Consider the following 144,179-nt stretch of genomic DNA (forward strand, 5'->3'; position numbering starts at 1 on the left):
GTGCCTTTGTTTAGCTCACAGGGAAATAATCTGACCCTGCCCACCTGTGAATGACTATAAGAAAGATGAAATTAATACACTCCCTGACCTGAGGGTTGCCATTCTAGGAGATATTTGCAAATATTAAATGGTCTTTTTACTTTGTTTCCTCACCTCCCCCCATCTCTGATCCATAAATGAACCTGGCATCCAGATCGACAAGATGGTTATTTTGAGATGTTAGTCTGCCATCTTCTCAGTCAGCTGTCTTTCTGAATAGTTGTATTCCTTGCCTCAACACCTCATCTCTCAGATTCACTGGCCTCTCATGTGGTGAGTAAGTGAGCTTGATATCATGCAGAGGACTTCAAAGGTAATTCTGACTCAAATCCTATTTCAATAAAAGATTGTTTAGCCAAAGTCAATGAGCCAGCTGACAAGCTCAAAGGATAAGCTAAACTCATTTTCCTAGTGAATATCCCTCCTGCTTTCTTGTCTTCCAGTTGCCTTCCAAGACCTAGGTGTGTCTCCTCCCATATATCCTGATTTCTCTCCTTCTGCACCTCCTCTTTATTATTCTCCTTGTCCAGGCCCCCTATTCTTTCTCTCAAACTCTCCTAATATCCTCAAATGTCAGTTGCCTCTAAGGAGCCATATCTCTCAACAGCAGAGAAATGAAAGTTAGCTGCATTTTGGAGCTTGTCCTTTCTTATCAGTGAATCCCTTATTCCACATGGAAAGAAGCCCAAGACAGATTCCTGGAGAATGGAAGACCACATGGCAAGGTTCTGGTCCTCCTTTCCCTCCCTGCCATCTCTGAATCCCTGGACACATGACTTAGGTCATACATAGACATGTGACTAGACCATACAGTACCTGAAAAATCTCCTACCCAACCCCAGTATCAGCAGAAATAATAAATCTGTGCCAAAAGGGGAAAAAAGCCATTTCTATTTGATTTTGGAATATATTTTTAAGTGTATTTTCCTGTTTATTTATATAATATTTCAGAAATAGATGCCACTTAAAGACAAATGAATCCAAACAATGAACTTCTAAGTGAGTAAGAATTTTTTTTAATCCATTTAATTGCCAGTTCAATATTCATGCTTGGTCCTCCATCCAAACCCCCACAAATCCAGCTTTCAGACTAACACAAAGTTGTTGTTGTTCAGTTGCTAAGTCATGTTCAACTCGTTGGGACCCCCTGAACTGCAGCACACCAGGCTTCCCTGTCCTTCACTCTCTCCCAGAGTTTGCTCAAACCCATGTCCATTAAGTTGGTGATGCCATCCAACCATCTCATCCTCTGTTGTCCCCTTCTCCTCTTCCCCTCCATCTTTCCCAGCACCAGGGTCTTTTCCAGTGAGCTGGCTCTTCACATCAGGTGACCAAAGTTTTAGCAAGTACCAGCAGAGATTTACCTCTGAGACTGATACAGTCTTTCATGGGGAGTAATAATTAAAATCTTTTGATTTAAAAGGCCCCCCACTAGACAAAAGACTATATTATGGTGTAAGCACAGATATAAAACATTAAATGTTGGCTACATTAGGTATTAGGCTCTGCTGAGCTGTAACTAATAAAAATTTGAAGGCAACATTGGTTTCATGTTATTAACAGAAGTCTGTAAATTGCATGGGAAGATGGGGAGCCTGAATTTGATTCCTGGATTTGGAAATAGCTTGGTAATTATGTATTTTGTCTCCTGGTGATTTAGCTTCCCAATCTATAAAACTTTTGTATTCACACCTTACTGTTTTCAAAATAGGTCAGAAACTCTTGGAGTGCTTCGGGAAAAGTGAGCCCAGTTCTCGGCTTTAAGTTTACAGCAGTGAAAATACACTTTCCCAGCAATTCTCCTTTCCTGAGATTTATCAAGAAACTGTCGCTGCCTTATAAACACTCCTGGTGGCTCTGTGGACCTGAGAAAGCCACAAGTCTATTTTCACTGAAATAACAATGCTCTTAGTGGTTTTCTCTTCTTTTATTCTTTCTAAAATAGGCTAAGCAGCCCTTGGAACGTAGATATAGAAGTGATGAAACTGAAATGATTTCTCATTTCAGCCCAGATTAGTGCAAATACCTGTCCTTTTGACGAAGAGCCCAGAGCAAAACTCATTATTTCTTCAGCTGTTACTTCTCTTTTGCAACAAATAGAGGAGTTTTTGTTTTTGTTTTGAGCTAACAATGTTCTTGATCAAGGTTCTTTTGAGGATAGTAAAAAGAATTAGACATGAATTGTGACAACAAAACCCTTATGACCTAAGAAGTGATCAAATAAAAGTAACAAAGTTTGCTAAAACCCAAGGCAGAATGTGGAAAGTGTATTCAGTTCAGTTCAGCTCAGTCGCTCAGTCATGTCCGACTCTTTGCGACCCCATGAATCGCAGCACGCCAGGCCTCCCTGTCCATCACCAACTCCTGGAGTTCACTCAGACTCATATCCATCAAGTTAGTGATGCCATCCAGCCATCTCATTCTCTGTTGTCCCCTTCTCCTGCCCCCAATCCCTCCCAGCATCAGAGTCTTTTCCAATGAGTCAACTCTTCACATGAGGTGGCCAAAGTACTGGAGTTTCAGCTTTAGCATCTTTCCTTCCAAAGAAATCCCAGGGCTTTTAGTTACTGCTGCTAAGTCGCTTCAGTTGTGTCCGACTCTGTGCAACCCCATAGACGGCAGCCCAACAGGCTCCCCCGTCCCTGGGATTCTCCAGGCAAGAACACTGGAGTGGGTTGCCATTTCCTTCTCCAATGCATGAAAGTGAAAAGTGAAAGTGAAGTCGCTCAGTTGTGTCCGACTCTTAGCTACCAGGGAAGAACAAATCTGACTCCATATTGGATATGTTTCTTTTACTTTAACTTTTGTACTCTATTGCTTTTGCTAAGTGTTAAGAATGTTGCCTATAGCCTGAAATATACAAAGTATCCCATTCTTCAAGTTTCTGATCTTTAATGGTACAACACTTTTCCATTTATACAGAGATAAGAAGTGCAGAACAGAGAATAATATTTGCCTTGTTTGAGGTTTAAAGGAACATAATGGCCTGTGGACATACTGGACAACTGCAAGAACAAAGGATTCCTACACCAAGAAGTCTGTAATAAACAGCCACACCTCTTCCCTTTTGAGTAGAAAAGAAGCCTGGATTCTAACTCTGGTAAGATGGTTCTCTGGGACACTAGTCCCATCTTCTCACCCTGCTGGCTTTCTGAGTGAGTGAATGAATGAAGTGAAAGTCACACAGTCATGTCCAACTCTTAGTGACCCCACGGACTATACAGTCCCTGGAATTCTCCAGGCCAGAATACTGGAGTGGTTAGCCTTTCCCTTCTCCAGGGGCTCTTCCCAACCCAAGGATCGAACCCAAGTCTTCCACATTGTGGGCAGATTCTTTACCACCTGAGCCACAAGGGAAGCCCAAGAATACTGGAGTGGGTAGCCTATCCTTTCTCTAGCAGATCTTTCTGACCTAGGAATCGAACCAGAGTCTCCTGCATTGCAGGTGGATTCTTTACCAACTGAGCTATCAGGGAAGCCTGGCTTTCTGAATAACCACTATAACAGGAAAGAACAAATCTGACTCCATGTTAGATCTTTTCCTATTTCCTTTAACCTTTGTGCTTTTTTGTCTGTGCTTAGTCATGCTGACTCTGCCCATTCCTGTGACCCCAAGCCCGACCTCACCTAGCCTGGGGTCTGCACCTTTTGTAAAAGAATATTGCCTATGGCCTGAAATATCCAGGATAGCCCATTCTCAAGGCTCTCACCTTTAAAGGTATAATACTTTTCCATTCATTAGAAGATAACAAGGTGCAGAACAGAGAATAGCATTTGTTCTGTGGAGGTTTACAGGAACATTGTGACCTGACCTACATGGACAGCTGCTAGAGCAAAGAATACATCACCAAAAAGTTTGCAACAACTAACCAGCTCTTCCCTCATCTTACCTTGAAAAATGCTTTGCTGAAAGCCTTCAGGGAGTTGGGAGTTTTTCTTGGGCATAAGCCACCTGTCTCTTTGCATGGGTCTGCAATAACCTTTCTCTGCTCCAAACTCTGATGTTTTGGTAATGATCGCCTTCACTGTGTGTCCAGCACATGGACTTACATCCAGAAATGTTGGCGTCGCTTGCCCCAAACCTCAGCTCTTGATGTACTGACCTGTTGTGCAGTGACCACTGTGGGCTTAGACTCAGTAACAAGAGGGAAATGATAAGCAAACACTTGTAAATATTTAGAGAGGAGAGAGACCATCAAGTGTACGTCAGGGAAGACCTATGCAGTGTTTGAAATGGGCCTGGGTGGGTGGGTAGGATTGCCAGAGGCTCACAGGACACATTCCCTCTCTGAGATTGTTGCCCTCACTATTGATCGTAGAGGGAGATCAGTGAGCAGTCCTGAAGACAGATCTTAAGTTCCTTGCCCAGGAATTGAACCTGGGTAACCTGAATGAAAACCAAGAGTCTTAGTCACTAGACCACCAGGGGCTAGAAGAAAGAAGCAAAGCGGTGCTAGTTCACCCCCCTTTTTGAAAGCCAGAGGGATCCAGGATGCAAAAATGGGTACAAAGTTTATTACTCTAGATACAGCACAACGTATGGGAGAGTACTCAGAAAAAGTTTATTTATGACAGAAGTAAGACAGAACTACACACCCCACACCCAGAGAGAAAGGGTATGGGCATCCTGAGTGAGGAGAACAGTTAGTCATAAGCTAGGCATAGACACACACCCGGAGAGGAGAGAGGCTGTCCTAAATGAGGAGGAGCACAGTAGAGAAGTGATCTATGGGATAAATCACCCGTATAGGACAGTTCTGCTTGCCAATTATCTTCTTTCTTTCTTCACACCTGACTGGTCCATGGACTCTCCCCAAGATGCATGCGTAAATTTTTCTAAGATGGATCCCACCCCAGAGGACTATGGGTGCATGCCCATACTTACTCTGGGGTGGGGCCCCTTTTTGACCCCCAAGGAGCCTTCCTGAGCACATGCAGATAGAGAAGTCTTCCTTGACCTCAAGAGTAGATGCCTTATTTCTTTGCTCTAGCAGAGCTCTGCTTTTACCACTAGCTTTGTCCTTGGAGTGTCTGGGTGAGAACAAAGCTTGAATTTTATTCCACTTGACAAATACCAAGTGTCCAGCCCAGAGGCCCACTATCTCCTACCTCACTAGGACACAGCAAAATCCCTGAAGAGGATGGATCCCAGGGAGATATTCAGATCTGGGAAGTGAGCTTGGGACTGTCCAAGTGGGAAACACCAGGTCCCTGGTACCCATAATGTGGTGTAGAAGGGAGGGAGTGAAGACTATAGGTGGAAGCCAGCCTTGACCCTGTGGACCCCTTGCCCCATGAGGAGGGTTGTACCTGATGATGAGCCAGAGCAGGGTCCACTGAAGCTAGAGTTCAAAGCAGGTGCCTCCTGTGCCCGGTCTGAGGACGACGCGAAAATGTGCAGTCTTCTTGGCTCTCCTTAAGACTTAAAGAAACTTTATTCCCAGACACAAAGTCCTTCCTTCCTAATTACTTCCTGTCAAAGGAATGAGTGCTCTCGGTTGCGTGGGTTTTCCTTTTTAACATGCAGAAAATACAAAATAAACTTGGCAATAGGCAGAACTTGCCCTTCTGTTCTTGTGATATTTCTAGCATCACTTGGGCGGAAGCTATGTGGCAGATCAGCACGTTAGTCAGATGCCTCATCCCAAGGGCAGTTCACTGTGTCTACCTTCCCAGATACTCCGAGCCCCTGATACAGTCCTAGATGCAGGAAAAGATGAAAATCCAAGAAAATCCTCAGACCCCAAGAGGACGATGTAAGCCAAGGCATTCCCATCCTGGACTGAAAATCCCAGAACTGATGTGTGGCCTTAAGCAATAGTCTCTTAATTTATTTCCTTGGTCCATCAGGGCATTTAGTGAGCACCGCATCTAAGCCTAGCACATGGCCAAGTATCACGTGTCAGACACCACATAAAATCACCCCATGAGCATTCCTATAACTATATGCTAGCATTCCTTATAGGGCTTCCCTGGTAGCTCAGGTGGTGAAGAATTTGCCTGCCATGCAAGAGACCTAGGTTCGACCACTAGATCAGGAAGATCTCCTAGAGGAGGGCATGGCAAACCCACTCCAGTTTTCTTGCCTGGAGAATTCCATGGACAGGGGCCATAGTCCATGGAGTCACAAAGAGTTGGACACGACTGAGCAACTAACACACACACACACACACACACAGAGCATTACTTATCCTGTTTTAAGATCACTTTCTACTAATTACCATAATTATCACTATAAAATTATTATATAAGGATACTATGTTATAATTTCTTTTATGGTTTAGAGATTCACAAATGCCCATTTTAGACTCTTTTGCCATCATTTCACTTTAAATGATACAGAGATGTCAAACAAATAAACTTCTTCCTACAGCTAATGTACCAAGGTCACATCGCTTATTATTCTCCTGGCAAAAAAGCAATAGTTAAACATAACCCATTATACTATAGATTGAATGCATTTCTTGATGACTCTTTTTGTTGTTTGGTTTTTGGCACAGTTTTAAACAACAGTTCAGAAAGCAAAAAGAGGCAATAGCCATATTAAATGCTTTCTAATCTATTTTGCAAAATACTTAGAAAAAAGAAGGGTGTTTTGAATGGAGACTAAACAAGATGAGTAAAATAGCAAGACCCAGTCTTTGGGCTTTGACACCAGCAACACTGATGGCTGACATAGATCTTGATTTCAAGTCTCTCTGTTAAGTTTAAACCTAAGAAGGTGATGGCCATGACACTGGATTCTAACATCAGCCCACTACTGAGAACAATGTTAGTTTATAGTGGTCTATTCTCCTGTAATGAGGAGCATCCAGGGAAAAGTCAAGCATACTTTCTAATGTACCTGGCAGTACTGTTTCTCACTTTAAATTCATTAGATTGAGGTGCTTCTTTCTATTCCAGACTCTGTATGTTTCGATACAGTGAGTCTGGCCAGCTGTATCAGAAACAAGCCTGAATGTTCCCATTTTCAGATTCTGAACCATGATGACCAAGACACTCACATGTGAACTTGAACTCTAATGCCCCTAGCAAGAGAAGACCCAATAAAGTCTTAACAGGAGACATGTATTGATATGCAATGTGGTGGTGGTTTAGTTGCTAAGCCCTGTCCAACTCTTGCAACCCCATGGACTGTAGCCTGCCAGGCTCCTCTGTCCATGGGATTTCCCAGGCAAGCATACTAGAGTGGGTTGCCATTTCCTCCTTCAAGGGATCTTCTCAACCCCAGGATGGAACCCACGTCTCTTGCATCTCCTGCATTGCAGGCGGATTCTTTACCACTGAGGCACCAGGGAAGCCTTGATACTCAGTGTAGGTGAGTTCTAGGCCACTTCCTGACTGCTCAGCCAAATAATGTGCACACACTGTGCCTCCTCTGCCCATGCTGACCCCACACGGGTGCATCCCTTTGGTAGGGCCTCCCTGGATATTCTGATGTCTGACTCTATATTGCCCCTGCTTCAAACTTCAGCCTTGCTATGGGGTGATCAGTTTATTGAACTTTGATTTTCATTTTGTTCTTTAGTGGTTTTCTTTTTAAGTGCATTTCTTTTGAGCGTAGGCTCCAGAATTTAAATTCTAATCCCACATCTAAAATAAGCATATCACATTTCTCGGTGCTAGGGATGGATGTTTTTTGAATGATTCTGGTCCCCCCCCCCCAAAAAAAAACAGGAGGAGGTTGTAAAAACTCTCTCCAAGTATCAACAACATGAATTCCAATGATGTCAGAAAAGTTGGCCACAGGAGGCTTCTCCCGTGCAAAATGTCAGGAAGACATATCACAGTATCACAAAGCAAAAAGGCAGAGATGTAGCTTGTACAGTAGTAGAAAATGAATGAACATTGGCACCATTTATTCACCACTTAATAGATAAAGTCCCAAAATCCTGCCTTGAGTTTATAGGGATCAGGCTCACCAGAATTTTGGAAGTAACAGATTGTTCTTACTATGATAGTGGTAGGCTGCCAATGTAAGACTGTGCAGAGAATCCAATCTTCTTTTTCCCCCTGAAAGTTGAAGTTGAACCAGCAGTGGTAAAAATATGAAACTAAAATCAGCACTAGTGCCTGTGAGTGTTTAAACACTCAGTGAGATCACTTTGGATTTTACTCTAAAACTCGAGAGTTCCTGTCACTCATGAAAGCACACACAGATAACCACTTGAGGTCATATTTGGATCTGAAGACATGGGAACATCCCACCCAGGTCCCCCTCTAAGATACAAGCCTTATTCCTCCAGCTTCTGGCCATCTTGATAAACAAGCATCTGACACCTGCTCTAGGACTGACATTGGGACATACGCAGCACTCAAGATGATATCCCTCCAGGACTGGCCCATGGGAGCTACCTCCATCAAGGTCATGGCCCTTCCCATGGGCAGCTGCCAAGGACTGGCCTATTCCAAGATGTAAAGAACCCCTCCTTCCCTCACCTCATCGACAGCTCTGCAGAGGATCAGCTGATGCCTTTGGTGCAACCACATCTCAGCCTAGCCTTTTCCTCTGCCTAGTCCTGCTTCCCAGACTCCCCTATCCATGGTGATGGCAAGGACACTCCCCGATAAACCTGTGCGTCCTTGAGAGCAGGCAGTTCTGCAGGTAAGGGCTCCAGGCCCAGGAGGGAACATCTGTGCTCTAGCATCTCTGCCCAGGAAGTGATCCTATTTTACTCTGCTCAGGCTGCCTAACAAAATACTGAGACTCGGCAATTGAGCAAGGTTCAAGAGGCTAGAAGTCCTCAACCAAGAGGCCAGAATGGTCAGGTTCTGGTGAGAAGCTTGCCAGGGGGTCATCTTCTTACTGTGTCCTTCCTGGCTGGGAAAGACCCCTTGGAGAAGGAAATGGCAACCCACTCTAGTATTCTTTGCTGGAGAATCCCATGGACAGAGGAGCCTGGCAGGCTGCAGTCCATGGGGGGATCGCAAAGAGTTAGACACAACTTAGCGACTAAACCACCATGCAAACACAGTAAGCCGTCTGATGGTTCTTCTAAAAGGACATGACTCCATCATGACGGCCACACCTTCATGATGTCATCTCAGCCTAACTGCCTCCCAAAGGTCTCATCTCCAAATACCACCCCACTGGGGGTTAGAACTTCAACACAGGAATTTGTGGGGGACACAAATACTCAGTTCCATAGAAGATCCTGACTTCCCACACCTTCAGACAGACTTCATGTCCTCTTAACAAGCTGTACACTGGGAAGAATTACAGGCAATGGTTAAAGCCACAGTTGTAGAGTTCTAAGACATCCTGTGTGTGTGTGTGTGTGTGCGTGCGTGCGTGTGCGTGTGTGTGTGTGTGTGTGTGTGTGTGTGTGTGTGTGTGCATATGTACACACTGTGCATGTGTATAAGGCTGAGTCCACCATGTCTGAATGTTATAATCTTGGGCAAGTTACTTAACTCTCTGAGCCCAATTTCCTTATCAGTAAAATGAGGACAGCAATAACAGCATCACTACAAAAGATCATTGTGAATGTGTGGAGTGTTAGGTACAGGGTCCCAGTGTCATACAAAAAAGGAAGAGGGATAAATTGGTTTGAGATTGAGATATACACCCTACTATATGCAAAATAGATAACCAACAAGGACCTATTATATAGCACAGGGAACTATACTCGGTATCTTGTCATAATCTGTAATGGAAGAGAATGATAAAAAGTGTGTGTGTGTATATATATATATATATGTATAACTGATTCACTTTGCTGAACACCTGAAACTAACACAGCATTGTAAATCAACTATATTTCAATAAAAATTTAAAAATCAATAGATATAATTATGACTGTTACAGTGTCCTCTGTTTGGATGTTCAAATTTTAAGGCATGGGCTTCCCTGGTGGCTCAGGGGTGAAGAATCCTCCCGCCAATGCAGAAGACATGGGTTCCATCCCTGATCCGGGAAGATCCCACATACCACAGGGCAACTAAACCCGTACACCACAACTATTGAACCTGTGCTCTAGAGGCCAGGAGCTGCAACTGCTGAAACCCACTCACCCTAGAGCCTGTGCTTTGCAGCAAGAGAAGCCGCCGCAGTGAGAAGCCCACACACTGCAACTAGAGAGTCACCCCCGCTCGCCGCAACTAGAGAAAAGCCTGTGCAGTGACAAAGACCCCGCACAGCCAAAAACATAAATAATTATTATTTTTTGTAATTTAGGGCATGCATTGAGGTTTTCCTGCCATGTCCTTCCTGCCCCACTGGGCTGCTTCTGGGGTGCAAACCAAGTGTTTCACAGTCTGCATCCCCTCTCCCTGGGGCCACGTCTGACATGGAGTGAGCGTTGAGACACTGTGGAACTGATTCATGAAAGCTGGGGAAACTTAGCGGGTGAAAGTGATGAATGGATTCTGGGATTTTGCTGAAAGCCTAACTAAATAAGCAGTTAACCGTGATAGGCCATTGCTTAGGAATGACTGAAATACATTTTTTTGCTCATTGATTTCCATAAGCTAACATTTCTTTTATTCGTAACCCATTTACATTAGAGGTCTGTCGGTGTTGTTGATATGCAAACCGTTTAGAATCTGGGCGTCCTGGGGAAAAATGTTGTTCCAACATGAGTAACATACACCGTGTTACCAACAACAGAAATCATGAAAGCTAATTTTAATAATGTGTTTTAGGTGAGAAGATCACAAAGTTTCATGAGAGCTTATTACAGCAGCCATAGCGCAAATGGGAACACCAGGATTTTGAAATACGGTTTGTCGTGAGTCCCCTTCCTACACCCACTTCCGGCCTCCACTGTCTGTTCTACCTTCTGGTCTGAAACTTTCCAAGTTTTCCTCTCACTGTCAGACGTTTCTGTGACTTGTATGTCATCACCGTCAATATCTCTTCACGCCATCTACCCTAGTCTCTGTACTTAGGCCTGGGCCATGGGTGCTCTAGGTGCCATCGGCTATGAGGGGACCTCGGGGAGCTTTATTTCACACTTTGAATAAATAGGCAGTAAAATCAACTGAAGCATTTTTAACCTCACATTTGAGTATTTGTCATTTGTAATAGCAAAGTCATGCAAATTCCCTCACCTGCTGTTAGCATTTTGCTATGCTTCCCTCTAGACAATATCAGATAAAGGTCTTCTGTTTGTAGCAGCAGCCACAATCCTCACTGTTATAAACAAAACCCCGGACCTAGGAGATGGGTGCTGGCATCACTCAGAGAATCAAAGGAAACGCCAGGCTTCAGGGAATGTCAGGCTTCAGGGAAGCGGGAATCCACACAGAAGACCCGGCAGTCAGAGAACTTGGAATCTCCAGGGACCACTGTGGATGTGACTCAATTCCAGTGACTGCTGGGCTGCAGGCTGGCTTTCAGTTTCTGGGAGACAGAGTTTGATCAGCCCGGTACAGCCAGATGCTCTTCCCTGGGTGAATCAGCTCAGGCTGGGAAGGCAGAGTGATAAAAAGTCCTGGAGGACAAGGGCAGGGGCAGGGTCACAGACCCCCAGGGGTAGTGGATCGAGAGTACCAGTGGGGCATTCTGTTTGCAGCGCCTCCCCACCACCCTGATTAGAGCTGCAAGGTAAAGCGGGGGGTGGGAAGCCCAGGGCATGTTCCCTAGTGGAAAAGGGAATCTTGGGGAATAAAGGAAGAAATACTCAGAATCCTCATTTTCTTACATGTGTATGTAATTCTAAAGATGTCCATATATATATACATATAACAAAAGTATTACACACAGTTGGAGAACCTGCCTTTTTTCACTGGGTGTTATAATGTGAACCTATTTTCATTTATAAGAAGCATGCATGTTCAGTCATACCCAACTCTTCTGCAAACCTGTGGACTGTAGCCCACCAGGCTCCTCTGTCCATGGAATTTCCTAGGCAAGAATACTGGAGTGGGTTTCCATTTCCTTCTCCAGGGGTCTTCCTAACCCAGGGATCAAACCTGTGTCTCTTAGGTCTAGCTGCATTGGCAGGTGGGTTCTTTACCACTGAGCCACTAGGGAAGCCATTTTCATTTACAGCCAAATGATTCAAAGTGTGGACTCTGGAACCAGGCTTCCTGGATTAAAATCCAGTCTCTGCCATTCAATATCTTGGGAAAGACACTTCATTGCTCTGTGCCTCAGTTTCCCCACCTATAAAAGAGAGACCATATCTCTCTCGTGGAAAAGCTATGCTGGCAAAATGAATTCATATACGTAAAGTGCTTGGAGTAATGTCTGGTATCCAGTAAGGGCTCTAAAAGGTGAGCAGCTCTTAGTGAACAGTCATGAGACATTTTTTTTCTGATAATTTTGTTAAAGCAAATGTTTGAAAGTGAAGTTTTTAGGTCAAAGACTGAATATATCTTTAAGATTTTAATAGGAAACATACGTGAGATCATGGCTCTTCTTTGCTAAAAAAAAAAAAAAATGGTTCAGTGTCTTCTGACATCACTCAGAAAAAGTAGAACTTTCTCATCCTTGTCAATGATTCCCCACACAGCCTGGCCGCTGACACCTCTGTGACATCACCTCCTCTTGTTCTTCCTCACTGCCTGAACTTCCTTGAGGAAGGTCCTCCCTTTCCTCCCCAGAACTCCTGCCCTCTTCTCTCCTTGGAATATTCCTCCCCCAGAATGCCGCGTGGCCTGCTAGTCACCTCCGCTCAAAAGCAGCTGCTCCAGAATGGCCGTGCTAGCCCACCCCACCTAAAATGGCAACCTCCACACAGCACGGCCATCTCCACACTTTGCAAACATCAGTTTCACGGGAGTATACTTGCTTTGCAATGCTGTGTTAGTTTCTGCTATACAGCAAAGTGAATCAGCTGTATGCGGATTTCCTGTGTATTCCCTGGTGGCTCGGAAGGTAAAGCATCTGCCTGCAATGCGGGAGACTTGGGTTCGATCCCTGGGTTGGGAAGATCCCCTGGAGAAGGAAATGGCAACCCATTCCAGTACTTTTGCCTGGAAAATCCCATGGACGGAGAAGCCTGGTAGGCTATAGTCCATGGGGTCGCAAAGAGTCAGACATGACTGAGCGACTTCACTTTTACTTTCTTTCTTTTAGGTCATGGCAGAGGACTGAGTAAAGATCCCTGTATTAAACAGTAGGTTCTCATTAGTTATCTATTTTATACATACTATCAATAATGTACACATGCCAATCCCAAATCTCCTAATTCATCCCACTCCCCACTTTCCCCCTTGGTAACCACACCTTTGTTCTCTTAGTCTGGGTCTATTTCTGCTTTGAAAATTTGCTGTTGTTCAGTTGCTCAGTTGTGTCCGACTCTTTGCGACCCCATAGACTGCAGCATGCAAAGCTTGCTTGTTTCACGGAGTTTGCCCAAACTCATGTCCATTGAGTCAACGATGCTTTGCAAATAAGATCATCTAAACCATTTTTCTAGATTCAATATACATACGTTAACATACAATATTTTTCTCTTTCTGACTTCACTTCGTATGACAGTCTCTAGGTCCATCCTCACTTGTCTTTCTTATGAGTTCTTGTCACTAATATCCCTGACATACAATATATTCATATCATGTTTATTTCCTGTCCCCTTTTATAAAATAAGATGGGGATTGAACATAGTTTGCGGGATTCCCCTTCAAGAAGGCTCCACCATGTAACCCCAAAAATGGGTGTGTGTTAATCTCTGCACTGTGGCGATTACCAATATTTTAAGGCTTTGCCAGTCTCATAGGCAAAGCATCTCTAACTGTTTTTGCTATAGCACTTCTGACAGAAGTCCTCTAGCTCCTGCTGATGCTTCCAGCCACAGAGAGCTCTTTCCACCCATTAAGGGACAAGTCCCACAGTTGGAAAGTCAAGCTCTGCTTATGGTGAGCCAAAATCAGCCTGACAGATGTCCCTGAGAAATCCCACTCGAAATCAACTTGTCCTTTTGCCACTCTCACAGTCAGGATTCCTGCAGGGAAGTGGCTCTTTCATATACAGTGTTGGGTCCATGGCAAATAGAAGGGGAAAAAATGGAAGCAGTGACAGACTTTATTTTTTCGGGCTCCAAAATCACTGTGGATGGTGACTGCACCCATGAAATTAAAGAATGTTTGCTCCTTGGAAGAGAAGATATGATAAATCTAAACAGTGTATTAAAAAGCAGAGACATTATTTTGCCAACAAATGTTCGTATAGTCAAAGCTATAGTTTTTCCAGTAGTCATGTATGGATGTGAGGACTGGGCCGTGAAAAAGGCTGAGCACTGTAGAATTGATGCTTTTGAATTGTGCTGTTGGAGAAGACTCTTGAGAGTTCCTTGGACTTCAAAGAGGAGAAACCAGTCTATCCTAAAGGAAATCAACACTGAATACTCGTCCGAAAGACCGATGTTGAAGTTCTAATACTTTGGCCACCTGATGTAAAGAGCCAACTCATTGGAAAAGACCCTGATGCTGGGAAAGGTTGAAGGCAGGAGGAAAAGGGGGTGACAGAGGATGAAATGATTGGATGGCATCATCAAGTCCATGGACATGAGTTTGAGAAAAGTCCGGGAGATGGTGAAGGACAGGGAAGCCTGGTGTGGTGCAGTCCATGGGGTCAGAGAGTCAGACATGACTTAGCGACTGAACAATAACTGGTTCCATGATGTTAAAGAGGGCTGGGATAACAAGCAGCAAGTGAGGTTTCATAAACCTTGGAGCCCAGAAAACAGGCTCCATGCTTACCATAGACGAGACTGTTAGAAGTTGTACCAGCACCTCTCAGGGGAAGGAGTGAGGCTGTTTCTGATGGTGTCAAAACCAAATGGCTACCAGAGTCAACTGGTACTGTTGGAGTGATGCCAAAAGGCACCAGAAAAACCAGGAGGAAACCCATTCTCCATTCCTGCCACCTTCCAATTTCCCCTCTGTTGCCAAGATTTGAGTCAACCAGCTAGGAAGTCTGGGAAACAGAGTTCGCAGAGGCCTGACCTCAGCATCACAGAGAAGAGAAGATGATAACAGTGAAAAGAGATAACAGTGAAAAACAAGCACACCCATTCTACAGTAAATGTCGGAAAGGGAGTAGAGAAGAGGGAACTCTCGGATACCAGGGATAGGAATGTAAATTGCTTCAGCCTCCGTGGAAAACAGCGTGGAGGTTTCTCAAACTAAAAACAGAACTACCCCAGGACCCAGCAATTCCACTCCTGGGTATATATCTGACACAAATAAAAAACAGTAATTTGATGGAGAAGGCGATGGCACCCCACTCCAGTACTCTTGCCTGGAAAATCCCATGGACAGAGGGGCCTGGTGAGCTGCAGTCCATGGGGTCACTAGGAGTCGGACACGACTGAGCGACTTCACTTTATTTTTTCACTTTCATGCATTGGAGAAGGAAATGGCAACCCACTCCAGTGTTCTTGCCTGGAGAATCCCAGGGACAGGGGAGCCTGGTGGGCTGCTGTCTATGGGGTCGCACAGAGTCAGACATGACTGAAGCGACTTAGCAGCAGTAGCAGCAGCAGGTCAGCAGCAGATATCTCCGCTGTCAGGCACTCTGTGCTCCATCAGAAGAGTACAACTTTATTAACTCAGACTCTACTCTTACATCTAAGATTGTTTTTGCAAGAGCTGGACTGAAGCAGCGTATTCATAACTTGACAAGATTTCTTTTTCCTTTTTGCAGGGGAAAAAGGGTCACCTGAGAAAATAAATTATTTTCAGGGACTTTGGGATCCTAATGATATATATTACATGTAACAGATGAACAGATTAATCCTTTATATATTCATTAAAATAGTCTGGAATTCCTCCGCTTGCCATCACTCCTGGCCACACTTCCCTTGCCTGTTTTTGTTACATGTATTTGAAAGTAACATCTGCATTCCTTTGAAGATGTTCTACAGGTCATATTTGTCAGTTACACGGACTAGTCTTCCTTTTTCTCAAGTTCAGTGAAATCTCACTGAACAGTAATAATAGCAATAGCTAACATCTGCACAGCACCTTACAGTTTGCAAAGAATGTTCCCATATTCTCAGTTTTTTTGCTTAGTGAACCTGTTACCAGATGTCCTGACCTTGATGATAAAAGTGTTAGGAGCTTTAGAGTCACTGAAGATGCTGTAGTCTTGAATAGTGCCCTGACAAGGGGCAGAGTTTAGATGCGCTACCTTAAAAGCTGCGTGTAATTATCAAAATGGGGGGGGCTTGAGTTCCTTAGTCACTGGAATCAGATTTACTTTTGTAAGTGATGCTTTTCTAACTGTTATCTGGATGGGTTTTGTATTCGTTATATTCTAACCTGTAATTTGTATAAATTTACCATCTGTTGTCATTAAAAAAAGTGTTCATAATGCCAAAAAAAAAACCCAGTAATTTGAAAAGATACTTGCACCCCAAGTCCATAGTAGCATTATTTACAATTGCCAGCCATGAAAACGAGCTATGTGTCCATCAATGGATGAATGGATAAAGAGGCTGTGGTGTATATGCGCACAATGGAATACTGCTGCTGCTGCTGCTAAGTCGCGTCAGTTGTGTCCGACTCTGTGCGACCCCATAGACCGCAGCCCACCCGGCTCCCCCGTCCCTGGGACTCTCCAGGCAAGAACACTGGAGTGGGTTGCCATTTCCTTCTCCGATGCATGAAAGTGAAAAGTGAAAGTGAAGTCGCTCAGTCGTGTCCAACTCTTAGCGACCCCATGGAATACTATTTGGCCATAAAAAATAATGGAATTTTGCCATCTGTAGCAACATGGATGGACTTGGAGGGCATTATGCTAAGTGAAACAAGTCAGAGAAAGACAAATACTCTATTATACCACTTATATGTGAAATCTAAAAAATACAACAAACTAGTAAATTAAAAAAAAAAGAAGAAACAGACTCACAGATCTAGAGAACAAACCAGTGGTCACCAGTGAGGGGCAGGGGCAATGTAGAGGTGAGGGAGTAGGAGGTACGAACCATTAGGTGTAAGATGGGCTCAAGGATGCACTGTACAACACGGAGAGCATAGCCAATTTTTTGCAATAACTGTAAATGGAAAGTAGTTTTTAAAAATTACATTAAAAAATCAAAAATAAGCAACCCACTATTCTTCCTGCCTTACTTAAAACTGTTCCAGAATTACTGGGAATAATTTAGCCCTGCTATTTTCATTATCATTACAGAGTGATGACAGATTATGAACTGTAAGATACAAAAGCAAGCAAAATGAAAGTGCATTTTGCCCTCAGTTCTCCAGTCATAAAGCCCAAAGATCAATTTTATACACACACGACATCCTACATAGGAGGTGTATGAGGTGCAGAAAACTCAGGTGCTGCGAGCAGGTATTTCACTATGGACTCTCCTTGTAATATCACCTGCTTCCTCTGCAACTCAGCCAGTTGAGGAGATAGCTGATTGGCTCAGATGCATTGAAATAGTTTGGCAGACTTTTAAACCGTAAAGAACAAGCCTCTCTCTCATCTGTTAGGTCTACTCTTTACCCTTCTGTATAGTTTCTCTCTTAAAAGAAAAAAACAGAATGGATACCAAGTACAGAGGGAACAGACCACATTATTGCAACAGCCTGCTGATGTGACTGTCTTTAAGAAAGTTTTAAAAAGGAAGGACACCAAAAGCTCAACTTCTAGAGGCCTGATCTTAGAGATGATCCAATATTTAAGCTATATGTATGTATGTGTGTGTGTCAGTCACTCAGTCATGTCTGACTCTTTGTGACTCCATGGACTGTAGCCCACCAGGATCCTCTGTCCATGGAATTCTCCAGGCAAGAATGCTGGAGTGGGTAGCCAGTTCCCTTCTCCAGGGGATCTTCCCAACTGAGGGATTGAACCCAGGTCTCCCGCATTGCAGGCAGATTCTTTACCATCTGAGCTACCAGGGAAGTCATCCTCAGTAATACTGACTTTGAGACCTTAGTTTTTCCATCCATCACTAGGGCAGTATTTTTCTAGAAAAGTCCTTTGAGAATGTGGGAGAAAGTCAAGTAAGTCCAAAGAGTTCATCACTGATGTGTGTTTAAAATATTCCAGCTGACAAAGTGGTGGCAATATAGCCTGTTTCAGTCACCCTGGTGCCTGTCAATTCTATCTCCATTTTTGGTACATATCAAAAGAGTCTAATGCCAAGCAATGGAGAGCATTCTTCCTGCATCACCACCATCTGTTTCCTTGGCACCCACTCCAGCCAGCTGTGTTGCCAGCTTTCAAGCTGTTTATTGGTGTATCACACAGAGAAGTTACGGACGCATGGATGGGATCTCCTGAAAATTGGGCATTTTTGTTTCTCTCTGAAATGTTTTCTCAATGTCTTATCATTCTTACAGAATGTCCAACAAGCACTTTACTGAATGACTCCAGCTGACCCCTGGCAACAAGGTAGACTTAGAATTGTGAACAAGCTCCATTCAGTTCAGTTCAGTCGCTCAGTCATGTCCGACTCTTTGCGACCCCATGGACCGCAGCACGCCAGGCCTCCCTGTCCATCACCTGTCAGGAGCCGGCATATTGCATATTGAGTGCATGTTGCATATTGAGTGCAGCACTTTCCACAGCATCATCTTTCAGGATCTGGAATAGCTCAACTGGAATTCTATCACTGCCGGGAGCCAGCGTGAAGAGCTCCACCCATGACAAAGGTCACGAGGAAGGAGGCTCCGCATACGCAAAGGCGGGATCGAGCTTCAGGAGTCCCCCTGGAAATTCTCGAGCATCTACCCCCAAAACCAGTCTGCCTACTTTCTGCTTTGTGCTTTCACCTACACCTCTGACTTTACGGGGGCTGTCCCCCACTACCTCTCTCTGAAAAAAGAGTTAGCTTACAGCTCCAGTTAATAATTCCTGGGTGTGACAGTGTTTCAACCTACAAACTCCTTTGGAAATCCTCTAGCCTGCCTGAATAGGTTTTTCCGGCCACATGTGATTGTTCAGAGCCTCCCAACTGTGAGAGGCAGGAGATGTTCTAAACTGTCTAAACACAGATTCCTTTGAGTAGTTAAAAGATTGATTAGAAATTGTATTGGTGAAGGGTTTTTCACTTATTGGGCCAATGTTTGCTGCTAAGTCTCCATACTCCTTACCTACTGTGTCCTTGGCAGTGTATTGATTGATATAATGGGTGTTTAGAAATGTAAGTAGTAGCCTCAATGTTTGTAACCTTGGACCCTTGAGTTAATTCTTTTCTTGATTGAGCCCACCTCACCTTTGCCCTATAGGAATGCAGCTTTGTCCAATGCTTTTTTGGAGGCTGGTGCCTGACTTTGGAATAATCACCTCTAGAGAAAGATAAGTTTCTTAAAATGTTAACAGGCCTCCTGGCCAGAAGATGATGTAAATCACCTGAACTTTTGCATATGATAAGTTTGAAAGCCTGGCTTCAATTAGGACCAGGAACTGCTGTCCTTGCATGACTCCACCCCTTCCCCCATTATCCTCTATGCACAACTTAAGGTATAAAAACTACTCTGGAAAATAAAGTGCGGGCCTTGTTCACCGAAACTTGGTCTCCCCATGTCGCTCTCTCTCTCAAATTCTGGCTGAGTCTCCATCTGGAGCGCGGAACCCACCATGCTTGCTAATTATGCCTGGGCTTCTAAGATCCAACGGGGGAGGCCTCAGTGTCTCCTCTCCTTTGGGAGAACGGAAGGACGCCCGCGGCCTACGTAAGTGGTGCAGACTTCTTGTCTTGAAGTTTTATTGGTCTCCCGCGTAAACCAAGCTACTCAGCCTCTTTTCTCCACTGAATTTCCTCACTGAGCTATCCTCATTCTATTACTCTTTATATCCTTAATTAACCTATAATTAATCAATTGTTTCCTTATCCTCGCCTATGCCATCTCTCCTTCGAATACCCTGGATCAGCCGGGGCTGGACCCCGGCAATCACCAACTCCTGGAGCTCGCTCAAGCTCATGTCCATTGAATCGTTGATGCCATCCAACCATTTCATCCTCTGTCATCCCCTTCTCCTCCTGCCTTCAGTCTTTCCCAGCATCAGGGTCTTTTCCAAGGAGTCAGTTCTTCACATGAGGTGGTCAAATTATTGGAGTTTCAGCATCAGCATCAGTCCTGCCAATGAATATTCGGGACTGATTTTCTTTAGGATGTACTAGTTGGATCTCCTTGCAGTCCAAGGGACTCTCAAGAGTCTTCTCCAACATCACAGTTCAAAAGCATTAATTCTTCAAAGCCCAGCTTTCTTTAGAGTCCAGCTCTCACATCCATACATGCTGCTGCTAAGTCACTTCAGTTGTGTCTGACTCTGTGCAACCCCATAGACGGCAGCCCACCAGGTTCCCCTGTCCCTGGGATTCTCCAGGCAAGAACACTGGAGTGGGTTGCCATTTCATTCTCCAATGCATGAAACTGAAAAGTGAAAGGGAAGTCACTCAGTCGTGTCCGACTCTAGCGACCCCATGGACTGCAGCCCACCAGGCTCCTTGGGATTTTCCAGGCAAGAGTACTGGAGTGGGGTGCCATTGCCTTCTCCAACATCCATACATAACTACCCGAAAAACCATAGCTTTGACTAGATGGACCTTTGTCAGCAAAGTAATGTTTCTGCTTTTTAATATGCTGTCTAGATTGGTCATAGCTTTTCTTCCAAGGAGCAAGCGCCTTTTAATTTCATGGCTGCAGTCACCATCTGCAGTCATTTTGAAGCCCCCCAAAATAAAGTCTCTCACTGAACAAGTTACACTGTAAAAAAAAAATTATACCAGTGTTAACTCTCAGGCAAGCTATAGAGGGAACTAGAAAAAAAAACAGAAAAAGCAAAAAGAAATGGTTGAGTGGGAAGAAGCCTCACCCTGTGAGCAGAATGAGAAATTCTGCATGCAAGTGTGCAGTGCTAGAGGGAATTTTCTGGTGGTCCAGTGGCTAAGACTCCATGCTCCCAATGCAAGGGGTACAAATTTGGTCCCTGATCAGGAAACTAAGATCCCACATGCCAGATGACATGGCCAAAATTTTTTAAAAATTAAAAATAAGACTGTGCAGTGGTGGAGACAAAGAGACAACTAAAATGTCCATTACAATAATCTGTGTGATAGAACGGTTCTGGGATTCTGGGCCCTGCTAATTAAGGCAGGGGAGAAGGATGGATAAATGTAGAATAAATAGTCTGTCTTTGAATAATAGTAATAAGGCTAAGATTTCTGTCATCTAAAATATCTTTTAAAAAAGCTAGAAAATGAATTTCAAATAATACATATATATTAATATATCAAAGTGAAGTGAAAGTGTTAGTCGCTCAGTCATGTGTGACTCTTCATGGCCCCAAGGATTGTAGCCCACCAGGCTTCTCTGTCCATGGAATTCTCCAGGCAAGAATACTGGAGTGGAGAGCCATTCCCTTCTCCAGGGGATCTTCCAGACCCAGGGATCAAAACTAAGTCTCCTGCATTGCCAGCAGATTCTTTCCTGGTCTGAGCCACCTGGGAAGCCCATATTAATATATATGTATACATATATACATGTATACATATATGTGATTTTATTTTTTTAAGAGAAGAGAAACCCAAGCCATTCAGGAAAAATTTCTTTCACAAAAGGCCCTTCAAGTTCACTATAACAGGTAGAATATCAGACCAGAAGCAACATAACACAGGCTGTCTAGGTTGGTCACAGCTTTTCTTCCAAGGAGCAAGCATCTTTTAATTTCATGGCTGCAGTCACCATTTGCAGTGATTTTGGAGCCCAAGAAAATAAAGTTTGTCACTGTTTCCATTGTTTCTCCATCTATTTGCCATGGAGTGATGGGATTGGATGCCATGATCTTAGATTTTCAAATGTTGAGTTTTAAGCCAGCTTTTTCACTCTCCTCTTTCACTTTCATCAAGAGTCTCTTTACTTCCTCCTCACTTTCTGAAAAGATAGAGATCAGGTAGACAAGTTTCCAGTCCTTGAGTAATTTATAAACAATAGAGATGATCAGATATAAATATATACCTATGAAATATATATATGGGGGCTTCCCTTGTAACTCAGTTGTTAAAGAATCTGCCTACAATGCAAGAGATCCAGGTTCAATTCCTGGGTCAGGAAGATCCCCTGGAGAAGGAAATGGCAACCCACTCCAGTATTCTTGCCTGGAGAATCCCATGGACAGAGGAACCTGGCAGGCTACAGTCCATGGGGTCGCAAGAGTCAGGCACGACTTAGTGACTAAACCAACATACATTATATATAAACAATACATGTGCTTACTATTAAATACATATAGAAGATGAATGCTACACAAAAAGGTTATGAACCAAGCCAGATGATTTGGAGAATCATTACATCTATGGTTCAGGGAAGGTGGTAATTACTTCCAGTTTGACAGATGAGAAACTGCTTCTTGGAAAAGGTATCATTTAAACTGCATCTTTATTTGGCAAAACTAATACAATATTGTAAAGTTTAAAAATAAAATAAAATTAAAAAATAAGACAAAATAAAAAATAAATTTAAAAAATACATAAATAAATAAACTGCATTTTTTTTTTTTTTTTTTGGCCATGCTGAGGGGGATCTTAGTTCCCCAACTAGGAATTGCACCTGTGCCCTTGGCAATGAAAGCACAAAATCCTAACCACTGGACCCTGCCAGGGAATTCCCTAATACCAGAAAAACTTTAATTTTATAATCTGATAAAAAAGTATAATAAGATTTTGCATACAACTGAAACTGCATGCTTGCTCAGTTGCTCAGTCATGGCTGACTCTTTTGAAGCCCTGTAGAATGTAGCCTGCCAGGCTCCTCTGTCCATGGAATTTTCCAAGCAAGAATACTGGAGCAGGTTGTCATTTCCTACTTCAGGGGATCTTCCCCACCCAGGGACTGAACCCATATCTCCTGCATTGGCCGGAGAATTCTTTACCACTGTGCCAGCTGGGAAACCCACAATTGAAACTAAGTTGACATTAATCCAAACAAAATTCCTGTGAATTAAGACAACTGGGGAAACTCTAAGATAGTAGCACAAAAAATAACCTAATCTGCATCTTAATGAATTAGCTGAGCTTGATTACCACACTCAGACAAAGAAATATTTCATCCCCAAAGAACTATGAGTGAAGCAGGAAAGAAGGAAGCTTGGAATCACATTTGAGACAAGGGAAATGTTCAGATGGTCTAGAACCTGGAGTGCTTAGAGGTCTGTGATACTAAGATTCCACTGGATGTCACTTCACAAAGGATTTTGGATGGTATCCTAAAGAGTTTAAACCTTTAAGCTTTTCAATAAGAGGGTGATGTGATCAGCTCTGTAGGATAAATTGAAAGAGATTAGAGGCAGGAAGGTCAGCTTTAGGGCAATGATGGTAGTCTCTGACTAAAGCATGTTCTTGCTGAAAAGGACTTAAGAGATCCTTATTAGTTCATCTGTTTATTTTACAAATTAAAAACCTGAGGACTAGACAGATACAGTGATACTCTAGGCTCACTGAATGAATAATGGTATATCCAAACTAAAACCCAATTTATGACTCTAATACCAAAAAGGGAGAGATCCAAAGGAACTTGTAAGTTTTGAGCCCTCCATCCACCTTCCTGGGCTTCCCAGGTGGACCTAATGGTAAAGAACTTGCCTGACAATGCATGAGACATTAGAGACATGGGTTCAGTCCCTGGGTCAGGAAGATCCCCTGGAGGAGGGCATGGCAATCCACTCCAGTATTCTTGCCTGGAGAGTCCCATGGACAGAGGAGCCTGGCGGTTCACAATCCATGGGACTGCAAAGAGTTGGACACGACTGAAGTGACTGAGTATGCACCTACTTTCCTGGACTTACTGCCTACCTGGGGACCCTTCCCTCCACCACCAGACCTGCACCTCTCTCCTCCAGCCTTCCCTGCTCACCAGCTCAACCACCTGTCGTTTCCCAGTCTGCAACTCAAAGGTCCCTACGGCCCCTCCCTCTTTCATACTCTTGTATATGCTGTGTAACAAACTACCACACTGAGTGCCTTAGAACAATGCCGGCTTTTTTGGCTCACAGTTCTGTTGGTCAGAAGTCCAGCACAAGGGGACATGTGTATATGTATGGCAGCTTCATGTTGGTGTATGGCAGAAACCAACACTACATTGTAAAGCAGCTACCCTCCAATTAGAAATAAATAAAGTTTTTAAATGGTAATTGTAACAGTAACTATCACCTAAAAAATACAAAGGACTGAATATATTAAACTTTGTAAATGTTGTAGCATTTCTCTATCCAACATACCTTACTACATGTATATAATAAACTGAAAATAAATGCTGCCACATGTATAACTGTCGGGAAAAAAAAAGAAAGCTAAAGTCTTTACAAGAATGTATTAAAATGGAAAATGAGTCAGTAAATCATGCTAGAAATAATTTAAAAAATAAAGAAGTCCAGCACAACATGGCTGGGTTCCCTGCTCAGGGATCATGAGGCCAAAATCAAGGTGTCAGCCTGGCTGAATGCTAGTCTGAAGGTTCTCAGGAAGACTCCACTTCCAAGCGTACCCTTATCATTGGGAGAATTCAGATCCTTGTGGTTATAGGACTAAGGTCACCACTGCCTGGGTGCCTGTCATTCAGGAGCCATTCTCAGCTCCTGGAGGTGAACTACATCCTCGACACATGGCCCCTCCACCTTCAGGCCAACAAGGATCCATCAAATCCTTCTTGGGCTTTCCATCTGTGATTTCTTCTACCTCTGACCTCTGAACCCAGATTTAAGGGACCTCTGAGATTAGGTCAGACCTTCTTGAATGATCTCCTTAAGACCCACTGTGTTGTGGAGTGGAATCTAATACCATGAGTAAAATAAACTGTATTCATAGTCCTGGGGACTAAGCGGGGTGTGTATACCATGGGATCAGGGGATCTTGGGGACCATATCAGAATTCTACCTCCATACTCTCTTCACTCTTACAAGAGTTTCATTTCTTTCAGCCAGGTTAGAGACTACAATTTAATTCCATCCAGAACAATAGTGAGAATACTACAGCTTCTTCTGATAACCTTGTTTTTCAAGGACAACTTCCCATTAAGCTAACATGATTTCCTGGTGGACTTTCAGGCAACATTGTAGAGAGATTTGCCATTTCCATCTCCAGAGGATCTTCCTGATTTTTTTGAGAGATCTGAAGTTAGGTGTGTTGATGAGTAGAGTTTATGTTCAAGCTATGAGTATCCATTGACCCCACTGTTTACACCACTCTACACTTCTGGGAATGTGGGTTCTTACACTTGAGCTAAGAGAATACAGAGGATCAGTCACCCTGAGTCAGAATTACCAAGTCAGGTTATTTTTCCTCTTTTTTTCCATCTTTAAGGGCTTAACCTGCTGCCCTGGCTTCAGCATCCTCATTTATAACCAGGCAGTTATTGGGGGAAAAAATTAAGTCAATTACAATCTAATTTTCATACAAAAAGAAAAAGAAAACAACCAACCAGTGCATTGCAACACTCAGCACACTCAATATGGCAAGAGGACCACCAAGTTGCCAGCTACTCTCTATTGAGCCTTCCTTCTTCCAGCAATCAGCCGATAACTAGTACTGGCACACTGTGCCTAATTAGACATTGCTGTGACATATGGGCATGAAATGTATGTGTTCCTTAGTCACCTCACTTTACTGTTAAATTGTCTGCAGAGACTTTTCCAAAAAATGAGTAATTAAGCTTATTTCTTTGTCTCTTCTTTTCCAATTCCCTTAGATTCTATTCAGGTGATATAATTATCCTGTATCCATGGTAATGCTCATTATCTACATCTATAGGTGAAATCTTTGGGGGCTGCTGGTAAAATAATTTTTTTCCCCTTAATCTGGCTTCAATCTGTGAGCCCATGAATGATGAGGCTGTTTAAAGTCACTGGTGCTAATATGGATTCACGCTTTAGTTAGCACTGTGAGCTAATGCTCACATTCAATTCCCTACTGCCTTTCTTTTTACTTAAGTTTGACAGAGAAATACATAACCCCCTTATCTCCATCACAGTTTTTGTTCTAATGAACTGCCCAATTATAATACCTGAACTACATAACACTTCTGAAATAGTTGTGATATTTGCAGAAAAGGTATAAGCAAGAGTTCAGAATTTAAATAATGTGTTCCACAAATGGCTCCAAAACAGATTAACTTCCAAGTATTGAAGCATTTAATAAAAGTCACCACTCTGACACCTTAAGGTACTGATCTAACTGACAAGCACCTCATGTCCTACCTTTAACAACTTTGCTGGTTGTGTTTGTTAGTTGCTCAGTCATGTCTGATTCTTTGCAACCCCATGGACTATAGCTCAACAGGCTCCTCTGTTCAAGGGATTCTCCAGGCAAGAATACTGGAGGGGGTTGCTATTCCCTTCTCCATGGCTGGTTGTAACACACTGTTAATGAGTAAACACCAAAAGGATGTGGAATCAGAAGACAAGGCTTTGAATTTCAGTCCTTCCACTTTCTACCTTAAGGCCACCAGTAAGTTATTGAACTTGTTCCCAGTCTTAAGTTTCCTTATCTGAAGACTTGGAAGAATAATAGTAATAACTTTGTAAGATTCTTCATGAAGATTAGAGAAAATATGCTTAGCACCTAGTAAGTGCCCAATAGATGGTGCTGTGATTATTACTGCTAGAGTGATCCTGGTGTGGAGCTCTCTGGGAAGGCGGACTTTTAGCCCATGCCCAAGAACTTCTGAATCAGAACCTTCAGTCTCACGAGATCCTTGGGTGATCTGGGTGCATGTTAAAACCTGGGCAGCACTGGTGCTGAAAACAGAAAACTTGTGGAATGCGGATGTTTCATTTTGGCCATGGAAATGTTTCACGGGTTCTTTTCTAATACATCATTTGAAATGACATTCTTTCCAATTTTTTGTCTGTGTTGACAAAATGACAGAATTCCTCCTCTTTTCACTCTTAGGTTAACAGAAAACTAAAATAATACATCTACAGAGACCTTAAAGACTCTATAGACTATACCTCAACTCAAGGCCAAGGAGATGAATGGGTCAGTGGCAGATCTTGCATTACATTCTCCTGATTGGTTTAACATAAATATCCTCTAGAGCACACATTTAATTCAGTAAAAGGAGGTGAAAGCTTTTATTTTGTTGGATGAACATAAGCCCAGCTACTTTAATAAGTTATTTAATAGGAATAGGGAAGAAAGAATTAGAGTACAAACATGATGTAGACAAATTAATAGAGTGTTTAAGAGGTTAGACTTTGGAGTCAGGGTCAAAACCTGCTTGAGGCATCAGGCAGGTACTGAACTCCCTTCATCTTGAACTCTCTGAGCCTTGGTTTGTTCATCTGTAACATAAAGTTACTAAAACATGTTTTATAAACTTGTGGATACTAAATGAGATCACATGCAAAGATACAGCGTAGAGCAAGATACATGATAATTGTTCAGTAAATGATAACAGTATTATTATTGACTTTTTAATCAAGCATATATATTTTATTGACTATAATTGCTTTACAATGTTGTGTTGGTTTCTGCTGTATGATAAAGTGAGTCAGCCGTATGTATACACATATCCCCTCCTTTTGAGCCTCCTTCCCACTCCTCCATCCCAGCCCTCTAGGTCACCACAGAATGCCAAGCTGAGCTCCCTATGCTATACAGCAGCTTCCCACTAGCTGTCTATTTTATGCGTGGTAGTGTATATTTTGGAGAAGGCAATGGCACCCCACTCCAGTACTCCTGCCTGGAAAATCCCATGGATGGAGGAGCCTGGTGGGCTGAAGTCCATGGGGTCGCTGAGGGTCGGACATGACTGAGCGACTTCACTTTCACTTTTCACTTTCATGCATTGGAGAAGGAAATGGCAACCCACTCCAGTGTTCTTGCCTGGAGAATTCCAGGGACGGGGGAGCCTGGTGGGCTGCCGTCTATGGGGTCGCGCAGAGTCGGACCCGACTGAAGCGACTTAGCAGCAGCAGCAGCAGCAGTGTATTTTATGCGTGGTAGTGTATATTTCAGAGAAGACAATGGCACCCCACTCCAGTACTCTTGCCTGGAGAATCCCAGGGATGGGGGAGCCTGGTGGGCTGCCGTCTGTGGGGTCCCGCAGAGTTGGACACGACTGAAGCGACTCAGCAGCAGCAGTGTATATTTACATTACTATCTGGCACAGCTAATGAGCTCACAGATAAGCAAGGAGGAAAGATGAACGTGAGTAATTCACTCAGTGCCCTAAAATAATTGATGTAATTTCTGTTTCCTTTTAATGGGAATAACTGTTTTGTGAACAACAAGTCACTAGGTACATAAGAACAGAAAAGGCAAAAAGAGGACACCAGAGGATCCCAGAGTGAGCAGTTGCAGGAAGTAGGGTGAGAATTGTGGCAAAGAGTGAAGAGGGTGGAATTATTAAAATTTAGGAGCTTGGAGGAGGAGGCCTGTGAAACCCAAAGTTGGATCTCGGAGATGACAGCATTTCTTGGCTGGTGTCTCTGATGTGGACATCATACATCTGGTTCTGGAAATATGGAGATAACTACAAACTGGATTCCATGCTGCCACTGGACAGAATTTTCTGCAGTCTCCAGCTCATAGCTCGGGAAAACAGGAAGCACAGCACAGAGCAGGCTCTCCTTTCCCCTCTAGTTTTCCTGTCTCCCTCTATTGTTCCCTATTTAGACAGCCTAACAGGGAGCAGCTGGCAAAGAAAGGATGTGGCTTGTAGAGCAGCAGCCCAGCTGGCAGCCCAAAGCCAGGAACTGAAGGATGGATTTAGGGCTGAGAGACAAGAGCTTTCTAAGCAGCACTACAGGTTGCCATAATGCGAAACCACGTGATAAGGACCATAAGAAAGATTGTATTTTGGGAAAGAAGGGAGTCCAGAGAAATTAAAGTGACTTCCAGGTGGGTACATGGTTGTCGTGAGCTATGCCTTGAAAAGGAGATAAGAGTTTGCCCCATGGAGCTTCTGCCTCCTCCGTTTCCCTCTCCCCACCTCTGTTGTAATAAACACGGAAAAACGAGGAACTGGGAGCTTGAGCATTGTTGCTACAGCCTTCCACGAACCTGGCACGTATATGATTACTGGAGGCAGAGGGAAGAAGGAACAATGATGAACTCAATCTTCACAAAGATTGTTTTCCACTTTTGTCTGTGGTTTGCCTCTGACTACTTAGGGGTTTTGGAAGTTTCTTGTGATTGCGTTTCTGACAGAATAATGGGGATCCATGTATAAGAACAGTAACCATGAAACGCATAGAATCAAAGACATTGAGTGGGGTGTGTATTTTCCACGCTTGGCTACAGCCTTCCTCCCCCAGAAGGAGGGTTCTAATTAAATAAGCTCCTGAGTTAGGTCACTCATCAGCAAACCACATGCCAAATGCTTTATTAAAAGATAAAACCTCTGCTTTCTCATAGATGGAACTCAGATAGCATTATGACATTAGCTTTATCATCATCATCAGAAAAAAAAAGAGATCCCTCAGAGAAAGTATCCTGGGAAAAACCCATCAGGATATAAAAGGGACCAAGGAAACAACTGGAATGCGGTCTCAAAGATGGAGGGAGGGCAGAAATCACATGTGCGTTTGCATAGTCCCCATTCTAGCCTCAATGCCACCGATTTTTTGTATTATGCATCATATGTATATCAAAAACAAGAACTGAGGGACAAGTATTTATTTTTTTAAGACAAGTATTTATTTTTTTCATGTATTCATTTTTTAAGAAAGAGGTGTGTAGATACCTAGTTCTTTGAATTTATAGGTGATATGCATCATCTTTCTTTTTTATGCTATAACTCTATGATGTGAAAGTTGCTCAGTGGTGTCCAACTCTCAGTGACCCCATGGACTGCAGCCTGCCAGGCTCCTCTGCCCATGGAATTCTCCAAGCCAGAATACTATACAGGGTAGCAGGTCCCTTCTCCAGGGGATTTTCCCAACCCAGGGATCGAACCCAGGTTTCCTGCATTGCAGGTAGATGCTTTACCATCTGAGCCACCAGGGAAGTTCAAGAATACTGGAGTGGGTAGCCAATCCCTTCTCCAGGGGATCTTCCCAACCCAGGAATTGAACCAGAGTATCCTGCATTGCAGGTGCATTCTTTACCAGCTGAACTACCAGGGAACTCATATAAAATTCTTTTATCATTGGAGTATAACTGCTTTACAATGGTGGGTTAGTTTCTGCTGCAAAAACAAAGTGAATAAGCTACATGTGTACATATATCCCATCCCTCTTGAGCCTACCTCCCATCCTCACCCCCGTCTCACCCCTCTAAGTCATCTCAGAGCACCAAGCTGAGCTTCCAGGGCTATACAACAGCTTCTCACTAACTATCCATTTTACACATGGCAGTGTGTATATGTCAATGTACTCTCCCAGTTTGTCCCGCCCTCCCCTTCCCCTACCTGTGTCTACAGTCTGTTCTCTCTGTTTGTGTTTCAACTGTGTGTATATGTGTTAGTTGCTCAATCATGTCCAACTCTTTCCAACCCCATGGACTGTAGTCCACCAGGCAACTCAGTCCACAGAATTCTCCAGGCAAGAATACTGGAGAAGGTTGCCATTTCCTTCCCTAGGGGATCTTCCTGACCCAGGGATTGAACCCAGGTCTCCTGCATTGCAGGCAGATTCTTTATCATCTGAGCCACAAGGGAAGCCCTGGTATCTCTATTCCTGCCTTGCAAATATGTCCACCTGCACCCTTTTAATAGATTCCATAAATACGTGTTAATATACAATATTTATTTCTCTCCTTCTGACTTTAGAAAAGTACAACCTTCCAAGACTAAACCAGGAAGAAATGAAAAATATACTCCTTTTTTAAGGAACCAAATAGATTTATTCAAAATATATACCAGACAGATAGACTGCAGGCAGTTACCTCATTTCAGTTTGCCAAGGACAGTCTGCTCAAGGTGATTGTCAATGTACCGACTAAGGTATACATGACTATGAGGCAACACCACCCCTTCTCTGTGCCATTATCCTTTATGTGAAAGATCACTGGTAAAGATGAGTTTCGTATGCAGTTTGTTGCTGTTTAGTCACTAAATCGTGTCCAACACTTTACAACCCCATGGATAGTAGCTCACCAGGCTTGTCTGTCCATGAAATTCTTCAGGCAAGAATACCGGAGTCGCTTGCTATTTCCTTCTCCAGGGGATCTTCCTGACCCAGGGATTGAACCCATGTCTCTTAGGTGACCTGTATTGGCAGGAGGGTTCTTTACCACTGAGACACTGGAGAGCCCTTTGTATGCAGACATATAGCCAAAAAATCAAACAACAAAAATAGATAAGGGACACTTCACCTTATATGTATAATTATTCAAAAACTGCATTTGAATGGAAGGTGACACTCCATATAAATCTTTTGTGCAGACTGAGACCTACACTAATGAGGTCCATTTTGCTGCCTATCAAAAAGCATTCTTCTTTGCCAACAGCTACCCACTGTGGACGAGGCACTGCGGTCTCCATAGTGACAGAGATGGTCAGCATTTCAAAGGTGCCAACATCTTCAACTGAACGAAGCCAATTGAATACGAATGTATTGGCTATAATCTCCAAGTGGAAGAGCCCGGTTCAGAATTCCTAAAACAAAGAACAACGTCTTTGTCCTGAAGCAAATCCTACTCAAAGTGATACTGACTCCCATGAAACCAGGTTAGTCCATGAAAAATTATTAAAGAGCTACTTTCTGCTTAAGATTCTTTGCTTTAATGAATCTCAGTCCCAAAGGTTTTCTTCTTTTGTTTTGAGCAAAACGTGGGCTCATCCTTTGCGGAAATATAAAAGTTGGCAGTGTTGTGATAAGTTAAATCCCTTAGTGTTTTGTGTAGGGAGAAGAAACCTGCAAAGCCTGGTGTTTACAGCATTTTCGCGGATGGTCCCAATGGATCAGTCACACAATTTTTAATCTGAGAATGAACTTTAAAAATCTTCACCTAACTTTACAGTTTCCAATGTTCTAGATATGAAATGCTTAAGGACTAACTACCCCATTGTTAGCAGTTTTTCTCCCTTTTCCTGCTCATATCTCTTGACAAGATGTAATAAAATCACTTAGATAAACTCTAACACTGATGGGTTTGCAATGAGAGTCTGCTTTGATGTTTAGTTATGTTCCCATGACTATGCCATAGGTGATGAAAATCACATGAATTTAAGGGACATAAGAAAAAAAATTGCATTATGCAAGAGTTTTGGACATGGGACTTTTCATAAAATTTGGGACTTTTCTGCACAGTTTGAGTTACATAATAATTCCACTGACTGCAGATTTTAAAGAGGACCCCTGATGGTTGTGTAGCTGTGGTTTCACGCTGCTGTCTTGCTGCAGAGCTGGGTAGCTACGCGCAGACTCTGTTCCTCCCACCTGCTCATTTAAAAATAAACTTCTCAAGAACTTGAATGCAAAAACATTAGCTTAACATTTCATTAATAATTTCAATGCAAAAAAGCAAAAGTAAGATGAAATCACCCACACAGAATATGTAATATTCTTGAGTTCCTGTTATATTTGTAAAAAATGATTCTTAATTTAGAAGGGAAAGATCTAGGTTATCAAAGGAGTATTCATCAAAAAAAAGTTAACTTTTGTTTTAAAACTTTTTGAATGTACTTGTTTTTAAAGACAATAAGACTGGAACAGATTTTCTACCAATTTGTATTCCTATGCTTGATGGGATCTAAATGCATATATTGCAATTTTGCAATTATGATAAAACTATTGTTCTTTTTACTTTATTATTACTTTAGTGAAGGACAGGGAAGCCTGGCATGTTGCAGTCCATGGGGTCACAAAGAGTCAGACACAACTTAGCAACTGAACAATTACTTTTAAAAACTATTATTTTATAGTAGAACATATGTATTATTTTATTAATGACAATATTTTTCACATGAGACACAATGGAGTATTACTCAGCCATTAAAAAGAATACATTTGAATCAGTTCTAATGAGGTGGATGAAACTGGAGCCTATTATACAGAGTGAAGTAAGCCAGAAGGAAAAACATAAATACAGTATACTAACGCATATATATGGAATTTAGAAAGATGGTAACAATAACCCAGTGTACAAGACAGCAAAAGAGACACTGATGTATAGAACAGTCTTATGGACTCTGTGGGAGAGGGAGAGGGTGGGAAGATTTGGGAGAATGGCATTGAAACATGTAAAATATCATGTAAGAAACAAGTTGCCAGTCCAGGTTCGATGCACGATACTGGATGCTTGGGGCTAGTGCACTGGGACGACCCAGAAGGATGGTATGGGGAGGGAGGAGGGAGGAGGGTTCAGGATGGGTAACACATGTATACCTGTGGCGGATTCATTTTGATATTTGGCAAAACTAATACAATTATGTAAAGTTTAAAAATAAAATAAAATTAAAAAAAAATATATTCCACAAAAAAAATAATAAAAAAGTGAATAGAATGTGAATATAAATATAAAAAGTGAAGAAATGAATTCAGAGTAATTTTTCAAAAGAAGACACAAATATTAAACAATGACAATAATCTTTTACATGAAAATGCTCTCTTGATTGTTCCTCAGACTTCTTAACTTTTATTAGGCTCAATTTCAGCACTCATGGCATAAATGAAGAATGAGGAAAACACTGTAGTAAAAGGTATCCAAAGGCACTATTCTGAATATCAAAACGAACATTTTACACCATGTGGGTATTGCTTGCAAGAATTTTCTGTGCTTCTTGTTCACATGGTTATCCATCAGCATTAAAAGAAAAGACATTAAAAACATGATTTAGAGTTTTTTCAAACTAACCTAGCCTTGTCATAAGAATAAAGGAACTCAGGACAGGCTGAAAACATTGCCAGGTGGAGTCTACAGTCATAGAGAGTCAGGTAGGATACTCAGCAGATTTCCATTTTAGAGAGGAAAGAAGTAGGTAGCTTCTTGTACCCCATGTAAACTGGAGCTAACCAAACCCCCACTCCAGTATTCTTGCCTGGAGAATCCCCATGGACAGAGGAGCCTGGCAGGCTACAGGCCATGGGGTCGCAAACAGTTGGACACGACCGAGCGACTAAGAGCAGTGTAACCAAACCCCCAGGTAGACACACATGATCTGGCAATCAGTTCTAGCTTGGGGCCCTTTGGAAAGAATCTTAGGTGCAGAAAGCCAGGGTTGGGGCATCCACAGTGCACAAGCCTGGCTACTGCCTAGCTTGGGAGTAACCATGTCATAGGTTCGTGGAGGGAACAAGATATACAGTCTTATAGATGAATTAGATACATGATGCCCTTCTTGTTTATTTCTTTAAACCGTAGTTCTCTGAAAGTGAAATTCCTGACAGCTTCCTACTACGCCTGCTGCTTATTATTAATAAACCAACCGAAGCACAGAGTGATGATAAACTAAGCCCTAGAAATCCAAAGAAAGGAAATAAACTAAAGTGTGGTAAAATATTCGGCCTCACAGGAAACCTCAATTTTAACACAATTATATCTTTTAGAATTTTCACCTGTCATGTTGTCAAATATTCTTAAAAAATAATAAGCAATGCTAGAAAGGATCAGGCACACACGTTTTCTCATACACTTCTGGTCTCAGCAAGAGCACAGACACCTTGGGATAAAGTATGACTGTGTGTTTCTAGGGATTTGATGGTGATCATCATCACTGTGCCAGCAAGTCTACCATGAAGATTGGATACTTAGGGGGAAAACTAATAAAACAGTGAAGAACTATGTGCATATATGATCCTCACAGAATCATTCATCAAGGCAAAAAAATGGAAATTCACATGTACTCCATCTCTAACAAATGTTGAGGGGCTCTGCTGCTGCTTAGAATATAGAACGTGGAGGAGAATTCTGTTTTTTGTTGTTCAGTTGCTACATCGTGTCCAACTCTTTTGGGACCCCATGGGCTGTAGCCTGTCTCCTCTGTCCATAGAATTTCCCAGGCAAGAATACTGATTGTCGTTCAGTGGCTAATTGTGTCCAACTCTTTGTGATATCAGGGACTGCAGTACACCAGGCTTCTCTGTCCAGTATCTCCCAGAGTCTGCTCACACTCATGTCCACTGAGTCGGTGATGCCATCCAACCATCTCATCCTCTGTTGTCCCCTTCTCCTCCTGCCCTCAATCTTTCCCAGCATCAGGGTCTTTTCCAATGAGTCAGCTCTTCACATCAGGTAGCCAAAGTATCAGAGCTTCAGCTTCAGCATCAGTCCTTCCAATGAATATTCAGGATTGATTTCCTTTAGGATAGACTGGTTTGATCTCCTTGCTGTCCAAGGGACTCTCAAGAGTCATCTTCAGCACCACAGTTTGAAAGCACCGGTGCTTTCTGTGCTCAGCTTTCTTTTTCTCTGCTATTTTAGATACCTCATACCTATTCCTCTGGATCTCTATTCTTTAGAGGCACAGAACCAACAGGAAATATATAAAGAAATGAGATACAGATAGAAAGATAGAGAGAGAGATGGATGGATAGGTGGAGGGATAGATTGATAGACTGATAGAAAGAAATAGATTTATTACAGAAATTGATTCACACAGTTATGAAGTTTGAGAAGTACCACTATTTGCAATATGTAAAACCAGGAAAGCCAGTAGTATAAATCAGTCCAATATCAAAGACCTCAGTACAGGAGTGCTGATGCCCAAAAGCATGAAAAGATGGATGTCTCAGCTCAGGAAGAAAGTGAATTCACACTTCCTTTGCCTTTTTGTTCTATTCAGGCCCTCAAAGGACTAGATGATGCCCATCCACTTTGGTGAAGGTGGATCTCTTTACTCAGTTTAATAAATCAAATGCTAACCTCAGTCATGAAATTAAAAGACCCTTGCTCCTTGAAAGAAAAGCTATGACAAACCTAGACAGTGCATTAAAAAGCAGAGACATTACTTTGCTGACAAAGGCCTGTCTAGTCAAAGCTGTGGTTTTTTCAATATAGATGTGAGAGTTGGACAATAAAGAGAGCTGAGCGCTGAAGAATTGGTGTTTTTGAACTGTGGTGTTGGAGAAGACTCTTGAGAGTCCTTTGGACTGCAAGGAGATCCAACCACTCCATCCTAAAGGAAATCAGTCCTGAATATTCATTGGAAGGACTGATGCTGAAGCTGAGGCTCCAATACTTTGACCACCTGGTGTGAAGAGCCGACTCATTGGAAAAGACCCTGATGCTAGGAAAGATTGAAGGCAAGAGGAGATAGGGATGGCAGGAAGAGACGGTGCCGACAGGATGAGATGGCTGGATGGCATCACTGACTCAACAGGTATGACTCTGAGTAAACTCTGGGAGATGGTACAGGACAGGGAAGCCTGGCGTGCTGCAGTTTATGGGGTTCAAAGAGTCAGACACAACTGACCAACTGAACAACAATCTCTTCCCAAAACAGCCCTCACTGACACTCAAATTGTAATCCCTTATGGATTATACAGTGGAAGTGAGAAATAGATTTAAGGGACTAGATCTGATAGAGTGCCTGATGAACTATGGACAGAGGTACGTGACATTCTACAGGAGACAGGGATCAAGACCATCCCCATGGAAAAGAAATGCAAAAAAGCAAAATGGCTGTCTGAGGAGGCCTTACAAATAGCTGTGAAAAGAAGAGAAGCAAAAAGCAAAGGAGAAAAGGAAAGATATAAGCATCTGAATGCAGAGTTCCAAAGAATAGCAAGAAGAGGTAAGAAAGCCTTCCTCAGAGATCAATGCAAAGAAATAAAGGAAAACAACAGAATGGGAAAGACTAGAGATCTCTTCAAGAAAATTAGAGATACCAAGGGAACATTTCATGCAAAAATGGGCTCGATAAAGGACAGAAATGGTATGGACCTAACAAAAGCAGGAGATATTAAGAAGAGGTGGCAGGAATACACAGAAGAACTTTACAAAAAAGATCTTTATGACCCAGATAATCACGATGGTGTGATCACTCACCTAGAGCCAGACATCGTGGAATGTGAAGTCAAGGGGCCTTGGAAAGCATCACTATGAACAAAACTAGTGGAGGTGATAGAATTCCAGTTGAGCTATTTCAAATCCTGAAAGATGATGCTGTCAAAGTGCTGTACTCAATATGCCAGCAAATTTGAAAAACCCAGCAGTGGCCACAGGCCTGGAAAAGATCAGTTTTCATTCCAATCCCAAAGAAAGGCAATGCCAAAGAATGCTCCAACTACCGCACAACTGCATTCATCTCACACGCTAGTAAAGTAATTCTCAAAATTGTCCAAGCCAGGCTTCAGCAATACATGAACCAGATGTTCAATCTGGTTTTAGAAAAGGCAGAGGAACCAGAGATCAAATTGCCAACATCCGGATCATGGAAAAAGCAAGAGAGTTCCAGAAAAACATCTATTTCTGTTTTTTTTTTTTTTTTGACTATGCCAAAGCCTTTGACTGTGTGGATTGCAATAAACTGAAAATTCTGAAAGAGTTGGGAATCCCAGACCACCTGACCTGCCTCTTGAGAAACCTATATGCAGGTCAGGAAGCAACAGTTAGAACTGGACATGGAACAACAGACTGGTTCCAAATAGGAAAAAGAGTACGTCAAGGCTATATATTGTCACCCTGCTTATTTAACTTATATGCAGAGTACATCATGAGAAATGCTGGGCTAGAAGAAGCACAAGCTGGAATCAAGATTGCCGGGAGAAATATCAATAACCTCAGATATGCAGATGACACCACCCTTATGGCAGAAACTGAAGAGGAACTCAAAAGCCTCTTGATGAAAGTGAAAGTGGAGAGTGAAAAAGTTGGCTTAAAGCTCAACATTCAGAAAACAAACATCATGGCATCTGGTCCCATCACTTCATGGGAAATAGATGGGGAAACAGTGGAAACAGTGTCAGACTTTATTTTTTTGGGCTCTAATATCACTGCAGATGGTGACTGCAGCCATGAAATTAAAAGACAATTACTCCTTGGAAGAAAAGTTATGACCACCCTAGATAGCATATTCAAAAGCAGAGACATTACTTTGCCAACGAAGGTCCATCTAGTCAAGGCTATGGTTTTTCCTGTGGTCATGTATGGATGTGAGAGCTGGACTGTGAAGAAAGCTGAGCACTGAAGAATTGATGCTTTTGAACTGTGGTGTTGGAGAAGACTCTTGAGAGTCCCTTGGACTGCAAGGAGATCCAACCAGTCCATTCTGAAAGAGATCAGCCCTGGGATTTCTTTGGAAGGAATGATGCTAAAGCTGAAACTCCAATAATTTGGCCACCTCATGCGAAGAGTTGACTCCCTAGAAAAGACTCTGATGCTGGGAGGGATTGGGGGCAGGAGGAGAAGGGGATGACAGAGGATGAGATGGCTGGATGGCATCACTGACTCGATGGACGTGAGTCTGAGTGAACTCTGGGAGTCGGTGATGGATAGGGAGGCCTGGTGTGCTGCGATTCATGGGGTAGCAAAGAGTCAGACGTGACTGAGCAACTGAACTGAACTGAACTATGTGGGCATCCCTTAGCCCAGTCAAGTTGACATAAATTAGTCATAACATCATGTCAGTAGAATCATGCAGGATTTGTCTTTCTGTGACTGGCTTATATAACTTCTCATGATATCCTCCAGGTTCATTCATGCTATAACATACTGCAGAATGTATATACACACACATTCTTTAGCCATTCATCCATTAATGGGCATTTTGATTATTCCTACATCTTGGTTATTATAAATAATGTACAGGAAATATGGGACTGCTGATGTATTTTCAAGATCCTGCTTTCAATTCTTTTGGGTAAACACTCAGAAACACAATTGTTGGATCATGTGGTAGTTGTATTTTTTTTTTTTTTTTTTTTTTGAGGAACCATCATGCTTTTCATAGCAACTGCACCATTTTGCATTCTAACAACAGAATGCAAGGGTTTCAGTTTCTCCACAATCTATCCAACACTTATCTTTTGTTTTTTTAATGGGCATCCCAACAAATATAAGTTGATATTTCATATTTCTTTGCATTTCCATCATAATTAGTTATGTTGAGAATCTTTCTATATATCTATTGGCCATTTGTATTTTCTCTTTGAAAAAATGTGTGCTCAACACGTTTGCACATTTTTTTAATCAGGTTATTTATTTTTTCTGTTGAGCTGTAGGAGGTCCTCAGATATCTTAGGTATTAACTCCTTACCAGCTATGTAGTTTGCAAGCATTTTCCCCCATTTTGTAGGCTGCCTTATTGTTTGTTGCTATGCAGAAGCTTTTTAATTTGATGTAGTCCCACTTGTTTATTTTTGCTTTTGTTGCCGGAGCTTTTGGTGTCATATCCAAGAAATCATTGCCAACATCAATGTCATGAAACTATTTCCTTCACTTCTCCATCTGCTTCTTAGTTTCCAAAATAATGCCTCTCTTTTTCCTGTTGCTATCCCTTTACTGTAAAGGGGAGAGTGGCAATACATGTGTGCATTCAATCTGCCTTGCTCTGATGAAAGCTGTTTTTTGTTGTTGTTTTTTTTTTCATTTCACACGTATCTGGATTTGCAGAGAAGTCTAACTAGTCTACATGAGTTGCATGAGGTTAGTGATAAGAATGTGTATGTGTGTGCTCAGTGGTGTCTGACTCTTTGCAACCCCATGGACTGTAGCCTGCCAGGTTCCTCTGTCCATGGAATTTTCCAGGTAAGAATACTGGAGTGGGTTACCATTTCCTTCTCCAGGGGATCTTCCCAACCCAGGGATCGAACCAGTGTCTCTTGTGTCTCCTGCATTGGCACAAGAGGATTCTTAACCACTGGCACCACCTGGGAGGCACTCAGAGATTAGAATAAAGAGCTGTCATCATTGCACACTACTAGTATATGCCAGGTACACAATTTTATTTAGGTTCCAAGCATTCTGGACTCTTGTTGATCATGATGGCTACTCCATTTCTTCTAAGGAATTCTTGCCCACAGTAGTAGATATAATGGTCATCTGAGTTAAACTTACCCATTCCAGTCCATTTTAGTTCTCTGATTCCTATAGAATGTCAACGTTCACTCTTCCATCTCCTGTTCGACCACTTCCAATTTGCCTTGATTCATGGACCTGACATTCCAGGTTCCTATGCAATATTGCTCTTTACAGCATTGGACCTTGCTTCTATCACCAGTCACATCCACAACTGGGTATTGTTTTTGCTTTGGCTCCATCCCTTCATTCTTTCTGGAGTTATTTCCCCACTGATCTCCAGTAGCATATTGAGTACCTACTGACTCAAGGAGTTCCCCTTTCAGTATCCTATCATTTTGCCATTTCATACTGTTCATGGGGTTCTCAAGGCAAGAATACTTAAGTGGTTTGCCATTCCCTTCTCCAGTGGACCACATTCTGTCAGAACTCTCCACCAAGAAACACCTGGAGTAACAGGCAAATTTGGCCTTGAGTACGGAATGAAGCAGGGCAAAGGCTAATAGAGTTTTGCCAAGAGAATACACTGGTCATAACAAACACTCTCTTCCAATAACACAAAAGAAGACTCTACACATGGACATCACCAGATGCTCAACACCTAAATCAGATTGATTCTATTCTTTGCAGCCAAAGATGGAGAAGTTCTATACAGTCAGCAAAAACAAGACCAGGAGCTGACTGTGGCTCAGATCATGACTCCTTATTGCCAAATTCAGACTTAAACTGAAGAAAGTAGGGAAAACCACTAGACCATTCAGGTATGACCTAAATCAAATCCCTTATGATTATATAGTGGAAGTGAGAAATAGATTTAAGGGACTAGATCTGATAGAGTGCCTGATGAACTATGGACAGAGGTTCGTGACATTGTACAGGAGACAGGGATCAAGACCATCCCCATGGAAAAGAAATGCAAAAAAGCAAAATAGCTGTCTGAGGAGGCCTTACAAATAGCTGTGAAAAGAAGAGAAGCAAAAAGCAAAGGAGAAAAGGAAAGATATAAGCATCTGAATGCAGAGTTCCAAAGAATAGCAAGAAGAGATAAGAAAGCATTCCTCAGTGATCAATGCAAAGAAATAGAGGAAAACAACAGAATGGGAAAGACTAGAGATCTCTTCAAGAAAATTAGAGATACCAAGGGAACATTTCATAGAAAAATGGGCTCGATAAAGGACAGAAATGGTATGGACCTAACAGAAGCAGAAGATATTAAGAAGAGGTGGCAAGAATACACAGAAGAGCTTCATGACCAAGATAATCACAATGGTGTGATTATCTCACCTAGAGCCAGATATCCTGGAATGTGAAGTCAAGTGGGCCTTAGAAAGCATCACTATGAACAAAGCTAGTGGAGGTGATGGAATTCCAGTTGAGCTATTTCAAATCCTGAAAGATGACGCTGTGAAAGTGCTGCACTCAATATGTCAGCAAATTTGGCAAACTCAGCAGTGGCCACAGGACTGGAAAAGGCCAGTTTTCATTCCAATCCCAAAGAAAGACAATGCCAAAGAATGCTCCAACTACCACACAGTTGCACTCATCTCACACGCTAGTAAAGTAATGCTCAAAATTCTCTAAGCCAGGCTTCAGCAATACATGAACCATGAACTTCCAGATGTTCAAGCTGGTTTTTGAAAAGGCAGAGGAACCAGAGATCAAATTGTCAACATCCGCTGGATCATGAAAAAAGCAAGAGAGTTCCAGAAAAACATCTATTTCTGCTTTACTGACTATGCCAAAGCCTTTGACTGTGTGGATCACAATAAACTGTGGAAAATTCTGAAAGAGATGGGAATACCAGACCACCTGATCTGCCTCTTGAGAAACCTATATGCAGGTCAGGAAGCAAGAGTTAGAACCGGACATGGAACAACAGACTGGTTCCAAATAGGAAAAGGAGTACGTCAAGGCTGTATACTGTCACCCTGCTTATTTAACTTATATGCAGAGTACATCATGAGAAACGCTGGACTGGAAGAAGCACAAGCTGGAATCGAGATTGTTGGTAGAAATATCTTTGTCTTTCTGTGACTGGCTTATATAACTTCTCATGATATCCTCCAGGTTCATTCATGCTATAACATACTGCAGAATGTATATACACACACATTCTTTAGCCATTCATCCATTAATGGGCATTTTGATTATTCCTACATCTTGGTTATTATAAATAATGTACAGGAAATATGGGACTGCTGATGTATTTTCAAGATCCTGCTTTCAATTCTTTTGGGTAAACACTCAGAAACACAATTGTTGGATCATGTGGTAGTTGTATTATTTTTTTTTTTTTTTTTTTTTTGAGGAACCATCATGCTTTTCATAGCAACTGCACCATTTTGCATTCTAACAACAGAATGCAAGGGTTTCAGTTTCTCCACAATCTATCCAACACTTATCTTTTGTTTTTTTAATGGGCATCCCAACAAATATAAGTTGATATTTCATATTTCTTTGCATTTCCATCATAATTAGTTATGTTGAGAATCTTTCTATATATCTATTGGCCATTTGTATTTTCTCTTTGAAAAAATGTGTGCTCAACACGTTTGCACATTTTTTTAATCAGGTTATTTATTTTTTCTGTTGAGCTGTAGGAGGTCCTCAGATATCTTAGGTATTAACTCCTTACCAGCTATGTAGTTTGCAAGCATTTTCCCCCATTTTGTAGGCTGCCTTATTGTTTGTTGCTATGCAGAAGCTTTTTAATTTGATGTAGTCCCACTTGTTTATTTTTGCTTTTGTTGCCGGAGCTTTTGGTGTCATATCCAAGAAATCATTGCCAACATCAATGTCATGAAACTATTTCCTTCACTTCTCCATCTGCTTCTTAGTTTCCAAAATAATGCCTCTCTTTTTCCTGTTGCTATCCCTTTACTGTAAAGGGGAGAGTGGCAATACATGTGTGCATTCAATCTGCCTTGCTCTGATGAAAGCTGTTTTTTGTTGTTGTTTTTTTTTTCATTTCACACGTATCTGGATTTGCAGAGAAGTCTAACTAGTCTACATGAGTTGCATGAGGTTAGTGATAAGAATGTGTATGTGTGTGCTCAGTGGTGTCTGACTCTTTGCAACCCCATGGACTGTAGCCTGCCAGGTTCCTCTGTCCATGGAATTTTCCAGGTAAGAATACTGGAGTGGGTTACCATTTCCTTCTCAGGGATCTTCCCAACCCAGGGATCGAACCAGTGTCTCTTGTGTCTCCTGCATTGGCACAAGAGGATTCTTAACCACTGGCACCACCTGGGAGGCACTCAGAGATTAGAATAAAGAGCTGTCATCATTGCACACTACTAGTATATGCCAGGTACACAATTTTATTTAGGTTCCAAGCATTCTGGACTCTTGTTGATCATGATGGCTACTCCATTTCTTCTAAGGAATTCTTGCCCACAGTAGTAGATATAATGGTCATCTGAGTTAAACTTACCCATTCCAGTCCATTTTAGTTCTCTGATTCCTATAGAATGTCAACGTTCACTCTTCCATCTCCTGTTCGACCACTTCCAATTTGCCTTGATTCATGGACCTGACATTCCAGGTTCCTATGCAATATTGCTCTTTACAGCATTGGACCTTGCTTCTATCACCAGTCACATCCACAACTGGGTATTGTTTTTGCTTTGGCTCCATCCCTTCATTCTTTCTGGAGTTATTTCCCCACTGATCTCCAGTAGCATATTGAGTACCTACTGACTCAAGGAGTTCCCCTTTCAGTATCCTATCATTTTGCCATTTCATACTGTTCATGGGGTTCTCAAGGCAAGAATACTTAAGTGGTTTGCCATTCCCTTCTCCAGTGGACCACATTCTGTCAGAACTCTCCACCAAGAAACACCTGGAGTAACAGGCAAATTTGGCCTTGGAGTACGGAATGAAGCAGGGCAAAGGCTAATAGAGTTTTGCCAAGAGAATACACTGGTCATAACAAACACTCTCTTCCAATAACACAAAAGAAGACTCTACACATGGACATCACCAGATGCTCAACACCTAAATCAGATTGATTCTATTCTTTGCAGCCAAAGATGGAGAAGTTCTATACAGTCAGCAAAAACAAGACCAGGAGCTGACTGTGGCTCAGATCATGACTCCTTATTGCCAAATTCAGACTTAAACTGAAGAAAGTAGGGAAAACCACTAGACCATTCAGGTATGACCTAAATCAAATCCCTTATGATTATATAGTGGAAGTGAGAAATAGATTTAAGGGACTAGATCTGATAGAGTGCCTGATGAACTATGGACAGAGGTTCGTGACATTGTACAGGAGACAGGGATCAAGACCATCCCCATGGAAAAGAAATGCAAAAAAGCAAAATAGCTGTCTGAGGAGGCCTTACAAATAGCTGTGAAAAGAAGAGAAGCAAAAAGCAAAGGAGAAAAGGAAAGATATAAGCATCTGAATGCAGAGTTCCAAAGAATAGCAAGAAGAGATAAGAAAGCATTCCTCAGTGATCAATGCAAAGAAATAGAGGAAAACAACAGAATGGGAAAGACTAGAGATCTCTTCAAGAAAATTAGAGATACCAAGGGAACATTTCATGCAAAAATGGGCTCGATAAAGGACAGAAATGGTATGGACCTAACAGAAGCAGAAGATATTAAGAAGAGGTGGCAAGAATACACAGAAGAGCTTCACGACCAAGATAATCACAATGGTGTGATTATCTCACCTAGAGCCAGATATCCTGGAATGTGAAGTCAAGTGGGCCTTAGAAAGCATCACTATGAACAAAGCTAGTGGAGGTGATGGAATTCCAGTTGAGCTATTTCAAATCCTGAAAGATGACGCTGTGAAAGTGCTGCACTCAATATGTCAGCAAATTTGGCAAACTCAGCAGTGGCCACAGGACTGGAAAAGGCCAGTTTTCATTCCAATCCCAAAGAAAGACAATGCCAAAGAATGCTCCAACTACCACACAGTTGCACTCATCTCACACGCTAGTAAAGTAATGCTCAAAATTCTCTAAGCCAGGCTTCAGCAATACATGAACCATGAACTTCCAGATGTTCAAGCTGGTTTTTGAAAAGGCAGAGGAACCAGAGATCAAATTGTCAACATCCGCTGGATCATGAAAAAAGCAAGAGAGTTCCAGAAAAACATCTATTTCTGCTTTACTGACTATGCCAAAGCCTTTGACTGTGTGGATCACAATAAACTGTGGAAAATTCTGAAAGAGATGGGAATACCAGACCACCTGATCTGCCTCTTGAGAAACCTATATGCAGGTCAGGAAGCAAGAGTTAGAACCGGACATGGAACAACAGACTGGTTCCAAATAGGAAAAGGAGTACGTCAAGGCTGTATACTGTCACCCTGCTTATTTAACTTATATGCAGAGTACATCATGAGAAACGCTGGACTGGAAGAAGCACAAGCTGGAATCGAGATTGTTGGTAGAAATATCAATAACCTCAGATATACAGATGACACCACCCTTATGGCAGAAAGTGAAGAACTAAAAAGCCTCTTGATGAAAGTGAAAGAGGAGAGTGAAAAAGTTCGCTTAAAGATCAACATTCAGAAAACGAAGATCTTGGTATCTGGTCCCATCACTTCATGGGAAATAGATGGGGAAACAGTGGAAACATGTCAGACTTTATTTTTTGGGGCTCCAAAATCACTGCAGATGGTGACTGCAGCCATGAAATTAAAAGACACTTACTCCTTGGAAGGAAAGTTATGACCAACCTAGATAGCATATTCAAAAGCAGAGACATTACTTTGCCAACAAAGGTCCATCTAGTCAAGGCTATGATTTTTCCAGTGGTCCTGTACGGATGTGAGAGTTGGACTGTGAAGAAAGCTGAGTGCTGAAGAATTGATGCTTTTGAACTGTGGTGTTGGAGAAGACTCTTGAGAGGACCTTGGACTGCAAGAAGATCCAACCAGTCCATCCTGAAGGAGATCAGCCCTGGGATTTCTTTGGAAGGAATGATGCTAAAGCTGAAACTCCAGTACTTTGGCCACCTCATGCGAAGAGTTGACTCATTGGAAAAGACTCTGATGCTGGGAGGGATTGGGGGCAAGAGGAGAAGGGGACGACAGAGGATGAGATGGCTGGATGGCATCACCGACTTGATGGACGTGAGTTTGAGTGAACTCCGGGAGATGGTGATGGACAGGGAGGCCTGGCATGCTGCGATTCATGGGGTTGCAAAGAGTCGGACACGACTGAGTGACTGAACTGAAACAATCCTGAGAGAGTGGGACAGTTACTATCCTCATTTTACTGATAAGGAAACTGGGATTAGAGGTCAAACATTCATCCAGTATTATAAATCTTTTAACTGCATAAATTTCCACAAGGAGCAGAGAGAGGACTGAAATCCAGGTACTTTGATTTCAGAGCCTAAGCTTTAACTGCAACAATGTAATGCTTTTATCTTAACTTAAAGGGATATGCATACATCACCGATAAGGCTAGCAGCAATTGGTTTCTCTGGCAACCTAGACTGCATATTTCTCACCAGAGGGGATCTAGAACAAAAAATGGAAGGCTGTAAATTATTTCTTAGGGAACAATAGTTTCCCCTTTAATTTTCTGACATTTCCACTAATGCAAAGGAAGCAGTAAATATCCCTTCTCACCAAGAGTTCTTGTACTTTCCAGAAAGGACTAGAAAAATGATTCATTTTAAGGGAAAATGACTTTTAACCTTTTCAAGATATTACACAGTTAACTAGAACTACAAAATATTAAACTAAATGAGAGTGGTAGATAGGTAACAATATCCCACTCCTCTCAGCATCCAGATCTTTCTAACATGACCTTGTGGCTCCTCCAGCTGAGAAGTGGAGTCTGTCTTGCTGCACGTTAAGCCTCGACTGGTCCTAAAGACTCTCTCCTGCTGCTAGAATGTTCCAGAAGCTATAGAGTGTTGGTTTCAGCCCCTTACATGCACCTCTCCTCTTGCTCGGTCCCTTGACGTGGCCTGGAGGGTCTGCTGGAGGGTTAGGGCCCTTGGGAGCAGACCCAGTCACCCAGTTTTCCCATCCAAGGCCCACGCCTGGGAGTAAACTTAGCCAAGAACCTACCGGACACACAGGGGACTGCTGAGGCCTAAGAGAGCCTAGTTGATCCCAGCCAACACTTGTGAACCACAGAACTGTGAGATGATAAGTGGTTGTTGTTTTGATCCATCAAGTTGTTAAGTGGCTCATAATACATCATCACTGTGCTTACAGTTAATTGATGCAAAGGCCAGAGTGGCTTCTCTACAGTTTCGAGTACTGCTGTCTGCACAGCCTGGAATTGGAGAACCTTAGTCTCTAGATCAGAAATAAAGCTTGGGACTAATCCATTGTCCTTCCTAGAGCAGCTGTGAGCCACCCCAATCAGCCAAAACCAGGGTGGCTGAACATTCCATCTGGGAAGAAAGGCATTCCCATCACTTGCACAAAGAGGACTCTCTCTCCCTCCCTCATATCTGGAATCTAATGTTGAGGGCCTTTACTATTAACAAGCAATATAAGATATTCACATTAACCATATATTTTTAGATTTGTTATTACTTACATGTGGAATCTAAAAGATGAAACAAATGAATGAATATAACAAAAGAAAAACAGATTTACAGAGAACAAACGAGTGGTTACCAATGGTGTGGAGGGATGTGATAGGGGTAGGAGATTAAGAGGTACAAATCACCATGTATAAAATAAATAAATTACAAGGATATATTGTATGACACAGGATATAGCCAATATTTTATAATAATTTTAAGTGAAATATAATCTATAAAAATATTGAATCACTATGTTGCACACTTGAAACCAATAAAATACTGTAAATCAACTATATTTCAATACAAAATAAGACTTCAATTTAAAATAAATGTAGTGTTTGTCCAGAGCACATCTAGGACATTTCAAAAACTACTTTCATGTACACATTTACTTCCTCCTTGTTAATTTAGACACAAGGAGGGAAAGCTAGGAACCAGCTGTGGCAGAGATTACTAACTTTCCTCCAATATTCATCATCCCCTCTTTTATCAGAGTCTTAATTTTGCCAGACATATGACCACCCAGGATAAAAAGCACATCTCTCCATCTCTGTTGCAGCCAGGTCTGGCCATGCAAGGATGTTCAGGGCACTGGGATGTGTGCCCTCCATGTTTCTCTCCTCCTCCCACTCACTGGATTGAGGGTACACGACTGAGCCATCAGTCATGCCCACAGTGACGACAAGGGCAACAGCTCAAACGGGTAAAGCAACAAGGTAGAAAGAACCCCAGTCCACGGACAGCCTCAAAGAGCAGAAATCTGGGGACCAGGACCTGTCCTAGCAAGGACACAAAAGGGTATAAAAACAGATAAAACATAGGAAAACATTCTAATATACATGCATATGGAGTCTAAGAAGTGATACAGACAATAAACAGAATAGAAGCAATGCTTGAAGAGGTAATTGCCTGGAATCTTTCAAAACTGACTGTAGAAACCAAGCTATCACATAACATCAAGAATCCCAACAGAACCCAAGCCAGATAAGATATAAAGAAAGCCACCTCTAGAGGAAAACTATTGAGAAAAGTATTAAAATGCCAATGAAGCACACCCCCCAAATCCCCAGAGAAACAGTAAGATACACTATTTTCATGGACAAGAAGATTCACTATTACAATAACACAGGCTTTCTAAAATAACCTGTAAATTTAAAGCAAGTGAAAACAAAACCCCAATGGTATATTTCATGCAAATTAACAAGCTATCTCTAAGAAGTACATGAAAACATAAAGGGTCATGAAATTTAAGAAAGTATGAAAGCACTCCTGAGAAAGAATGAAGGGAGATGCTTGCCCTACAACAGATTGAGGCTTTTTTTATAACAGTGTGGTGTAAGCACAGAAATAGACAAAGGACCACACTGTACAGAGAAGAGTCTAAAATTATCCAGGCATAAATTAAGGCCTATTCCATCTTCGTGCTATCATGGTGGATCATGGGAAAAGGAGGAAAATTTTAAATGCTAATGGGCAATAGTGGAAAAAAGAAAAGGAAATTTGTATACTCAATTGTACATGGAAACAAATTTTGGGTGGATTGCATTCTGTGAAAAGCGGGGTTTAAAGTACATAGGGAAAAACCTAAGAGAATTTTATATACATTGGGTTTAGTAAAGGATTTCTTAAGCAAAATATAAAAAGCACAAACTGTGAAGAAACAATCTAATTCAGCTGAATAATCATTTTAAAACTTTCAGGTATTAAAATTCAGGATTTAAAAGGCTCAAGAACAAGATGAAAAAACTGGGAGAAGTATTTGCCTCCCATTAACCAGGAAAAGGGTAGTTATTCATAATGCCTAGTGTTAAGACAATGATAGAATGGACAAAAGGAATAAATAGGCATTTTATAGATCCATGCTACTGCTGCTGCTGCTAAGTCACATCAGTTGTGTCTGACTCTGTGCGACCCCATAAACGGCAGCCCACCAGGCTCCCCCGTCCCTGGGATTCTCCAGGCAAGAACACTGGAGTGGGTTGCCATTTCCTTCTCCAATGCATGAAAGTGAAAAGTGAAAGCGAAGTCACTCAGTCGTGTCCGACTCTTTGCGACCCCATGGATTATAGCCTACCAGGCTCCTCCACTCATGGGATTTCCCAGGCAAGAGTACTAGAGTGGAGTGCCATTGCCTTCTCCATTTATAGATCCATAAATAAATGCCCCCAAAATAACAAAGTGCTTATTCTTATGTATAATTACAAAAAAGTCAATATGAAATACCATTTTAAATGCACATGAGTAAAACTGGAGAAAGTTTCAGAGTATCATTGTTACATGAATATATAACAAAGGGGACACAAACATGATTGTTGATAGTAGACCCACTTGGAAGATAATTTAGTAATGATCAGTAAAGATGATGATGTATATTCCACAGTTTACAGCAATTCAACATTTGGATCTATACATTCTAGAATAGGTCTTATACAAGTGTACCAGAAAAAAAGTGCATACAAGATTTATGGAAGCTTTGTGTAAAACAGAAGGAAATCAGGAGAATAAAACAAATGTCCCTTATCAGCAGAATCACACATACACACACAAAAGTATGGTGTCATCATACCATGAAGTACTATATATCAGTGAATAGGAATGAAAGGGGCTACATGTATCAACATTGATGAATATCACTAGCAGAATATAAAGAAGGAAAAATCAATGCAAAATGATGCATACAGTGTATATATGTATATATATATATAAAGTTTTTTTAATCTCTACATTGTTTATAATGAGTTAAATATAGAGAAAATTATAAATACAATCAAAGGAATGATAAAAATTCAAGACAGTGATTACCTCTGAAGGGAGGCAGGGATATTCAAATAGCAAAGGGACACACAGCAGCCTTCAAAGGCATAAGTAATGTTCTACTACTTCTATGTGTGCCTTTGCACTGAGAAATGTGAATTATATTTGTCTTCATATTTTCTATTTTTATCATACACGTTCTAGTGTATGGGCTTCCCCAGTGGCTCAATTGTAAAGAATCTGCCTGCAATGCAGAAGACACAGGTTTAATCCCTGGGTTGGAAACATCCCCTGGAGAAGGGAACCAGCTACCCACTCCGGTGTTTTTACCTGGAGAATCCCATGGACAGAGGAGCCTGGCGGGCTACAATCCATGGGGTTGCCAAGAGTTGGACATGACTGAGTGACTAACACTTTCTAGTGTATACACAAAGATTTCATAATACATTTAGAAAAAAAAAAAGCAATGTTAACACATCATTGTATAAAACAGGAAAAACTCAAAAATGCTTAAGTGGATATATGCAATTATTACTGTATGCAAGTAATTCTTCCAGGGCCAAACTAGTACATAAGTCAAAGATGGATGATTGATGTAAATACTACATGTCATCTATAAAACATCACTTCCTTCCTGCCTCATTTCTAATAGAACCCTGATTTTTTTTTCCTGTCTGTGTTTAATGTCCAGATGCAGAAGGTATTTTGAATAAACTCCAGTAATAGTTATTTGAACAGGAGGATACAAGCAACACAAACTCGTCCAATTAATTTTATCCAATCAAACCGAAGGGAAGGAATTATATTCTATTGTTGGGGAGAAGTTCCCTTCCCTCTCCTAATACACACAAACAAGGAATCACATAGCCATAAATAGTCAGCTAGTAACCAAAGAGGAACCACACGTAGGTTGGAGAAAGCTTGTTGTCGTTTAGTCGCTCAGTTGTGTCCAACTCTTTTGGACTGTAGCCCACCAGGCTCCTCTGTTCATGGTATTTCCAAGGCAAGAATACTGGAGTGGGTTTCCATTTCTTACTTCAGGGGATCTTCCCAACCCAAGGATCAAACCCATGTCTCCGGCATTGACAGTCAGGCTCTTTACCACTGAACCACCAGGGAAGTGCCAATAACAGTTTAAAAGCCTCAGTGAAGAGGAAGGACCTATACCCTTGAAGACTACATTGGAGTAGCCCTAACTCTAGATTTCCATGTAGATGAGTTAACATTATAGTTTAAAAGCAACTTGAGTCAACGTCTTTGTATTTACAACTGTAATCAGTCTGACTGATAAAAGAACTTCATGGAGAAGGTGAGGATTAAGTAAGGAATTGAAAATAAGTAAGTTGGATAGGCAGGGAGTAATTGCTTGGGCATTTGTTGGGCAGAAAATATTTTTTTCATTGAACTAACTTTTGTTGCATCAATTCTGGATGCCAGCTTCCCTTAGTTCCACTTTAGTTACCCGGCTCCAGTGTGGAACCCCATCTAGTCACTCAAATGTTAATATGGTTCATATGAACATCCTTCTGCCCCCTCTGAGGGTAGAACTCACTTTGTAGGAGCAGAAAGAAGCAATAGTCAAGATGCTGTCTTCCTTTTCCCTTCCCACTTATCCTTATCAGTTTTCTCAGATGCCCATCCTTGAAAATTATTCCAAAACCTCAGATATCTGAATATGCAAATAGAAAAGATGTCGGCTTTCATTTCATATTTTAAGAAGTAGCCCTAGGATTCATTCTTTGAGAGGCAGTCTTGTATAGCAGTCACAGAGGCAAAGTTTTGGAATCCAAGCTTAGTAGACATATGATATGAATCACGCTTAATCTCTTCAAGTCTCCATTTATCCATCTGTACGATGGGTATGTTGTAACAAGATTTAAGATTTCAGTGACTTAGCATATATAAAGTACCTACAAATAAAAAGCTCCAATACTTTGGCCACCTGATGTGAAGAGCCGACTCATTGGAAAAGACCCTGATGCTGGGAAAGATTGAAGGCAAAAGGAGAAGGGGACAGCAGAGGATAAGATGGTTAGATAGCATCACCAACTCAAGACATGAATTTGAGCAAACCCCAGGAGATAGTAAAGGATAGGGAAGCCTGGCATGTTACAGTCCATAGTGTTGCAAAGAGTCGGACATGACCTAGCGGCTGAAAAACAACTATATATATAGTTGCTTCTATTGCTTCTGTTTAGCTAGAGAATTTTAATACATTTACTGATTCACAACAAGAAAAAAGTCTTGAAAGTTAAATGTCAACTTGACTGAATAACTTTGAACCAGATTCTAATTCTTTTGTGATTATACAGAAAATTGTATGGATAATACAACAATTCTCATAAATTGACACCACAGGATACTGATTATTATATATACTCATCATTTTGAAAAATCACTACCAAAGAAAAGCCATCCACTACATTTCCAACACTACATTTGTATCTCTCTCATATATCTTTCGTTGCTCGTGATTGCAGCGGTGATAATGTACCATGGGTTTTCTGTGGCTAAGAATCTTCCATTAACATATAATTATACTAGCGGTAGGACAGTGTTAGCACCTTTCAGATGAGTAATGGTCCTCAAATGATTATAATTTTGCCTACTGCTTTTAATAAAACCACAGCTAATCTATAAAACCATAACATTGAACCTCTATCAAGAAATAATAAATTCTAATTTTATGGAGTATACATATAAATGAGATTCAAATTTCAGGGTGTTTGTTGGATGAATATTCTAAATAATCATCCCCAAACTACACAAAAAAGAACCATTTACAAAGTCATCATAAGAATTTAAAACTGCTCATGGGTTGATGGTGAGATACATAGTTTCTTCCCCAAAATGTGCTGAATACTGTCAGAGGCAATGATGAAATAATTAACCTTTTACATTTGTAAATGCTAGGGCAATAATTTAAAAGGTGTTGAAAATTATAAACCATTTCTGAATAATGAAACTTCCAAAGATATCAACTTCCATATGTGACCTCAACAACATTTACATCATTCTAACAGGTTTCATCTATTTTAAAATACCAAGACAGTCTGACTTCAATTAACTTTATATCCTAGTCATGCTAATGGTCTATATGGTAGTTAGTGGCGGGTATAATAATTCTTTTATTGCTGCTGCTGCTGCTGCAGCTAAGTCGCTTCAGTCGTGTCTGACTCTGTGTGACCCCATAGACAGCAGCCCACCAGGCTTCCCCATCCCTGGGATTCTCCAGGCAAGAACACTGGAGTGGGTTGCCATTTCCTTCTCCAACGCATGAAAGTAAAAAGTGAAAGTAAAGTCGCTCAGTCGTGTCCGACTCTTAGCGACCCCATGGACTGCAGCCTACCAGGCTCCTCTGTCCACGGATTTTCCAGGCAAGAGTACTGGAGTGGGGTGCCATTGCCTTCTCCGCTTTTACTGCTAGTTTTAAATTAAAAGTTTGGGCTCTTTGAATAATTCAAAGGAGAATAGCTATTGCTAGCTGCCATACCAGTGACAAAATTCCAATATAATGTCTGCGGGTGTTTTTGAGTTTCTAAGCCTAGTTAGTGATCATCTCTCTCTGTATTCCCCTCCTCTCCTCCACTGCTCATGTCTTTTTAATCAGCCGTTTTAATTAATTACTGATTTTTTAACAGCTCTATTGAGGTATCTTTGACAAAGCTCTCATATCTTGGCTGAATGATTCAAATACATCCTGTCCAAATTACTTGTCTCCAGATTTCCCTTGCCAACCAACATTCTACTCTCTAGCAGAGTTCTTTGTTTTTCCCCAGTCTCAGAATGGGAACATTTGCTTCTGAATCAACTTTCCTCAGTCTCCTTTGCCTATGGGATGAATCCCTAACTCAGTGTGACATACCAGGCTCTTCATAATCTTTCTCCTGCTAACTTTGTAAACATTCTGCTGTTGCACCCAAGAAGCTTCACGATCCACAACTATGAAATGTATCCTTCCCGCAACATGGTGCGCTTCCTCATCCCTCTGCGCCTTCTCATTTGCCAGTCCCTCCCTCCTCCCACCGAACCATCCCTTATCTTCTCAGCTGACAAAACCAAGCTTCCCTTGATACATTTCTCCTCAGCATTTTGTGCCAAGCATGCTCTTACCTATGGCACTTACCAAGTCATACTATAACTAAAGTGTACACACCTCTCTGCCATGAGACTATGCCCTCCTGATGAACAGGAACCAGACATTCTTCGTTGTGTCTCACCCATCCACAAGGACTACAGGAGTGCCCCCACTTAGTAGGTGCTTAACACCTACTGTGCGTAAAGAAATAAAACATAACTTTCTCTGGACTGAGTCACAGGTTGCCTCGGGCAAAGGACTTTTAAAAAGAGAATACACAGCAACATGGATGTACCTAGAGATTGTCATACTGAGTGAGGTAAGTCAGAGAGACACACACACACACACATATATGTATCACTCATGTGTGGGATTTTTAAAAAAATGGTACAAATGAATCTATTTATAAAATAGAAATAGAGTCACAGATGCAGAAATCTTATGGTTACCAAGGAAGAAATGGGGGGGTGGGGGAGAGTTAATTGGAAGATTGGGATTGACATATATATGCTATTATATATAAAATGGGCTTCCCTGATAGCTGAGTTATCAGGGAACGTAAAGAATCCACTTGCAATGCAGGAGACCCTGGTTTGATTCCTAGGTTGGGAAGATTTTCTGGGGAAGGGATTGGCTACCTACTCCAGTATTCTTGTGCTTCCCTGGATAGACTACCTACTCCAATATTCTTGCACTTCCCTGGTGGCTTAGATAGTAAAGAATCTTCCTGCAGTACAAAAGACCTGGGTTTGATCCCTGGGTTGGAAAGATCCCCTAGAGAAGGGAAAGGCTACCCACTCCAGTATTCTGGCCTGGAGAATTCCACGGACAGAGGAGCCTGGCAGGCTATAGTCCATGGGGTCACAAAGAGTCAGACACGACTTCATTTCATATACAAAATATATAACTAATAAGGACCTATTGTATAGCACAGGGAACTCTATTCAATACTCTATAATGACCTATATGGAAATAGAATCTAAGAAAAGAATGGATATATGTATAACTGACTCACTTTGTTGTATATCTGAAGCTTACATAACATTGTAAAGCAACAACACTCCAATAAAAATCAATAAAAAAATTTAAAACGATGATAGAATGTAGATTCTAAAATTCGTCAAATGTTTTCACATTTCAAAGCTAAATCCACTTTAAGACCCGAGTCATTCTTTCAGTTCATCTCACCAAGTCATCCTCTCACCACATCAGAGATGAGCTGGCCTCTCCTTGTGGTTCAGATCAGATCAGTCACTCAGTCGCGTCTGACTCTTTGCGACCCCGTGAATCACAGCACGCCAGGCCTCCCTGTCCATCACCAACTCCCGGAGTTCACTCAGACTCATGTCCATCAAGTCAGTGATGCCATCCAGCCATCTCATCCTCTGTCGTCCCCTTCTCCTCCTGCCCCCAATCCCTCCCAGCATCAGAGTCTTTTCCAATGAGTCAACTCTTCACCTGAGGTGGCCAAAGTACTGGAGTTTCAGCTTTAGCATCATTCCTTCCAAAGAAATCCCAGGGCTGTTCTCCTTCAGAATGGACTGGTTGGATCTCCTTGCAGTCCAAGGGACTCTCAAGAGTCTTCTCCAACACCACAGTTCAAAACCATCAATTCTTCGGTGCTCAGCCTTCTTCACAGTCCAACTCTCACATCCATACATGACCACAGGAAAAACCATAGCCTTGACTAGACGAACCTTTGTTGGCAAAGTAATGTCTCTGCTTTTGAATATGCTATCTAGGTTGGTCATAACTTTCCTTCCAAGGAGTAAGTGTCTTTTAATTTCATGGCTGCAGTCACCATCTGCAGTGATTTTGGAGCCCAGAAAAATAAAGTCTGACACTGTTTCCACTGTTTCCCCATCTATTTCCCATGAAGTGGTGGGACCGGATACCATGATCTTCGTTTTCTGAATGTTGAGCTTTAAGCCAACTTTTTCACTCTCCACTTTCACTTTCATCAAGAGGCTTTTGAGTTCCTCTTCACTTTCTGCCATAAGGGTGGTGTCATCTGCATATCTGAGGTTATTGATATTTCTCCCGGCAATCTTGATTCCAGTTTGTGTTTCTTCCAGTCCAGTGTTTCTCATGATGTACTCTGCATATAAGTTAAATAAGCAGGGTGACAATATACAGCCTTGACGTACTCCTTTTCCTATTTGGAACCAGTCTCTTGTTCCATGTTCAGTTCTAACTGTTGCTTCCTGACCTGCATACAAATTTCTCAAGACGCAGAACAGGTGGTCTGGTATTCCCATCTCTTTCAGAATTTTCCACAGGTTATTGTGATCCACACAGTCAAAGGCTTTGGCATAGTCAATAAAGCAGAGATAGATGTTTTTCTGGAACTCTCTTGCTTTTTCTACGATCCAGCGGATGTTGGCAATTTGATCTCTGGTTCCTCTGCCTTTTCTAAAACCAGCTTGAACATCAGGAAGTTCACGGTTCACATATTGCTGAAGCCTGGCTTGGAGAATTTTGAGAATTACTTTCCTAGCGTGTGAGATGAGTGCAATTGTGCGGTAGTTGGAACATTCTTTGGCATTGCCTTTCTTTGGGATTGGAATGAAAACTGACCTTTTCCAGTCCTGTGGCCACTTCTGAGTTTTCCAAATTTGCTGGCATATTGAGTGCAGCACTTTCACAGCATCATCTTTCAGGATTTGGAATAGCTCAACTGGAATTCCCTCACCTCCACTAGCTTTGTTCGTAGTGATGCTTTCCAAGGTGCACTTGACTTCACATTCCAGGATGTCTGGCTCTAGGTCAGTGATCACACCATCGTGATCATCTGGGTCATGAAGATCTTTTTTGTACAGTTCCTCTGTATATTCTTGCCATCTCTTCTTAATATCTTCTGCTTCTGTTAGGTCCATACCATTTCTGTCCTTGTGGTTGGCCTGACCTAATTCACGGCCACTCCACTAATCTCATTGTGATCCACTGTGTGCCTTTTACAAGATGGTCCCTCCTTTGTCTTTAGCATCAGAAGCTTCCCATCTTAGAGGGCTACCTCCAGACCTGTCATTTGAAAGGCACATCTCTCTTAACTCATGATTTATAACAGTGGCTGAACATGTGATGTAACTTATCATTTTCCAATTACTGCATGTAAACTTGCTTTTTTCCTAAACAAACTCAGATGATTCTTCAGGAATGGTTTATACTCAGTACTCGTTTTAGCAGCCTTGGTCCTCTAATTCCCATCACACCTAAATTATGCCAGACATGGAGGCATCAATAGACTGGGTATTAAGTTCATGTAGTACTTAAAAGGAAAAAAAAGAAAAAAAAAAAGGCTTCCCTCGTGGCTCAGTGGTAAAGAATCTGCCTGCCAATGCAGCAGACATGAGCTTGATCCTTGATCTGGGAAGATCCCACATGCCATGGAGCGACAGAGCCCATGCACCACAACTGCAGAATCTGCACTCTGCACTCTAGAGCCCTCGAATTGCACCTGCTGCGCCTGCATGCTGCAGTGACTGAAGCCTGACGCCCTAGAGCCCATGGTCTTCAACAAGAGAAGCCACCACCGTGAGAAGCCCTTGCACCACAGCTAGAGAATAGCCCTTGCTCACCACAACTAGAGAAAAGCCCATGCAGCAACAAAGACTGAGAACAGCCAAAAATAAAAAATTATATTTAAAAAACTGTTGCTAAGTTATGTAACAAAAAATTTTAACAAAACAGCATTTTCAGAAACATTGTACAATGGCACAGTGATTTTTTTTTTCTTTTGCCCTGTATCATTGTCATAGTTCTACTTGAACAGATCCATAAAGTTAAAATAGAGGAAAATATTTAGTTTCCATAAATATCTGAATTCTGATTCTATGCTTCCTGAACTAGCTCATATTCTACTTGATGAAGCCGGCTTGTAGGAAGCAAATACAATTTACAGAATGGAATTTTCTGTTGCATTACCTGATAAGCTATGATCGCAATAGAAAAGTCTCATAGAGACCTAAAATACAATTTGAAACAAATATAAAGGCTTCTACAAGGATTGAGAACCTTGGACATTTTTCTATGAATGTAAAATACTCTTGCCTGATACCATACACAATACATTTTTATGAAATCATCATTTATTTCTCTTCCATTGTAATTAGATACCATCCCTAAGAAGCCAACTCAAAAAAATAAGTTCACATTGTCTTATATAATTATTATGTGTTTTTATTTTAATGAAGGCATTCCTTAACTCATTGGAGAGAAACCACATAACAATGTGCCAACTTGCTTTCACTAATATAAATATTTTCTATTAATAAGAGAGCTTTCTTGTTGTCTAATGTAATAATTGTGGATCCTTAACTTGATGGACACGATAAACTTGAGATCTAAGACAAAAAAGAAAAATCTAGCTGATTGTCTCAGCTATGCCTCATACTTATCTGTATGACCTTGAGCAGATCATATGATCAAGAAATAAAGAGACCTCCAGTACACTATTTACAGAATTACTGTAAGAACACAATGTTAGAATATAAGGAGGCAAGATGTACACGTTTTTATAAAATGTGAAACTAATGAATGCAAATGAATGTAAATTATTATTACTGAGGAATCTCAACATCCTAACTTAATTTATGTAATATTTAGCAGTATTATAGAAATGACTTTTGATGAATGTTTCTTGCAGATGAGTGTTTCCAATTTGATTAATGTGCTGAGGATTGGTGTACATTTGAAAAGCTTGTGAGGTCAAAAGTGATGAGTCAATTAGAGATAATTTGGTCTCCTCCTACCAGACTTGTCCACTGCTTACAAAATCAAGTCTAAATACTACTTCCCAGGGGAGCAGTTCTTCATTTAATCATCATCAGTGAATATTTATAGAGCCTACCTATGGCAGCGGTACCACAGCTGGCAACCTTAGATTGGTTCATTAATCAACATTTGGTGCAGGCAGGCAGTTGTTTCTGATGTCTTTATTGGAAAGAAATCTGGTTTGTGAATGTGGGTTAAGTTCATGTTTTTGCAATCACCAAATGCTTGTTTTCACAGGCATCATTCAAGGTTCCCAAGAGCAGAGGTGTCCCTGTTGACTGCAGACACAACGGGAGATGATAGACTGGCGAAGGGGGTTAATTGTACACAAAATTTTGCACAGATGTGTGTCTGGATTCACTTCCAGGCTAAGGGCTGCTGCCTGCCATCAAGGTCTCTAGGGAAAATGTAACTCCTGTGATAACAGATTTCTATGATGATACATCCTTACTCTAGAGAAGGGTGCTTGCTGAGACCCCACTGTGTGTAATGTGGAGACTGCTCCCCAGAGTAGATGTTCTGAACATCAAGTCAACGTGAGAAGCTCTTTTTAAGACTTCTACCCCTTTTCTTGGAAGAAATTCCATTTTTAGCACTTTTAATTTCTTCATGTATCATTTTCCTAATTAAAGTTTTCTGACATTTTTGAAAGTCTAAACTGTGTTATGTTTCCCAATCTGTAAAATAGTTAGCTCGGTGATTCACTCTACCATGTAACCATTTCCACAGATTTATTCTTGTTTATTAAAAAATAATTTAGAATTCCATTTCCTATTAGATCATCAACTATCTACTCAGGGTCTTCATCTAATCTTTTAATCAAATCTTCAGGATGTTTTTCTAAAAATCTCAAGGTGACAATACATTTAATAGTATGGCAAAAAATAATCTACAATTTTTACCAATCATACCACTATCCTAGATAGTTACTATCACAGCTTTAAAAAATGACACTCAACTCTCTTTTGTTGTGCTGTCTTTATCTCAAAGTCATGGCAAATAAACCCATAACTCTTTAAAACAGATGGTCATTACTCCAGAAAGTGTTATGGTAAAGTATTTTTTTCAACTTATTTATCCACATTGAGTCATTTATCTTCTCTCTTTCTGTTGGGATAAAACTCATGATTATTGGCTAATTGTCTTGGACTATGAGACCAAAGCTGCTTTTTAAAAATGCCACATTAATGATAATTTGTAGATTATAGACTCTGCCTATTTCAGTATGGTGACTTTCTTAGCAGTCATTAGTAAGATCTGTCATTTACGTATGTGAAAATCTGAGTACATAGCCTATTTGGTTTTTGAGATGTTAGAGAATATTTTAATGAATACTAAGAAGAAAGCAGTTATGAGAAGCTAGAAGATTAAGAGCTGGGACATTTGATCTAGTCTACATTATTTAACTTTAGCAATTATTTCAACTCATGATCATGTGACTGGTGATTTGAAATATTCTGAAGAATTCTGAATGCAGAATTTCTTTAGTTGAGACAGGGGTTGAGTTCAGAACCTAAAACTGTCATGGGCTACATGGGATTTTGATATCATGATCCACAAAATTCTATTCTAGGTTTTGAAGATCATAATGAAGATTCAACAACAGCATTTCCCAATAGAGCTAATATTATACATGATAAAGTGATTAACATATTTCGGGAGCAATTTAATGTTTAACAAGACTCCTAATTTAGAATTTAGGTAAGTTATGTGGGATATGCAGGTGAAGGGCAGAGATTTTAAATCAGTGCATATTTTCAGTATCTTCTTTGATGATCCAGATAAAGAATACTTATAGATTTATTTGCTTATTAGCATGAAACAATTTGGTGGTCACTTACATTTGGTTCATCTTTGTATAATAGTAAAGCTGGAATCCTTCACATTTCCATTATTTATTATGAATGACTAGTATAATGTGAACATCTATTTAACCATGTATATTAGATGCAAGAGAGGTTATGCATGGAAGTAAAGCAACATATTGACTTCCCTGGTGGCTCAGATGGTAAAGCGTCTGCCTACAATGCAGGAGACCCGGGTTCAATCCCTGGGTCGGGAAGATATCCTGGAGAAGGAAATGGCAACCCACTCCAGTATTCTTGCCTGGAAAATCCCATGGAAGGAAGAGCCTGGTAGGCTACAGTCCATGGGGTCGCAAAGAGTTGGACACAACTGAGCGACTTCACTTTCACTTTCAAAGCAACATTTTGGGGGCTACAATATTGAGAAATATCTTAGATAATTCTGGATCCTTTTCCAAATCACAAAGTAGGTGACACATTTATTTGCACAATGTTAAAGAAAGCTGAGCGCAGAAGAATTGATGCTTTTGAACCGTGGTGTTGGAGAAGACTCTTGAAAGTCCCTTGGACTGCAAGGAAATCCAACCAGTCCATTCTAAGGGAGATCAGTCCTGGGTGTTCATTGGAAGGACTGATGTTGAAGCTGAAACTCCAATACTTTGGCCACCTGATACGAAGAGCTGACTCATTTGAAAAGACCCTGATGCTGGGAAGGATTGAGGGCAGGAGGAGAAGGGGGACGACAGAGGATGAGATGGTTGGATGGCATCACCGACTCGATGGACATGGGTTTGGGTGGACTCCGGGAGTTGGTGATGGACAGGGAGGCCTGGTGTGCTGCAGTTCATGGGGTCGCAAAGAGTCGGACACGACTGAGAGACTGAACTGAACTGAACTAAAAAAAAAAAAAAAAATCCAGTGTGTGTGTGTGTACTTGAGTCCTCTAAAGAAAATGCTTTTTAATTGGAGGCATTTGCCAATCTATGTTACAGCTTCTTGCCCCTTCTCAAGGAATGTTTATTGCTATGGTGATAGGGGAGACAGGATAAGATGGTGAGAAATATTTCAATGAATTCATGGTGTTTAACCTCTTTGTTGTTGCAGTTGTTTAGTCTCTAAGTCATGTCCGACCCTTTGCAACCCCATGGACTATAATGTGCCAGGCTCCTCTGTCCATAGAATTCTCCAGGCAATAATACTGGAGTGGGTTGCCATGCCCTTCTTCAGGGAATCTTCCCTACCCAGGGACTGAACCTGCATCTCCTGCATTGGCAGGTGGATTCTTTATAGTTGAGCCACCAGGGAAGCCCATTTAATCTCTCATCCAGATTCTTATCCTGGCTCTACTGGCTCTTCAAAACTGACTACTCTCTCAGTGGCATTGGTTATTTCCTCACACTGCCATGATTCAAATTTGGTTGCTTGAAAAAATGATACCTTAAGGAAAAGAAAGTCATTGAGACAACTGATTTGGAATAGGGAAGATTAGTGTCATTTGAAGTATGTGAAGTTCAAAGTGTAAAGTGGATATTTACCTAGAGGAAGATGTCCAATGGGAATTGTGAATGGAGGACAGAAGTTTATGGGTTAACAATATATTCATAAATCACACTTGGCATTTATGAGAGTGAACATGATCAGCCCAAGCGAAGAATTATTAATCTGCGGTCAATGAATCTCCTAAGGGTATTCATGAATTCCTGAATTTATATCAAATATGCTATAAGAATATATTTCTTTAAAAAGAGCCTATAACTTTAAATAGATTCTCAAAAAAGGCGATGATCCAAAAATTGTTTTTAAAAGTTGGACCAAGGAAAGGACAAATGAGCATATAAAGAAAGGACTTTAATGTGGATAGTGAGGGGATATTTGATTAAAAGGTATTAAACCCGCATTTCTTGAAAACCAATGATATGCCAGGCAATGTCTCTGGGAATTTCATATAGAAAGTCTCACTTAATCTTCTCAACAGTCCTGTGAGGCTGAGATCACTAATATGGTTTTACATATGAGATAAATGAAGCTCAGAGATTAAAAGGATTTTTCAAAATCCAACAGTAACTAGGCAACAGGGCAATTCCTGTTCAGAGGGCATGATTCCAAGTGTGGTGCTCAGTATCATAGCTACAGTAAGAACTAGAGATGAGTGGTGGAGGGGTAGGAAATGTACAAATACCAAGAGACACAGTCTTAAGTAGGAAACAGTAACAAAGACAATTTTATGCAGCCTAAAGTAGATTTGACAGGATGGATGTCCATGGAATATTACAGTAACAAAATTTAGCTGCAAGTATCTTTAACAATTAAGTTGGGGAAACCTCAAACATATTAAGTTAAAAAATAATTTCCTTGGCTATTAAAAATCATCCATTTAGAGATTATTCAAAAACTTTTACTAATAATTTCATTCATTCTTTCACCTTCCTTGTTGCCAGGTACTGCACTATAAAGCAGTTTAAACAACTTCAATAAAGTTTTTCATTATGATTGTGTCATTTTTGAGTATTGAGCACTTTTCAGAAAATTGTTACAGAACATATGCAATGAATAATATTGAAATGTATGAAATATGTTACTATATCTTCAATTCACTGAGTTGATATGATCCAGAGAACGAGTTTGGAAATTATCTCGTAGTTAAACAGTAACAGTAACATTTGATAAAAGCATCTTTATTGTGTTAAATGCCAGTTAATGGATAGTAAAAGAGAAAGTTGTATGGACGAAAATGTATTTTCTATGAGACACAAAAACTATATATTACTGTTTTCTTTAATGTTTTTTAAAATTAAAATTATTCTTTCAGAAAGATCAGGCTACCACCACTTAAATCTCTTGACCGGTATTAATATCAATAAAAATCAAGAAAACCAACGTCATGTGCATTACAACATAATGCAATAGAAAGTACCCAACACACTCTATGAGATATTTTAGCCTAAAAAAATTAAACCTGTATCTCATAGAGTCATTAGTTTAACTACTAATAGTTAGGAACGCAACAGTGGATTTGGACAGGATTATGAAAAGATTAGGATGTTTCCAAGAGCATGGCGTGAAGTTGGAGGGGTAGCTGGCTGGAGCTGAGAAGGTCAAGGATGGGTTGTTGACCACAATACTGAAATTGGGAAAGAATACATAGTAGGAATGGAATTGAACGATATCATAGAAAGGAGGAGGAAGGGATATGCATGTGGGGAAGAGGAAGACATGGTGATTATTAAGTACTGTTGTTCACATCCTCCAATGCAGTAAGCTAAATAAGGTATCAAAGTATTATTTATAATTTTGAAAATAAAAAGTCATCCTCAGAAATGTTAAGTAAATTCACAAAGATCACATATTTATTTAGTGACAAATCTGTGTGTATGTGTGTGTGTGTCTGTGGGCACCCTGTCATGTCCAACTCTCTGTGACCCCATGAACTGTAGCCTGCCAGGCTTTTCTGTCCATGGGATTTTCCAGGCAAGAATACTGGAGTGGGTTGCCATTTCCTATTCCATGGGATCTTCTCAACCCAGAGATTGAAACCCTGTCTCTTGTGTCTCCTGCACTGGCAGATGGATTCATTACCACTGTGTCCAGGGCTGCACAAAACCTTCTGACTACAAATCTGGTAGAAAATCAGCACTCATTTTACTTAGATGCTCTTTTATCCTGGATTAGAACACAGGCAGAGGCATGAAAGCTAAGAGTCCTTCCTGAAAATGTGAGCAAAACAGACTCTTCTAAAAATAGTGAAATTTTTTTTCCTATACATGCACTTTGTCCTCTAATTGAAAGCTACCTCAATTCATGCTTGTCTAATGAGGTGCAATACAGCCATGCCTGAAATAACTTTGGGTAATGAGATGACTTTCATTAATCTACTTATGAAAGAGTCTGTTCATTAATTAGCCTGGACAGCACAAAAGCCAAAACAGTGACACTCCTGTTTCAGAGTGACAACCAGAATCTAATTAGAAATTAGTGGCTGAAAGGACTCAAACACTCCCACTTGCACTGATATTGGCCTACAGGTGTTCAGCCATGATGCTAACGCATTTCACACGTGAGACAGCTTGGGCAGAGGAGCAGGGCCTGAGGAGGTGGGTGGCAGAGAGCACATCAAGGTCAGGGCCAGCTTTCAGACAAGCCCCTTCATCTCTCAAGATAAGAGGGTTTTAGGAAAGTAGGGGGCTTCCCAGGTGGTACACACGTGGCAGAGAATCCCCCTGCCAATGCAGGAGATGTGGGCTCCATCCCTGGGTTGGGAAGATCCCCCAGAGAAGGGCATAGCAACCCTCTCCAGTATTCTTGCTGGGAGAATTCCATGGACAGAGGAACTGGCAGGCTACAGTCCGTGGGGTTGCAAAGAGTCAGACATGGCTGAGCACACACATACAGGAAAGTAGAATGAAAAACTCATTGCTTCATCTTTCTTCTGTGTGTGCTTTGCTCTTTCCCTCCCTGGCTCTTTTTAATCATACACATACACACACACACACACACACACACACAACCACCACTACCACACGTGATCACATAGCTGTTTACAAAAACTACATGTCAGTATAGAAAACAGACTTGTGGTTACCAAGGGAAGGGGAGTGTGATGGAGGAGGACTGGGGTGAGAGTTCGGAGTCAATAGATGCAAACTATTACATATAGGATGGAAAAACAAGGTCCTACTGTATAGCACAGGGAACTATATTCAATATCCTATGATAAACCACAATGGAAAAGATTATGAAAAATAGTGTGTGTATATATATACATATAACTGAATCACTCCACTATACAGAAGAAATTAATGTGTTGTAAATCAACTATATTGAATAAAATTAAAAATTTTAAATCTACGTGTAAGTAATAATGTGAGTTGTTGTTGTTCAGACACTAAGTCGTGTCTGACTCTGTGACCCTACGAACTGCAGCACGCCAGACTTCCCCGTCCTCCACTACCACCTGGAGTTTGCTCATACTCATGTCCATTGAGTCAGTGATGCCATCCAAGCATCTCATCCTCTATTGCCCCCTTCACCTCCTGTCTTGAGTCTTTCCCAGCATCAGGTCTCTTCCAATGAATAGGTTCTTCGCATCAAATGGTATTGGAGCTTCAGTTTCAGCATCAGTCCTTCCAATGAATATTCAGGGTTGATTTTCTTTAGGATTCACTGGTTTGATTTCCTTGATGTCCAAGGGACTCTCAAGAGTCTTCTGATTATATTACTTAACTGATCTTTTATTCCCCACAAATTCTAGGTTAACAAAATAACCAATTTCAATGCCTATCTCCCTCCCTCCCTCCCTCCCTCCTTCTTTCTCTCCTCCCCCCACTATAAAACAAAAACTCCCCAAATTAACCTTTCAATGACTCCTAAACACGCGTTCTTTCAGAAAAGGAAGAAAAAGTCCATTCTGAGGCAAGAGATGATTATTGACTGATTTTAAAGATCAAGGGAGTTCATTCATGTTCAAGAGTAATATTCTGAGGAAAAGGCACTTCAGTATTATCAATTCCTTTTAAACCATTTTACCTAAGTTGAATTGCCTCTTTTATGCAAGTATGTTGTATAATATTTCTTTGCCTTTCAGCTCTATGTGAGCTTGGGTTTTTCTTATAATATTTTCTTAAGCAACTCAGCTGGGTCTAATTCCCAGGCTTTCATCTTGAAATCATGAGACAACCCATTACCCCTTAACCCATGTCCCATTAGAAAGTCTCTGAAAGCTGAATCAGGCAGTAGGTCTTAGGCAAGAAAATGAATTATTCTGTAACAATTTACTGCTTTCTAAAGAAATGTGGCACACAGAATACCTAACTTTGCTCAAGATAAATATATATTGAGTGAATGGAATAAGGACTGAATTGGGAGTTTCGTTATTGTCACAAAACAGAGATTTAAATACTCAAAGGAACACCCAGTCTGAGCTTTCCAAAAGGAGGGAATGTCTTTAGACTCTTCATTTCCAAGATACACAACTGGCATGAGAAGGTATACAACCATCATTCATTCATTCATTCATACTCATCTCATGTAAGGTGTAAGCATTTGGACTTCCCTGGTGGCTCAGTGGGAAAGAATCTGCCTGCCAAGGCAGGGGACACAGATTTGATCCCTGATCCAGGAGGATCCCACATTCTGTGGAGCCTGTGCTCTAGAGCCCGAAAACCGTAACTACTGAACCCACATGCCACAGTTACTGAGGCTCACCTACCCTAAAGCCTGTGCTCGGCAACAAGGAGCCACCGCAATGAGAAGCTCGCATCTAGAGAGTAGCCCACACCTGCTACAACTAGAGAAAAGCCCACACAGCAACGAAGACCCAGAGCAACCAAAATTAAATTAATTTTTTAAAAAAGAAAAGAAATGTAAGCATTCAGTTTGTGATTCACGATACTTGGGAATTCAGGCCTGCCTATATTTCAATTCATAGTCATCCTCCTCACACTGAGGATGGATCCTTCCCACCTCTCGAATCCCAGCTCTGATCTCATCATCTCTTGAATGCTATGCGGCAGTCACAACACTCTCCTTGAGTCAGCCCCCCTCTGCTGGTTTTCACATTCCCTTCCTTTGTTCACTGCAGCTCCTAATATACAATCACCAAAGCCTCTTCCTACTTCCTCCTGGGCATATGGCTAGTCCACCATCTTTCCCAGCCCTCTTACAATCACTAAGGCTACATGGTTGACTTCTGGCCAGTGGAGGGTGGGTGAAAGTGATACCTGTTTCTCCCAGGCCTGGCCCTTAACAACAACCAGCGTGATGCTTCAGAATGCCTGCAGAGGGTTCTGGAGAACACAGAGGATGGAGCCGAGTTATGGAAGGAACCTGGGTCTCTGAATCATTGGCCCTGGAGGAGACTGAACCAAGAGAGTCATTCAGCCAGGAGCACTGTGTAGAACTGATGTATAAATGAGAAATAACTTCCATTGCCTTAACCCACTGAAATGCGGGGGTTGTCTGTTACAGTGGTTAATCTACATGACTCATATTCTCATGTTGCCCCTTCTTCCTGGCAGGTCCACTCCAACCTTTTCTATTTGACAAAGGCCTTCTGAGCTTTCATATTTACGTTAAGGAACAACTTCTACCTGAAAGTCCTCTCTCTCCCAGCCTTTGGTAAACTTACCATTTCCTCATTTTATGCTCCTATCTCCCTCTGAAGTCAGTATCTGTGGACCCCATGGGCAAAGCAGAATGCCTACACCACAGCAAGGTGAATCGATGAATTAGACTGAATTCTTCCCATAATTTCTTCCCCTCGATGCTCCTGAACTGGACTCATGGAAACTCCTTGCTTTTCTCATCATCTTGCTCCGTACCCACTGCTCTTACACTGAGGATGCCCTTCACTCCTTGCTTGCCAGGTTGAACACACTCCCTCTTGGACTGTGGGAGGAAGGACACGACCACAGTCTTACAGATGGAAATAATTTATGCTTGCAGGATGCATACGTTTACATTAAGAGTTTGACAAAACTTTTTTCCAAATCAAGAAAAAATCTAGATCCATGTTACACCCATAAAAGATGGCAATGTATCTAACATCCATGATTCCTGGAGACAGTCTCTCCTCCCTTTGGTTATAAGAGTGTTCAAGGGTCCTAAAATGAAAGTGAAAGTGTTAGTCGCTCAGTCGTGTCCAACTCTTTGAGACCCCATGGACTGTAGCCCGCCAGCGTCCTCTGTCCATGGGATTCTCCAGGCAAGCATACTGAAGAGGGGAGACAGTCCCTTCTCCAGGGGATCTTCCTGACCCAGGGATTGAATCCACATCTTCTGCATAGCAAGCAGATTCTTTACCATCTGAGCCATCAGGGAAGCCCCCAAATGGAGAAGTCCTGTGTGCTTTACAATTTGGTCATCACTAAGTCAGTCAATTGACTGGTCTTTTGTGGGTAATAGAAGGCAGGACTCTGTTCCCCTTGACCTCATACCCAGTAAACTTGAGGCCAGTGATACCAAGCCTGGTTCCTAATGGAGCATAAGGAAGAGGAAAGTATCTCATCTACTGCCTGAATTCTTTTCATCTAAATTAGTCAATAGGAAAACAAGGCACAATTCATTTTACTAACTGGTTTTTCTGCCACAAAAAAAGTATAAAATGTTGGTTAAAACAGCAGACATACTAACACTGCTGCTTAGGAAAATCATTTTACTTCTACATGTTATGATTTATTAAAAGGGGTAAAAATAAAGAAAGAATGGGAATGGAGGGCTTATAGTCACCTTTAAGCTTTCTAAAAGCAAATTTAAACTATTTAACAGACAAAAAGTTGAACTGAATTTACCTTCTGTCAGAAACAAGTAAAAAGTAATTGAAAAACTAAACCATGGCCCAGAGCTTCTACTATTTGATCATAAATATTCAGAAAAACCTCTAAATAAAACAAAGCAATATTTATTCTACCTTGAAAGATAGCCTCCTCCCCAAGGCAAAATCGGCACAATCAAACAAGCAAACAAAAGGCAACCCTGACAATCACCTTTCCGTATAACTCACCTTCCGGCACCCTCTTTGACCTACCAGGCCCTATTCTAAGCTTCGGGATACAAAGATAAATAATAGATCATTTCAGCTCACAGTGAGTTCCAAGATTGGAAGGTGAGAGATGCAGGCAAATACCTATACAATGTAAAAAGTGAGACAATCACAGAGGAGAAAAAGCACAAATGAATTATAAAGGTGATGGAGAAAAGACTCAGCATCTTTGGATGAGAGGACACAACACCACGATGCTTCTTCCACTGCTGCTGCCTGCAGAGTATGTTCCTTTGCATTCACTGTGAGCCCATCAGACTCCCATTGCCTTACATCATTCACTTCCTCCGGAATTAGAGCTTATGACATTTTTATATCTAGAAGGAACACATGGCATATGAGCAAAAACCCAGTTTCTGAATTTAGTAACAAACACCACTTGCCATCTGATATTTTCAAAAGTACATTCAACATCATTCATAATAAAATTAATTCTTACATACTAGCTTGAGTACCTTTCTACTACAAAGATTCAACTTTTGCAACCCATTTGTTGCAATTTATTTTTTAACTCTTTAACTACCAATGAAACATACCTGTCATAGCATCAAAACAATACAGAAGGGTTTGAAATAAAAAGTAATATTTTACTCCAACAGAAATTTGTGGCTAAGAGCTATTACACCTGAAGTGCTCATGTGAGAAGAGAAGTACTGTCAAAGTTTTAAAAATCAACAAAGTATGAGTTAAGATTGTCCTGCCTGAGGAACAGATGAAAAGGCAGGAAAAAAATGACCAGAGCCTGGGAGAACTGAGACATTGTCAAGCATGTCAGTATCTGTAAAATGAGTGTCCCAGTTGGCAAGTAGACAGATAAAGGGGAAGAAATAATATTTGAAGAGATAATGACACAAAACTTCCAAATTTGTTTTAAAAAATTCATTTACATATCTAAGAAGTTCAATCAACAAGGAATATGATCCCAAAATGATATATATCATAAGTAAGCTGTTAAAAGATACCAAGAGAACGCTGAAGGCAGTGAACAGAATAACTTGTGTAAAAGGGATTTTACAGCTGATTAACAGCTGATTTCACATCACAAACCATGGTGGTCAGAAGGCATTGAGATGATACATTCAAAGTGCTGAAAGAAAAAGACCATAAACCAAGAATTCTACATCGGCAAAATTATTCTTAAAACATGCAAGCGATAGTAGGACATTCCCAGGTTTAACACACATGAAAAAAAAAAGGAAAACAGAATTTGTCACTAGCAAGCCTACCCTGTAAGAAATACTAAAGAAAATACTTTAGGCTGAAATAAAAGGATATTAGACAGTAACTCCAATTCACATTGGGAAGAATGTGAGAAAAAAAGAGCCCTGGTAAAGATAATATTGATAAGATATATTGGCTATATTATATTTTATATTAACTATAAATGGAGTATAACCTTTATAAACTGTGAATCACTATATCATACACCTATAACTTATATGTCAACTATACATCAATAAAAAATAAATAAAATTTAAAAAATATTGATAACATAAAAGGAAACATACATGTATTTTTATTTGTACCTCTTTCTCCTCTTCCATCTGATCTAAAAGACAGCTGCATGAAACAATAATTCTAAAACTATGCTGATGGGATTATGATACATAAAGATGAAATGTGGATGACAATGGCACAGAAGAGGGGATGGAACACAGCTATAGAAGAACACAGCTTTGTATACTGTTGCACTATGTTGTTTGAATATAGGTAATAATCTGAACACAAGGTAATGTGTTCACTGTAATGCCCAAGGCAGCCAGTGAGGAAATAACTGTTAAAAATTTAGTAAGAGAAACAAGGGAACTAAAATGATACAATATAAAGTATTTCCTTTAGAGAAGGCAATTACGAAGAGAGGAATGAAAAATAAGACGTAAGAAGCAAATATCAGACAAAAATCCTATCTTATAATAGTAATTAAATGTAAAGGGACTAATCACTCCTCAACAACGAAAAGACTGTCAGACTGAATTTTTTTTAAACATAGGCTACCTACAAGAGACACACTTTAGATCAAAGGCACAGGTAGGTTAAAGTACCAGGATGGAAAGATTTAGACGTGGAAAGTTATTGAAAGAGGGCTTCGGTCACTGTACTAACATCAGTCAAAATGACAGCATTTAAAACTAAATTGTTAACTGAGACAAAGAAGGACACTTAAAAATGAGGCAAGGGTCAACGTCTCCAAGAATGACAATTATAAACACGTTTACACCAAAAGAGACAATTCAAAAATAATGTGACTTGAACTACAGAGACAGAATGAATTAAATTTCAACAACAGAACTAGCTAGCAGATCCATGAGCCAAAAGAAGACCTGAAAAATATTTCAACATTAAAAACCAATTAGATCTACCAGACATTAATAGAAACCTTCGCAAGAGCAGAAAACACGTTCTCCTCAAGTTCACATGGAACACTCTGCAGGACGGAACTCTTATAATTCAACAACAATCAACAATAAAAAGGCAAAGACCCAAGTTTAAAAACAGCTTAAGGGTTTGAACAGACCTTTTTTTCCCAAGGAAGATATACAAATACCCAATAAGCCCTTAAAGAGAGGCTCAACATCACCCCTCACCACAGAAATGCAAATCAAAACCACAGAGATACCACTTCACACCCAGTAGAATAGCGACCATAAAAGAGATTAAAAAAAAAAAAAAACCATGTATGAAGTGTAAATGGATTGAATCCTCATAAATTTAGTGATGGGAATGTAAAATGGTACAGCAGCTGTGGAAAGCAGTTCAGCTGTTTCTCAAAAAAGTCAAGCTTACTTGGAACTGGAGCAGCCTATGGAGAGAGCCATGTTGAGAAGGACCAGCCCACGTAACAGCTGGGCTCCCAGCCAGAGCCGGTTCCAGCTTGCCAGTAGCGTGAGTGAACCGTCTCAAAAGTGGGTCCCCCAGCACCCACCTGAGCAGCTCCAGCTGAAACCATGTTGAGCAGAGACAAACCATCCCCATTCAGGTGTGCCTGAATTCCAGATTCATAAGCAAAATGGATTAATGTCATTTTTAAGTCACACAAAAAAGTCAGGCATACTGTTACATATGACCCAACAACTCTACTAAGCATTTACTCAAAAGAAATGAAAATGTATCTACATACAAAAATTTGTATATGAAGGTTTACTGTAGCATTCTTTATAGTTATCAAAAAGCAAAAAACTCAAATGTCACTGAGTCGTGTCCAACTCTTTGCGACCCCAAGGACTGTAGCCCACCAGGCTCCTCTGTCCATGGAATTCTCCAGGCAAGAATACTGGAGTGGGTAGCCACTTCCTTCTCCAGGGGATCTTCCCAACCCAGGGATCAAGCACGGGTCTCCTGCATTGCAGGCAGATTCTTGACCATCTGAGCCACCACAACATGGATGAATCTTAAAAACATTATGTTAACAGAGGAATGGATAAATAAGATGTGGTACATTTATACAATGGAATATTACTCAGCCATTAAAAAGAATGAAATAATGTCATTTGAAGCATCATGGATGGACCTAGAGAGTGTCATACTAAGTAAAATAAGTCAGATGGCAAAGGAGAAATATCATATGACATCTCTTAAATGCAGAATCTGAAAATAAATGGTACAAATGAACTTACAAAACAGAAACAGACTCACAAACTTAGAGAACAAACTTATGGTTTCCAGGGCAGAAGGATGGGAGGGAAGGACAGTTAGGGAGTTGGGGATAGACATGTACACTCTGCTACATTTAAAATGGATAACCAATAAAGACCTATTTATATAGCACAGGGAACTCTGCTCAGTGCTATCACAACATTGTTAATTGGCTATACCCCAATACAAAATTAAAAAAAAAATTTTTTTAATGGATTACCAACAAGGACCTATTGTATCAGTTCAGTTCAGTCACCCAGTCATGTCCAACTCTTTGCGACCCCATGAATCGCAGCACGCCAGGCCTCCCTGTCCATCACCAACTCCCGGAGTTCACTGAGACTCACGTCCATCGAGTCAGTGATGCCATCCAGCCATCTCATTCTCTGTCATCCCCTTCTCTTCCTGCCCCCAATCCCTCCCAGCATCAGAGTCTTTTCCAAGGAGTCAACTCTTCGCATGAGGTGGCCAAAGTACTGGAGTTTCAGCTTTAGCATCATTCCTTCCAAAGAAACCCCAGGGCTGATCTCCTTCAGAATGGACTGGTTGGATTTCCTTGCAGTCCAAGGGACTCTCGAGAGTCTTCTCCAACACCACAGTTCAAAACCGTCAATTCTTCAGTGCTCAGCTTTCTTCACAGTCCAACTCTCACATCCATACATGACCACAGGAAAAACCATAGCCTTTGACTAGACGAACCTTTGTTGGCAAAGTAATGTCTCTGCTTTTGAATATGCTATCTAGGTTGGTCATAACTTTCCTTCCTAGGAGTAAGCGTCTTTTAATTTCATGGCTGCAGTCACCATCTGCAGTGATTTTGGAGCCCAAAAAAATAAAGTCTGACACTGTTTCCACTGTTTCCCCATCTATTTCCCAAGAAGTGATGGGACCGGATGCCATGATCTTCGTTTTCTGAATGTTGAGCTTTAGGCCAACTTTTTCATTCTCCACTTTCACTTTCATCAAGAGGCTTTTGAGTTCCTCTTCACTTTCTGCCATAAGGGTGGTGTCATCTGCATATCTGAGGTTATTGATATTTCTCCCGGCAATCTTGATTCCAGCTTGTGTTTCTTCCAGCCCAGCGTTTCTCACGATGTACTCTGTATATAAGTTAAATAAGCAGGGTGACAATATACAGCCTTGACGTACTCCTTTTCCTATTTGGAACCAATCTGTTGTTCCATGTCCAGTTCTAACTGTTGCTTCCTGACCTGCATATAGGTTTCTCAAGAGGCAGATCAGATGGTCTGGGATTCCTATCTCTTTCAGAATTTTCCACTGTTTATTGTGATCCACACAGTCAAAGGCTTTGGCATAGTCAGTAAAGCAGAAATAGATGTTTTTCTGGAACTCTCTTGCTTTTTCCATGATCCAGCAGATGTTGGCAATTTGATCTCTGGTTCCTCTGCCTTTTCTAAAACCAGCTTGAACATCAGGAAGTTCACGGTTCACATATTGCTGAAGCCTGGCTTGGAGAATTTTGAGCATTACTTTACTAGCATGTGAGATGAGTGCAATTGTGCGGTAGTTGGGGCATTCTTTGGCATTGCCTTTCTTTGGGATTGGAATGAAAACTGACCTTTTCCAGTCCTGTGGCCACTGCTGAGTTTTCCAAATTTGTTGGCATATTGAGTGCAGCACTTTCACAGCATCATCTTTTAGGATTTGGAATAGTTCCACTGGAATTCCATCACCTCCACTAGCTTTGTTCGCAGTGATGCTTTCTAAGGCCCACTTGACTTCACATTCCAGGATGTCTGGCTCTAGGTCAGTGATCACACCATCGTGATTATTGGGGTCGTGGAGATCTTTTTTGTACAGTTCTTCTGTGTATTCTTGCCATTTCTTAATATCTTCTGTTTCTGTTAGGTCCATACCATTTCTGTCCTTTATAGCACAGAGAATTCTACTCAATATTATGTGATAACCTGGATGGGAGGGGAGTTTGGGAGAGTATGGATACACGTGTATGTATGGCTGAGTCCCTTTGCAGTCCACCTAAAACTATTACAACATTGTTAATTGGTTTTACCCCAATACAAAATATTTTGGGTGTAAAAAAAATAATATTTTTTAAAAAGCTTCCCTAGTGGTTCAGATGGTAAAGAATCTGTCTGCAATACAGGAGACCTGGGTTCAATTCCTGGATCAGGAAGATCCCCTGGAGAAGGGAATGTTTACCCACCCCAGTGTTCTTGCCTGGAGAATACCATGGAAAGAGGAGCCAGGCGGGCTGCAGTCCATGGGTTTGCAAAGAGTTGGACACGACTGACCAACTTACACTTGCACTTCCAATATAAACATACACATACACAACATTATGTGAAGTGAAAGAAACGACACACAAGTGGTCATATAATGTATGACCATTTGTATCACATGGCTAGAATAAGTAAATCCACAGGGACAGAAAACAGATTAGTGGTTGCCTGGGGCTAGTTGGGGCATGGAAGCAGGGGAATAGACAGCAAGTGCTTAAAAGGTACAGGGCCTTTGGCCAAGATGAAATGTTCTGGAGGCATTTGTGCCAATGATCATACAACTTTGCAAGTGTCCTAAAACTTTTGGATCACACTCTTTAAAAGGGGATTTCAGGTTATACACATTACGTCTCAATTTAAAAGTTGCCATGGTTTTACTCCCAACAAATGCCACTAATACAATTCTGGAAATGTGAAATTACTACATGCAGTGGAAAGATCCACATGTTGGGTACCCAGCACACACAAGACATCTTATAAGCATTATCTCCTCCAGCCCTCACCTCATCGCTCTTGCATAAGTAAACTGGGGTTTCAAGATGTAAAATAACTTGTCCAGAGTCATATTACTAAAATGGAAGGAGGTGAATTTGAATTTAGATTATCTGATTCAAATTCTCTATTGTCTGCCGCCCCATGACTTGTACTGAGGAACAAACTGTGTCCTAATTAGGACCAGGGCAAAAGATCTGTTTATGTGACAACAGTGAAAACTGAAGGAGAGTCACATATAGCAAGTGAATGATAAGCCAAGAAAGAGAGGCTCAGTCTTTTTGCCTTTGCATTTCTACCAAAGCTCTTACATTCAGGCTGATGTATATTTACTGTTGCCAGACATGTCTTTAATTACTGCCATATTTAATTTGTGAGTGTATTTCTTGATCTAAATAACAAAGTGCTTATGGTAGGCCATGTCGTGCAGTGTCAGAAGCAGAATTACAAAGTATTTCTGTAAACCAGGTATCTGGATGTCATTATATAAAGAAAGGATCTCACTGTAGCAGCTGCTGGTCCTGACCTTGACATTCATGGAGAGAAGTCCCAAAGGTGCTCTGCTTTTTAATCTGCTTTGCCACCAAAATGACCCTTGGCTTTCATTCTTTATCAAATCATTAGTCATAGCACAGATGCATATCAGAGAGATGAATTTTAAATTGCCAGATCCTGAATCTTGCAAACTCCATGTGCTTATGTGAGGAGAGAAGCACACTTATTAGGCCTGTCTCCTGGAGATTTCTTTCTAGTTATAATGAAAAAAAAAAATTAGATAGAAAGTGTCCTTTTTATTTTCCTTTCTATTTCTATCCATCCATCCATCCTATCTATTTATTTGCAGGGCAGGAATACAGACACAGACAAAAAAAGAACAGGTTTGTGGACACAGTGGTGGAAGGGGAGGGTGAGACCAACTGGAAAAGTAGCATTGACATATATACCCTAACATGTGTGGAATAGATAGTGGGAAGCTGCTATATAGCACAGGAAGCTCAACTCAGTGCTCTGTGATGACCTAGGTGGGTGGGAAGGAGGTTGGGGGTGGGAGGGAGTTCCAAGGGGACAGGGATATATGTATACATACAGCTGATTCACTTCATTGTACAGCAGAAACTAACACAACATTGTAAGGCAATTATAGTCCAATTTTTTTTAAGCCAAAAAAGAAAGAAAGAAAGTATCCTATGCCATAGCTGTCTTTTAAACAAGGTAATGCAATCAAGTGAGGACAACTTTTTTCCTAGGTCATAATGCCCCTAGAACTTTTCTTTCTGTCCCACAGAGCTTAATTACTATTTTAGTAGACACATCTTAGGAAGATATTGATAGATCACACAAAAAATATTAGAACTGACCTAAGGAATAGATTTTGTGAAATAATTTTGGTCAACGGGATAGTTCTAAAGGGTGACTAAGGAGTATGAAGTTATTACACTCCCAAAACCACCCCCTGAAAAGTAAAACCTGTATCTTATCCAAATGTAACTCTAGCATGACTTGTTGCCTTCACTTCCAACCAAATTACTCCCAGCCTTCTAAAATGTCACACCACTGTTACCATGGCTAACTCACTAACCCAGGAACATAATTTCCCATTTTCTAGCACCATGTTCACAGTCAAGGATTTATAAAGTACCAATTACACAGGGAAACAGAAGAGAGTATGATGAAAGAATTTTGAAATCCCAACAGAAAATTCAGCAGCCAAACACAGCTGGGGCTTCAATCTGATCAACTCAGAGTTCAGAAATATAACCTAAATTAGAACCTCTTTTCAGTCTGATGAGGTATATTGATACATTGTTTCCCAGAATTCTCCTTTGTTTTTTTGGGTTTTTTTGCGTATTCTTTTTCCATGTAAATTGTGCAAAATAATATCTTGGCATTTTTCCATACCTTATATAAACCTTTTGGAAAATTCCTAACCATTATTTTCTACAGCCCCAAGAGCAGCTGCTTAACCAAGAAAAAAAAAAAGCTTAAATTTTATTGATGATGAACTTAAGGTGGAAAATACCAGTCTTATATGAAGAATCACTAAGTAATAACACTAACTATTTATTGCATCTTCCTATATGCTAAGTAATATGCACAGCAGTAAAGCTATCATTATTAAGGTGGATTTCCCAAGGAAAGTATATGGTGGGCAAAATGACAAGGCAGGACCTTCCATTGAGAACATCAAGGGTAAAGTCTTGGAGGCTTTAGCTCCTATGCACATTTGTTGATGCTCAGTTGCTAAGCTGTGTCCGACTCTTTGTGACCCCATGGACTGCAGCACTCCAGGCTTCCCTGTCCTTCACCATCTCCCAGAGTTTGCTCAGACTCATGTCCATTGAGTCAATGATGACATCCAACCATTTCATCCTCTGTTGTCCCCTTCTCCTCCCTCCCTCAGTCTTTCCCAGCATCAGGGTCTTTTCCAATGAGTCAGCTCTTCACATGCTTCAGCTTCAGCATCAGTTCTTTTACTGAATATTTACAGTTGGTTTCCTTTAGGATTAACTGGTTTCATGTCCTTGCAGTCCAAGGGACTCTCAAGAGTCTTCTCCAGCACCACAATTCAAAAGCATAAGTAGAGAGCTGCAAACAGTTCCCTATGTCTGGAGGAAATGACATGAGATAAAGAAGGACTATATGCACAATTATGTTTACATATGTATCAAATATACTTGAGGAGATCCAAAAAAATTTAACATTGTTTTGCCTGGGGAAAGAACAGAGCTCATCTGGGATGGATGAGATTGTTTGTGCCTTTTATCATCCTACAATATATTTTTCAATCAAAAAACTAATAATAAAATTACTCAATGAGATGTTTCATTAATATTACTTCTTCAGTATCATCACTGTTAGCAGATGACATGATCCTCTACATAGAAAACCCTAAAGACTCCACCAGAAAATTACTAGAGCTAATCAATGAATATAGTAAAGTTGCAGGATATAAAATCAACACACAGAAATCCCTTGCATTCCTATACACTAATAATGAGAAAATAGAGAAATTAAGGAAACAATTCCATTCACCATTGCATTGAAAAGAATAAAATACTTAGGAATATATCTACCTAAAGAAACAAAAGACCTATATATAAAAAACTATAAAACACTGGTGAAAGAAATCAAAGAGGACACTAATAGATGGAGAAATATACCATGTTCATGGATTGGAAGACTCAATATAGTGAAAATGAGTATACTACCCAAAGCAATCTATAGATTCAATGCAATCCCTATCAAGCTACCAACGGTATCTTTCACAGAGCTAGAACAAATAATTTCACAAAGTGTATGGAAATACGAAAACCTCGAATAGCCAAAGCAATCTTGAGAAAGAAGAATGGAACTGGAGGAATCAACCTGCCTGACTTCAGGCTCTACTACAAAGCCACAGTCATCAAGACAGTATTGTACTGGCACAAAGACAGAAATATAGATCAATGGAACAAAATAGAAAGCCCAGAGATAAATCCATGCACCTACGGACACCTTATCTTTGACAAAGGAGGCAAGAATATACAATGGAGAAAAGACAATCTCTTTAACAAGTGGTGCTGGGAAAACTGATCAACCACTTGTAAAAGAATGAAACTAGAGCACTTTCTAACACCATACACAAAAATGAACTCAAAATGGATTAAAGATCTAAACATAAGACCAGAAACCATAAAACTCCTAGAGGAGAACATAGGCAAAACACTCTCCGACATAAATCACAGCAGAGTCCTCTATGACCCACCTCTCAGAATATTGGAAATAAAAGCAAAAATAAACAAATGGGACCTAATTAAAATTAAATGCTTCTTCACAACAAAGGAAACTATAAGCAAGGTGAAAATACAGCCTTCAGAATGGGAGAAAATAATAGCAAATGAAGCAACTGACAATTAATCTCAAAAATATACAAGCAACTCCTACAGCTCAATTCCAGAAAAAATAAACGACCCAATCAAAAAATGGGCCAAAGAACTAAACAGACATTTCTCCAAAGAAGACATACAGATGGCTAACAAACACATGAAAAGATGCTCAACATCACTCATTATCAGAGAAATGCAAATCAAAACCACAATGAGGTACCATTTCACGCCAGTCAGAATGGCTGCAATCTAAAAGTCTACAAGCAATAAATGCTGGAGAGGGTGTGGAGAAAAGGAAACCCTCTTACACTGTTGGTGGGAATGCAAACTAGTACAGCCACTATGGAGAACAGTGTGGAGATTCCTTAAAAAACTGGAAATAGAACTGCCTTATGACCCAGCAATCCCACTGCTGGGCATACACACCAAGGAAACCAGAAGGGAAAGAGACACGTGTACCCCAATGTTCATCGTAGCACTGTTTATAATAGCCAGGACATGGAAGCAACCTAGATGTCCATCAGCAGACGAATGGATAAGAAAGCTGTAGTACACATAGACAGTGGAGTATTACTCAGTCATTAAAAAGAATACATTTGAATTAGTTCTAATGAGGTGGATGAAACTGGAGCCTATTATACAGAGTGAAGTAAGCCAGAAAGAAAAACACCAATACAGTATACTAACGCATATATATGGAATTTAGAAAGATGGTAACAATGACCCTGTATGCAAGACAGCAAAAGAAACACAGATGTATAGAACAGTCTGTTGGATTCTGTGGGAGAGGGAGAGGGTGGGAAGATTTGGGAGAATGGCATTGAAACATGTCACCAGTCCAGGTTCAATGCAGGATACAGGATGCTCAGGGCTGGTGCACTGGGATGACCCAGAGGGATGGTCAGGGGAGGGAGGTGGGAGGGGGCTCATGATGGGGAACGCGTGTACACCTGTGGCAGATTCATGTTGATACAATATTGTAAAGTAATTAACCTCCAATTACAATAAATAAATTTATATTAAAAAAGAAAAATAAATTTTCTAGGAAGAGGAAAGAGCCTTATGCTGAGCAAAAGCAGAACAAGTCAAGAAGGAGAGGAATGACTCTATAGGCAACAGGAAATAAAGTAAACAGGAATACATTCAATAATTGCTAACTTGGGGCTTAACCAGGTTCAAGGTCCATTAATTTGCAGAGAATTTTCTCCATCATTATACAACTTTTGTATAACCACCAGTAAGCAACTGGGTGAAAAGTGAACTTGCTGAATATGGATCAAAGACAAGGAGGCATGGAAGTTGTGGGGATCAGAGAGAAAGGTGGGGGGGTTAGTCATGCACCTAGGATTTTTATTACTTAAGGGAACAAAGCCAGGTGAGAAATGATGAACTGAGTAAGCAATGACTGGAAATTCTAAAGATGCCAAAGAACAGATGTGGTGGAAATGAAGGAGGGAAAGAGCCGAAAGAAGAGAGATCTTGGTCAGCCCAAGAGACTAGGTTTATTATTTCAGAGAGGAGCATGGGTGTGGTCATGGGAGATGCTGACTGAAGAGCCATGAAGGTAATGCTTAGCAGAACTGGGCGGGTCCGGGAACTTCGAGTCTTCAATGGCTAATGTGGCTTATATGGGTGTGTTGCCTAGAATGACCTTTGTTGTTGTTTAGTCACTCAGTCTTGTCCAATTCTTTGCGACCGCATGGACTGTAGCCCACTAGGCTCCTCTGTCCATGAGATTTCCCTGGGAAGAATATTGGGGTGGGCTGGCATTCCCTCGGGGAAGGCAATGGCACCCCACTCCAGTACTTTTGCCTAGAAAATCCCATGGACGGAGGAGCCTGGTAGGCTGCAGTCCATGGGGTCGTGAAGAGTCGGACACGACTGAGCGACTTCACTTTCACTTTTCACTTTCATGCATTGGAGAAGGAAATGGCAACCCACTCCAGCGTTCTTGCCTGGAGAATCCTGGGTACGGGGGAGCCTGGTGGGCCGCCATCTCTGGTGTCGCACAGAGTCGGACACGACTGAAGCGACTTAGCAGCAGTAGCAGTAGCAGGCATTCCCTTCTCCAGGAGATCTTCCCAACCCAGGGATCAAACCCTTGTCTCTTGGATTGGCAGGCAGATTCTTTACCATTGAGCCACCTGGGAAGCCCCAGAATGACCTTAGAACCTGGAATTTCTGGCTCATGACCTTAAAAAGGTATTCTTCACACTGACCTGGAATAAATTTATCTGCAGCTGGGATAACCCTGAGAAAGTACAGATGCTTTGGTGGAGGCAGTAAAGGAAAAAAATAAACCTTTTTAAATGGACTACAGATGCATGAAAAACTAGTGGTGAAGGTCTCAGGGAAGAAATGTGCCAAAGAAGGGACAGTGGAAGCAGGTCTTGAAGTTTAAAAAAAGAATTAAACTGGCAAAAAACAAACACCTTGGGGAAAGCATTTCAGCCTGAAGGAAGGGTAGAAACAGAGCCTAGGGTCTCTGTATCTGTCCTTACTCAGCTTGAAATTTGAAACTGTGAAATTGTATCATTCTTTCATCCTCATATACAAGCCACTCTTTGACTTGTCTTTTCTTTCAGACAAATTCACCCCCTCCTTTGTGGGGCACATACTAATGGGCACATAATAAATAAGTGGGCACTTCTGAGATCTATTTATTTCATGTTCCAATTATTTTTATTTGTTTCCTTCTCACATGAAGGAGACCACAGCCCAGCCTAGCAATTAGAGGAGAAATTCTTTAAACTGGCTGCAAATTATATAATGAGTATATTGTAAATGTAATTCAAATGATTAGAATTTGAATTAAACCTGCTTTGTGAAATTCAACATCTAAGAAGTGTCTATAGCACTTGAAGAAGGAAGGTGTTCAAAAGTCCTGGGGGGAGGCTTTAAAATATATAATTCAAGAGGAACTGGTGTGTATAGTTTGTGAGGCTGGAGCTGAGTTGACAGGCCAAAATAATTCATAAAATTATGAATGTGCCTCCAACAACTGTATGCTGCTGCTAAGTCATTTCAGTCGTGTCCGACTCTGTGTGACCCCATAGATGGCAGCCCACCAGGCTCCTCCATCCCTGGGATTCTTCAGGCAAGAATACTGGTATGGGTTGCCATTTCCTTCTCCAAGGCATGCATGCACGCTAAGTCGTTTCAGTCATGTCCGACTCTATGCGACCCTATGGATAGCAGCCCACCAGGCTCCTCTGTCCACAGGATTCTCTAGGCAAGAATACTGGAGTGGGCTGCCATTTCCTTCTCCACCAACAACTGTATATATCAAGATAAATCACAGAGGATTGGAGCTTCTACCCCAATAAGAGAGGATATGAAACATTTGAGACCATATTTTAAATTCCAGTATGGCACACAATTCATAGCCATTCTTTTCAACAGCTAAAGCCTTAAATAATGTCAGTATAAACATGTAATTGTAAATTTACAAATAAACACTCCAGTTGTGGAGTTGTCAGACACAGATTTTGCTTTTGGCTTGTCTCCCTGACCCTCAGTCAATATGTTAACAATAAAATAAAATGAGTTTTCTTTGCCACTGACACAAGGCAAATGACTTTCCCACTTTTGACATGTAACTAATTACAACCCTTTCTAAAATCATTGGGCCTTAGTGGGTAAAGAATTCACCTGCAATGCAGGAGACACAGGATACGTGGGTTCCATCCTTGGGTTGAGAAGATCCCCTGGAGAAGGGAATGGCAACCCACTCCAGTATTCTTGACTGAAAAATCTCATGGACAGAGAAGCCTGGCAGGCCATAGTCCAAAGGGTTGCTAAGAGTTGGATACAACTGAGCAATTAAGCTTTACTAAAATCATTACTAATGATTTTTAGATATTTTATGCAGGTTAATTTTCTATACTAAATAGGAATTATCAGACATAGACTTGCTTTCGGCCATTCTAAGGAATGGCTAAGAATTGTATGCCATATTGGAATTTAAAATATGGTCTCAGATGTTATTTAAGCTAAATAACCTTAGCCTCATACTCTGTTTCTCAACTCCAAGACAAGGAACTCATCCCAGGATAGCTTCTAAGTCAGTGACTAATGCCACAGAAGGAGAGAGACAGAGAAGGTGAGAGAGATGGAGGAAAGAATAATCCAGTTTGCCATGACAGTGTGATTTAAGGATAAAGACACAAAAGTGTAGACAATATTGAGAAAATAGTGGGTGTTCCAATCTCAGTCTAAAGCTGTTTGCACCTAGGAGTCAGTGATATGGAGAAAGATAAAGAGAGTTAGATAAAGATTATTAAAATCTAGCAATAATACATCAGAAATGAATTCAAATTTCTAAAAAGTTTGGACTTTAAAGGGGAAATCCTAAATAAACTCTATGAACAGAGTGTCTTGATGATCTAGCAGCTGGTGTATTATTTTCTATGAAAAAGTCTGTGCTTTGTGATTTAAAATATAACTTAGGTCAGGTAGATCAAGACCTGAAAACAAATTCAATGTTCCAATAACCGACCATAACAAGCAACTCTCCAATGTGTTCTCTGAGGTTTTAAAGGCATTTGGAAGGTAATAAAGGCTTAAGAATGTTCTCTGAGACCAACTCCACATTGACATTTTTTATGTATGGATCTCCTATTTTCTCCTACAAAGACTCACATCCTTAAAAGGTAGTCTGAGAGGTCATTTGTTAATGAGGTTTAACGAAATCTAGCTTCAAAACATAGATGAGTCAGGAACTTAAATTTATGGGTCTAATAATTGGAAGTAGGCAAACTTTCCTTCCTCTTAAAAGAAGTTTATACACGTAATGCAAAACTGATGCTTATTGATCCATCTATTCATTTCTCTTAGAGTTTTTCCATGTTTACCTATTAGAAAGTGAACACCAATTGAAAAGGGGCAGTAAGAATAGCAGCTACTTCACCTTCCTAGTTCTGACCTAATGCAGCATCTATTGCAAAAATTACATATTTTATGTTAACAGTTGAGGTGCCCATGGCAGAAACTCAGCACAAAATTTTATACTGTCAAAACGGCTCAATGGCAGAACAAAAAATGAGTGTAGATGGAGCCATATTCTGAAAGGACTGGATCGAGGATGTTAGGACCATTAGGATTCACTTATTCTTCTTTTATCTGCTCTCTCTTTTTTTTTTTTAACCTTTTATGTGTGTTTTTTTTTTCTTCTATCTGTGTAGATTTGCTATTTCTTCATGGCTGAAATCATGACCACAGACAATTCTGAGCCTTCCATAAGGGTTCCTCAAGTTTAAACTGATGACATTTTAAAGCTGGATCATTCTTTCTTTGAGAGACCTGTTTTGTGGAATGTAGCCTGTTTAGCAGTCTCTCCGGTCTCTGACCACTGGTCTCCCCTCTCCTGAGCTGTAACAACCAGAAACCAAACATCAAATATCCCCTGAGGGGAAAAAGTGTCCCCACTTGAGAATCACTGCCTTGCAGGCTTAAAGTCAGAGAAGAAGGAGCTGCCATTCACCCATCTTTCATTTGGAAAGATCCTACAGAATGCTTTGTTCACGTGTGGACCACATACCTATCCTAAACCACATTTTTTGACAAGGAGGAAAAAAGAGAACAACTTTATGACTTTGGGTTACATCTTAGGACATACAAAGCACAAATTGTAAAATAAAAAGGTGATAAATTGATCATCAAAATTAGTTTTACTCTTTGACAGGCACTGGACTGTGAAGAAAGCTGAGTGCCGAAGAACTGATGCTTTTAAACTGTGGTGTTGGAGAAGAGTCTTGAGAGTCCCTTGGACTGCAAGGAGATCCAACCAGTCCATTCTGAAAGAGATCAGCCCTGGGATTTCTTTGGAAGGAATGATGCTAAAGCTGAAACTCCAGTACTTTGGCCACCTCATGCGAAGAGTTGACTCCTTGGAAAAGACTCTGATGCTGGGAGGGATTGGGGGCAGGAGGAGAAGGGGACGACAGAGGATGAGATGGCTGGATGGCATCACTGAGTCGATGGACGTGAGTCTCAGTGAACTCCGGGAGTTGGTGATGGACAGGGAGGCCTGGCGTGCTGTGATTCATGGGGTTGCAAAGAGTTGGACACGACTGAGCGACTGAACTGAACTGCACTGAACTGATAAAAAAATGAAAAGCCACAGACTGGCAAAACAAATATCTGATAATATTTGAATATTGAATATTTGAATATCTATATTCAGAATATAGAACGAATTCTTACCACTCCTTTAAGAGAAGATGGGCAATCCAGTAAAACATTGGCAAAAGATTTGGACACCTCACAAAAGAAGATATGCAAAGTAAAAACTAGCATAGGAAAAGATGTTCATCATCATGAGAAAAATACACATTAAAACCACAATGAGCTACACCCACTAGGATGACTAACATGAAAAGTACCAGCTGTTGGTGTAGATGTTGAGCAATTGGTGGGGATGCACAAAGACAAGGATAACAGACACTTTGGAAAAGTTTGGCAGTTTTGTATCAAGCTAAACATGTATTTAACATCCAGAAATTCCTCCTCCAGGCATTTCACCAAGAGAAATAGAGCATATGTCTACACAAAGGTCTAGATGCAAATGTTCCCAAACTTTATTCATCATGCCAAACTCTGGGAACAAAGCATCAGCTGATGAATAGATACATTGTTGTCCTTCCTTAGAATTGAATGTGACTCTTTAAATGGAACACAGCAACAAAAAGTAAAAACTATTAATATGTGCAAAAATATGGATGATTCTCAAAATAATTATGCTAAATGAAAGAAGCATGATATACTATACCACCTTTTACTGTATGTAATTCTATTCATTTAATATTCTGAAAAGCCAAAACTGAAAGGAGAGAAATCAATTCTAGGATCTAAGAGTAGATGGAAAGAACTCACTATGAAGAAGCAGGAGGAATCCTTTTGAGGAGATGAAAATGTTCTATATCCTCATTGTACTGGTGGTTACCTGACTCTGTATATGCATGCTAAATCACTTCAGTCGTGTCTGACTCTGCAACCGCATCAACCCCATGGAGAAGGAAAACAGTTGCCATTTCCTACTTCATACGTGACTCTGTAAATGCGTCAAATTTCACCAAACTTTACACTTCAGAGTGAATTTTATTGGGAATTTATGTAAATGAAACTTCAATGTATCTGATTTAAAACCATATATAATTTTAAAAAACATAGCTCAACCCTAAATTTAATATGCCCCAACCACTTTCTTCATGAAATAGGAAGTTCTTCAAAGAAGTCAATACTGGCTGCATATAATGACTTCATTAATTTGTCCATTCATTCATCCAATAGTTGTTTATATTATATCTACTATTTGCTGGGAAATGACCTAATGCTTAGGACATGTCTATGTATAGAACCAAAGATACCTACACTTAGGGAACTTACCTTCCAGACACAGGAAAATAGATTTAAAAAATAATGTCTACAAGAAGAAAAAGGAAATTCTATCCTACTCTTGTCATTTAGTTGCTAAGTCATGTCGGACTCTCTGAGACCCCATGGACCATAGCCCACCAGGCTCCTCTGTCCGTGGGATTTCCCAGGCAACAATACTGGAGTAGGTTGTCATTTCCTTCTCCAGAGGATCTTCCTGACCCAGGGATCAAACCTGATTCTCCCATATTGCAGGCAAAATTCTTTACCACTGAGCCACCAGGGAAGCCCTCAAGCCTACTCCGGGTGATACAAGACAAAAAAGAGAAAAGAGCAGGAAATGATTAGGAGATATGGAATAAGCAGAGAAGAGGAGGACTGTGTAGTATCCATAAATTTAGGCTTGTTGAGAAGGTAAGCTGTGAGCAAACACAGGAAGATTAGAAATTTAACAAAGGAAAAATCTGGCAGAACTTTTCAGATGGACAGAACACTAAAGCAAAGGTCCCGTAACAGGAGTGTGATGAAATCATTGAGGAACAATATGGAGACCTATGTGGCTGCAAAGGAGTGGGGTGGGGGGAAGTGAAGAGGAGGAAGAAGGGGAGAAACGGGATTGGGAAGGGAGGAAGAGAGAGTTTTACAATGTAGGTTTTGTCCTCATTCAAGTACCATGAGGCCAGCAGAGCAGCAGAAGACTGCCATTAACAAGAGAGTGGTTACTCCCAGCTCCCAAGCAGAGGGGGTTCCCCACACCACACAGAGGAAATCCAAGGGTTCCAGTCAAGAGGCAGAAGGAGTTTGGGGGAAGCATAGACGAGAGCCCTGATTGTGATTTCCTAGGAAAAGAACAGGCGAGGCAGGGTAAGCAGGCCTAGCATTGGCTACATTAATAATTCCGGCAGGCTTTGGGGTGCAGGGCTGTCCTGAGTTGTCTGGTTCCTGGCCTTGGGGTGATCAGGACAGTGGATAGTGGCCTGGAATGTGACAGCCTAGTAAGGTAGAGGGCTGGAGTGTGGGTACCATTGGCTGGTTGTATAAAGCAAGATGTGCTCACAGATGGTCTCTAAGGACTGGGAGACCCTGAGAGGGCCATCTCTTCCTGATCATCAAGGCACAAGAAGCTAGAGCATCAAGAATACAGAAAGTTTTCCTCACTGTTTGGCTTCAGTGAAGGCTCAACCAATGACAGGCTCCAGGAGATGGGGTGGAGGAGTGGAAGGATGGGTACTTCTCTGGTTCCATCTCTTCCAAGTTGCTGCGGGCTGGCTGCATCTTTCCTCTGAAGGCCTCCACCCTTTAGGACAGCTGCTACCCTCTCCAGGTTCAGGTACCCTCCCTATCCCTTGGCTCTTTACACCTGTTAACAGCTCCTCACTTCTGCTTCCTTTGGGATCCAGAACAATTGCTTGTCTGTTTCCTTTAAACCCATCTTCTCTTTTTTGCAAACAGGTTTTCTTCATGTCCCCTCAATTATCTTATCTGAATGTGCCACCTTCTTCCTGTTCAGACCCTGACTTTTACAAAGACCAAATTCATTCATGATGAGACTCAAGTAATCACCCACTCGACAGATTTGTCAGTTGTCTAGTCTTGGTTCCCTAAAGATAATACAATGGACTCACTCAAAGAAGTGTTGACTGGCACTATATCTGACAAGCCATGATTTAATTTAGCCAATGCTTCATTTTCTCCCTAAGATCCATTCAGTTCTTAAGACTTCAGCACCAGTTCTTAAGACTAAGAACTAAGCATTCAGTTCTTAAGACTTCTTCATTTCAATCACCAACATACTTTACCTTCTTGTTTATATTGGAGTATAGCAATTAACAATGTTGTGACAGTCTTGGGTGGATGGCAAAGAGGCTCAACTATACACATATGTGTATCCATTCTTCCCCAGACTCCCCCCACATCCAGGCTGCCGCATAACAGTGAGCAGACTTGCCTGTGTCAACCACCAATGTGTTTTAAAGCCATTTCACATACACACACACACACACACACACAGCCCCCAAGACGTTATTGTCGTTATTGTGTCAGTCTGTATGAACTATCGACAGCAGAGCAATAAAAAGAAATAATAAAGTCGAGTTGAGAGATGAGCAACTAAGCATTCCCACAAGCTAACCTCTCTATACCTGTAACTGAGACTTACACCTCAGCAATATTACACATGATTTACACATCACAGACCATCAGAGGTGCTGACAGCCAGGCCAGGCCCCGTCTATAATGGTCATGAATGCAAACAGCCTCATGGACCACTTTGTGAATCAATGTGTCATCTCCAGGCAGGGGTGGCCTATAAAACAGTATCACCAGATGGATTCATTGAGCATGACATCCTCTAATAACAAATTCTCAAAGCAGGCACTATTTTTATTTCTATTTTCAAAGGAGGAAACAAAGAAACACACAGGTTAAGAAATTACCCAAATTCACAGAATTAATAAGTGTTAGAGCTGGGGTAGGATAGAATAATGGATCTTAGATATAAACCAGTAAGTAGATGGTGAGACGAGTCCTCTGTTAATCCTTGCTAAAGATGATGCTGGAAAAGACCCTGATGCTGGGAAAGATTGAGAGCAGGAGGAAAGGGGGGTGACAGAGGATGAAATGGTTGGATGGCATCATGGACTCAATGGACATGAATCTGAGCAAACTCCAGGAGACAGTGAAGGACAAGGAAGCCTGGCATGCTGCAGTCTATAGGGTCGCAAAGAGTCAGACATAACTTAGTGACTGAACAACAACAAAGATTAAATGGCCAATCATGTGTCCTCTTCAGACTCCATTTCCACATACAGGAAACAGAGATCAAAGAAGTGACAATATATAATGCTGTTGTAATGAACTGCATTAAATGAGAAAATGAAAGTGAAGTACTTGGTTTGGTAAATTTTACAGAATACCAATTTCTTAAGTTTCTGGAAATATCTGTCAAATGCAATTGTTTTCATTAGAGTATTAACATCTTAATTATTGTTTCTCGATGTTGTCTCTGAGATAGTAAAATAAAACATCCATTTCTTCCACATTATAATAAAAAGCTATAAAATCCACATAGAAGAGGCTATTTTTAATTCTTCAACTTTCAAAACAAAGGTACATCCAAATAGAAATTTCAACCAGGGCCAGAGAAAAAATTATGTTTCACACGTTCCCCAGAGGTGAAAAAACAAACTTTCTCTGGATGTGCCTGGTGGAAAATTTGAACCCCACTCTGAAGAATCTCAATGTGTTGGGTTGTATCCTACCCTAAAGCCACACTCTTCTCAGAAGAACAGGGGCCAGAGCAGCTCATGACACTATAGGAAATCCGGCATCTTCCTTGCAACATATTCTTGTTTCTCATCCAGTTTTATTATACCTTGTAGGTAAGATTTAGGGTGAAATCTACTATTTTTTATTGGAGTGGAGTAATGGAAAATATCATGAATTCACACAGATTAAAAGCATGTGCTAAGTCACTTCAGTTGTGTCCAACTCAGCAACCCCATGGACTATAGCCCACCAGGCTCCTCCATCCATGGGATTCTCCAGGCAAGAATACTAGAGTGGGTTGCTGTTTCCTCCTCCAGGAGATCTTCCCAACCCAGGGATCAAACCCACGTCTCCTGCATTGGCAGGCGGGTTCTTTGCCACTAGCACCACCTGGGAATGCCATGGTGCCAGTGGTCCTCCATGCAGGGCAGCAAAGGAGACACAGACATTAAGAACAGACTTTTGGACTCAGTGCGAGAAGGTGAGGGTGGGATGATTTGAGAGAATAGAATTGAAACCTGTATATTACCATATGTAAAATAGATGACCAGTGCAAGTTTGGTGCATGAAGCAGGGCACCCAAAGCTGCTGCTCTGGGACAACCTAGAGGGATGGAATGGGGACGAAGGTGGGAGGGGGTTTCCATATGGGAGGGACACATGTATACCTATGGCCAATTCATGTTGATGCATGGCAAAAATCATCACAATATTATAAAGTAATTATCCTCCAGTTAAAATAAACTAATTACTTTAAAAGCACAGAGATTCCACAAAGTCAACAAATGTAATGTCCTATTTCACCCCCAAGGTGCATACACAGATATCGTAGCCCAGTCTCTCCAACGGACATGTGGTACAGGGAATCTGGGAGAGAAGCCAGAGCATCCAGTGCTGAGGGCTTCCTCTGTGACTCAGTGCCCATCAAAACACGTCTTGTCCTGGCCTTCTGCCCACTGACAAATACCAGTGATTTTGCCAGTCACATAGCTATCCATGATAGCTATCGTTATCTTTTTTTTTTTAATTTTATTTTAAAACTTTACAATATTGTATTGGTTTTGCCATATATCGAAATGAATCCGCCACAGGTATACATGTGTTACCCATCCTGAACCCTCCTCCCTCCCCATACCATCCCTCTGGGTCGTCCCAGTGCACCAGCCCCAGGCATCCAGTATCGTGCATCGAACCTGGACTGGCGACTCGTTCCATATATGATATTATACATATTTCAGTGCCATTCTCCCAAATCATCCCACCCTCTCCCTCTCCCACAGAGTCCAAAAGACTGTTCTATACATCAGTGTCTCGTTTACTGTCTCATATACAGGGTTATTGTTACCATCTTTCTAAATTCCATATATATGCGTTAGTATACTGTATTGGTGTTTTTCTTTCTGGCTTACTTCACTCTGTATAATAGGCTCCAGTTTCATCCACCTCATTAGAACTGATTCAAATGTATTCTTTTTAATGGCTGAGTAATACTCCATTGTGTATATGTACCACAGCTTTCTTATCCATTCATCTGTTGATGGACATCTAGGTTGCTTCCATGTCCTAGCTATCATATCTTTTAAGAAAGCTTAAAGATACAGAAATATGGTACACATGTTTAGAATGTCAACTATGTTTCATGGTCACTTAAAAGCAATTTTATTATTTTTAAAAAGACATGAAAATATTATGGGCTATGATTCACAAGTCACATTAATTTTAATAAAGAAATAGAAAATTTTTGAAGAAATTTGACTCTTGGTTCAGGTTTTTAAGGCAGAACCCCCAGTCCCATAATGTCTAAGCTATGCGTTTCTCTCTTTTGACACTGGTAGTTTAATGATAATTAAAGGAATCATTCTACAAGGCAGATGATAGCATCATGTGTTAGTTATGGAATGTTAGGAGGCTTTGCCATTGAAGTCTTTCTCTAATTCTGCCTAATAATGCCACTGACTTCTTGTATATGCCACATAAGATGATATGTAGAAGAACATTTCTATAGTTAGGTAACCCAAAGACATGAAGTTTTTTATTCAAAATGAACATGCGGAATAGGAGAAGGGGAGGGCATGCTGAGAGTAGCAAACCTATTGCATTGTTTGGATGTTAATTTCAAGGTAATAGTGAGAGGCAGGTTCTAGAGCATAAAAGAATAAGTAATGAGGACTCTATGTTAACTTGCCCATTTTAACCCCAAACTGGTTCCCATCTACACACACAAAGACACACACATATACACAGTCACTAAAAATTGCAGAGTAAAGAAACTGATTTAAAAAATTAAAAGTAAAATATTCTCTGAAGTTTTGACCACTACATAATGAATAATATAATAGTCTATACAAGAGAAGGAAATGGCAACCCATTCCAGTACTCTTGCCTGGAAAATTCCATGAATGGAGGAGCCTGGTAGGTTACAGTCCATGGGATGGCAGAGAGTTGGACATGACTGAGCAACTTCACCTCAGCTTCAGCATCAGTCCTTCTTTCAGAATAGCTCTACTGTACCACGTATTTGGGCTCGCTGAAAAGACTCTGATGCTGGGAAGGATTGGGAGCAGGAGGAGAAGGGGACAACAGAGGATGAGATGGCTGGATGGCATCAGGGACTCGATGGACGTGAGTTTGAGTGAACTCCGGGAGTTGGTGATGGACAGGGAGGCCTGGCGTGCTGCGATTCGTAGGGTCACAAAGAGTCGGACACGACTGAGCAACTGAACTGAACTGGGTGGTGCTAGTGGTAAAAAAAAAAAAAAAAAAAAAAACACCCCGCCTGCCAACACAGGAGACCTAAGAGACGTGGGTTTGGCCCCTGGGTTGGGAAGATCCCCTGGGTCGGGAAGATCCCCTGAGGAGGGCATGGCAACACACTCCACTATTCTTGCCTGGAGAATCACATGAACAGAGGAGACTGGTGCGCTACAGTCCAAAGGGTCACAAAAAGTCAGACATGACTGAAGAAACTTCCCACACACTCACACAATACCACCTGTTTAACTTCATGTCAGATCGTGACCTTAAAAATCAAGACATCAAATGGTTAATGAGAAAACAGGCTAAAGTTTGAAGGGATAATTCAGCAAATTAATCCTTTCATTTTGAAATGTTTAACTCAATATAATGAGTGACATAAACTAAAATTCTGTTCACATTTTATATACTACTATTTAGTTTCAACTAAATAAAGTTTTGTTATAAGAACTTAAAAGGTCTAATTATAAAAACTTAAAGATATGATTTTAAGTCCAGTATCATTAGTTTAGAAAGCTCTAAGTTGTTTTGCATGTATACTTGAGGTTTACCTGCTGAATTTGTCTTGGAATACATGTTATAGTGTCTTATCTCTCTGTCATTTGAAGGGTTACTAGCCTGGAGAGTTTTTTTTTAAGCCTTGAAACTTGAAGAATGTCATTTCCTTATCATCATCAACAGCCTTGTAATTTCTAGGTAAGAGTATTCTCTCAGGGCTTTCTGAGCACTGGGAGCTGGTTCATGAGATAGGCGGAAGGTGTAACTTGGTAACATTACTTTTCTAACTCCGAATCTGTGACGATATTACAGAAGCTTGAAAGTCTCCTGTTATACTTTTTCTTTTAATTTCATTGTTTTCTGACATGCACACACAGCAGAGAACTGTACACACAGTTTCCTATATTATCTAGCTCTTCTTGTTCTATTCTGCTCATAATGAAATTCAAATTGTATTCAAGAGCTCATTCTCCAGCATGAGAATTTTTAAGAGGAAACTAACCTCCAAGTCTTAACTCTGCCATTATTCCCTAAAAAGGCAAGACACTATTAGATTCATTTTATTTAATTATGCCTTTCCCAACCCAGTAAAACATTAATGTCTCTAATAACAAAGTACAGAATGGATATTTCCAAAGAGAACCTCTGGATGCTAGACTTCTGGGTGTCAAGTCTGTTAAGTGGCTATTCTTTCAAGCTTAAAACTTGCTGTTCTTGTTCATGGGATATTTTAAGAGCTGCACTCTTCCATCTAATTTTTAAATACATACTCAACAGCCACCATGTGCTGTTATTGGAGCCTCAGACTCAGAAGCAATGTAATATTTAAAAGTCTAAGAGGTGAGCTATATCAGTTCAGTTACTCAGTTGTGTCCAACTCTTTGAGACCCAAAGGAATGCAGCACACCAGGCTTCCCTGTCCATCACCAACTCCTGGAGCTTACACAAACTCATGTCCATTGAGTCAGTGATGCCATCCAACCATCTCATCCTCTGTGGGGGAGCTATATAATGTACAAATAAAATAATTTTGGATAGCAATAAGTGCAATGAAATTAAAAGACGCTTGCTGCTTGGATGAAAAGCTAAGAGAAACCTAGACAGTGTATTCAAAAAAGACAATGGCAACCCACTCCAGGACTCTTGCCTGGAAAATCCCATGGGCGGAGGAGCCTGGAAGGCTGCAGTCCATGGGGTCGCTGAGGGTTGGACACAACTGAGCGACTTCACTTTCACTTTTCACTTTCATGCATTGGAGAAGGAAATGGCAACCCACTCCAGTGTTCTTGCCTGGAGAATCCCAGGGACGGGGGAGCCTGGTGGGCTGCCATCTATGGGGTCGCAGAGTCGGACACAACTGAAGTGACTTAGCAGCAGCAGCAGACAGCGTATTAAAAAGCAGAGACATCACTTTGTCCACAAAGGTCTGTATAGTCAAAGCTCTGGTTTTTCCAGTAGTCAGGTCCAGATGTGAGAGTTGGACCATAAAGAAGTCTGAGTGCTGAAAAATTGATGCTTTCGAATCGTGGTGCTGGAGAAGACTCTTGAGAGTCCCTTGGACAGCAAGGAGATCAAACCAGTCAATCCCTAGAGGAAATCAACCCTGAATATTCATTGGAAGGACTGATGCTGAAGCTCCAATATTTTGGCTACCTGATGCATAGACCTGACTCATTGGAAAAGGCCCTGATGCTGGGAAAGATTAAGGGCAGGAGGAGAAGGGGCAACAGAGGATGAGATGGTTGGGTGGTATCCCCTACTCAATGGACATGAGTTTCAGGAAACTCCAGGAGATAGTGAAGGACAAGGAAACCTGGCATACTGCAGTCCATGAGGTCAAAAAGTATTGGACATGACTTAGCAACTGACCAAAAACAAGGTGAAAATCAAATCAAATGACATGCTAGTAAGTGACTGAGTAGAAACTGGTTACAGAAGTTCTTTCTGAGAAACTGACATTTGAGCTGAGAATCAAACAAAGATCCAATCATGCAAAAGTCTAAGGGAACTGGATCTGGGCAGAAAAGGAAGAAAGAGCAGGAAGAACATAACTGGCGTGGCCGAGGAATAGGAAACAAGCCAACTAAATGAGGAGCAAGAGAGCAGTAAAGATGTTGGAGAACATCAGTCAGAACACTGGCAACCTGGAATTTTTTTTAAGAACCATGAGAGGTCACCAGAAATTCTTAGGCAGAAGAATACCATCATCTATTTTTATTTTTCCAGAGAAATTACCCTGGCTTTTAAAATTTTATTCATTTGAAAGTGTACTCAAGAGGACAAGAGTTGCAGAAGCCAATAGCTGTCCATGTGAAATAACCCTGTACTAGGCTCTAGTAGGAATGTCATCCAAGATTATGCTTTCCAAAGCCAAGGCATGTTAGAACAACCTGGCAAGTTTTTAGAGCCATTAAAAACACAGATTTACAGGCCTTACTTCTTCCAGGTTCTGATTCTGGTCTAGGGTTGAGGCCAAGGCTCTTTTTAAAAATCTCCCCAGATGTCTCTGAGGCACAGTCAGTCAGTTCAGTCACTCAGTCTTGTCTGACTCTTTGCAACCCCATGAATCACAGAACGGCAACCCTGCTTAAAAACCCCTGATTTGGGCTTCCCTGGTGGCTGGGTGGTAAAGAATCTGCCTGCCAATGCAGGAGACATGGGTTCGACCCCTGGTCCAGGAAGATCCCACATGCTGTGGAGCAACTAAGCCTGTAGGCCACAACTACAGAGCCCATGCTCCACAATGAGAAAAGCCGCCTCAATGAGAAGCCAGCACATAGCAACGAAGAAGAGCCCCCAATCGCTGCAACCAGAGAAGATCCCACACAGCAAAGAAGACCCAGCACACTCAAAATAAAATAAAATAAATAAATAAACAAAAATTATTTTTTTAAAAAAACCTTATCTAAGCCACATCTACCTAAGAATAGTTGAGAAGATTATCTTAAATGCCAAATAAATTTTCCATATTAAAAAACTGTACAATGAATACCCATTTTTAAAATAATATGTTTTCCTATCGTTCCAAAGGGGGAAAGGGTGAGAGGGATAAATCAGGAGTTTGGGCTTAACAGATACAGATTACTATATACAAAGAGACAGACAACAAGGACCTACTGTGTAACACAGGGAACTATACTCAGTATCTTTTACCAATGAACAATGGAAAAGAATCTGAAAAAGAATACATACATGTGCAATTGAATCACTTTGCTGTATACCTGAAACCAACAACTATATATCAATAAAGAAAAATTTAACGTTAAAAAAATAAATTTTCTCACAATTATTTTTCATAACATGGAAGGGAATCAGTGTTATTTATGGATAAGAACACAGATACTGAAATAGTCCCTTTGATGTTCCTTCTGTTTAGTGTTTGTCACCTGTAACCTCTCTAAAAGCTAGTCAATGCAGGGAAAGACAACTATCACATGGTATCAGTTACACGTGAAATCTAAAATATGAAACAAATGAACTTATGTACAAAACAGAAACAGACTCACAGACACACAGACCTGAGGTATGTTTACCAAAGGAGAAAACAGGGTGGGGTGGATAAAGTAGAAGTTTGGGAACTGACATATACACACTACTATACCATTTAACTTCTCTGCAGAGTACATCACGAGAAACGCTGGGCTGGAAGAAGCACAAGCTGGAATCAAGATTGCCAGGAGAAATATCAATAACCTCAGATATGCAGATGACACCACTCTAATGGCAGAAAGTGAAGAGGAACTCAAAAGCCTCTTGATGAAAGTGAAAGAGGAGAGTGAAAAAGCTGGCTTAAAGCTCAACATTCAGAAAACAAAGATGGCATCTGGTCCTATCACTTCATGGGAAATAAATGGGGAAACAGTGGTAACAGTGTCAGACTTTATTCTTTTGGGATCCAAAATCACTGCAGATGGTGATTGCAGCCATGAAATTAAAAGACGCTTACTCCAACCTAGATAGCATATTCAAAAGCAGAGACATTACTTTGCCAACAAAGGTCCGTCTAGTCAAGGCTATGGTTTTTCCAGTGGTCATGTATGGATGTGAGAGTTGGACTATAAAGAAAGCTGAGCGCTGAAGAATTGATGCTTTTGAACTGTGGTGTTGGAGAAGACTCTTGAGAGTCCCTTGGACTGCAAGGAGATCCAACCAGTCAAACCTAAAGGAGATCAGTCCTGGGTGTCCATTGGAAGGACTGATGCTGAAGCTGAAACTCCAATACTTTGGTCACTCATGAGAAGAGTTGACTCATTGGAAAAGACCCTGATCCTGGGAGGGATTGGGGGCAGGAGGAGAAGGGGACGACAGAGGATGAGATAGCTGGATCGCATCACCGACTCGATGGACATGAGTTTGAGTGAACTCCGGGAGTTGGTGATGGACAGGGAGGCCTGGCATGCTGCGATTCATTGGGTCACAAAGAGTCAGACATGACTGAGCAAATGAACTGAACTAATACACGTAAAATAGATGAACAGCTAGGACTTATTGTATAGAACAGGGAGTTACACTCAGTATCTTGTAATGATATAAATAGAAAAGAATCTGAAAAACATATGCATATAAAACTGGATTAATTTGCTGCATACCTGAAACTAACACAACATTGTAAGTCAACTATACTTCAATAGAAAGAATTAAATTTTATAAAGCTTCTATGCTGTGCATTTGGCAGTCCCTCTTAACTGTCTCTTACTTCAACACTGCTTGGGCAAACAGACCCAAGGATGCCCCTTGCTCCAGCCTCCCATCACCCTTCAACCTTTAATTTGGTTGCAACCTTCGGAATCAGCTACTCAGCTCTCCTGGAACGCTTAGACAAGCCAATGCCATTTTTTGAGCTTAACTCAGCTCCCAGATTCATCAGAATTATTCTACCCAGTGGAGGCCATGGTCAACCACCACCTCGTGAACCTGCATCTGCAAGCCGCCTACACCTACCTCTCTCCGGACTTCTATTTCAACCACAACAATGTGGTTCTGGAGGCATGGGCCATTATTTCCAGGAATTGGCCAAGAAGAAGCACCGGGGCACCAAGCATCTCTTGAAAATGCAAAACCAACATGGCGGTCATGCCCTCTACCAGGACGTGCAGAAACCATGTCAAGATGACTGGGGTAAAAATCCAGGATGCAATGGAGACCACCCTTCTCATGGAGAAGAACCTGGACCAAGCCCTTTTGGATCTGCAAGACCTGGGTTCTCCCCGTGCAGACTCAACCTCTGTGACTTCCTGGACAGACATGCCCTAGATAAGCAAGTGAAACTTATCAAGAAGATGGGCGCCATTTGGAACAACCTCCGCAGGCTGGCTGGTCCCCAAGCCAGACTGGGTGAGTAGCTCTTCCAAAGTTTCACCCTCCAACACAACCAGGAGCCTCTGGAGCCCAGCGGCTTTTGAGGAGCACTGCCTAATGTCAAGGCTTCTACCTGAAGCCCCTGTCTGCAGCCACTCGGTGGCTTTTTAACATCCTGGAGCCCTCTCTCAAGCTTTGGACCAAATGGAAACAATAAAACTTTTTGCAGCAAAAAGAAGAAAAAAAAAAAGCTTCTATGCTTATCTTTGTTACTTTCATCTTCCTACCACTTTGCCAGAAGCATCTTAATTAGACCCAATGTCAGTATACTTTTTGTGTGTGCCAATTTTCTTACCACATGCTGATGAAGTAAAACTGAGAAATAAAGTTAATTTTGACCAAAAAAATCTTTTTTCTAAGCTGGTCAGTTTATTTCCTCCTTTACAGTCTATACAGAGTTGCACTAAAAAATTTAGGTTTCTAATAAATGCTCAGCCTAATGCTCAGCCTCACTGCTACTTCATTTTCTGGTTTCCTTTGATCGTCCTTTACACACTTCTTCAGGACATGCATGCTAAGCATGGCGTTCCTCGGTTACTTCAGGCTAATAACTTTTCTGCTCCTCTAATTAATTCTGAAGCACCACATAGGGTTTTGCCTCATGTGGCTGACCTGGCCAGTTGTGTTTATCATTTCTTCCTCTCCTGACAAACTCAGCAGCCTCAACCTAACCTACCTTCAGCCTCCTTGGTGGATCCAAGTGCTGGGTAAGTTGAAAGAATTAGGTCAGAGATTTCCCTTGGAATTCTCCAGGCAAGAATACTGGAGTGGGTTGCCATTTCCTTCTCCAGGGGACCTTCCTGACCCAGCGATCAAACCCGCATCTCTCACATCTCTTGTATTGGCAGGCGGGTTCTTTACCACCAGCGCCATCTGGGAAGCCCAGAAACCAAATAATGACCTCTAAACTTACTGGTTTATCTGAGCCTGAGTCAGAATCCTCACCATACCCTTAGGAGTAAGGCGACATCGCTTCTAAATGTCAGAGGAGTCAGAACCACCTGACTGGACAAGTCTCCATTTTCCTGCCCTCACTCTCATTCACCAACCTGGGTGTGGTTCTCTTAGGAAATGTCAGAACTGATTTTGTGTGGCTTCTGTAACCAGCAGAGTTTTTCATCTTCTCCTACTGGCAGAGTTTATAAGATGCTTCTCCAGTGGGTGGATCTGAGACAGCCTGGGGCCTGGGACCCTCTGCTGCAGTGTTTGCACCTGGACCAACATCTCCTCCAGTAACAAAATACAAAGAAACTACAGGGACTAAAAATAACTGTATACATGCACACGCTCAGTTGCTTCAGTTGTGTCCAACTCTTTGCGACCCTGTGGACTGTAGCCCACCAGGCTCCTCTGTCCATGAGATTCTCCAGGCAAGAATACTGGAGTGGGTTGCCATGCCCTCCTCCAGGGGATCTTCCTGACCCAGGGATCAAACCCAAGTCTCTTGCATCTCCTGCATTGGCAGGCAGATTCTTTACCACTGTGCAACCTGGGAAGCCCCAAGACCATGGAGATCTTCCTAGAAACAGGAAACAGTGAAACACCCTTCTCACAGAGTAGTGGTTTTCAACCGCGGTTATACTGGTTTGGCCAAAAGGTTAATTTTCCACAAGTTTTCCCTTCCATAAGACGTTACAAACCTTTAAGCCAACCGGATACCACCTTCTGCTGGACACTATGGAAGCTTGCAGGGGTGTTTTTGTTTCTTTCACTGAAGTGTAGTTGAATTACAGTACTGTGTCACTTTCAGGTATACAGCAAGGTGATTCCATTATACATACATTTTCAGATTATTTTCCATGATAGGTTACTATGTTAAACATAGTTCCCTGTGCTCTACAGTTAATCCTTATTACAGATTGGTTCAAGATAATGGATGTGCACTCATTTCCTCCTGCCAGAGCACCAAAATCACAACTAGCTGTTGAACAGGAAGACACTAGAACCCACCACAAAAAAAGATACCCACATCCAAGGACAAAGGAGAAGCCGAAATGAAACAGTAGGTAGGAGGGGCATAATCACAATAAAATCAAACCCTATACCTGCTGGATTGGCAACCAAAAGCAGGAGAACAGTAATACCAAAGTTCTCTCACTGCTGTGAAGGCTGTAGGCCCCACATCAGGCTCCCCAGCCCGGGATCTGGTCAAGAACTGGGAATCCCCAGAGAATCTGATTTTGCAGGCCAGTGGGATTTGGTTACAAGACCCTCACAGGACTGGGGGAAACAGAGACTCCACTCTTGGAGGGCACAAACAAATCTGTGTGCACCAGGACTCGGGGGAAAGAAACACTGACCCCACAGGAGACAGAGCCAGGCCTACCCATGAGTGTTGGAGGGTCTCCTACAGAGGTGTGGGTGGGCAGCGGCCCACCTCAGGGACAGGGCACTGGTAACAGCAGTCCTGGGAGATACATGCTGGCGTTAAGTCCTCTTGGAGGTCGCCAATAGCCCTACCATAGAGCCTGTAGACTCCAGGACTGGGTGGCCTCAGGTCAGACAACTGAGAAAGGAGGGAGCACAGCCTCACCATCAACAGACAATTGGATTAAAGTTTTGCTGAGCACAGCCCTGCCCACCAGAGCAAGACCCAGTTTTCCCCATAGCTGTCCCTCAGGAAGCTTGCACAGGCCTCAATCCTCATCCACCAGAGGGCAGACAGAAGTAAACCCCTGTTGCTTATCTATTGTTGCTTACGTAAAGCCGTTTGTGTCTGTTAATCCCATGTTCAGTTGATAGGTCATGTCACTCTCTGGGAACCCATGGAGAGCTGCACACCAGGCTTCTCCATCTTCCACTGTCTCCCAGGGTTTGCTTAAATTCACGTTCATAGAGTCTGTGGTGTTATCTACCTATCCCTGTTAATCCCATACTCCTAATTTATTCCTCCCCCTCTTCTCTCTTTGATAACCATAAATCCATTTTCTATACCTATGAGTCTGTTTCTGTCTCGTATATAGATTCATGTGTATCCGTTTTTTAGATTCCACATACAAGTGACATCATGCAATATTTGTCTTTCTCTGGTTTATTTCACTCAGGGTGATAATCTCTAGGTCCGTCCATGTTGCTGCAAATGGCAGTATCTTATTGGGCTTCCCTGATGGCTCAACTGGTAAAGAATCTGCCCACAAAGCAGGGGACCTGGGTTCGATCCCTGGTTTAGGAAGATACCCTGGAGAAGAGAACGGCCACCCACTCCAGTATTCTGAAGAATTCCATGGAATCACAAGGAGTCAGACACAACTGAGCAACTTTCACTTTCACTTTATGCTTTATTATGGCTGAGTAATATTCCACTGTGTATATCTTCTTAAGCCAGCCATCTCCTTTGACTATGACAAAAGTCAGACAGCAATACTGCATTTAGTGGTGAAGATGGGGGGAGGGGAAAGATGCTTTATGACCCACAATGTGAAGAATACTCTTGCCCAATAAAAAATTGCTCCATGTCCTGCACTACTTTTGAATGTCCCACAGAACAGCTAGCACAAGTGAAAAATCTGTTTGTAAGCTTCCAATTCTAGAGTCTAAGTCTATTTTACATTTAAATATAGTGTTTTGCACAGTTTTAATATAAACTGAATTATGCAAAGATACAATTACAAAGTGAAACAAGGAAACGTGCTCCTCTGACTGGTTGGAAATTCCAGGAGCTCTTGGTTGTTTCATGAAATCATGTTACCAGGAATTGTGCCACTTCTGGTATTTGAATCAGCTCTCTCAACATCACCTTAGAACTGTCCACTAACAGCAATTCTATGCTTGGGGACATCACAGCATCACCTGGCCACTTCACTCTGCTTCCCAGAGCAGTGGTGCCTATGTGTTTGCATATGAAATACACATTTTATTGCGAATGTCTTCCTCAGATTTTCCCCTTATATTACATTAGAACATCATACTGATTTTTAAAAATATTTTACATGTGGTTAAGTTATATTAGATGTGAATTTTATTTCACTAAAAGTTAGTGTTATAAAAAACCACCATCTCTGGTGGATCAGACAGTAAAGAGTTTGCCTACAATGTAGACTAGGTCAGGAAGATTCCCTGGAGAAGGGAATGGCTACCCACTCTAATATTCTTGCCTGTAAAACTCCATGGGCAGAGGAGCCTGGCAGGCAACAGTCCATAGAGTCGCAAGGAGTCAGACACAACTGTGCAACTTTCACTTTCACTGAGTGTTATAAAAACCAGGCCTTGTACAGTAAGATTGGGAATGTCTTCCCTAGATGCAAAGCTCCCTACTAACAGACTTTATAAAACTCAAATAAGCCCAATCTGCCACCTCCCTACCCAACACTCACTCACTCATTCATTTGGCGCTCAGTCGTGTCTGATTCCGTGTGACCCCACAAACTGTAGCCCAGCAGGTTCCTCTCTCTGTTCATGGAATTCTCCAGGCAAGAATACTGCAGCAGGTTGCCATTCTCTTCTCCAAGGGATCTTCTTGACCCAGAGATCGAACCTGGGTTTCCTGCATTACAGGTAAATTCTGGACTATTTAAGCCTCCAGGGAAAACTCTGCACTAGTAGCAAAAAAAGCCTATTGGTGACAAAACCTTCTTATACCAAATACAGCAACAGTTCTGATTAATTGAACACCTATGGTGAACCAGGTCCGGTGCTACACATTTTCCATATACCATGTCTAACCCTCAGCTCACTAAGGGAGGTAGTATTTATTATGAGCTCTATTTTATAGGCAGAAAATACACACAGCACAAAGGCCAAATAACTGACTGAGGTCACACAAGTGTAAGTGATTTGATCAAAGTCAATCAAATTCTTGAAAGGCCACTCACTCCAGTATTCTGGCTTTGAGAATTCCACAGACTGTATAGTCCATGGGGTCGCAAAGAGTCGGACACGACTGAACAACTTTCACTTCACTTCACCTCAATCAAATTCCAGTGTCTTTGACTTTGCCGAAGACGGATGGGTCAGAATTCAAAATTGGACAGCTGGTAAGTAGCCAGGAAAAGCCATGCTCAATTTGGCTGAATTAACTGTGGAACAGTGAAAGCAGAGAACAAACAGGACACTTGTCACCACCTACTGCCTTCACCCAGGCATTCAGACTCTCACTCAAGCACCACAGTTTCCAGCCCACCTCAGGTTTTCAGCAACAGCAATTGAAAAGTGGCTTGCCTGAACTGAAATGTGCTAGACATGTCAGATACATATCAAATTTCCAAGACTGGACACAGCAAAAAGGACAGTAAAATATCTCATCAGTTGCTGTTCTTCAGTTACTAAGTTGTGTTCGACTCTGCAATCCCATGGGCTGCAGTACGCCAGGCTTCCCTGTCCTTCACTATCTCCTGGAGTTTGCTCAAATTCATGTCCATTGAGTCAGTGATGCCATCCAACCATCTCATCCTCTGTCATCCCCTTCTCCTCCTGTCCTCAATCTTTCCCAGCAACAGGGTCTTTTCCAATGAGTCAGCTCTTCACATCAGGTGGCCAAAGTATTGAAGCTTCAGCTTCAGCATCAGTCCTTCTGATGAATATTCAGGGCTGATTTCCTTGAGACCACACATCTCATCAATAATTTTATGTACATTAAATATATTTATATGTTCTCATGATAATGTTTTTGGATCTACTGGTAAAAAATAGATTAAAATTCATTTCACTTATTTCTTATTATCAAAGTTTCTAATGAGACTATGAAGTTTTGTTCATTATAGTGGCTCACTTAATATTTGCAGTGGACAGAGCTGAAATCGATGACTTTTCTGTTGGTCAGTATCCTTTCCCTGTACCACAGGAATCTGTGGAAGCTCGGAGTCTAGTGTAGCTCCTTCTAGGAGTGACCACTCAGGCCACTGAAAGCAGCAGGAGAAAAGCATGGGTGTGTGGGGAGGGCAAGGTCAGCAGAAGTTCCTGCACATTTTCACTGTGTCCTTTTGGTCACTCAGATCATGGGGACCACATGTTCACTCCCTATTTATTACTATTATCTTTATCCCATATGCTTCTCACAACTGCCAGCACATGGGAACAGTAGGCAAAGTCTGGAACAAAAGCCGTGTTTAAATACACATGTAAAGAAAAGTCAAAATATTTGGAATATTACCTAAATATGATATTGTTTATATTTACAAACAGCAAAGAAGGTAGCTGGTAGTTCTGTGGAAACCAAGACAGGTGGCATGAGCTCATCACAGACTGAAAACACTAGCAATGGTTTCAATACAAGTGACTGAAAGGCAGGGCAATGATGTCTGTGATCTCACAAGATCAGACAGACCCTCAACTTCTGTACCGTGATCAAGTACTAATTGCAAAATCCACACAAACACAACACAGAAAGGAAACTGAATTGAGAGAAGTGGACTACAGACGTCAAGATTTTACTCACACTTATTAGCTGACCAAAATATCAAGTTAAAAAAAAAAAATGCTTATAGACAAAGCATGTGTACCAGATCAGTGTCTGTTAATAGAATTATTCAGTATCTCTTATATATCCTAACTGTGAAATATGACATACTTTCTGGGGGAGGGAAGGAGACAGGGAGGAACAGAGGAGTGGGGGGAGAAGGAAGGAACGAAGAGGAGGAGGCAGTAGGGAGGGAGGGAGGCAGAGGGAAACTTCAGCTCAGAATGTCCAAAATGTATCACTGTCTGTTGTGGTTTCCTCCCACCACAAGTCATATCCTTTAGAGGAACTCAACACACTTGTCTAATACACAAGACCTGGCCATGCCAAAAGAACAAAGAAGAGCTTCTCAGAATTACGTGGACAACAGTGTAAAGCCACTATTTTAACTACTTGGCTCAAGTCTCTGAGCTCATTACTGGGCACATGCCCATGAGGACCATTTGAGAGTCTTCCCCTGAGCCAGCTAAGCTGGCTGAAATCATACGGATTGCTGTTGTTGTTTACTCGATAAGTCGTGGCTGACGCTTTTGCAACCTCGTGGACTGTAGCCCGCCAGCCTTCTCTGTCCATGGGATTTCTCAGGCAAGAGTACCAGAGTGGATTGCCATTTTCTTCTCCAGGGGATTTTCCCAGATCAGGGATCAAACCCCAATCTCCTGCATTGACAGGCAGGTTTTTAATTCTGAGCTACCAGGGAAACATTTTCTGATTATAAGAAATCAAACTAAAAATCAGTAAGAAAGATACCAGAAAACTTGCCATATACTTGGAAACCAAGCAACACATTTCTAAATAAGTATGTCTAAGGGAAAGTCACAAAGGAAATTAGAAAGTATTTTTAACTGAATGAAATTAAAAACACAATGCATCAATATCTATGAAATGCAGCTAACAGAGTTTTTAGAAGGAAATTTATCCCAATAAGTGTTTATATTACAGAAGAGTCTAAAATCAATTATCTAAGCTTCTACCTTAAAGAGATGGAAAAGAAGACGCTGCCACAGACTAGACTGCAAGGCTCTTCTGTCCATGAGATCGCCATGGACAAAGAAGAAGAAATCAAAACCCAAAGAAATCAGAAGGGAGGGAATGATGAAGAGCAGAGCAGAAATCAATGGAGTAAGTAAACAAAAAAAGGAGAAAATTGTAGAATCATAACTATGGGCTTTTTAAGATCAATAACATTGAAATTTTTACAGCCAGACTGATCACAACAAGAGAAAGAAGGCCCACATTGCCCACATCAGGAATAAAAGAAAAAACAAAGCTATGGCTCCTACAATGGAGAAGGGAATGGCAACCCACTCCAGTATTCTTGCCTGCAGAATCCGGTGGACAGAGGAGCCTGGCAGGCTACAGTCTGTGGGGATGCAAAGAGTCAGACACAACTAAGCGACCAACACTACAGTTCCTACAGACATTAAAAGAATGAAAAAAATATAGCCAATGAATTCTTACAGTAATTACTCCTTTATAACTATCTCCTTTTGTTTAGCATTTTTAGGGGGAGAGATTCATTTGAGGTGCTGTGTATAAAAGTTAATGGATTTCATTGTGATATAGTATGTCTCTCTATGAATATACCATAATTTATTTACTTATTCTACTGTAAATTGGCTTTTTAATTGTCTCCATTTGAAGGCTATCGGCATAGCTATAAAATTGTTATATAAAGATTCTTGTGTATGTCTTTTGGTGTACTTTACAAAGTCAGTTCTATTGGGAGTGGAATTTCTGCATTATTGGCTATGCATGTGTTTAGTTTTACTACGTACTGCTAGAGGATTTTTCAAAGTGACTGTGAATTTATACTTCAAACACTAGTTTACAAGTGTTGCTTTAGCTCTTCATTACTTGAAGGACTCATGAATGATTATCTTCATTGTAGTTGACAGTGTTTATTCTCATGCAAAGCCCTTTCTTATTTCCAAAGACTGCTAACCTTTCCTCAGGCATAAGTCAGGCACAGTGTCCTGGAGTGACCTCGTGTGTGGGGACACGACTGGAAGATGTAATAAGCTTAAATGGTTCTCTGAATACATTCTCACTGGGCTTGAAGCAGGGAAGACAGAGCCCCATTCTTCTGTTTAGAGGGGTGGAACTCAAAGCATGACGACAGCTCTCTCTCTTTTTTAAACTGCAGTGAAATTGGACTTCTCTGGCAGTCCAGTAGTTAAGACGCTAGAGACAGCAGAGGGCACAGGTTTGATCCCTGATTGGGGAGCTAAGATCCCGCATGCCATGCAGTGCAGCCAATAAATAAATAAAGCACGAAGAAAAAAAACCACAGTAACCTTTTAAAAGGATAAAATAAAATTTAAAATATATATAACACAAAGCTATTTTAACCATTTTTAAGCATACAATTCAGTGGCATTAATCTCATTAGCAACATTGTTCAGCTATCATCACTCTCAATTTCCACAACTTTTTCATCATCCCAAAGAGAAACTCCATACCCACGAAACAATAACTCCTACAACCCTCTCCCCCATCCCTGGAAAGCACCATTCTATTCTCTGTTTCTGTATCCACAGCTTTCTCTTAAACATCATCACCAAATCTCCTCCCTACATTAAAGCAGCTGAACTTTCTATGCCATTGTAATAAGTACAATGCCAAAGAATCATAAAACACAGTTCCGAATACTTCCTCTGAGAATTCTTGGTCTGACTCCCACACTCTGGAATTTCATTCTTTGTATATGTTGATCGCTCAGTCAAAATTTCTCCATGAAAATCACATTACTTGAGTGAACTACTTATTATCCCTTTAATCCTCCTGCATCTCTGACTGTATTTTTGTACTGTCCTTCTAAAGAGTCAGAAATTTTTTCGCAGAAGAGTCTCCATGAGTTCTACTTGCCATAATGTGGCTGAGATTGAACTCTCTGCTTTGGCTTTGGCAATTCAAGAAGCGGAATATTTCCTAATTTGGGAAATGTGGGTTTAATAGATCCTACAGTGCATCAGTTGGAATGGGATGAATTTAGCTACTACCGTGGGAGTTCCCCAATAACTCAGCATTTCTATAAATATATCATCCTTGCAAAAGGATGTTCTTACATGTTTGCACAGCACTTTTGGCCTCTCCAGCAAATTGAAGATAATGGAAACCGGTAGTAAAGTGTTAGAAATTGTCTCCTTTGGGGATACTTGGAGGAATTGCCCATAAATTGTGATCTATTACCTGTAACAAGTTCTTCTGAAATCTCCTTAGGAGCAAAAGAGATCCTTCATCTCTCAAATGACATCCAACCTGGATAAAGGCTGCTTTTCCCCCCAACAGAATTAGCACCTGCCTCATATGAAGAAGTGTATATGTGTATTTTAGTAACGAATCTTCCCTAAATTGTTGTCACCTCACGTTGCCAGCACTGTACACCAGAACTTACATTGGAAAGGACCTCAAGAAATGTTTCATTCATCATCATTTCAAAGGAAACTGCCCAAACTGGTAGTAGGAATCTTTCTGCCAACTGTGTAATAGTACCAATGATCCCACAGACCAGCGAGCATCTTGACAAAGGGGCAAGCCTTCCTCACCTACAGAAAGCTGCCCTAGCTAACAATCTTCCCATTTAAACTCCATATGCTGCTGCTGCTGCTGCTAAGTCGCTTCAGCCATGTCTGACTCTGTGCGACCCCATAGACGGCAGCTCATCAGGCTCCCCCATCCCTGGGATTCTCCAGGCAAGAACACTGGAGTGGGTTGCCATTTCCTTCTCCAACGCATGAAAGTGAAAAGTGAAAGTGAAGTTGCTCAGTGGTGTCCAACTCTTAGCGACCCCATGGACTGCAGCCTACCAGGCTCCTCCGTCCATGAGATTTTCCAGGCAAGAGTACTGGAGTGGGCTGCCATTGCCTTCTCCGAAACTCCATATAAGTAGTCCCAAACTTGTCCCCTTAAGGGCCAGAGAGTAAATATTTTAGATTTTCTGGGCCTTCTAGTCTCTGTCACAACTACTCAACTCTGCCATTGTAGTGCAAAAGCAGACTATATGGAAACAAGATGGGTTTTGTCACAATAAAACTTTTATTTGCACAAACCAGCAGAGGGCGCCATCTGGCCCACCATCGGTAGTATGCCAACACCTGCCTACCTAGTCTTGAATTCTCAATCAGTTATTATGCCTTTGCATTAAAAACTGTCCTTGGCTGGACTTCCCTGGTTGTGTAGTGGATAAGAATCCACCTGCAGGGGGACACAGGTTCAATCCCTGCTCCAGGAAGATGCCACATGCTGTGGAGCTGCTGTACCTGTGGGCCACTACTGAAGCCTATGTGCCTAGAGCCCATGCTCTGCAGTGAGAAGCCACCACAATGACAAGCCCACGCACCCCGACTAGGGAACAGCCCCCACTCTCTGCTACTAGAGAAAGCCCACGAGCAGCAACAAAGACCCAACGCAGCCAAAAAGAGATGAATAAATGAATAAAATAAAGCAATCTACACACGTAAAAAAAACAACAAAAAATTGTGCTTGGCCTTAGAAGGGAACTAAGTCTGTATTATTATCAAAAATTCCTTATTTTTAAGGCATTTAAATATATTTATAGCAGACCCCAAACCATATCTTTTCAGCTTGGGTTCTCCTAAACCTGCTTCGGTTGCTGGCCAATTAATTCATGACAAAGGAGTCCAGAGTATACAGTGGGAAAGAGCCAGTCTGTCCAATAAATGGTGTTGGAAAAGTTACCAATATTTAATAAGGATTTAACACCTAATATATGAATGGATCCCAAAGTGTGTGTGTACGTATATGTGTATATATATAATATACACCCCATCCTTTGGAATACCACAGCTTAGGGTGGCACCATAAGGAAACAGGCAAACATGAATTCAGATCCCCACTGTGCCTCTCTGCCATCTGAGTGAGCTTGGAAGAGGTACCTCAATTCTGTAGTTTCTTTATCTGAGAAATGGGGACAGTGTTACCTACATCCTGTGTCTCTATGCAAATCAATGAGATTGTGTACATAAAGCCCCACACAGTACCTGAACACAGAAGGCCCTCAGAAATCAATTTCTTTCCCTGCTTTCTTCTGAGCTTAGAAGGTCAGGACATAAAGAACTAACACCACAAATTCAGTTTCAGACATGTACTCAAACAAATGAATGCAGAGTTCCAAAGAATAGCAAGGAGAGATAGGAAAGCCTTCCTCAGCGATCAGTGCAAAGAAACAGAGGAAAACAATAGAACAGGAAAGACTAGAGATCTCTTCAAGAAAATTAGATATACCAAGGGAACATTTCATGCAAAGATGAGCTCAATAAAGGACAGAAATGGTATGGACCTAACAGAAGCAGAAGATATTAAGAAGAGGTGGCAAGAATACACAGAAGAAATGTACAAAAAAGATCTTCATGACCCAGATAATCATGGTGCGTCATCACTCACCTAGAGTCAGACATCCTGGAATGTGAAGTCAAGTGGGCCTTAGAAAGCATCACTACAAACAAAGCTAGTGGAGGTGATGGAATTCCAGTGGAGCTATTTCAAATCCTGAAAGATGATGCTGTGAGAGTGCTGCACTCAATATGTCAGCAAATTTGGAAAACTCAGCAGTGGCCACAGGACTGGAAAAGGTCAGTTTTCATTCCAGTCCCAAAGAAAGGCAATGCCAAAGAATGCTCAAACTACCGCACAATTGCACTCATCTTATATGCTAGTAGAGTAATGCTCAAAATTCTCCAAGCCACGTTTCAGCAATACGTGAACTGTGAACTTCCAGATGTTCAAGCTGGTTTTAGAAAAGGCAGAGGAACCAGAGATCAAATTGCCAACATCCACTGGATCATCGAAAAAGCAAGAGAGATCCAGAAAAACATCTATTTCTGCTTTATTGACTATGCCAAAACCTTTGACTGTGTGGATCACAATAAACTGTGGAAAATTCTGAAAGAGATGGAAATACCAGACCACCTGACCTGCCTCTTGAGAAACCTGTATGCAGGTCAGGAAGCAACAGTTAGAACTGGACAAGGAACAAGAGACTGGTTCCAAATAGGAAAAGGAGTACATCAAGGCTGTATATTGTCACCCTGCTTATTTAACTTATATGCAGAGTACATCATGAGAAACGCTGGGCTGGATAAAACACAAGCTGGAATCAAGATTGCCAGGAAAAATATCAATAACCTCAGATATGCAGATACCCTTATGGCGGAAAGTGAAGAAGACCTAAAGAGGCTCTTGATGAAAGTAAAAGAGGAGAGTGAAACAGTTGGCTTAAAGCTCAACATTCAGAAAACGAAGATCATGGCATCTGATCCCATCACTTCATGGCAAATAGATGGAGAAACAGTGGAAACAGTGGCAGATTTTATTTTGGGGGGCTCGAAAATCAGTGCAGATGGTGACTGCAGCCATGAAATTAAAAGATGCTTACTCCCTGGAAGGAAAGTTATGACCAACCTAGATAGCATATTCAAAAGCAGAGACATTACTTTGCCAACAAAGGTCCATCTAGTCAAGGCTATGGTTTTTCCAGTGGTCATGTATGGATGTGAGAGTTGGACTATAAAGAAAGCTGAGTGTTGAAGAATTGATGCCTTTGAACTATGGTGTTGGAGAAAACTCTTGAGAGTCCCTTGGACTGCAAGGAGAACCAACCAGTCCATCCTAAAGGAGACCAGTCCCGGGTGTTCACTGGAAGGACTGATGCTGAAGCTGAAACTCCAATACCTTGGCCACCTGATGCCAAGAGCTGACTCATTTGAAAAGACCCTGATGCTGGGAAAGATTGAGGGCAGGAGGAGAAGTGGACAACAGAGGATGAGATGGTTGGATGGCATCACTGACTCAATGGACATGGGTTTGGGTGGACTCTGGGAGTTGGTGATGGACAGAGAGGCCTGGCATGCTGTGGTTCATGGGGTCGCAAAGAGACAGACATGACTAAGCGACTGAAATGAACATGTGGGATTATAGATTGTATAAGCAGAAAGGGTCTGACTGATCAGGAATGACTGCACAGAATATGAGGCACCTTCACTATGCTCAGAACAGAGAACCTCTGAACTTGCATAAGCACCCACTACAAAAGCTCTTGGCCTTCCTGGATGTAAAGACATCCTAGAACTTACCTTTTCAAAAATTATTTTCCAACATGCTTGCCCACATTCAAGGAATATTTTGCTTCATTTTTGTTGTAAAGTTGGATCAATAATGGCTTGGCATAGTGAGTGCTTGCAATTGTCCACCCTTCGAGGCTGATTTCATCAAGAATATGTGGGTCCCTGGAGACTCAGACCGAGGCAAGCACCTATTCACTCCTCTGCCCTTAGATTCTCATACTCTTCTGCACAGGACTTCCCTAACTCACAAACCAAGCAGAAATTACATGCTGAATTGTGACAACATATAACACATATCACACAATCAATACAGTGGTTCCAATGTCCACAACAGCTACATTTCTTCCTCCTTCACACCAGATATTACAGTTGTAAATTTTTCCCTTTAGAAAATTACAACTTTTTTCACGTCCTACCAGGCAAGATAGCATCTCTGTTGCCTCCTTCCAAGCCTTGCCTTTATCTGTCTAGACTCCAAAGAGAAATGGGATATTTCCTGCCATGTCAGTAAATAAGGATGTCATAGTCATCAGCGATAGCAGCCTTCCAGCATGAGCCGTGAGCCTTGAGGGAACTCAGGATGTGAAAACACAGGATCCTAGCCTCAGAGAGCTGAGGTGCATATCCAAGGAATGATTTCAGTGAGCCCAGACTCCTGCATCTTCCCATATATAGAAAAGTGCTAAATTCCTTAACTTGGGATATCTGGTTTTCTTTAATTAACAATAATCTTTTGACGTTCAAACTAATTGTTGCAAAATTTCTATAACCTGGTTCCTCCCCTCGGCGCCTCAGAGCCGTTCTCTCAGGGCTACTTGAGATGGTATTTCCTGGACTTGAATCCCTCAAAAATTCCACCAAATAAAACATAATTCTCAACTTTTAGGTTGTATTTTCTTCAGTTGACACCAATATCAACACAAGTATTACAGAAGCCTCTGGGCATACTCTCCTCTTGGTGGATACACCCTCCAAGACATCTCCATACTAATTTTACCCCCTAAAAGAAACCCACTCTAACATACCGGTGTCAACAAAAAATATCCTCACGGTTGCAGGAAGAATTAGCTCTACCATTCTGCATTTTAAATGTTTAAAATTACTAAAGCAAATTTTTGAGAGAGTCCCGGTTCTACAACTAAGAAGTCAGCAGATTGAGAAGGCACAAGTAATCTGATAAAGTTTCATTTCAAGCAAAGATGCACTTCTCAGGGCTTCGATTTGGAGAAGAAAACTGGGCCACAAAGGGCAAAAATATATTCTAATTGTAAAATCACCATTATTGAGCTTTATGAAACTCTGGAAACTTCATATAATAGGATAGTGAATTGCTTAAAAGGAAGGGCTTTTTTCTCTCACTAGCTAGGTGACCTGAGGACATTGCTTTATCTCCCTGAGTCCTAGTTACTCTGCCAACAAAATAGAAATTGTAATAACATTATTTACCTCATACACTTATCGGGAGGATTGAATGAGCTAATGCATACATAACCACTTAAGTGACAAGGACAAATGTGTTCCGGCCTGAGTTTGCCCGTGTTTTCTTCCACTAAATTCTTCAGAAGAAAAGGAGGGTTTTCCTTCTCTTTGCTTTGCTTTCTTTCCTTTTTCCTTCCCTCCTTTTCTTCCCTCACTTACCCTTGAAAGGCTTCTGTCTTTGCTGACTTCATGCCCAAATTTTTGAGATACAGATTCAAGAGCAGGGGGAAGCCATGAAAGAAAAGTGAACTCGCTCAGTCGTGTCTGACTCTTTGCAACCCCATGGATGGTAGCCTACTAAGCTCCGTGGTCCATGGGATTTTCCAGGCAAGAATACTGGAGTGGGCTGCCATTTCCTTAAGAAAATGTGGGAGAGAAATAAACAGATGAACCTGCACAGACTTCAGGGAGAGTGAGAGGCAGCTGTGAGAGAGACACTGGAGCAAGTGGAATAAGGGATATTTCAGGAGAGGAAGGGTCTTTGGAGATGTATTGAGATATGTGCTGCTATGGTTTACACGTTGAATACCCTCTAATGATAATGACATTTCCTTTTATTACCTTGGGTTGCTGTTAGGGCTTGGGTTTTTTTCCCCCTTTATTTTTAAAATTTTTGTTGGAGTATAATTGCTTTTCAGTGTTGTGTTAGTTTCTGCTGTACAGCAAAGTGAATGAGTTATATGGATACATATATCCTCTCTTTTTGGATTTCCTTCCCATTTAGGTCACCACAGAGCACTGAATAGAGTTCTCTGGGCTATACAGTAGGTTCCCAGTAGTTACCTATTTTATACATAGGATCAGTATAAGTCAATCCTAATCTCCCAATTCATCCCACCCTCCCTTTCCCCCTTGGTATCCAAATGTCCATGCTCTATATCTCTGTCTATATTTGTGCTTTGTAAATAAAATTATCTATACCAGTATTTTTCAGATTCCACATACAGGCGTTGATACACAATATTTGTTTTTCTCTGCTAGGGGCTTCTTTGATTGTGACCCCACACATTCTTAGACCACATAGGAATCTAGCTTATGTGTGTGACAGTCGTGGGGTGACAACAAAGACAACGGTGATGACTGTACGGCGCTCTTCTTGTGTGCGGATGCGTGCTGCCGTGGTGGTCACTACTTTTCCATGGAAACGGCATACTGTTCTGAAGTCAAAGTTTACTCAAAGAAGAGAGCACGAAAAGAATATTCTGGGTCCCACGTGGGAAACTGATGCTATTTCTTTGAAGATTGTATGCGGATGTGTGCTGCCGTGGTGGTCACTACTTTTCCATGGAAATGGCATACTGTTCTGAAGTCAAAGTTTACTCAAAGAAGAGAGCACGAAAAGAATATTCTGGGTCCCACGTGGGAAACTGATGTTATTTCTTTGAAGATTGTATGCGGATGTGTGCTGCCGTGGTGGTCACTACTTTTCCATGGAAATGGCATACTGTTCTGAAGTCAAAGTTTACTCAAAGAAGAGAGCACGAAAAGAATATTCTGGGTCCCACATGGGAAACTGATGCTATTTCTTTGAAGAATTATAAGCAAAATTTTAAGAAACTTTTAAATATTTGCCACAATTATTTATCTAAAACCCCCAAATCAGACAACAAAAGCTAGCCAGAGGCTCCTAAAAAATTCTGACATATAAGAAAATATACTGGGCAATACAGAATAGAGAAAGACAAAATCAGATCAAGCAACAATAGATAGCAATCAGCATTGACAAGAAGAAATTCTTGGTTCTCAGTTTCCACATTTGTAAGACAAAAAGGGTAAAACAGATCATGCTGCCCTACTAACCATTAAGGTCCCATGGAGTTGCCTTTGAGATGAAAATGACTGGGCTTCCCTGACAGCTCAGGTGGTAAAGAATCCAACTGCAATGCAGGAAACCTCGGTTCAATTCCTGGGTCAGGAAGATCTCCTGGAGAAGGGATAGGCTACCCACTCCAGTATTCTTGGGCTTCCCTTGTAGGTCAGCTGGCAAAGAATCTAACTGCAATGTGGAAGACCTGGGTTCAATCCCTGTCTTGGGACGATCCCCTGGAGAAGGGAAAGGCTACCCACTCCTGTATTCTGGGCTAGAGAATTCCATGGACTATAGTCCATGGGGGTCACAAAGAGTTGGACATGACTGAGCAACTTTCACTTTCAAGTTGTAAGGGCTCCAATCCTTCACGCCAACTTCAATCAAAGAGACATACCCTCTGAACCTTACTTGACTGAAGATAACATTACATTTGTATTCTTTTTTTAAAAAAGAATTCTCTGGCTTACTTTTTTTTTCAATATTAAATTAGCAAGTTTACTCCCTGCTGGATCTAAAGCATTCCCAGACCTACATATGTTTTTAAAATTGCTATAAACAATATTTCCCATCTAAAATGTGTGCAAATGGATTTTATCAGTGATTCATTCAATGTTTACAGAATGTGATTTTATTAAAGAATACTATTTGATGGGAAAGCTCATTTTAAATCAATTAAGCATTCAACTGTAGAATTTAAATAGAGAAGAGCAAAGCAAGAGCAATGACATCAATAGATAGAAAAGAAATGAATTCATGTGATAAAGGTAAAATTCTTATCACAATGCCTGACACAGAGTAAGTAATTACACCTCTAGCCAAATAAAGATAAAAGGTTAATTCATAAATTAAAAAGCAAAAAAAGTAAAGCAGCACTTCATCCAGAAGCAGGATCTAGAAAGGAATTGTGTGGGGTGTGGAGAAGTAGGGTTGTTGTTGCTTAGTTGCTAAGTGGTGTCCAACTCTTCTGCAATCCCATGGACTGCAGCCCACCAGGCTCCTCTGTCCATGGAATTTTCCAGGCAAGAATACTGGAGTGAGTATTCTCCAGAGGACCTTCTCCAGAGGACCTTCCCAACCCAGGGATTGAACCCACATCTCCTGCATTGGGAGGCAGATTCTTTACCACTAAGCCATCGGGGAAGCTCAAGAAGTAGGGTAGTGTCAGGAAGCATTTAACAGGAGGCTTCCTGTGTGCTGTTTTGGATCTGTCAGGAATTCTCTACTCCTTATTAATTCCTGAATATTCAGGAATTAAGAGGAGAGGCAAGCCTCTCACGGGACTGAGGAATCCAGGCATTTCCTTCAGTAGTGTTTCTATATGATGATAAGTACCCTCTTCCTTCTTGTGAACCATATGGTAAAAGTGATTGTTTACAAATCTCTCTCTTTAATATGGACTGACTATGTTTTGTACGTCTAGAATTTTAATCATTATCTTTGCTGAGAATAACTACTTTGTAATACAGTATATATGCCACGGAGAAGGCAATGGCACCCCACTCTAGTACTCTTGCCTGGAAAATCCCATGGACAGAGGAGCCTGGTAGGCTGCAGTCCATGGCGTCGCTAGGAGTCAGACACGACTGAGTGACTTCACTTTCACTTTTCACTTTCATGCACTGGAGAAGGAAATGGCAACCCACTCCAGTGTTCTTGCCTGGAGAATCCCAGGGATGGGGAGCCTGGTGGGCTGCCGTCTCTGGGGTCGCACAGAGTTGGACACGACTGAAGCGACTTAGCAGCAGCATATATGCCCACACCATGTTGATTAAAACACCTTTGCTCCATCAGAGCTCTGGTCCCCGTGTCTTTCTTTCTTTCTCTCTCTCTCTCTCTCCCCACCCCCTCTCTCTCTTGGCTGATCCCCTGGAGCACAGAGGCTATCTGAGTTCACTTTCCTGCCTGGGCTTCTAAGACCCTCTCAAGAAGGTGCTCTGTGCCTTCACCCCATCGAGAGGGTGCCTGAGGCCTCCATGAACAGAGCAAGTCCTGTGTCAGGGGCTTTATTAGCTTTCTGTGTAAACCAGGGAATATCAGCCTCTTTCTCTCCTCTACTTTCTTATCGTCGACTCCAGACCACCAACTTCTGGTCCATTAAAGGACCTCAACAGGGTAGGAGACCCTAAAACAGACCAAACATGGTGGATCTGATCAAGGAAAAACAAAATTGCAATCTAAATAAATATCATTAGAAAGAAAATGACACAAGTGATGTAAAGAGATTGAGAATTATCATCATCTTTAAACAAGGTGAGAGCATTTATCTAAACTAGGAAAAGCACACAGAAACATGAGGATTCAACGTTTCTGAGGGTTCCTTATTTGCTATTGGTCATGAGGAGGGAACGTGTGAGTAGATTTTGAAGATTTTGAAGATTTCAAAGGCACTTGAGTAGTCTTGACAGGTGGTATTTGCTTTCAACTAGAAAAAGCCATAGCTCTTATTTGTGAAGGTTTAGAAGCCCCAGGAAATTCAATATATCTGAGTGTACACAAAGGTCTAGATCCCACGTACAAATATTCTATTCTTGCCAAATCAGGGCCCTGACTTTGTCACAACAGACGTGGGAAGGTTAAAAATTCAAATTTTCCGGGACTTCTAAAACTCTTACAATCAAAACACACACACTACACACACACATGTAACAAAATATAATAAATATATAATTAAGAAAAGAAATAAATCTAAAAATAAAATAAGCCTGAAGGACTGAATTCTATGCTTCCTTTTCTTCTGTGTGTACAGGGTATTTCCAAAATCAACACATGAATAACTGAATGAGTGAATGATTGCTTGTTAATTATCTGCACATAAAGAAAACTTACACTGCCTCAACAAAAGGAAATATTAAAAACTATATCAGGGTTAATCTAGAAAATCTAAATGCAAAAGGTGCTAGAAAATTTTTCTTATAAAATTTCTTATAATTTTTTGATATATACCACTCTTCTAAGCCACACGAGTATAAAAGTCAAAAAGAAATTACTGGCTAATTTGAATATTTCAAATCAATGTATTGAGAGAAATCACGTCATAATTATATTAAAATATAGGTAAAACAGGGAGAAGGCAATGACAACCCACTCCAGTACTCTTGCCTGGAAAATCCCATGGCAGAGGAGCCTGGTAGGCTGCAGCCCATGGGGTCGCTAAGAGTCAGACGCGACTGAGCGACTTCACTTTCACGCATTGGAGAAGGAAATGGCAACCCACTCCAGTGTTCTTGCCTGGAGAATCCCAGAGACAGGGGAGCCTGGTGGGCTGCCATTTCTGGGGTCGCACAGAGTCGGACACGACTGAAGCGACTTAGCCGCAGCAGCATAGGTAAAACATTGTATTCTTATCCCTTCTTCTGTCCGTGTGTTCTTCCCCTTTTTTAGAACAGGCTTTGCCAACAGTCCTTGCTTTTCACCCTCCTTTCTTTAACCTTGAGATTAGAAGTTAAGTTCTTCACGTGAGAATCAGTTGATGCTCAGAAGCCTTGTGAACTGATTTTGAAAACCTCTTGAGGTCTTTAATGCCACTTTAAGGCAGTTCTTCCTATCAGTAGGTATTTGAAATCTCTCTCCTGTCTATTACCATTTCTCTTGGTTCACAAGTCCAACCTGCAAGTTCAGAAATAGGTCAGGGATTTGAAAAATTCAAAGTCAAATCCCCTGATAGAAAGCAATGTGATGACATAGAGAACTCAAGAGTCTAATCAGTTTTGATGCCTAGATGGGTCATGAACTGAGCAACGCAGTTAAGTCTTTGGCTCTTTCATCGTGTAAAACCAAGAGAAGCAAGTGCTTGGATCTGCCAGTTTTGTAGGAGAAATGAGATTGTCAGGAGCAATGCTTGCTGGAAGTGAATGCACACCTCAAAAGACAACCCAGAAATCCATCATTCCTCCACTTTGCCAACCTGAGCATGATTCTTTGCTTCTTTGTAGCCCCATGGAAATATGTGCTTAGTCACTCAGTCATGTCCAACTCTCTGGGACCCCATGGACTGTAGCCTGCCAGGCTCCTCTGTCCCTGAGGATTCTCTAGGCAACAGTAGAGTGGGTTGTCCAAGCCCTCCTCCAAAGGATCTTCCCACCCAGGGATTGAACCCAGGTCTCCCGCATTGCAGGCAAATTCTTTACCATCTGAGCCACCATACTATTAAATAAAGGTTTGAGTGGCATGCAGCCAAGAGGTAGTACTAAGGCTTGATTGGCATATAGCTCCAATTACCAATACTTTTCCCTCAGAAACCCAGCTTGGATATTACCAGGAAAGAGGAGGCATTTAGATTGACCAAAAAAGTATCATTAGATGCCCTTCTCAAAACTACCTACTCTGTCTCTTATCACATTCCATCAATTCAAATTAATTTAGATAAAAAGCTTCACTTTAGGGCTATAACTGGGTATTAAATATAGTATAGTATAAATACAGTAGTCATTTACTCCTTAATGTTGAAAAGCACAAAGTTAGTTCAGGGTCAATAATTGGGAGTTATTTTTTATTAAAGGAAACAGAAGGAAGAAAAGCAATCATGAGAAGTGCATTACTTAAGATGGAGGTGTAGAGCAGAGCACATGGGAACTTGAGAACTTGAGAACATGTCAGTACCAAGTGGACACTGGGAGCAGGAGGTTGGGGTGTGTATGAAAGTAAAGAGGAAAAAGGAGAGAAGTGGCCGTGGTTTGCCAAGTAAGTGTCCCAAAACATATTTGTGGGAAATCTTGTTGGAGGTTCCTCTGACTAATGTCTTGACTGGAGTAATGCAGCACATTTGCTTGGAAAACTGCGATCTTCTGTTTGCCACGATTTATTTCCCACTCCCCAGTCCTCAAGTATCATTCCAGTTCCTGCCTCCTTGGGGATAAAAGTGAGAAAGAAAATGGAAAAGAGACGGGGGAAGGCCAGTTGCCTGCAGACACAGGAAAAGGTAGGTTTCTCCTGCTCCGAGGACCTGCACTCAGTCCCATTGTTGTTGTTATTCAATCACTAAGCTGTATCCAACTCTTTGCGGCCTCATAGACTGCGACATGCCAGGCTTCCCTGTCCTTTATCTCCCAGAGTTTGCTCAAATTCACATCCACTGAGTCAATGATGCCATCCAACCGTCTCATCCTCTGTCTCAAATCTTTCCCAGCATCAGGGTCTTTTCCAATGACTTGGCTTTTCACATCAGGTGGCCAAAATATTGGAGCTTCAGCTTCAGCATCAACCCTGAATATTCATTGGAAGGACTGATGCTGGAGCTAAAACTCTGTCCCATAATATTCTATTAAGATTTTGCCTACTCATGTGAGCCACTAGAAATTATTCTCCATAAATGAGTTAGATCTCCAAGACTGACATAATTCAGAATAGAACTGCCTTACCACAGGTCTTTTTCAAGTGGTTAGGGCGACTTAATTTTTTTATTTTTATTTATTTACTGTTTTGGTTAGGGTTATTTAGACACAAGGAGGAGTCATTATAAAGTAGAATCAGTCTTAGAATGGTCACTGGGTAGAGGCGTAAGACAAGACGAGAAAGATTGCAAGGCCAATGTCAATTCCTAAGTTAGGATCCACTAAGGAGAGAGATGGAGAAGGAAATGGCTTCCAGTATTCTTGCCTGGAGAATCCCATGGCCAGGGGAGCCTGGTGGGCTGCTGTCCATGGATGGGGTTGCGTAGAGTTGGACATGACTGGAGCGACTTAGCATGCACAGCATGCATGCAAGGAGAAACCACGTAGTAATGTGAATGAGAAAAATGTAACATAAAGGATTACTAGCATGGAATTGGAATAGTGGAGAGCTGGCTAATAAGAATTAAAGAGAATTCTTAAGAACCAGGAGGAGCAGATATAATACATGGAGCACCCAGTATCCTTAAGGTTGAAATGGGTACCCCCAGAAGGGTTGAAAGGCAGTCCCCACTGGGAAGGGCAAAACCACACCCCTCTGGATGGTGGGGAGTGGCTAAGGTGCCTCATTAGTGCGATTTGCAGAAAACCTGCCCTCCAGGCACCACGGGAAACTGTTGGCCTCTAGGAGATGCTGAACCTGGGAGCCCCAGGAAGCCTTCACTGCAGGAGCCCACTGCAAGAGACCAGGACTCTGCGGGCACCCAGAACAAGAGGAAGCCAAGCCATTGCAAGCACAGAGCACCAAGCAAAGTGCACCGTGAAGGGGCCAGGATGGAGAACATGAGGTTGCTACAGAAATCACACTCTCCAGGAGCCCAATACTGGAGGCACTGGAGATGCTGGCCGAGGCGAATTTACTGAGCATGTCGTGGCCAGTAGCACACTCATCAGCAGGGCACCAGGAGGCCTTAGGTGCAGGATGTCCACACTGGGTGGTCACCAGGCCAGAGTTAGGGCCAGGGTCTTTCAAAATGATGGTGTGCTCCAGGACAGAGAGCTTGAGTTGAGTGCCACTGGATGGTACATTCACACACACACACACACGTGATAAATTCACGGAGAAGTAGCCCACAGCTGCAGAACTAGGAAGCCCCATCTTCTATTGCCACCCTCCTTATTTAACTTACATGCAGAGTACCCTGTGTGAAATGCCAGGCTAGATAAAGCACAAGCTGGAATCAAGATTACTGGGAGAAGTATCAGTAACCTCAGATATGCAGATGACACCACCCTTATGGGAGAAAGTGAAGAGGAACTAAAGAGACTCTTGATGAAGGTGAAAGAGGAGAGGGAAAAAGCTGGCTTAAAACTCAGCATTCAAACAACTAAGATCACGGCATCCGGTCCCATCAGTTCATAGCAAATAGATGGGGAAACAATGGAAACAGTGAGAGACTATTTTCTTGGGCTCCAAAATCACTGCAGATGGTGACTGTAGCCATGAAATTAAAAGATGCGTGTTCCTTGGAAGGAAAAATATGACAAACCTAGACAGTATATTAAAAAGCAGAGACATCACTTTGCTGACAAAGGTCCATCTAGTCAAAGCTGTCATTTTTCCAGTAGTCACCTATGGATGTGAGAGTTGGACCATAAAGAAGACTGAGTGAGGCAGAATTGATGCTTTTGAACTGTGTTGCTGGAGAAGACTCTTGAGAGTCCCTTGGACTGCAAGGAGATCAAACCAGTCCATCCTAAAGGAAATCAACCCTGAATATTCAATGGAAGGACTGATGTTGAAGCTGAAGCTCCAATACTTTGGCCACTTGATGCGAAGAGCAGACTCATTAGAATTAGCATCAGGGACTCATCATTCCCTGATGCTGGGAAAGATTGAAGGCGGGAGGAGAAGGGGATGACAGAGGATGAGATGGTTGGATGGCATCACCGACTCAATGGACATGAGTTTGAGCAAGCTCCGGGAGATAATGAAAGACAGGGAAAGCCTGGCGTGTTGCAGTCCATGGGGTCACAAAGACTGGGACACAAGCGAGTGACAGATCATCTACCATGTCCCTCTAGCTCCCCCTACTGGCAAAGCTTGACATACTTGTGTCAGAGAAGGTAGTGAAGGGCGAATAGGCAGCTGAGAAATAATAGATTGACAGTGGTCACTGTGCCTAGCAAAGAACTATAAAACTCAATTGAATGTAACTATAAACACCAATACTACATATGTAACCCTGAGATAACTTCGTGTTGTGTTAGTCATTCAGTCGTGTCCAACTCTTTGTGACCCCACGGACTGTAGCCCATCAGGCTCCTCTGTCTATGGGATTTTCCAGGCAAGAATACTGGAGTGTGTTGCCATTTCCTTCTCTATGAGATTACTAGGAAAGCCCAATTAAGGTATAGCCTTGGATAGGTAATAACTAATAACAGTCTCTTGGGGATTCCCAGGTGGCTCAGTGGTAAAGAATCTGCCTGCCAAGCAGGAGATGTAGGTTCAATCCCTGATCTGGAAAGATCCCCTGAAGAAAGAAATGGTAAGCCACTCCAGAATTCTTGCCTGGGAAATCCCATGGACAGAGAAGCCTGGCAGACTACAGTCCACAGGGTCACAAAAGAGTCAGGTATGATTTAGCAATGTAACAACAACAATTATCTAGTTTACTTTTTATTGAGATATAATTGACATATGACATTAGTTTAAGGTGTGCAACATAATTTGATATTTGTATATACTTTAAAATGGTCAGTACAGTAAGTCTAGTTAACATCCATCACTATATAGAATTATAACTTTTTTCTCATTATGAGAACTTTAAGATTTGCTCTCTTAGCAACTTCCAGATATTCAATACAGTATTGTTAAATGTAGGCTCTGTGCTGTAAATCACACACCCCTAAATTATTTATTTTACAACTGGAAGATGGTACCTTTCGATTGTCTTCATTCATTTTTCTCACACCCCAACATGGCTCACCTCTGGCAACCACCAGCTTGTTCTCTGTATCTATGAGCTTAGTTTTTTTATTCTACCTATAAGTGAGATCATACAGTATTTGTTTTTCTCTGATTCATTTCACTTAGCATACTGCCCTCAAGATCCATCCCTGTTGTCACAGAAGATTTCATTCGTTTTTATAGCTGAATAGTATTCCACTGTATATATACACCACGTTTTCTTTATCCGTTTATCCATTGTTGGACACTTAGGTTACTGCTATATTTTGGCTATTATAAATAATGCTGTTTTTTTAAATAAACACACAAATGCAAAATTTCTGGATGATATAGTAGTTGAAGTTTTATTTTTTTGAGGACTCTCCATGACATTTTCCATAGTGGCTGCATCAATTTACGTTCCTACTAAAGCTGCATGAGGGTTCCCTTTTTTCCACATCCTTGCCAACACACTTTATTTCTTGTCTTTTTGATGATACCTCTTCTCATGGGTGCGAGGTAATAACTCATTGTGGTTTGGATTTGCATTCCCCTGATGATGAGTGAGGTTGAACACTTTTTTCTTGCACCTATTAACCATTTGTATGTCTTTTCTGGAAAAATGTGTATTCAGATCCTTGGCTCACTTTTTAATCATATTGTTTGGGTTTTTGCTATTGAATTGTAAGAGTTTTTATATACTTTGGATACCAACCTTTTAACAGATATACAACTGCAAGTATTTTCTTCCAGTCAGTGGGCTGCCTTTTAATTTTGTTGGTAGTTTCCATTGCTATGCAGAGGGTTTTTAGTTTGATGTAGACCTACTAATTTATTTTGTTTATGCTGCCTTTGATTTTGGTGTCAAGTCCAAAAATGCACTGCCAAGACTGATGTCAAGGAGATGACTGCCTATGTTTTTTTCTAGGAGTTTTATGGTCTCAGATCTTACAGTCAAGCCTTTTGAGCTAATTTTTGTGTATGGTACAAAAGAGTGGTCCAGTTTCCTTCTTTTGTGTGTGGATGTTCAGATTTTCCCTCACTGCTTACTGAAGAGACTGGCCCTTTCCTTATTGTATATTCTTGGCTTCTTTGTCACTAGCTTTAGTTGTATTAATTGCAAACCATGCATCACTTACCCAATTCACTAACAGAATCTAGCAAATGAAAATGGCACAGTTCAAACTCATCACTGGTCATGACCCCAAAAACTTCCTTCCTCATCCTCCAAAGACCCAAGCTTTCAAGTTGTGCGTGATTCTTCTGATTCCACAGCCCTTCTGCTGCTCCCAGCATTTCATGAATCACCACCATGGTTGTTTATCTTCATTTTTACTGCTAACAGTTCAGAAAATTTGCTCTTAACAGAATGATTTTTATAATAGGTTTTTGGTTCGTGTTTCTATCTTCCCATTTATATAGTGTATAATAACTGTCACTGCAGTATTCTTGCCTGGAAAACCCCATGGACAGAGGAGCCTGGTGGGCTAAAGCCCATGGGATAGTGAAGGTGGACACAACTTAGTGACTAAACAACAAGAATAACAAACTGTCATCCTTTAATCTCTCAAAACACTTTGACTATAGCACATTTGTTTTAAAAAATGAATAACCATACTTATTTGTTCAAATTAAACTTTTAAAAATTTACATAAAATGTACTACACCCATGGACCTCAGATGACTTTTCCAAAGCTATTTGATTAAACAGCCCTTCTGCTTTGTATCTTTCTATAGGATGTGATTTTCTAGGCCTTCCAGTATTTCTCCCTTGTCTGATAAAACAGGAAACTGATGCTTTACTCTCCTCGAAGAAAGTGGTCTCTGGGTGCTCTCTCACTAACCTTTTTGGTACAGCTGAGAAAAGGAAATGACAATACTTGACTCGGCTGTAGACATCCTTTTTGGAAAAATGTGTCCTCGGGTGCACGCATTCTCTGCTTCTCCGGGTAGTTACCTTATAGAGGCATAAATCTGCTGCTCCGAGAAATCAATGTACCAAGCAGAGAAGCAGCGGAATGAAATGTAAGAGGTACATTGGCTGCCGATCTCAACCACATTTTCCAATCCAGCTTTTACAAAATTAAAATTTATAAGATGGAAATGTGGTCTCCATCTGTTTTTGTAACATATTTTACTTTCATGTGATTCCAGATTTTGGAGAGGAAGAAGAATGTTACTTAGCTTTGTGCCTGAGCCCCACTCCTGTGCCTGGCAGGGGACCCACAGCTCACAGCAGGACACAGGTAAAGACTCTGGTGCCCAAAGAGGTTAAAACGACTAGCCCAACTGTGTGCCCATCTAGTGAAACAATGATTCATGCAGTCCAGATTTCAGAAGTCCAAGTGTAAGATGACTGGTAATAAATTATGATTCTTTCTATGTGGGAGTCACTGGGGATCCCTTCAAAAATCTAGTGAAAGCAAAGAACCCTCTCTTCTAAAAAAATGCACATTATCACAGTAACATTTGCAACAATTTCAGGAGGATTGCAGACTCCCTAAAGCCTAAAACTGACCCTCACGTGTTCCATGGAGTCCAGGGAAAGGACTTCAAATTAACTTTTATTCTGTTTCTACCTTTTTAATTTATATTTATACTCTTCCTTCTCCTTTCATTTCATCTTCCTTCCTAAAAATCTCACTGTTTCTACAATGTCCACTGGTTTATTGGTCATTTAACTTAAAATTTTTAAAGCATTAGCTAGCATGTTTCCCAAGTCCATATTCCTAAATGAATGGCATTTAATCATAGAAATGACTAATATCCTGTCCCCCCAATCCAGACAGCATGGCACAGCTATTAAACTGTATACAAATGTTCCTCTGTACACAGACTCATGAAACTGGCTTTTGATATAGTTGAACTGAATCTAATTTTGAATATTGAAGCAATGACTTTAATTCACAAAAAAAAACACTCAAATTCTAAAATAAGTAGGTCTCATAAATTTGGAACACACAGGTTTGGTCAGCATCATCGGGATGCCTAGAATAGAAGTGACCAAGCATTTTAGGTTGAATTCACATATGAAATGGAAGAATAAGAACAGTTGGCAGTACTCTAATATTCATTGATTCTCAGATCATGCCAAGTTTTTTTGTGTGTAGACTGAAACATGCAAATTAAAGTTATTCATAGTATGCAACATGAACATAACAGCATCTGTCATCCTCTTCATGAAACCGGGAGTTAAGTGCAGGTCTCACCTGAACACTTAAGGACATCACATGGTACCTTCAAAAGGAAGAGGGAGACCCCATGCAGAATTCATAAAGGAGATGACAGAAGCAGTTCATAAGCCTCACTCCCATCCCACACACATGAAGTGAATGAAAAAATTTAATTTGGATATGGAAGAAGGAGTTATCTTGAGGGAGTATCTTTGGAGAGAGTTCTCCCTGGAAAAATAAAGACAATGGATGTATCTCCTCTTCAAGTCAAGAAAAAGGGGCTTTATGTGTCCCCTAAGTTAGAGTTTGTAGTTAAGTGCCATTTTGTTCTTGCCTAGGAGACCCAAGGTATAAGTTCAGTTCAGTTGCTCAGTCGTGTCTGACACCTTGTGACCTCATGGACTGCAGCATGCCAGGCCTCCCTGTCCATTGCCAACTCCTGGAGTTTACTCAAACTCATGTCCATTGAGTCAGTGAGGCCATCCAACCATCTCATCCTCTGTCGTCCCCTTCTCCTCCTGCCCCCAATCCCTCCCAGCATCAGAGTCTTTTCCAATGAGTCAACTCTTCGCATGAGTGGCCAAAGTATTGGAGTTTCAGCTTCAGCATTAGTCCTTCCAATGAATATCCACGACTGATTTTCTTTCTGATGGACTGGTTGGATCTCCTTGCTGTCCAAGGGACTCTCAAGAGTCTTCTCCAACACCCCAGTTCAAAAGCATCAATTCTTCAGCACTCGGCTTTCTTTATAGTCCAACTCTCACATCCATACATGACTACTGGAAAAACCATAGCTTTGACTAGATGGACCTTGTTGGCAAAATAATGTCTCTGCCTTTTAATATGCTGTCTAGGTTTGTCATAACTTTTCTTCCAAGGAGCACGTGTCTTTTAATTTCATGGCTGCAGTCACCATTTGCAGTGCTTTTGGAGACCCCAAAAAAGTAAAGTCTGTCGCTGTTTCCACTATTTCCCCATCTATTTGCATTGAAGTGATAAGACTGCATGCCATGATCTTTGTTTTCTGAATGTTGAGTTTTAAGCCAACTTTTTTATTCTCCTCTTTCACTTTTATCAAGATGCTCTTTAGTTCCTCTTAACTTTCTGCCATAAGGGTGGTGTCACCTGCATATGTGATGTTATTGATCTTTCTGCTGGCAATCTTGATTCCAGCTTGTGCTACATCCAGCCCAGCATTTCTCATGATGTACTCTGCATGTAAGTTAAATAATCAGGGTGACAATATACAGCCTTGACATACTCTTTTTCCTATTTGGAACCAGTCTGTTGTTCCATGTCCAGTTCTAATTATTGCTTCCTGACCTGCATACAGATTTCACAACTCAGGTCAGGTGGCCTGGTATTCTCATCTCTTTAAGAATTTTCCAGAGTTTGTTGTGATCCACACAGTCAAAGGCTTTGGCATAGTCAATAAAGCAGAAGTGGATGTTTTTCTGGAACTCCCTTGCTTTTTCGATGATCTAGCAGATGTTGGCAATTTGATCTCTGGTTCCTCTGCCTTTTCTAAGTCCAGCTTGAACATCTGGAAGTTCACAGTTCATATACTGTTGAAGACTTGCTTGGAGAATTTTGAGCACTACTTTATTAGTATGTGAGATGAGTGCAGTTGTGTGGTAGTTTGAGCATTCTTTGGCATTGCCTCTCTTTGTGATTGGAATGAAAATTGACCTTTTCCAGTCCTGTGGCCACTGCTGAGTTTTCCAAATTTGCTGACATATTGAGTGCAGCACTCTCACAGTATCATCTTTTAGGATCTGAAATAGCTCAATTGGCATTCCATCACTTCCACTAGCTTTGTTCATAGAGATGCTTCCTAAGGCCCACTTGACTTCACATTCCAGGATGTCTGGCTCTAGGTTGGTGATCACACCATCATGATTATCTGGGTCGTGAAGATATTTTTTGTATAGTTCTTGTCACCTCTTAATATCTTCTGCTTCTGTTAGGTCCATACCATTTCTGTCCTTTATTGTGCCCATCTTTGCATGAAATGTTCCCTTGGTGTATCTAATTTTCTTGAAGAGATACCCCACGTCCAAGGGCAGAGGAGTCCCAGCAAGATGATAGGTGCTGGAGCAGCTGCTCTGAGAAGATACCCCATGTCCAGGAACAAAGGAGAAGCCTCAGCAAGACATTAGGAGGGGTGAAACCATGTTTAGAATCAAACCCCATACTCACAGAAATGCTCAGAGGGCTCAAACAAACCTTGTGTGCACCAGGACCCAGAGACCCCACAGAGACTGAGACAGAACTGTGTTTGAGCATCTCCTGCAGACATACGGGTCAGCAGTGGCCTGCCACAGGGACAGGGGCTCTGGGTGCCGCAGACCTGGGTATGGCATAAGCCCTCTTGGAGGAGGTCGCCATTAATACCACCATAGAGCTGCCAGAACCTACCCAGGACTGGGAAATAGACTCTTGCAGGGCACAAACAGAACCTTGTGCACCAGGACCCAGGAGAAAGGAGCAGTGACCCCAAGAGACTGACCCAGGCTTGCCCATGAGTGTCCAGGAGTCTCTGGCGGAGGCGTGGGACAGTGGTGGCCTGCTGCAGGGTCGGGGGCACTGGGTGCAGCAGTGCGTGCATGGGACCTTCTGAAGGAGGTTGCCATTATCTTCATTACCTCCACCATAGTTTGGCCTCAGGTCAAACAACAGGGAGGGAACACAGCCCTGCCCTTCAACAGAAAATTGGATTAAAGATTTACTGAGCATGGCCCCGCCCATCAGAACAAGACCCAGTTTCCCCCTCAGTCTGTCTCTCCCATCAGGAAGCTTCCATAAGCCTCTTATCCTTCTCCATCAGAGGGCAGACAGAATGAAAACCACAATCACAGAAAACTAACCCATCTGATTGCATGGACCAACAGCCATGTCTAACTCAATGAAACTATGAGCCATGCCGTGTATCGCCACCCAAGACGGACAGGTCATGATGGAGAGTTCTGATAAAACATGGTCCACTGGAGAAGGGGATGGCAAACCATTTCAGTATTCTTGCCTTGAGAAACCCATGAACAGTGTGAAAGGTATAAGACAGAAGCTTTGATGGCAGAGCCAAGGAAAATTCCTAGATCTTAGATGCCTTGCAGGCAATGAGTTTTCAAGAACAAAGAATGTGTGCGTTTGGGGTGGATCAGATGTGGGAGGACACTCATGGGAGACCCAAAGTTTGGTCTTGTCTGAAAGAGCTGGCTGATTGAGGTTTAAACCCCTGCCAAGTACACAAGATGCCCTGGAGAAGGAAACAGCAACAACCCACACCAGTATGCTTATCTGGGAAATCCCATGAACAGAGAAGCTGAGGGGGCTTCCATGGGATCACAAAAAAGTCAGACATTACTTAGTGACTAAACAACAAGCAAGTGTGGAAGTACAGATGCCAGGTCGTGGAAGAACCATCAGATAAAAATTTTCTTTATCTCCTTTCCTTAACTTTCTCCTTGCAAGCAACCCTGTGTAATAGAAACAGAAGTAGGGAAAGAGACAAGGAGGGGAATCAGGCACCCCCACCCAACCCAAACCATTGCAGAGAGATAGGTCCAGGCTTGGGGAGAGAGCCCACCTTTACATGGTAGGCACAGTTGTGAATATCATGGGGGTCTGGATGTGTTAGTCTCTGGAATGAAGCCACTTACATTTGCTGGGAGAGACCAGAAAACCCAACAAACATGACTTATATTTAATCCTGGGCAGGAGAGAAACGAGGGCCAGTGGGAGCCAAAAATAAAGTTGCTTACGATTAGATCTCCCAGAAAGTGTTTGCTCAACATTTATTTAATATCGTAAAACTAAAGGAGAGAAAATTTAATCTCCGTCCCTTTTCAAAAATAAATTAAGATCTAAAACTGGCCTCAGAGTGCTCTAGAAACATGTAAACAGAAGTAAAGATAAGCAGACCTCTGCCAGAGGGGGGAAAAATCCACAAACAGTGGAAAACAGGCCGATCAGTTTATACTAACTGACATCAGTGAAATGTAATTATCTCATTCTTACGTGATTTTAAACACATAAGCATAACATGGAGTACATGAACTTGGAGGAAAAATAACTAGCATTATGGTTATTGCCAGGGTACCAAACAGGGCAGACTGAAACACCAACCCAAACTTCATATTTAACAACAAGATAATAAAAGATAAATGCATTATGAACCCAACATCTGTGGGAAGATATTACTGCAAGATTAACCCTGAAGGAGGCATGAGGCAGACTAAAGAGAAGGAACATAGGAGGAAAATGTGTTTGGGTTTGGCATTTATGTGGGCATATCTCATTTTACTGCATTTTGCAGAGGTTCCTTTTTATCTTTTTAAAAAAACAAATTGAAGGTTTCTGGCAACCTTGAGTTGAGCAAGTCTTCTGGCAGGCACCATTTTTTCAACAGCATTTCCTCTGCACATCCATGCACTGCATGTTGGTAATTCACACCATATTTCAGACTCCGTTGCTATTATATTTTTCATGGTGATCTGTGATTAGCGATCTTTGATGTTGCCATTGTCATTGTGTTTGGGGCACCATGAACCACCATAAAAGGGCAGACTTAACAGATAAATGGATGTGTGTTCCAAATGCTCCACTGATTGGCCACTCCCCTGTTTCTCTCCCTTTCTCTCCCTCTATTCTCTGAGACATAGCAGTATAGAATTTAGGCCACTTAATAAGCCTACAATGGCTTCTATGTGCTCAAGTGAAAAAAAGAGTTGCACGTCTCACTCTAAATCAAAAGTTACAAATGATTCTGTTAAGTGAGGAAGGCACATTGAAAACCAAGAGAGGCCAAAAACCAGGCCTCTTGCCCCCCAAAACCAAGTTGTGAATGCAAAGGAAACGTTCTTGAAGAGTATTAAAGAGGCTGACTCCAGTGAACATCTGAATGATAAGAAAGTGAAATAGCATTGTTACTGATATGGACAAAGTTTCAATGGTCTGGGTGATCAACGCAGCCACAAGATGTCCTTAAGCCAAAATCTAGTCCAGAGCCAAGCCCTAACTTTTTTCAATTCTATGAAGGCTGAGGCAGGTGAGGAATTAGCAGAAGAAAAGTTTGAAGCTAGCAGAGGTTGGTTCATGAGGTTTAAGGAAAGAATCCATCTCCATAATGTGAAAGTGCAAGGGAAGCAGCAGGTCGAATGTAGAAGCTGCAGCAAGCCATCCAGAAGGTCTTTGTTGCTGTCGTTTAGCTCCTACATCATGTCTGACTTTTTATGACACCATGGACTGCAGCACACCAGACTCCTCTGTCCTCCAGTATCTCCCTGAGTCTCCTCAAACTTATATCCATTGTTTAATGGACAGAGTCGGTGATGCTTTCTAACTATCTCGTCCTCTGCCGCCCCCTAGCTAAGATAAGTCATGAGGGTGGCCACACTAAACAACAGATCTTCAATGTAAACAAAACATCCTTCTATTGCAAGAAGATGCCATCTAGGACTTCCATAGCTAGAGAGGAGAAGTCAACGCCTGGCTTCAAAGGTTGGGCTGACTTTCCTATTAGGGGCTAACGCAGCTGGTGACTTCTAGTTGAAGCCAACGCTCATTTATCATTCAAAATCTTAGAGCTCTTGAAATGATGTTAATTGTACTCTGTCTGTGCTCTATAAATGGAACAACAAAGTCTAGATGACAGCTCATCTGCTTACAACATTGTTTACTGAGCAATTTAAGCCTATTGTTCAGACCCCCTGCTCAGAAAAAAAAAAAAGATTCCTTTCAAAAATATTTCTACTCATTGACTATGCACTTGGTCATCCAAGAGCTCTCATAGAGATGTACAAGGAGATTAACACTGTTTTCATGCTGATAAAACTTTAACAGATGAGGCGATGCTTCTGTTGGAAGAGCAAAGAATGTGGTTTCTTGGGATGGAATCTACTCCTGGTGAAGATGCTGAGAAGACTGTTGAAATCACAAGGAAAGATTTAGAATATTAGGTAAATTTGGCTGATTAAGCAGCTGTGGGGTTTGGGAGAACTGACTCCAGTTTTTAAAGAATTTTGACTGGAAGTAAAATGGTATCAAACAGCACTGTAAGCTACAGAAAAATTGTTGGTGAAAGGAAGCATCAGTTCACGCAGCAAACTTCACTGTTGTCTTATTTTAAGAAATTGCCATAGCCACACCAACTCTTAGCGGCCACCACCCTGATTAGTCAGCATCCGTCAGCATCGAGGCAGGAACCTTCACCAGCAAAAAGATCACAACTTGCTGAAGGCTCAGGTGACGGTTAGCACTTTTTAAGCAATAAAGTATTTCTCATTAAAGTATTTATATTTTTTTAGATATAATGCTATCGCATGCTTGAGAGACTATTGTAGTATAAACATAACTTGTACAAGCACTGGAAAACCAAAAGGTCATGTATCTCACCGTGTTGCAATCTTGTGCTGGTGTGGAACTGAACTCACAATATCTCCAAGGTTTGTAAAAAATATCAGAACCAGGTTTTCTACCAGGGAACTTCTTTCCTAGTGGGTAGTGGTGTGCTGGTAAAATTCATACAACTGATTCTTCTGGGGAGGTAAAAGCCCCAGTTTGTAGTGTATACTGATTTCCATAGTGTAACTACTTCCACCTTGCTGACTTCAAGCTACAAAGTAAGTGGGGTCACTGAGCAGAGATGCACACTCACTCACCTGTGTCTCAGCCTTAAAGACCATAGGAGGAAATTACCATCAATAAAGGGCTTCCCTCATAGCTCAGTCAGTAAAGAATCTGCCTGCAATGCAGGAGACCCGGGTTCGATTCCTGGGTCGGGAAGATCCCCTGGATAAGGAAATGGCAATCCACTCCAGTATTCTTGCCTGGAAAATCCCACGGACAGAGGAGCCTGGCGGGCTACAGTCCATGGGGTCACAAGAGTCGGACCCGACTTAGTGACTAAACCACCACCACCATCAATAATAGTAAAAGTTGTGATTAGAAAGTCATGTTTCTGAGAACTTATTGCCATTTGTTCCTAATATTCATTTAATTTATATGCTTATATGGTTTGATTTCGGAGAAGGCAATGGCACCCCACTCCAGTACTTTTGCCTAGAAAATCCCATGGACAGGGGAGCCTGGTAGGCTGCAGTCCATGGGGTCGCTAGAGTCAGACAGGACTAAGCAACTTCACTTTCACTGTTCACTTTCATGCATTGGAGAAGGAAATGGCAACCCACTCCAGTGTTCTTGCCTGGAGAATCCCAGGGACGGGGAAGCCTGTTGGGCTGCCATCTATGGGGTCGCACAGAGTCGGACATGACTGAAGCGACTTAGCAGCAGCAGCAGCATGGTTTGATTTTATAGTTTAAATGTAATGTTTAACAACAAGCACAAAGTCTCTGGACTTTTCACAGTAGATTTGGTGAGCCCACCAAGCCAGCTCCAGCACACTCATCAGCTCAGGCATCTGGTTTCTCCTGCTGACTCTGGGCAAAGATGGTGGCAGGAGAAAAGAAAAAGTTTTCTGGCAAAAGTCCAAAGGCTTGACAACACACTCGGTAGGTCAGGCCACGGGGAAGAAATTGACACACACACGTTTTGGGGGAGGAGGGGTGGGTTAAAATGGTGTGACCTCTAAGAGTAAAAAGGCTGGCTTAAAACTCAACATTCAGAAAACTAAGATCATGGCATCCGGTCCCATCACTTCACGGCAAATAGTTGGGGAAACAATGGAAACAGTGACAGACTTTATTTTCTTGGGCTCCAAAATCACTGTGGACAGTGACTGCAGCCATGAAATTAAAAGACACTTGCTCCTTCGAAGAAAAGATACAACAAACCTAGACAGCATATTAAAAGTCAGAGACATTACTTTGCCAACAAAGGTCCATCTAGTCAAAGCTATGGTTTTCCCAGTGGTCATGTATGGATGTGAGAGTTGGACCATAAAAAAGGCTGAGCGCCGAAGAATTGATGCTTTCAAACTGTGGTGCTGGAGAAGACTCTTGAGAGTCGCTTGGACTACAAGGAGATAAAACCAGTCAATCCTAAAGGAAATCAACTCTGAATATTCATTGTAAGGACTGATTTTGAAGCTCCAAATCTTTGGCCACCTGATGCAAAGAGCCAGCTCATTGGAAAAGACCCTGATTCTGGGAAAAATTGAGGGCAGGAAGAGAAGGGGGTGACAGAGGATGAGATGACAGTATGGCATCACTGACTCAACAGACATGAGTTTGAGCAAACACCAGGAGATAGCAAAGGACAAGGAAGCCTGGAGTGCTGTGATTCAGGGGGTCGCGAAGAGTTGGACATGACTGAGCGACTGAACAACAATGTAATAATATACATATTTGCCCTTTGTCTCAGCAATTACACTGTGGGGCAATTATACTTTTAGGCACTTCTACAAGAATGAAACATATGTGCAAAGTTATTCATTGAGGCATTGAGCAAAATATTGTGAACAACCCAAATTTAGATTAACAGGGAATTGGTTGGATAGTCTATGTAATGTCCACATGATGAAATGCAATGCAGTCATTAAAAAAGAAATAATTCAGGATATATTGTTAATTCTTTTAAAAAGATGCAGTAAAATATATGTAAATACTCATCTATCCTTATAAGGCATAAGGCAATACATGAAATTAATAGTGTGTTAGTTTTCTTACTGTATAACGTTGCTTTCAAAGACACATACTATCATTCAAAGCCTCTCCAAGAATTAAAAAATCTACATATCAGCCTCTCAAAGCAGGTCAGTGGTTAAAAAAAAAAATGTAAATGTTTCCAATACTGCATCATGAATCTGACTGTAATACTGTGTTCCATAAAAATTTTATTATGGTTAGTGAATAGGCTTTGCTGCATGACCACAAAGTCCCTTCATGTCTGATGTTTGGTTACGTTGAATTTGATCTGATGGCTGTAGCACACAGCATCAAATCTGAATATTGACTTCAGCATCCACGAATAACAGAAATCACTCAGCTTAACTTTTCCATTTTTAAATTGAGCATCAGTTTGTGTGTGTGTGTGTGTGTGTGTGTGTATACACACACGCCTGTGTGTGACCCTGCTACCAAAAACACACTAACACACGCTTGCTGTAAGCTCAGGTTCAGCAGAAACCAATGAACCTTAAAAAGAGTCTTTTCAATCTTGGGCTGGGAAAAACAGCAGATTACAAGGAGCAAATCGTTGTTCTAATAGCAATTTTAATTGCTGGTTATACTTTGAATCCACATTACTTTGAAAGAAAAGGCAGTGCTGATACCTAGTGCTATCAAATTTGGAGGTCTGAGCGGTTCAGTCAAATAAATTACTGAATCGCCCACTCTCAGCATCATTCTCTTGTTTTCCATCCTCTTAACCTCATGTGTCAAAGAAGGATGAATTCCTGAAATAAAGGAAGTCATCTAACATCTAAATCTCACATTGGAAAAATACTGAGACTTTAATTTTTCATGGCAAAGCTATACTAAATATTCATAGAATTTGGCTTTCCTTGACACACACGCAGGCAGCAGAAATAAAACTGACTGACAGTGGATAAAGAACACAGGCAGACAGGCACAGTTCATCAATCTCCTCTTTGAACTTGTAGCCTCACTGAAGCTCCCAGTAATACACCTTTGGGGACAAGCTGTTCCGGATGGTACCTTCCAGAACCTAAGAGGCTGGCTCCTCTGGGAAGTTGTTCCCTATTTGTTTGGTTGGCAGCATTGAACAATGCTAGTGACAGGTGTGATGTGGGGTGTCACACTGTGGGAACCGCCAGCCCCCGTGTCATCTCTCTGGACTGTCTACCCCACCAGGCTGTGTAGTCCTGGGCTCAGCTGAGCAGCCCTCCTGAACGGGGGCTTCACCTTGAACTAAAGGCAATGAAATGCTTCCACCAACACCAGTCCCCCCAGAACTGTCTTTGAGCCAGCCTATCGATCTTCTTGAACTCTCCAAGCAAGGGGGAATCTCCTCCTCCTTTGTATAAGGGGGTTTGAGGGGTGTGTGTGTGTTATGCATCAGATCTCATGTTATCCTCGTGGTGAAATGTACGAGCATAGACACCAAAAGTCATAGGGCTGGAAAGTGCTTTAAAACTGAACCTGTCACGTATCCAGCCTACCACGTCTTTACTGGAGTGGATTCCGAAAGTGAAAGTCACATCTGACTCTTTGTGACCCCATGGACTATACAGTCCATGGAATTCTCCAGGCCAGAATACTGGAGTGGGTAGCCCTTCCCTTCTCCAGGGGACCTTCCCAACCCAGGGATTGAACCCAGGTCTCCTGCATTGCAGGAGGATTCTTTACCAGCTGAGCCACCTGGGAAGCCCAAGGGAGGAAGAGGATTCTAGAAGGGGGATTTTTATGTTGGGAATGAGTGGGCTTTGTTTCATTTTGTCACTTCCTTTGGAAAAACCCCAAACTTACAAGACAGTTGCAAGTACAGCTACGTATCTTTTACCTGCATTTACCAATAGCTAACATTTTGCTACATTTGCTTCATCATATAATGGCACCCCACTCCAGCACTCTTGCCTGGAAAATCCCATGGACAGAGGAGCCTGGTGCACTGCAGTCCATGGGGTGGCTAAGAGTCGGACACAACTGAGCGACTTCACTTTCACTTTTCACTTTCATACATTGGAGGAAGAAATGGCAACCCACTCCAGTGTTCTTGCCTGGAGAATCCCAGGAACAGGGGAGCCTGGTAGGCTGCCATCTGTGGGGTCGCACAGAGTCGGACACGACTGAAGCAACTCAGCAGTAGCAGCAGCATAGATAGATAGGCAGGCAGACACACACATATATATATGTAATAATTATTGTTATAAAATTAATTAAATGTTGCAGACAATATGACCTTTCACCCCTATAAATGCCTGTTTCAGCATATACTTCCTAAGAGCAAGGTTATTATCTTACATAGCCACAGCAATCAAATTCAGAAAATGTAACACTGACATACTACTACACTGAGGCTGTATAAGTGCTCTATTCCCCATTAAACTTTGACTCAGTTTTAGTATCCATTGATATTTGCCAGAATCAATTATACCCATGATAGTTGCAAATAGTGGAAGGGTTTTTCACTGGCGTTCTACTCTAAGCAAGTTTCTCCAGTTATTTGTTGGTAGTTTGTTTTGAAATTCATATATTTATTCTTAATAAAACTTTATATTATTGCATATGGACTATGGAGTGTGATGACGATTTACTTTCAATCTGTCGGAGATTTGACCACTGGCAGTTTGCACTGTTTGGTTGTTACGAATAAGGCTGCTTTAAACATTCCTGTACAATTTTTGTTTGAACACCTGTTTCAGTTCTTGGGGTCTTTCCTGTCCCATTTTGAAACCATTTGGCTATCTGGGTCTCCTTGAAATCCCTTGTGAATCGTAGAATTGGTTCTTCCATCCCTATAAAAAAGCCATTGGGACTTTAAGAACAATTTGACTGACTCTATAGATCGCTTCAGTTGTCATCTTAACCACAGATAATTTACCAGTTTTTCTACAATACCACCACCCCCTTTCGGGTCTATTCACTTTAGAGTTAGCTCTACACATAGATGCAATTTTATATCCTGTTTCTTGGAGTCTTTCTTTTTAAAACATGTATTGATTCTTCATGACACAAACTACAGCTCAAAGAAATCACAAGTGATTCCTATAAACATCTCCCATGAGTGGAAATATATTTTCTGAAAATGGAAGTCATTCCATAGTCCAAAAGCAGTGAAAACCTATGAAACCCAATGACCCAAGTGTAATAAAAAAAACAGGCATCCCAATGTAAACTGTTTAAGATGCTTAACAACAAGAACAACATTCTCTCTCTGCTCCTTCTTCTAAGTGGTATCTCCCAGAAAGAAGCTTGTACTCTGCTCATCAGAAAGTGTTAATTGCTCAATCGTGTCCAACTTTCTGTGACCCCATGAACTGTAGCCCACCAGGCTCCTCTGTCTCTGGGATTCTCCAGGAAAGAATACTGGAGTGAGTTTCCATTTCCTTCTCTAGGGGATCTTCCCAACCTAGGGATTGAACCTGGGTCTCTTGCACTGCAGTCAGATTTCTTTACCACTGAACCACCAGGAGAGCCCTCACCCTCCTCTGAAACTGCAGTTTCTATGGCTGCTGCAAACCTTACAGAGCTTGCCTGGCTCTGGTGGCTGGCGGGGCTTGTCCTGGTGGTCCCACAGGACCACTGGAGACAGAGTCCTCAAATAGTTACCACCCTCCAGGAAAAGCAAGAGACAAACATTGGAGGAGCCTGGTCCTTCTGCAAAGAAGCACATTCACTTATCCTCACAGCTGCAGCCTGAGGGGCATCTTCTAATCAAGCTTATCTAGGACCTAATACAATCCTGTCCAGAGACATTGGAGTGCTCCTGTCTTCTTCGTGTTCTCATCCTTGGCTGTGCTACAGAATGCTTATTTCCCAGAGGGCAGCTTTCACATGTGGTTGGTGCCCTGGTTTTTGCAGCTGCTGCCCGAGGGTGGTGGGGGTGGGGGGGGCGGGGGAGATGTAATCCCCCTTGGTTACCTGGCTCAGGTGGCCACGGGGGCCTTGTGTTCCTGTGTCCCTTGGGACAGTAACAATCAGAGACAGTTCTTGGCAGGCTCCCAGCCCCAGGGCACCACAAAGACAGCTGACGGAAGTGCTCCCAGGCTTTCTGTGAAAGAGGCCTATTTGCTTGTCCTGGAGCTTAAGCTCAAGGGTAGGTATCTCGTGTGGCCCACATCTCCCAGGAGGCCCAGGCCAGTGGGCATCGGCTTAGCGCTGTCACTGCCTTGCTTCAGCTTGTCAGCATCCCTTGGAAATGAGCTTGTACATGAATCTAGTGCCCTGGATTTCATGGCTGATGCCCAGGGAGGTCCCTTCATTGCCTGGTTCTGGTGGCCAGCAAGGCTTGCATGCCAGTGTCCCACGGGATTGTGACAAATGGGGACAAAGTTTCTAGCCAGCTACCACGCAGGGCACAGCACAGAGAGCAGACTGAACACACCCCCAGTCTCTCTGAGAAAGAGAAAGGCTCACCCTGGAGCTCCAGGCTGAGGGGCAGGCTTCAGGTTCTAACACACCTAGGGGTGCACAGAGTTGCAATCCAGGGATGGAGACCAGTGGGGGCCACCTCTGCACTCTCCCTCTGCCTCACTTCTGGAAAGGAGCTTGTACACTCACCTGGCACTGATTTTTGTGATTGCTGCCAAGGCGACACCTCTGGATCGCCTGGCTCTGGTGGCCAGTGGACTTTTGCTACAGTCCCGTGGGGCTGCGGGCTTCCCTGCTTGCTCAGATGGTAAGTCTATCTGCAATGCAGGAGACCCAGCTTTGATCCCTGGGTTGGGAAGATACCCTGGAGAAGGTAACGGCAATCCACAACAGTATTCTTGCCTGGAGAATTCCATGGGCAGACAAGCTGGTGGGCTACAGTCCATGGGGTCACTAAGAGTCAGACACAACTGAGCAACTAACACTGTAAAGGCTGCTGCCTGAAGAATCGGCTTCCCGTCAGCCCGAATCTAAGTGCTAAGATTCTCCACTTTGGCCCTTGACAGGTATTGGCACACCCTCAACTACTGGGAGCCACTAAAACAGTCACTTAGACAATCACAAAAGTTTAAGAGACAATCAAGAGCAAGGGCAGAGTTAACGCTCATTTCCTACACAAGGCCACTTCTTCAAGACCGGGAGAGGGGGCTACTTTGTTTAATGCTTAGAAACAAACACAGAGAGTCAAGTAAAATGGAGACACAAAGGAATAGCCAAAAAAAAAAAAAAGAGGAAGAGTAATCACTTTCAAATCAATTTATGAGGCCTACATTACCCTGATACCAAAACCAGAGAAGAACACCACAAGAAAATAATAGGCCCATATGCATGATGCGGAGAAGGCAATGGCACTCCACTCCAGTACTCTCGCCTGGAGAATCCCATGAACAGGAGAGCCTGGTAGGCTCCAGTCCATGGGGTCGCTAAGAATCGGATACGACTGAGCGACTTCACTTTCATGCACTGGAGAAGGAAATGGCAACCCACTCCAGTGTTCTTGCCTGGAGAATCCCAGGGACAGCGGAGCCTGGTGGGCTGCCATCTATGGAGTCGCACAGAGTCAGACACGACTGACGTGACATAGCAGTAGCATATGCGTGATGAACAAGATGTGAAAGTCCTTGACAAAATACTAGCCAATGAAATTCAACAATATCTTAAAAGGATCATATGCTGTGACCATGTGGGATTTATTTCAGGGATACAAGGATGGTTCTACATTCACAATAATCAATGTAATACATCATATTAACCAAAAAAAGACAAAAATTATGTGATCATATCAATAAATGCAGAAAAAGCATACAATAAAATTCAATACCCATCTTATAATAAAACTCTCAACAAAGAGGATGCAGAGAGAATATATCTCAACCTAATAAAGGCCATACATGACAAATCCATATAATATGCTGTGTAGGACATCACAGTCAATGGTGAAAAGCTGGACGTTTTTCCTCTAAGATCGAGACAAGGATGCCCACTTTTGCCACTGTTATTCAACATAGTATTTGATATTCCAACCAGAGCAATTAAATAAGAAAAAGAAATAGGCGGTATTCACATCTGGAGAATTCCATGGACAGAGGAGCCTAGTGGGCTACAGTCTGTGGGGTCACAAAGAGTCAGACACAATGATGCGATTAACACTTTCACTTTTCACATATCAGAAAAGATTGTATAACTGTCACTATTTGCAGATGACATGAAATTACATATGGAAAATCCTAAAGATTCCATACACAGAAAAACTGTAGAATGCATTCAGTATAGCTTTGGGTTACAAAATCACTATACAGAAATCTAATGTGTTTCTATACGCTAACCTTATGCAGTTTCCATAAATGTTATGGTCAAATTCAAATAATGCATTTCTTCGGGTCATTTTCAGCCACAAGAAGAACCATTTCATTTCAGTAATCAAATGTCCAACTGACGTTAAATAACCTTATTACTTTAAACCAATTCCTCTCCTCTAGCTTTGGCGTAATTTGACCTTGAAGGCTCATTCTTAGCCTGCTCTGGTTTTCTGCACCTGCTTTCACTCCCTAGGCTGCCCCTAGCTCCCACAGTGCTGACCAGGGACTGGGAAGAGCAGAAAGGAACCACTGGCAAAGACACTCTGTGTGTTTACTGTACCATATCCTCTTCCTTCATATATGGGCAAACTACATTTCCCAGCTTCCTCTGCAGTTAGTTGGGCTAATAAAAGTCACTTCCAGACCAAGTCAGGAGCCTGTGTACCTGGCCCACTCATCCTAAGGTCCCTCCTGCAACAGCCTTTGCGACCACGTGTTGTAGATGATATGGCAACAAGATGCAGCAAGGCACTCAAATCCCATCCATCCCTATACAAGCACAGAAAGAGCTTTCACTGTGTTAAGCTGATGTGACTTTCAGTTAATTGATGATTGCAGCATAATCAATTCTTCTATGACTGATACCAACAGTCGGTAGCTGCAACGGTGGCAACCACGCATTGTCCTCTGGTGCGGCAATTTCCAGACATTGACTCTTCCTCACCCAGGGGCACTTTCACAAGACCCTCAGATAGCCCCACCCTCCAAGACGCAGGCAACGCCCCTCCTCTACCTGGCTGCCTTTGACTCCTCAGCCGCTGACTTTCCCCTTGGTCCCTTCAGCCCTCCAGACAGCCCTCTTGCACAGGGTTTTTAAAGGACTAGGCTGGTCATACCTGGTCCAGAGGTGCCACATATATGATGCTCCTAATACAAGCCCATCTTTCCCTCTTTCTGCTTCTCTAGCCAGCTTTCAGAACCACCTGAGTTTAGATATTTTTTAAGCCATACATCAGATCCCAGTTCTTCTGTGACCTGCAAACTACAGGAGACGCATCAGACTTTCTGGGTGACTCCCTCAAAGCCCCACACGCACACACACTTGGCTTGAAATAAGGAGAAACAATTTCCTGTTCTGTAGCAAACACAGGAAATGCTACAGTTGTGTCCTGCTTTTCTCTTCTGAGAGATTCCTCCGCCAGGGTCTTGAGCCTACACTGTTTCTCCTGGAAATGGATGACCAACAGTGCTAACCAATCTCCCTCTGTCTCCTCGATCTTGAATTTGGACCTACTCTAGGGGGTAATTAACTTAGTGAAAGTAGCTCAGTCGTGTCTGACTCTTTGCGACCCCATGGACTACACAGTCCATGGGATTCTCCAGGCCAGAATACTGGAGTGGGTAGCTTTTCCCTTCTCCAGGGGATCTTCCCAACCCAGGGATTGAACCCAGGTCTCCAACTAGAGATACTTACAAATCACAACTGAACCGAGAGAAAAAATAGCCTTACATCCAATTACATCAGTTTTTTTGTTACTTCAGTTATCCAAAACCATCTGAGAGTTACTTTGCTAAAGACTCTGCTTCTTCATCAATAAAATGGAGAATAATAATAAAATGAAATCATGCATTCAATAAATGTTCTTAGTTTTATTATCACATGGAAACTAAAGAGGATTGTGTATACCAAGTGAGATAAAGCATGTAGAAATATTTTATAATATGGAAAGGACTATTTTGTGTAGGAAATATAGGAAAACTATATTATTTACACAGAAACTATGGGAAAGAACACAAACCTACCGGCACAAGCTATCATGGTAAAAAATTGCTGTTATATGATATGCTTAAATTGCTAAAAAAAACACACACACACAGAAGTTTCAAGGCAACCTATGAAAATGTGTTTTATGTAATCATTTAAAATTTATTTACTTATTTATTTTTGGCTGCACTGGGTCTTCATTGTGTGTCTTTCTCTAGTTGCAGTGAGTGAAGGCTACTCTTCGTTGCTATACCCGGGGTTCTCATTGCAGTGGCTTCTCTTGTTGCAGAATACAAGCTCTGTGGGCTTCCCAGTTGGTGCTAGTGGTGAAGAACCCTCCTGCCAATGCGGGGGATGCAAGAGACCTGGGTTCAGTCCCTGGGTCAGGAAGATTCCCTGGAGGAGGGCATGGCAACCCACTCCAGTATTATTGCCTGGAGATTCCCCATGGACAGAGGAGCCTGGCAGGCTGCAGTCCATAGGGAACCAGACATGGCTGAAGGAGTTTAACACGCATGCATGCATATGCACAGGCTCTAGACATGCAGGCTTCGGCAGTTACAGCACGCGGGCTCCGGAGTGCTGGCTCAGTAACTGTGGCCCGAGGGCTTAGCTGTTCAGCAGCATGTGGGCTCTTCC

At 41.6% G+C, this 144,179-nt stretch overlaps 1 pseudogene; it reads left to right on the forward strand.

Moving 5' to 3' along the window:
- Positions 1-5,333: 5,333 nt before the first annotated feature.
- LOC102276360 (ferritin light chain pseudogene) lies at positions 5,334-98,792 on the forward strand (annotated as a pseudogene).
- Positions 98,793-144,179: the final 45,387 nt, after the last annotated feature.

The sequence above is a fragment of the Bos mutus genome, chromosome 24 (genome assembly GCF_027580195.1).
Source record: "Bos mutus isolate GX-2022 chromosome 24, NWIPB_WYAK_1.1, whole genome shotgun sequence".
Lineage (NCBI taxonomy): Eukaryota > Metazoa > Chordata > Mammalia > Artiodactyla > Bovidae > Bos > Bos mutus.